Source organism: Bombyx mori, chromosome 28 (genome assembly GCF_030269925.1).
Source record: "Bombyx mori chromosome 28, ASM3026992v2".
Taxonomy (NCBI): Eukaryota; Metazoa; Arthropoda; class Insecta; order Lepidoptera; family Bombycidae; genus Bombyx; species Bombyx mori.
Genome location: NC_085134.1, coordinates 4,357,124 through 4,501,302, shown reverse-complemented (window position 1 = coordinate 4,501,302; position 144,179 = coordinate 4,357,124). Strand labels below are relative to the sequence as shown.

The 144,179-nt window shown below is 38.0% G+C and overlaps 1 protein-coding gene across 1 annotated transcript; it reads left to right on the top strand.

Moving 5' to 3' along the window:
• The first annotated feature begins 54,880 nt into the window (after positions 1-54,880).
• Positions 54,881-113,044, top strand: LOC101738369 (uncharacterized). Its single transcript, XM_004933520.5, has 8 exons — positions 54,881-55,077; positions 96,151-96,463; positions 98,060-98,508; positions 102,516-102,617; positions 105,110-105,218; positions 105,909-106,055; positions 110,732-110,866; positions 111,630-113,044. The coding sequence occupies exons 2-8, from the start codon at positions 96,253-96,255 to the stop codon at positions 111,761-111,763; spliced, it is 1,287 nt and encodes a 428-aa protein (XP_004933577.1). The 5' UTR covers positions 54,881-55,077; positions 96,151-96,252; the 3' UTR covers positions 111,764-113,044.
• Positions 113,045-144,179: the final 31,135 nt, after the last annotated feature.

The following is a 144,179-nucleotide window of genomic DNA, read 5'->3' as shown; positions in this document are numbered from 1 at the left end:
CGTGGCAATTACGTCTGCGACTCGCGAACACTGATTTTTATCGATATACCGATTTTACCGGATTTTTACCTACAAAACCTTAATTTATAACAATAAATTTCACTACTAACATCATCATCATCATTATCCTGCCCTTCTCCCAGTCACCTGGGGTCGGCGCAACATGTCGTCTCCAGCCCTACTCTTCTATCATATGCCATTTCTTCGCTCACTCCCCTCTTACCCATATCGTCTTTCACGCAATCCATCTATTTCTATTTAGGTCTACCTCTTCCTCTATACCCTTCCACATTCATAGTTATCATTCTCTTACCAGCCTCATTTTCTTTTCGTCTCATCACATGTCCATACCATACCATTCATTTCACTACTAACGTCCCCTTTTAAATCACGAACTTGGAGCTATTCCGAAATAAACAAACCAAGAGAAAATAGATCGATTTTCGTTTCAAACTCGCTACGTGTAAAACATTCTGTGACTTACTAGATGACGTGCGTATAATATTCACATTGCACGAGATTGTATCGGCATTCATAATTTATGAGTTGCTCGGGTCCAGGGAGACAACCCTCCGTATAGATAAGGCCATGTGTAAATAAGTAAATAGGTACAGTACATTGTTAGTTTTGAGATGGCGTAAGAGCAGATGTTTTTAGGTTTGGACGTTAAAAACAAAAAAAACAGTTGAACATATCTTTTTTATTTTTTTTGTTGCTTATATGGGTGGACGAGCTCACAGTTCACCTGGTGTTAAGTGGTCACTGGAGCCCATAGACATCTATCACGCAAATACCGCCACCCGCCTTGAGATTTGAGTTCTAAAGTCTCAGTATAGTTACAACGGCTGCCCCATCTTTCGAACAAAAACGCATTACTGCTTCACGGCAGAAATAGATGGTGGTACTACCAGTAATTACGCAAATCATAATTTTGCGGATTTGATTTTTATTACACGATGTTATTCCTTCACCGTGGAAGTCAATCGTGAACATTTGTTGAGTACGTATTTCATTACAAAAATTGGAACCACCGGTGCATCGCTACATACGAATGCACCGGATGTCTTCTTATCCTTTAGGCCACGACGACGAACACGACGAATATAATATATACACTACAATTAAAATTGTAATCTCTATATGAAATAGTAAATAAAGAGCCACGTTCATTTAGACATACGCAATTATAACCCATATAATACATTGCTACATGATTAATGACCGTCCGCCATTAGTCACGGCGCGTTTGACAATCATCGTTGGCCACGTGCTCCATTCTATATTTGATAAGCGTAAAGTTCCAATTCTTTTAAATAATAGCACGTATTTGACAGCGCCACTACATTAGAACCGAAGTATATATCGTTGATTAGATATACTGATTCAATTTGATGTGGTTTACCGATAAATTTTTTTTCGGTTAGGGTCACGAGTTGCTAGATATTTTCATGAGCGTACATGAGAAGTATGGTTTAAGTAAGTTTTATAGCTATAGGAAGATGCAACTGTTTTGAGTGAGGTTGAAGTTTTTACTGATTTGTAGAATGGTTGTTCCACTTTTCAAACTGTAACGCATGATTGCTTGGCGTTACATTCAATACGGTGTTAAAACAAAGATCGCTTGATTAGCATACCAGGCTCTTGCGGCAAGGCAATAGTTTAAGTGATAAGCCATCTGGTTTAGCATTAGATAGGTCGTATTCTTTATTTACTCATCACTGGCCTCTAAAAGAATGGGTGTTCTTCAATGTAAGCATGCATTAACGCCACTAAGTAGTGGAGATATCGACCTGTGTAGTTACAACGTTATGGTATTGTCCATTTGACATCGTCCGTAGCGCCCATTCGCCTGCCGGCTGTAAATCCAGCTTAAATCGGTGCAAATAACTATTGTTAGGAGTGCTATATTGTGTTTCTCGGGAGCTTCTTCAGCGCTTTACACTCGAGAGACGGTAGATTAATCGAGGATAAAGCGATTTAGTTGGCTTCAATATTAGCGGTCTGAAGAGGCCATTTCATTTGTGTGTGTTTGAAAGAATTTCTATTTTATTTTATTATATTTTATGTCAGTAATGTTAAGATTAGCTCCTAAAAATAAGTTAAATGTAAAAGCAAATATGGCCTGAGATATACTAAGCCCGATGTAATCCGATAGTTCTTTTTCTTCTTCGATAGTTATTTTTCTTAGTATGTTTCCAAGATCACGGAATAACTTATAGCGAAACTCAAATCCAGAAAAATATATAAATTTGCATAAAAATTGATGAGTGAGTTCGAATAATTAAGTGTTCTTTCCGTTTCAGTCGCAAAATTGGCAAGGATTGTCGTTGTGGTTGGTTGGTAAGGAGTGCAACATATACTTTGAGCCTGTGCAATCTACTAACCACTCAATATTAAGATGAAGAATGAATATAACTATCACTGGTTCCATTAATCAATTCGCTGCTAGCCACTGGCGATCTTTAACAATTGTTAATGTTTTTTTTTATTTTTTTTATTACCTAGATGTGTGGACGAGCTCACAGCCCACCTGGTGTTAAGTGGTAACTGGAACCCATAGACATCTACAACGTAAATGCGCCACACACCTTGAGATATAAGTTCTAAGGTCTCAATATAGTTACAACGGCAGCCCCACCCTTCAAGTCGAAACGCATTACTGCTTCACGGCAGAAAAAGGTGGGGCGGTGGTACCTACCCGTGCGGACTCACAAGAGGTCCTACCACCAGTGATTACGCAAATTATAATTTTGCGGGTTTTATTTTTATAACACGATGTTATTCCTTCACCGTTTATTTTGACAATCAGCAAAAACAGTGCACAGTATCATAGAGCATGATACTTTTAGAGACGTCGGCAATAATGTAAGCCAAATAGACGTGTCTTTTTTAGATTTTGGCTACATTAAAACTTTTGGGGTAGCTATTATTAAACACGCATCGAGGTCGCTAAGCCAACCCTAATGCTGGGATCAGCGGGCTTCCATTAATACTATTATTGTCCCTTACTAATATGTAATACAAGGGTGTATGGTATGTTAGCAGATTGCTTTTTGTTGTGTTGAATTATCGAATGAAGGAATATTGAAATAAAAGGGGCGATGTTTTGATTAAAAGGAATAGGTAGTTCGGCAAAGCAATGTCGATTATTCCCCAAATATGTTTCGTGGGCTGTATGATCAAATTTGTTATTTTTATTTTTATTTAAGGCTAAACTTTTAATAATTGTTTTTGTCTGACTGTAAAGCCGCTAACAACTTTTTGAAAACCTTCGAATAAAACAAAGGGTGTGCATTACGAAGACAATTAGAATGTACACGATAAAAACAATGCCTTACACCCTGCCGCAAAATATAAGGATGTACTCTATACCTCAGACTGTTTTTGTCACGGCAAAAAGAAAGATGATAAGATCATCTCAAACAATTTCTCTGAAAACTCTCAATAGAGCATAAGTCACTGGTGGTAGGACCTCTTGGGAGTCCGCACGGGTAGGTACCACCACCTCGCCTATTTCCGCCGTGAAGCAGTAATGCGTTTCGGTTCGAAGGGTGGGGTAGCCGTTGTAACTATACTGAGATCTTAGAACTTATATCTCGAGGTGGATGGCGCATTTACGTTGTATATGTCTATGGGCTCCAGTAACCACTTAACACCAGGTGGGCTGTGAGCTCGTCCATCCATCTAATCAATAAAAATAAATAAAAAAACTTCCTAAAATTCATAAATGACATTGAAATTTACATTTCAAAAATTATTCAATTTTATATGTAGCTTCCGTAATCCTATAAAAGTAACGAACAATATTGTTCGATCATTCTGAATTCAACTGTTGTTGAAAGTGTGACAAAACACGTGTAATACTCGCCGGCTGTGTGTTTTATGGGTATGTGATGAGCAAAGGCGGATAAGTACAAAAACGTAAATAATAAATGTGTATAGAATTGAAATTTTCTAATTCATTTTCGTGTATTCGCGAGACCGTTAATCTTGTTGAACGTTAATATATTTCATTTTTAAAATATTGATATACGTAATTAATTTTAACTGTCACAGCGACATCTATCGACAATTAGCAAAATATACGTTAACAATATTTTTTGATTGATCTTGCATTTATACAATGTATCGTGGAAAAAATCTGTTATATCTGAGATGTAATAATAACAGGTTATTACTATCTAATTATCTGCTTAGTGTTATGACACTAAGCAGATAATTAGATAAAATAGGTTTCCTTTACATCAGTGGCTATTTAGGAGAATACGATTTTCGCTAAAACACCAAATCTTATTTTTAAAGTGCTTAGTTATATGTAGTATACTACATTTTTATTTCTTCAACGTTTTCTTGAATTAATTTAGTGAAAATGGTTTGTAAAAGTAAGTATTAACCACTGCCCTTTACGAGATTAATCTAAGTATAGGGATCGAATGCTCTGGTAGAAAAACAACGGAAGGTTTCTTGGCGGATTCAAATCCCGCATACCAACATGTATGATGGCGACCCAGAGATGGAACTTCCTAACCCAAAATAAGGACGGCCTTGCCTATATCCGTCGCAAAGCAGAAATGTCGATTCAACAGCCGTTATATCTTATTGATAGTTCCGACTCGTGTGTGAGGATGAGTGGCGACATCTGCGCGGTGATATTTATGGGCTCCAGTCTAGTGTCATAAATAATTAAATATACGGAAAAAAAAAATGGAAAATTTCTAAGTTACTCTGCTCTCTCTCGTGACGTATATACGGGAGCATGGCTTAACTTTGATTTAAAATTAAAATAAGCCCCCACACCCCGTATCCCTACATTGTGCTACGGCGCAAAGCTATTAATATATTAATGACATTTTCCCCTGATTACAGTAGCTAAGCCTTCCCATGTATTTTGACAAAGCTTGTGAGTCAACATGTCTTGTTATTAAAATGTTGTCATTTTACGTTGCAGATGGGTCTTATATTACCGGTAGTACCTACGTCGAATTGCTAGACCATATGGAAAGCCACCAGCATCCTGTTTATGACTAATTACGTCTGCAATAAAATTTCTTGTATTTGATATACACCAGTGAACAATGTTACCGAAGTCCATAAACATTTAGCGTATTTACGTAATTACGTAGACGTAATATTACCTTTATATATATTATTATTAAAACAATTGATACCGCTACCCATTCCTCACTATGCAAAAATCCGCAGCCGCCGAGCAAGGGAGCTGGGACTGGGGTCGCATCCGTGACCCGGCTCCCTAAGAGTATCGGGCTCCACTCGCTTTATTCGGGGAAGGGACCCAGGCGTGGGGCGGCGTGCTTTTCATACTCGTCCGTAATAGGAAGCTGGCTGATGGTAGAACCGTGTTCGCACGAGCACTCCGGGGGAAGGTGCAGTGCGGCGCCATCAATGCGGGCTCTCGGCCCGCCAACCGAGGGAACCGGTGGTCGTGTTGTTGGCGGTCCGGCGTCTGTGGGACGGCGGGATGGATGTAATATGCTCTGCGTCAACCCTGTCCCACCGTCTCAATAACCCCGATTGGGCTCCGGCCCGGTACATCCCGCGCGGGTGTGGGGGGACCTGCGATTTCCTCCTGTGGAAAAAAAAACATCTTGAGATAATAATATGAGGTTTTTTATGTCTCAATTGTTTAGTGTAATGGCTTTTTGTTGTTTAGATGAGTGGAAGAGTTTACGGCCTACTTGGTGTTAAGTGGATACAGGGACCCATAGACACCTACAACGTGAATGCCGCCACCCCCTTTGAGACATGAGTTCTAAGGTCTTAGTTTTTATTGTCCAACGGCAGCCCCGCCCTTCAAACCGAAACGCATTATTGCTTCACGGCAGAAATAGGAAGGGTGGTGGTACCTACCCGTGGAAACTCATAAGGCTTATCACCAGTATTGCTTTTCGTCCTTGATTGGCAATACTACTTCGATTCAGAAATAAGAAGTTGTAGATCAGGAATAAGGAGAATTGACAAAAAAATAGAAACTTACAATAATCAAAACTATACCTATATGTAACAATACATTTTATTCAATCTTCACATACTATTTCAATCGAGATAAATCCTAAGACATAGAAGATTAAGCTTTAGTGCAATATTACATTATTATATCAGCGTCTTCGATCAACAGTTACTATTGTTGATCGAAGATCAGCGTACACAATTTTTTACTTGTGAACATCGCAGGTTAATCCACTGAGAGAATGACAAATTTAAGAGAAAGATTCTAAGTTTTTTTGGAACGAAGTTCCTGATGGGACGATGCGGAGGGGTACCCTAACCGGGAAAAAACGTCCGTAACGTAAGATTTTTATTAGTAATGTACACAGCGTACGACTTAACTTTGTAATAACGTACAAAAAATAACATATTTTTTTATCATTCATTGACCACGATTTCAGAGCGTTCGTTTGCGCAATACACTAACTCTTATGCAAACAAGCGTGAATGAAGTGTACCACAATAAGTTCGCACGTTACCGAATGACCGTGGGTTGTTGCGAAACCTCCAGTTTTATTTTCTTTATACCTCGAATAAAACTTAAAATTAATATTTTTATAATAAGGTACTTCGTTCCTATCCGGGGTCCCACGACACCACACATCTTTTTTTCTAAGATAAGGAATTTATTATTGTTTACTGAATGTTTGCATACTATGCTGTTTCCTTCGCCCTCACCGCTGCCAATAAATAGCCACAACTGTCACGCGACGTGTGACTATCACAATTTGTCGTCCCTGCAGTGAATTAATTCTGTGAATCATGTTAGGGTTTGTATAATTAATTTTAGCGATGCACCAACATGGGCACCGCTATCCAATGCAATGTGCTATTTAAATGATTTGAAATTTTCAATATATCAAACTCATAAGGGACTTAAATAATAATTTTCTCGTGGCAAGGCGTATTTTATTAATACGCTTTTATTAATTTCAAACGTATGTATGTAACGGAATCTTTGAACATAATTTTGACCCCTTTCAAAACGTCGGATTAACTCGAAATTTGATATACTTTTAAGGACCGATGACAAATCAATATATTTTTTTTTATTGCTTAGATGAAAGAAGAATTATTAGAAAAAAATATTAGAAATTAGAAAAAAATATTTTAAAAAAAAGCATGGGTGCACCCCATGCTTTTTTTACAATAAAACGTGGCGTGATTGTTAGTAAATATTTATTTATTTTATTTATTTATTTAATGTTTACGGAATGCTGACGATTTAAAATTAAGTAATTCTAAACAATTCTTCAATTTGGTCATACGAGTCAAACTTTGGGCTTGGTACATGAGCAGCAATTACTTGTTAAAACTTTTCGCTTGCCAATAGAAGCCGATAAAAAGACTGATCATCGCAAGAAATTTTGTAAAACTGAATTGAAAATACGCTTATTCGTTTCCGCTTAGGGGCGAACAAAAAATTCACGTGTCGACACAGTGTCAATATTAAGCAGTGGTTTAGTTTTTCTTTTCATTACTTTTACAATCCTTATCGTTTGTAGAAAATCCAACTAAAAACTAGAAAATAAATTTTAATCAATTTGAATAAAAAATAGTGTAAGAAAAAATGATTTTATTGTAAGTAGTTATAAATATTTTATGAACATATATGAGTAGAAGGGTTATTTTGATAATATCCTGAATAGCACCCCACGCTTTTTTACAATAAAATCTTTTTTTCTTACACTTTGATTCAAATTTATTAAAATTTATTTTCTATTTTTTTTGTTGGATTTTCTATAAAAGCGTATTTTGTTAGTTTTTTAAACTATGATTTATTTAGCCCATATGCATAGGTACGAGCAGCCTGTACTTATTATACACACTATTATTTTGATGGGTTCTGAGTCCGATTTTTACGTTTAATGACTTCCCGATGATTTGGGCTATTGTAAACGCCTTGGTCGGGGGGTAGACAGAAGACTACGGCTAGGATGTTAGAGACACACGAATATAGCCGAGAAAGTTTAAAACAATTAGTAACCTTAGTTTTGGTGCACAAAACAGTCGCACGTTCTGGTTTGAATGGCTGAACACAACAGTTTTAAGCTATTGTGAAGCTAGATATAATTAATCCACAAGGTATAGCAGAATTATATATGCGAAACAGCCGAGAAATTATAATTTGCTTAATTACTGGGCGTAGGACGTCTTGTGAGTCCGCACGGTACCACCAACCTGCCTATTTCTGTCGTGAGTAATGCGTTTCGGTTTGAAGAGTGAGGTAGCCGTTGTATTGTCAAAACGGAGACTTTAGAACTCATATCTCAAGGTAGCTGGCGGTATTTATGCTGTAGACGTCTAAGAGCTCCGGTGACCACTTAAAATCAGGTGGGCCGTGAGCTCGTCCACCTAGCTAAGCATTTCTAAAAAAACTACGGTTAAACAAAAATCGACCATATAATAATATATCAATTTATTCAATGTTAACATGCATAAGCCTCGTAAAGTTACAACTGACTGATTTAGTAGTAGTCACATCCTGATATTGTGTTTGCCACACCAATAACACAACAATACAAGTTTGCACGGAAACGAGAAAATAAACAGTTGAATCACATGGGATTTGTAGTTTGAGGATTCTACTATATGAGAATCTCACATCGACTGAATTTTATATTGTAACTAGCCAAATCCTTAATTTGCCGATTATCGATTTGGTTTTGTTTCGATCATCACGATTTTTTTAAATTGTTCGCGTGCCGTCTCTGCTATCCCAACATTAAAACTTCCTTTAGGTATCGACTCAACTGTACCAAGCTTTCTCATAATTTCTTATCCACTCTGTGGGTTTTTTTTATATTTGAGAGGTTACTGGTGGTTCGGAGGCCTTTATAGTTTTACCAAGGCAAGTGGGCGAGCAAGAGCTCAGCCAGGAGGGGTGGGGTTTGCTAACAGCTATCCGAGCGCCTTCGAAGGAGACCTAACAACTCAAGAGTAGCTGCTTCAAGCTCTGTGGGATAAATTGGGGTGTCCAAAATGATGATGCCGCATAGCCTAATCTGTTTTTTGGGTTTTTAAATTTGAACTGTGCTGTTCGGATTTGATGATTAAATAAAATGTCTTGATTACTTTAAGTTTGTTTTTTTGTCAACTCAACTTATTCCCGATCTACTACTTCTTATATGAAGCAGTAATACTTTCAAATGTCTAAAGCGAGACAGTTATTAAATTAAGCAATTGACTACGCCGCGCCGGCCCGCATTTTTACAGGACCTCTTGTGAGTCCGCGCCGTGACGCAGTAATACGTTTCGGTTTGGAGGATGGGGCAGCCGTTGTAACTATACTAATTGAGACCTTAGAACTTATATCTCAAGGTGGGTGGCGCATTTACGTTGTAGATGTCTATGGGCTCTAGTGACCACTTAACACCAGGTGGGCTGTGAGCTTGTCCACTCATCTAAGCAATAAAAAAAATCGACCCTCTCTCCCCAGGACACTTTCGTATATTTTAAAAAACGAATAAAAGACAAACATACAAACATGCATTTGTTTTTATTTAGATTATGTAAATCGCGTAACATTGGTGAAGTTATAAAATCAATCAGTATTTTTTCGCGCTTCAACTTGACTTTTTTATAGACGTGTATTAAGTGAATGATGTCAACCCACATTCTCGACCCAGGTGACAGAGCAACGAACAGTCACGGTCGCCCTAGATATGTCATTTCGGATCTTCCCGATCCACTCTGAACGCTTTTAGGCATATCAAGTGCCGGTCACCGTTCTCGTTGAATTCGGCGAATGCGGTGAAGAGTTAATCCAATAGACACAACCCACTGAGTTTCTCGCCAGGTCTTCTCAGTGGGTCGCGTTTCCTATCCAATGGTAGATTCAACGAAGCACTGCTCTTGCTGGGACAGATGTCAGCAATTCTTTCAACCACGTGAGCTGGCTGCAACTTTTTTTTTCTTCCATCCTAAGCTTAACTAGTAGGTGAGCTCACGGGGCTCAAACCTGACGACGTTGTTAACACGAACCCTAGCAAGAGCCGTGCTTCGCAGAATCTACCACCGGATCGGAAACGAGACCCATTGAGAAGATCCGGCGAGAAACTCAGTGGGCTGTGTCTGAGAGTTAATTTACTCGTCGAGCCCTTCGTCGCAAGCGACGGGTTCGACGAGAACGGTGACCGGTGCTTGAAGTACCTACAAGCACCGTTAGTGGATCGGGAGGATCCGAGATGATGTGTTTTGGGCGACGTCGACTGCTTTCCATTCTTTCCGCAGGATGGGGAATGGCTGCTGCAACTAAGATGTAATCAAAATAGCTCCTCTAGGCTATTGGCAGATACCTATCTGTTGATTACCTAATCAAAGAATATCAGGCCTAGAATATCAACAGCCCGTGAGTGTCCTATAAGGCGCCTAAAGGACTAACTAAATGTTAATTACCACAAATTACTCAGCACATTCTTTCAATCAAGAACCACGATTTTCTTTGATGCATTTAAATTCCCGTTTTATGATTATTAATTTTTCTAATATATCATGTCATTTATACAGGAAATGTTTTGTGTCATAAACGTATGAAGGTATTAATAAAAAGCCGAATTAATATTTCTGGCGTTGGACCAAGAATGCATGACATGAGTAACTATACGAGTATTATTCGTTTTGTATCTTTAAGTAAATACAGTACGAAATCATTCTGGCTAAATGGTTCGTGATTCAAGTAGTGAATGTAAATAATTTCTTACGTCCTTGTTTTGTCTGAATCGCATCTCTCGGCACAACGACATCGGAATTTTTATCGTTCGGAGACGGAATCAGTTGCTTTCTGGATATTTAAGTTATTTATTGTTCCTAAACGCGCTGGGTCTGGAATAAATAAAAATTCTACCGAAGTACAAATTAGGACTGTATTAACACTTAGAACACTTTAAAATTCTCAATTCACTTCATTCGCTTCGCTTCAGGTAATCCGTTCGATATTTTGCTTCGAGTAGATCTGATTACTGACTGACTTCATGCCATTTCTGCAACGCTTTTATAGTCGATACGACATCCCTAAATTTTTCGAGAACATTCCGGGCAAGTCGAGTAGCTTCGATGTGTGCTCCGCTATCTGACAATAGATCATCATCATCATCAGCCTGCGGCAGTCCACTGCTGGACATAGGCCTCCCCCAAAGCTCACCACTAAACCCGATCTTCGGTTCTACGCATCCAGTCATTGCCAGCTACTTTACGCAGGTCGTCGCTCCATCTAGCAGGAGGGCGTCCTACACTACGTTTGCAGGTTCGCGGTCTACACTCCAGAACACGTCTACTCTACGTCTACGGCTCTGCGAGCTATATCACCTGGTTTTTTTCTCGAATGACTTCATTACGTATTCGGCTCCATAGCTCGCTGAGTAAGTTTTAATTGGTGGACTAGTCTAGGTAGACTAGTTTCGGCTCCTTAGGTAAGCACCAAAATGTCTGAAGACAAAGGTCTTGGCGACGAAAACATCTGACGAAGCTTCCCAAATGCTGCCCAGCCCAACTGAACCCTTTCGGTCGCTTCCTTCTCAAAGTTGTTTCGACCTAGTTGTAGGGTTTGACAATAGGTGGCGTTTAACTTCTCGAGCTATCTCGATGTTATTGGTTCTTTTGATATTTGTTTCTGCTATTCGACGATAGACGGCCTTACTCTTACCAGCTTAACAGTATTTTATAATTATTGTCTTATCCCCACCTACTCGCTTGGGTTCATAAGATACCGTATCGCTAGTCTAAAATGAAATATCGTAACCCGTTTTCGATGCTTCGTAGAGACGTTCCAGTAACTTATGATTCAAATTATAGGCTCAACTCTAAAGTAGAAGAACATGTCGAACATAAAAAGGATATTACTCAAACATAATAATGACTACGAGTAAAAGCACTCTTTCATTTAGTTACAAGAGTTTAAGTTAGAGCAATAAATTGGTACTGATATGGAGCTAGACTAGACCTGTATAGGCAGATATTATCCTGCCTATTTTGTCTGCGCTGTAGTCGTGGGCAAGGTTTCAAGGGTAGAATGGCTATCCTAACGGCTGTTAAACATTGAATTGAAAATTCAATGTCCAGTATGGGTGACCGCATTTAATTGAAATTTCAATATCGAGGGGGGGGAGAAGACATTCACTTTTATTGTTAATGTGTCCCGGAAACCATTAAACACCAAATGTACTTGATCAAAAATCTGTCGAAAAAGAAAATTGGAGTTCAAAATTGAAGGCCTTAAAAAATTAACTGAAAGTTTTATAAATCAGCAGACGTTACCAGAATATCTCGTGGGGCTTCAACATTTATGATTTATGACAGGACACGGGGTTATTGCACCGCCCTGTCGCTGAATCATCCGTGATACTCGTATTCAATACAGAATAGGAATGAACAGAGTTGACAGCATCCTTGATAATTTTACATTTTTTGATGTTCCACTCGTCATGATCTTACTAACACAGAAATGATTTCTCACTTTTATTGGGTTTTATTTAATTTTATTTTGCACATAAGCAATACATTAATAATATATGTAATGTGTTTTTTAATGAAACAAAGAACCAAGTTGTTGCTCTACAAAGAGATTTTTATTATTATTATTTTATTAACTTATTTTTACACTTACAATTATTATAATTATTTTCGAACCTGCAAAGAGAAACAACATTGAAAGATATTGCTTCAATATGTAGACTCTTTTTTAAATCTGCAAGTTTTTTTTAATCTATTAAGAAAGCACGTTATATTTTTGAATGTCCAAAGCCAGAGAGCAAATCCAATTATAGAATGAACATAGCTTCCACCATAGATAATACTATTATGATAGTCGAAGCTAATGCGCGGGAAATTTAAATGTAATTAATGAAGGGCCGAGAGAGCTTGATTTACATATTATTATATTAAATAATATATTTAATTATTTGTTAATTTAAACATACATATACACATATATCAATAATAGTTGGTATTTTTTGGGAATTCCGTATAACCGTGTACCTAAACCTTTCAAAAATGTGTACAGCAGTGTAAGCCTAAGTAAATGATAAAAATAAACTATTTATAGCAATGACTATTTTTATAATTAATTTAATAAAATATTTAGCTGTTTGAGGATGTTTTTAGTTATTTGATTCATCTATTTATAAAGTGAATCAACAGTCTTTCAATAAGGCTATAAAATATATTAAGGCTAAAATATTTATATCAATAGATAATAGCCAAAAAAAAACTTAAATAACTAAAAACATCCTCAAACAGCTAATTATTGTATTAAATTAATTAGGTTTATAATAGATGAATCAACAGTCTTTCAATAAGGCTTGTTATGAGAGATTTCGTACGAAACTAAACGACTAGTACATCTACATTTTATAATCTATGTGTTTCAGTGACAAACGTCAAATTTTGTGAATTGATGAAGCGAATAGGGTGTCGTTGTTAGTGAATTCTTTATATTCTATCATTTTGGAATTTGTTTAATACAACCAAAGCCCTTGATGTGGGATTAGTTTAGAACTACATTAATTACAAATATAATCGGTTTAAATGTTTAATTAATAGATTTAATGCAGTAACTTTAAAATATATGTACTGAGTAATCATAATAGCAGTAGCTTGTCTCACTCAATAATCTGGGATTCCATGTACTGTGGGAAATAGAGACATACACATACATAGAGATATACATACTTAAATACGTTTAAAGACATATGTACACTTACAGATCAAAAATAAGTAAAAGTGAAAACAAATCATCACATGAATGTTTTGCCCGATGTGGGAATCGAACTCACGATTCCCGGCCGAATAGTCAGGGGTGTAAAATCTAACACTGAAGATCGAGCCAGTGAAGTAAGTAGACTAGTCTAATATTAGAATTAAGCTATTATATTCAGTTAGATACTCAATCTCCGCTGTATTCAGAAATATTATTAACAGTTGTTAGCTCTAAGAAGTAGGTAAATGTGTTACCGCAAATCAATCAGATCGCAGAGTACGATACTTTTTGTAAAGCCAAAGACATAACTTAGGTAACGCTACATCTACTATCATGAACATGACTGTGTGCTTGCTGCTTATTGATTCTACTTACCAAACAATGTACAAATCAACTGGTACTTTCTGGATTAAAGAGCGTCACACACAAGCCACTCTATCTATCTAAAAAGTGGATAGTATTTTATTCATTCTAATTAACGAACGTCGATAAAACTGCCAAGTTTTTCTAGATAATAATAAAGAAATAATATAACTGAAACATATCATGTTTTTCATTAATATTACAATCAACGTCGACTAAATAATTTTCTAAATAATACATATTAATTATTTTGAATAGCAGTTGATGATGAGCAGCCGGTACGCCAACGAATCCCCCGCGAGGGTTCCCTTAAAACCCCTGACAGCAGCCAATTTATTCAGAACTCAACTAATTATATCTGAATGTTTGAATTAGTTTATGCTGTGTAGTTGACGCGCCAAATTTGTAAAATTAGCTTTGGCCACGAAGCCTGTTGACTTCTTGCAGCCCGTATAATTAGCAATGGTTTAGTTAAAGATTTATTTTTATTGCACTAAACAGTCGTACGAGCTCTCACCCAACTAGGTTTTAAGTGGCTACCGAAAACCCTAGCATCAACTTCTTCAAATGAGGTTTGCGGAGAGTTGTCAGTAGTAGCAGCTGCCTACATAGGCCTATTTCTGGCCTAGCTTTGCCGAATTTCATGCGACGGTGACTACTTATGATTAACCATATCTGTCTACAAAGGCAATAAAAACCAAGCCTGAATTAGATTGTACCGCCACATTCGCACCCTTCAATCAACCCAAAATACATGCCTACTTTGCGGTAATCAAGAGCGCAGAACCTATTTTGGGAGGATTACATTAAACCTTACCAGTAAACGCCGGATGTAGACCAAGTTTCTTCGTAGAGCTATTTGTGCATCCTAGAACATCCATCATAATGATTGAGTGGTCTGTAACGACTTCCTAGTTTTTAAACTAAATTTTAATAACATCAGTTCCACATAAACAATTATGATTAATGCTCTTATTGGGTTCAGTCGGTGTCTCGTAGAATAAAATCGGGTATATTTTGTAGTGACAACAAAAAAAGCAAATGAGAGCTCTGAATTTTATCTACCATATTGTAGACTGTAATGACAAGAAGTGAAAATTCTGGGAAATATCAATATGACGTCGTAGCGTTTATAAGAGCCCAAAGAGATTGTGTTAACAAGCGCAGCCAATAGTTCTGTTGGTAATGAATACTGGTAAATCTTTACGGTCTCGTCTACTATATTACAAACTGTTTTTGATATAGAAATTGTGAAATTATTAACAGATGTCATTTTACTATTATTGAATACTAGCTGAGTGACGTCGCGGGGCGAAGCTAGTCTAAAAACAGTTATTTTGGTGTACGTACCGTATATATATTCATATGAATGTAGTAAAAAGCGTTTATTTCAATATTACAAACAGACATTCCAATTTTATTTATATGTACTTATGTAGATGAGGGAACCGATCCAAGTGCCTACCCACTTTGGAATATGAGATCTAAGTTTTAATTGTCTTCATGACTATCTACTATACACATTATTATTGAGTGGTGATTACCACGACTGTCTAAAGAATTTCAGTCTGACGATCATGGCGTTTGTAACAACGCCGAAATATGCTGATCTCATGAAATGTGAAAATCGCGGTAAGAACCCGTTGACTATTATTGTGTATGAATTTGGTTATACATCCGCTGATCATTCGAATTAAAATTCATCACAGCATTTCTCAATAATATCCTTTCAATTTTGAAGCCCTCAAATAATGTCGGTTGGTCGTCATTGTTCAAATCTAATAATAGAAAAAGCATCGTGACATGTGATTTCTGCGCGTGCATGACAGCTGTCGACAAATTACTAACAATTTGGGTAAGTCCATTTATAGTCTACGATTGGGAACGATTGTTTTTTTTTGTTTCAGTTCTCATACAATAACTTTATCTTTTGTTTTTTTTATTTTATTTTAACATCCCGTTAATTTTTGTCAAATTAATGATTTCATGAATAATAGACTAGTTTATTAATGAAAATTGAAAACAGAGCATAACGAAATATTACTTAATAGCATATAAATGTGTTAATTTAGGTATTACTAGGTTTAGGTACTACTTTTTGATTTTTCGTCAAATAAGAAAGTGTGAATAATTTTCAATTCAAAATTTTTGAAGTGAAAACTTCTTTAGAATCGTTGTGATTTCAAACCGGATGCAACGGAAAAAAACGACAGGTAAGAGACACAAATACAAAAGAATGAGACAGAAATATACATACTATTTAATACAGCGCCATCTGTAAGATTTTTTAATACTAACGTGTGTATGAAAGCTCTTGTAGTGAATTTTAATTTAGGATTATACGTGAAATTAAAATATCAATTCACAGAGGGCGCTACCTTACAATTATTTACTAATGACAAAATTTTACATATACTTAAGACGTTTAGGATAATTATATTTTAATTTTGGAAGGTTTCACTTCTACCACGTGTGAATTGCACACATGTTTTTTTTTAATGCGTTTCCTGATACTGCTGAACAATTCAAAATTTCGCACGAGCGAAGTACCAAAAAATATAGAATTTAATTTTATCACGATTAATCGTATCGTAAAATATTAACTACTAACGGAGCTTGGGTATCAAAATTACGTTTTAAATTACGCGCCAAATTTAGAATTACAAATTGCAAACACATTGTCGGTATACCGTGATACTGTTTTGTAATTAAACAGTAATTGGTACTGGAATTACGCGGCGTTTATGTTAATTTCTTTATGAGCGTAAAATTGGTATATCCTGTTGGTTTTCCGCAGCGCTGGGTACGCGTTTTGATTGATTGCTTTTTTTGCGTTCGTTTACACGTTGCGATATGTTTGAATTCCTCTTTATTTCAATTTCAGATGGTGGCTTAGATGAAATTGATTAGCGAAATCATTCATTACCCGCTTGATTTGTTAATACTAATTTGCTTGTATGGTGGTAGCTGGTGGTAGGACCTCTTGTGATTCCGCTCGGGTAGGCACCACCACCCCGCCTATTTCTGCTATGAAGCAGTAACGGGTTTCGGTTTGAAAGGTGGGGCAGCCGTTGTGACTATACTTGAGACTTTAGAACTTATATTTCAAGGTGGGTGGCGCATTTACGTTGTAGATGTCTATGGGCTCCAGTAACGACTTAACACCAGGTGAGCTGTGAGATCGTCCACCCATCTAAGCAATAAAAAAAATGTATTTTTAATTAGATATCTTAGCTGAAGATGTTTCTTTGTTAATGATATTTTTTCCAAACTTTAAAATTTAAATGGCTCTCTTGTAAAATTGTAAAACTGTCGCTAATTCAAATTGCCTTTCATCATTAATATATTATTATGTACCTGCGTTGTGGTCTAAATATAAGCACTAATTTTGTGATGAACGATTTATTGTTCATTTCTTAATAAAGGTACACAACAAATTGTCTTGTATGGTCCCAAACGGTAGTCGTAATGGCGAGTGCCTCTTCGTTAAGTCACTGTTCATTGCTTGTTTTTCCAAAACTCTTTACGCCGAAATCGTTTAGAAACATTTTAAGTTATTATTAATGGTCCCTCTGTAGTCGAAATTCGACTATAATTAATTGAAATTATAATTTTGGACATTAATATGGTTCTATTGTCAAAAACGATTTATTGTACTTCTATAATCACAGATTTCGCCAAGACTACACTAAAAAAAATAATAGATTAATATGGTTTGTTTTTAATATTCTCAATTTGACCACAGACTTTCAACAATAACAAAAGTTTGACAATAAATACAAAGTATACACGGTAGTGTGTGTAATGTTTTATTTATTGGTTAATTGATATTTTTATACATAATTAAAAAAAAAAAATAGTATTCTGCACTTCTTCTCTATATTCTCTATAAGTGTGAGATATTTCATACTTCTTTCAATGTTCGTAAAAAAGGGTACACAGTTTCGGCTTCACATATTATTATATAGATTACTGAATTCCCGCAAATGCATATATATATATATATATATATATATATATATATAGTTGATTCCTATGATGAAATTAAAATATTGAAAATGAAAAATATGAGATTTTATTACTACGCCGTTTTCATTATAGAAATCAGTACGAGGAATCTCATCAGGTTTTACATTTTTGTTGGATAAGAAACCGAGTGATTTATTCGACTTGAATTACTAAGCGTTTTCAATCTTCGATCTTCATTAAAATAATGAGGTCTTTACATTTTTTCATCTGGCAACTATTTTCCTTTTTTAAATTAAAACTTATGAGCATATTTGACTAGTGAAACAATCCTTTGCTACCAGAACTTAGATTCACAAAAGCAATTATTGATCGGAAGGTATTTGATGTGTTGTATATTAACGAATATATAGGTTACCTTCCGCGCCATTTTAAAGTTATATAAAAATTGCTGCTATTCTGAATACCCCCACACTTCATCAGTAATTTTCCTTAGCAGTCACGAAAATGAAATGTTTCAGTCAATTTATATTTTCAATACAGAATACCTTTCATTTTATCTATTCAACCAAGCCTATCACAAGCGATAAGGTACTTTTCCACCCCAACACATTTTTTGTCTGTAGGGTGAACTAACGCGAAACGACAAGGGCTGCGAAGTACTGAAAAGTCGTCTGTATCCCATAGGAATAGCACATGTAACACGATCTATAACCGCATACATTTGACTCGGAAGCGGAGACCAAGCTATATTGGAGAATAAATTGAAGACCACTGTATCATGAGCTTCGATTCAGTGATTTGTTCCCGGAAAGTACAGGCCGATACGGTTTGGTTTAGAACCCCTAAAAGAAACAGCGAATATTATATTACTCATCGAAATAAGTAAGAATCATGAATGTAGATTTTGCGTGGATTCGCTTATGCTATCCCAATATGGCGAGAGGGATGCGAATCTATTCTTTTTGCGCAAGGGAAAAGGGAGTTTTACGTAAGAGAAAACGAAATATCGCGCACGGAATATTTGGTTACGGAATAAAGATTTTTGATAGAATCATATGGGAGACTGGTGTTTTATTTTTATTATATCTTTTTCATGGCTCTCATTGCCAGTCAAATGCTGCACGAAACCTAAGACCGATTAGTCTGGACTCTAGCCAACATTATGAGAGTGCTTCTGGGCAGCTGCAAATGAAAATTATAGGCTTCATCATAATTAATACCTTCTCGGATTAAAGGATGGTCTATCTTATGCTATGTAATTACAGATTCTGCCAAAAAAATTGTATCTTAATTACCGATACCGGCTTAATAAGAAATCTATTGAATATTCCTACACGTCAATGGTATGGAAGCAAGAGGGTAATGTGAGTAGCCGGCGTCCTATGAAGGTCTGGATGGGCTGTATATCCTATACGAGGGAATTGTATGAATGTAGAGATAGCCCCACATAGTGGGACAAGGGTAAGAAAAGGACTTCATATACTGCATTAGTCTATTTTGACGGGATTAATGCTTAAGGTATTTTCAATCAGTCAACCAAGGTTAATATAGAAAAGAGCGTAGTAGTTGCATTGCAAATTTACCAACCACACTTAATACAAACTTAGAAATATACACTATAAAGTGATTAGATTAGATATTAATTTCGAGACGATTCTAATAATAATTTACTTAAAGCCATTTGCCGAACTCTCAATTTGAACACAGAATTATCAGATAATGTGATTTGTATTGCTTATCTGTACCGCTATGTCTCCAAACTCTTATCGCTTAGCAGCAATAGTTGTACGTGCTATGGGGCTCCGGAACACCGTCGAGGTCGAAGTCATTCCAAAGTGAGAATTCTTAATAATATATTTTAATAAAAAAAATGAATGGTTTAAATATAAAAAAAAACTTTGTCAATTTAACTCATAAAAATTACTTTTTTAGAACACTACAAAAACCGTGGTTTCACTTCATGTCTAACTTATGAATTTTGCATACAGAATAGGTATCATTCCCGGAATTACATTTGATCCAAACTTTTACATTAATTCTGTTTTCGACGTGAAATATTCTGTTCACTTATTTGATATCTAAATATGTATAAGCATTTTCATTACTAAATTTCGCGATAAGTTATTAGAAATCGGCATAATTACCATATCATATATATTATGATAATCGTGTCTCAAGATGAGTTAGCGTTTATGTTGTAGTTGCTAAGGTCTCCGGTAACCACTTAATACCAGGTGGGCCGTGAGCTCGTCCACCCATCTAAGCAATAAGAATATAAAAAAACCATAAATGCAGGAAAAACTAAGATTTGATCTGATGTCCTGAAACATTTTTATTACTGGTGGTAGGACGTATTGTGAGTCCGCACGGGTAGATACCACCACCCTGCCTATTTCTGCCGTGAAGCAGTAATGCGTTTCGGTTTGAAGGGTGGGGCAGCCGTTATAACTATACTGAGACGTTAGAATTTCATACCTCAAGGTGGGTGGCGCATTTACTTTGTAGATGTCTATGGGCTCCAGTAACCACTTAACAACAGATGGGCTGTGAGCTCGTCCACCTATCTAAGCTATAAAAAAAAACAATAATGATGACCTTAAATGTAGGATCGATTGTAACATAATGTTTGACGACCGTCTGGTGTAGTGGTAAGTGACATGGCCACTATACAAGGGGGTCGCGGGTTCGAATCCCGCCAAGGGAAGATATTTGTATGATAAATATAAATGTCTTTTTCAGGGTTATGGATGTATATTAAATATATGTATGTGTATAATAAAAATCTTACATTTATTTGCGTTATCTGGTACCTGTAACACAAGTTCTTTACGAACTTATCATGGGACCAGTTAACGTGGCGTGATTGTTAGTAAATATTTATTTATTTTATTTATTTATTTAATGTTTGCCGAATGCTGACGATTTAAAATTAAGTAATTCTGAACAATTATTCAATTTGGTCATACGAGTACGGTCAGCCATTATTAGTCATCACACAAACTTTAGGCTTTGTACATGAGCAGCAATTACTTGATATAGCTTTTCGCTTGCCAATAGAAGCCGATAAAAAGACTGATCATCGCAAGAAATTTTGTAAAACTGAATTGAAAATACGCTTATTCGTTTCCGGTTAGGGGCGAACAAAAAATTCACGTGTCGACACAGTGCCAATATTAAGCAGTGGTTTAGTTTTTCCTTTTATTACTTTTACAATCCTTATCGTTTGTAGAAAATCCAACTAAAAACTAGAAAATAAATTTTAATCAATTTGAATAAAAAATTGTGTAAGAAAAAATTATTTTATTGTAAGTAGTTATAAATATTTTATGAACAGATATGAGTAGAAAGGTTATTTTGATAACATCCTGAAAAGCACCCCACGCTTTTGTTTACAATAAAATCATTTTTCTTACACTATTTTTAAATGAAATTTATTAAAAATTATTTTCTATTTTTTAGTTGGATTTTCTGTAGAAGCGTATTTTGTTAGTTTTTTTAAACTATTATTTATATTATTGCGTAATCTACAATTTAGTCTGTATTCTATACTTTCTTAGCTTCCTTTATTATCCAAATATATTAAGCACTGATTTTAGGACTGTCGTGAAAATTTGCATTAAACTACTGCACATTATTTATACTATGTCAAGCGGTGCGCTTCGAATCATGTTCCACTTAACTTTTTGTCTCTCGTTTCCTGATATATGAGCCTGATGACAACTGAGCTCTATCCGTTTGGATACTTTCCTCAGAATCTATATTAGCCTACTTTCAAAAAGGGGAACTTATAATTTTGATATAGACCGTGAAGTATTTGAATCTTTGAAAATGTTTTTTTTAGTTTTATTGCTTACATGGATGGACGAGCTCACAGCGCACCTGGTGTTAATTGGTTACTGGAGCCCATAGACATCTACAACGTTAATGCGCCACTCATCTTGAGATATAAGTTCTAAGGTCTCAAGTATAGTTACAACGGCTGCCCCACCCTTCAAACCGAAACGTATTACTGCTTCACGGCAGAAATAAGCAGGGTGGTGGTACCTATCCGCACGGACTCACAAGAGGTCCTACCACCATTAATTACACAAATTATAATTTTTAAAATCAATGAAGACGCTATTAGGAGGTTATTGATCTGTTACGTTCAGTAGTCGAAAACCTGGTCGTTATTAAGATACATACGGTTATTAACCTGGAAAAGAGGCCCAAGCTATTTCTACAGTAATGCTATTGAAAGTCATCGAAGTCATATTAGAAGTTGTCGTGACCTGCAGAGTAAGACCATACAACTATGCCGAAGTTCGAATCATACAGACAAGAACGATTTTTTGTAACGAAATCCTTCCATAAAAAATCTTCACGAATGAATTCCACGGTGAAGGAATAACATTGTGGAATTAAAACACACAATCAAATCAACCGGAAAAAATGATATATTCCGTAATTACTGGTGGTAGACTGTAATCAAAAGGGCTTCGATAAAAATATCCGGTTGTTTAGTGTTAGTTGATTCATTAGTTTACACGCCTTCTCTGTGTAGAAGCTTGTGGGAAATCCTCACTTTAACTTAGATCGTGATGTATTTATCTATGATCACATGAAATTGACACGCGCTGATAAAAATTTTGAATTAAAAAAAAAACAAGATCTCCTAACGCTTGAATTACGCTTAGTAATTCTGAAAAAAAAATACCAATGTCAAAAATACCTCGTCTAATTCATAAATGTTATACAAACAAAGAAATAAAACCACACGGTTGCTATTAATAAAACCGACATGTGTGATGGATGGGCACAATATACTACGTAAGGATTCATAAGGGACTGTGTACTATGTATGGTTGGTACTCGTATTGCGTATAAATAAAGATTTAAGTTACAAAAAAATACCGCAGATTTCTTTCGAATGTACATTAAATTTTTATGTCAGTAAATCTCATGTAATTTTTAAAATTATACTAAATTCCTTCTATTCAAACCTTATCCCTGTTAGGAAAATTAGTTTAATTAGTAAAAGAATTGAATTAGAATTAGAAACTGTGAGCTTCCGTGTGCATGCTTTAGGTTCTTTTTATCGCCCTTGTAGACAAACGAGCATACAGCCCATCTAATGGTGGATGGTTACCGTCGCTAATCGTTGTCAGCAATGCTAGGGGCATCGACGACCGCCGGCCCGGCGTCCCGACGGGGAGGGTGATGGGAGAGATGTGCTCTGCACTAAACGCTTCACTTTCCCCCCTTTGCCTATTCATGAGTTCTGTCTCATGCGAGGTTTGGACGTTGGTTGTTGAACGACAGGAGGCTTTAGTCGGTTCGACTCCGACATGCTCCCGCCCGCCAACCCCAGAGGAGGGCGGAAGTCCGGCGATTTCCTCCTTACCAAAAAAAAAAAGAAAAAAAAAGGACAAAAATTCGTTGGACGAACACCAAGTTAAGGTTTTTTTACATTGATTTGAGGGGAAATTCGATATGATAAGTTTTGGGATATTTGATCAAAAAACTGAAAATAATCATTTGATTTTGGCCCTCTCTTAATCTTAGCTTAGCATTATCTCAAGAATTCTGAAGAGACGCAAACCTATTATGTCTTTCAGAAAAACTATAGACACAATATTATGTCTACGAATATAGGCAAAACAGTGATGTAAAGAATGTCTGTTTGATTATCAATCTATACTAATATTATAAAGAGGAAAGATTTGTTTGTTTGTTTGTTTCGAATAGGCTCCGAAACTACTGGACCGATTTGAAAAATTCTTTTTCCATTAGAAGCCGACATTGTCCCTGATGAACATAGGCTAGTTTTTTTTATTTTTTTTTATTTTTAATATTTTTGGTTTCATGTGTGTTTTAATGTTTCCGAAGCGAAGCGAGGGCGGGTCGCTAGTCTTATGATAAAATGAATAATGATGGTTTCACTTTTCATTTTGTTCGTTCCTCTGCAACACAAATCGTTCGCTAATCCGAATTAGGGTACATATGGTTTTTTTTATTGTTTAGATTGGTGGACGAGCTCAAAGCCCACCTGATGTTAAGTGGTTACTGGAGCCCAGGTAGTACATACCCGCGTGAACTCACAAGAGGTCCTACCACCAGTAAGTGCAAGTTACTCGTGGTAGGTGCAAGTTCAGTAAAGATTTTTAGCATATTACATATCCAAATGATAACACGACAAATTTGACTGATATCTCCTGTTTATTATATACTCTTTTAGAAAGCATAAAATTCAAAAGGCAACGTAACAAACATTCCAAAACGGTTTTCATCTAAACATTTACTGCTCGAGCAGATCCATTAATGAAAGATGAAAATTCCTATTATTTCAACATCCATTGTGTACCGTACTTAATGTCGAACAATCATTTGCATTAAATTTAAAACGCGCCAGCGAACCCAAACACGTATTTATTACCCTCACGCAAATAGGTGGAAATTGTAAAATATAGAATACCGTTTTGTAACGTTATTATTTATAAAGGGCATCCTTTGGAAACATTGAAAATAAATTTTCATTTCCACTGCGTGGAGGGAAAATAAGGGCCGACCTTCACACCTCCCGCACTCTGATCTAAATCAGTTGGGCTGGTACCTTGACTAGTCGAGGAAGCGAAGTGGGTTGTATTAGAATATCGACGCTTGAAAGGCAAACGTGACTAAGCGACAATAACTGCTTTGTACATAAATGATAGGCAATAACCATATTCGATGCGCAAAAAAAATAATATATTTCTAGGTCTATTAAAATCATTTCAATCCTACAGCTAGATTCGTTAAAATAGTTTTTTTTCAGATATTTCAACTTTAAATTAGTCTACTGTAAAGTTCACCCATTAGTTCGCTTAGTCACGTTTGCCTTTCAAGCGTCGATATGTTAATCTAAATTTTTTATGTTTTTATCGCGCGTATTAATTTTACTGCCTTACAACGACCAATTACAACGATCTCTTAAGCTGGGTAGATATAAAAACCGCTACAGATCGGCACAAAGTGCTATGTTAGTTGAAGGAAAAGAAACATTCCTTACTGGTGGTAGGACCTCTTGTGAGTCCGCACGGGTAGGTACCACTACCCTGCCTATTTCTGTTGTGAAACAGTAATGCGTTTCGGTTTGAAGAGTGGGGCAGCCGTTGTAACTATACTCGAGACCCTAGAATTTATATCTCAAGGTGGGTGGCGCATTTACGTCGTAGATGTCTATGGGCTCCAGTAACCACTTAACACCAGGTGGGCTGTGAGCTCGTTCACGCAGCTAAGCAATAAAAAATTAAAAAATCATGTACCTTGATTTTCAAGTTCAATGTTGACGTGTGTGTCTGATTCATTCTTATTGGGATAAATTACGTTCATGCAAAAAAAAAGTTTATTCTCTAAATCATAAATGATGGTACGAGCCTATTTGGGCTTAACCCAGGACCATTAAGTGGTATCAAGAGCTCGTCACATTGCCGCCACGTATCTTGAGACAAGAGATCTTAATCTGGGATATATGGTATAACGGCTGTCCCACGGTTCAAAAGGGGATGCATGCTTCGTGGCAAAAAAGCTCTATCACTAGTAAAATAATACAGGCAAAATGAAGAACGAAGAACTGACGCAGAATAGTAATTTTCTGTTGCGCCAATAAAGTTCTACTTGAACTTAAAAAGCACAATTCATTGTACGGTGGTGGTACCTACCCAGTAAAAAAATCCATGTTAATAATGGTGATAATGGAGACCAATGTGTTGATGATTCCTATCCCTGGCAAATTTCTAGTTAATAGTCACCACCAAGATAAGCTTCAATTATATTATATCTATTCCTTTATTCAACAAATCAGTCGTTCTAGCCTAAACTATAAGACGACTGGTGTAACTAACAAGAATTACATTCACGATGAAAGAATAACCTCGAATAACTAAAATAATATATAGAATAAACATTAAAAATAAAGCTTAAGCTAACAGTTAATAATTTCATAATTATTTAACATGTTGAGCTGGACATTAGAGTGAGATTATAAGCTTATTAGCTGTACCCGTCCGCTTCGCTGCGCATTTAAAATTAACATTATTATTTCTTAGCTGGTTCTGACCCAGCGGGGTATTTCGTAGGATAACCTATTCAAACCGGCGCCATCTAGGCGGGCTTCGGACAGCCTGCCGACCGAGAGGGCTGGTGGTCGTGGCGCCGACGATCGCTGGCCCGGCGTCCCGAGGGGGAGGGTGATGGGAGAGATGTGCTCCGCACTAAACGCTTCACTCTCCTCCCCTTGCCTTTTCATCAGTTCTGTCTCATGCGAGGGTTGGACGTTGGTTGTTGAGCGACAGGAGGTTTTAGTCGGTTCGACTCCGACATGCCCCACCCTCCATCCCCAGTGGACGGTGGGAGTCCGGCGATTTCCTCCTGACAAAAAAAAAAAAAAATTCTTAGCCCCACAAAGATTCTTATCACTAACGCCCGTTCAGGTGGGCTGTGAGCTCGTCCACCCATCTACTATATAGTATGAATTATATTGTCGTTGGTCCGTAATACGTGGGAATGTTTTTAAATTAATTAGACATCTTGAAGTATTTGGAAATGAGGTTAAAAGATTCGGTGCATGAATTTTACGAGCAGCCACTTGGCTTTGCTTGGCTGACGTCAAATCTCCTCAAGTTATACCTTCATATTATTATATCCTAAGTAGGGAGAGGATCTTTTTTTTATTTATTGCTTAGATGGGTGGGTAAGCTCACAGCCCACCTGGTGTTAAGTGGTTACTGGACCCCATAGACATCTACAACGTAAATGCGCCACCCACCGTGAGATATAAGTTCTAAGGTCTCAAGTATAGTTACACCGGCTGTCCCGTCCTTCAAACCGAAACGCATTACTGCTTCACGGCAGAAATAGGCAGGGTGGTGGTACCTACCCGCGCGGACTCACCAGTAATTACGCAAATTATAATTTTGCGAATCGCGACCCACTGAGAAGATCCGGCGAGAAACTCAGTGAGCTGTGTCTATGGGTTAATTTACTCGTTGAGCCCTTCGTCGCAAGCGACGGGTTCGGCAAGGACGGTGACCGGCGCTTGAGGTACAAGCGCCGTTAATGGATCGGGAGGATCCGTAATGACGTGTTTAGGGCAACGTCGACTGTTTACCATTCGGTCCATAGGATCGGGTATGCTATTGCGTTAACAATTGATCCCTCCTTCAATTACACTGATGTTATAAATTTTTTTCTAGAAAAATGAGAACTTAACGATGCATTGCAGTTACATAAACAAATACTTGTGACGTACGTAGTATGTGTCTTGTGTTGTGTCTTACCACATATGTGTGTCATAGTATATTTGAAGATTTAGAGTTTTCCCAAACAAAAAATACTACATATTCAGTAACAACATAGATATTGGTCTGTTGCAGTACACTAGATATGTCGTGATTCTCAAAAGACAAGTTAATATTAGTGCAATCTAAAGTCGAATTAACCGAAATAAAGTTCTAATTTAATTAACGCCAATTACTATCACGTGTACATATTGAATTTACGCTTAGTTTTAAAATAAAATGAGCTAAAATATTACGCATGGCAAGTGAATTGTATTACTAGTGGTGGGGCGTTTTATGAATTCACATGGATGGGTTTTCTATCGAGAAGCAGTAATACGGCTTAAACGAAGAAGCAGCCGTTGTATTATAAAATTGAGACTTAGAACTCTTGTCTCAAAGTGGGCGGCAACTTTTACGTTTTCTCCAGTTGTCACTTAGCGCGGGCTGGGTCATAAAACAGTTCACCTGTCCAATAAAAAAAGAACTAACACTAAGACCTAATCTCCCATCACACAACAAGAAAGTTCTACATGCATATTCCACCGCAGCGAACGTCTCAATTGACCCAACTCATTTCTTATTTTACAAAAAACGTGACATTTCCAGACTTATATCTTTAAAACATTCTGCATCTCTTATTTTCATTTAATCTTTGAAAATCCACATAAACCACATAAAATAATAAAAAATCGACAACTATCCAACAAAACTGTGGGAACTATATCGAGTCCTCTATAAAAGGAAATTGCAAGTACATCACACACAGTAACCCAACCGGCAATATATCACTAGCATCTCACGTCCACAGCAGTGGACGTCCAGAACCCCTATTTTGGATTTCGCACAATATTTCATACTAAATAACCTCTTGTATCATATTGCAAACGCGTTGTGTCTTTGCCAGAATCATTCTCGAATTACGAAGGTGATGCAAACGAGCGATTTGTGACACTATTATTGCTCCTTTGTCCTTTTTAATAATAACAAAAACTATCTGATTTGATAAGCACCGTTTTGCTTGTTTTTTTCGAGAGCAATCAATATAATTCTGTCCACCACCACTAATCTTTTACTTTCTTCAAACGAGATTTGTGGAGACTCTACTATACTATACATACAGCCGATTGAGCGTGAAATTTGATAATAATTCTTAACGATATGCAAAAATTGTTGTACCTCTTACCGGTTTGAAGTATTCAGTGGTAATGATATTGTTTTATATATGTTAAATCGCGTTGTATGCCCGCACGGAAAGTTTTGACCTCATGTTTATTTTCCTCCATGAAGTAGTAATGCAGTCAAATTTGTAATATGAGACAATAACTATTCTCGGCTAGAGGATACAAAAGCAAATTTAATCTTCTGCCTCAAGGTGAATAGGCAATATTCGCGTTGTGATACCTATGTCCACACATAACCATTTAACACTACCCTAGTACCATACCACAGTTCACGATGGGGTGGAATGATCCGGAATAAACTCTTGTTGCGGGGAGGTGGTCACGACCCTCAGTATTGAGGAAACCGAAGCGAGAAGAAGCAACATAGTTACAAAGACTTCAATAGTGAGTATAATAACATATAATAAAATTGTTAATAGGTGTACTTGAAACTAAAAAGTTGCCAGACAGTCGCTCGTCAACGCAGCAACAGAAATCAATAAAGATCTGATAAATGAGATGAGAAACCCATACAATTTATGGTTGGCTTACTTTATCTGTTCTGACAAGACTGCAGTAACTCAATGCCAGTAAAAGTTAGTTGGGGTGATGTTTAGTGTTTACTAAGATACCGTTGGTTCTGTAGATAACCAACCCTCTGAATTTGGAATGTTGAAAAGAAAAAAAAAAAAAGAAAATCAGTACCGAAAAGACAACTTGAATTCTTTACATTAATGGGTCTTAAGTTATTAATAGTTGTATTTTTTATTGCTCTTATAGGCAAACCCACCCACCGGTGTGCTTAGTGCGGGTATTTTAATTTCTCGATCGCGTAAAAGTTAACTTAAAATTGTATAAAGTTGAAACAGCGCCCCTAGCGGCAAACGAGGGGAAGCTGTTCCAACTCCATACAAATTTGAGTTAACTTATATGCGACCGAGAAGTTAAAACCTGGCACTAAGTCCAAAGGTAGTGAGTAGTTGCCGTAGTTCATGGAAGTTAGAAAATACGATGGGCACCGCCAAACCTGCGCCTATCTCTGCTGTATGTGAAAGAGATAAATGCACTAAACTACGCTCTTACACCCATACTGGCGCAAAAAAGTTAGCAGAAAGCGGAGTCGATTGAGAGCACCATGCTCCAGTGCCCCAGATTGGCCTTATACTATTTCACGAATCAGTTGGTTCAATTATTACCAGAGCTCATAGATATCGCATTGTGAAACTGTTCTGCTATGATTGTAAGCCACATTGACTGGGAATTTTGGGGTGATGAGGGGAAAATTAAAACCTGCTCCATGCAAAAGCTTGTCAAAAAACTCGTGAATCCTCTCGACGGGGCCGGCGAAATTCGTTTTTACATTTTAAACTGATCCCCAAAGGCTTAGCGATAACATTTTGATTACCCCGTTCCTTGTGTTATGGTTTCGCCACACCATAAAACATTATGCTGTCATAGAAAATATTGCTATGATGATTTAACGTAGCAGCAGAGCTGTCGAATTTTGGTGTTCAAGAAATTGTAAAAGATAACTCTCTTAGGGATTCGATAAACTGACTGCCTGAGGAATATGTATTTCTATATCTATGAAGTTGCCGTTTTACAGTACTTACCATATGAGACGTAATTTATGTGCGACTGACAAGTAAATCTTAATTCTTCTTCTTCTATATTGTACCCTCACAGCTGAGGATCGCGACCACATGCCAGACGTGTTAGAACAGATCCTGCTGGATTAATCCACAAATCTTTACACTTTTAATTCCTTTTCAGCCAAAAGCTTTAGTATTTATCGTGACATTGCTTATAATAATGATAATACCTAAGTTATAAACTCCTAAATTAATCTGATATGTGATCATGTGTGCTACAAATTTATGTTCCGACATCATTGACCTAACTTTTCTTGCGTTGATGGCCAACCTCGTCCATTTTTTGTGAGAGTCGCTTGACCATTGAGACTGTAGGGGTGGTATGTGGTTTAGCTTTTCTGTCCAGTGATTTTCGTTCCGCGAGGATTAAAAAAGAGATCGTGATACGGCACGAGAAAATTTTATTTTATTAATATTTTTGAATATAATTTTTTTTTATTGCTTAAGTGGGTGGAAGAGCTCACAGCCCACCTAGTGTTAAGTGGTTACTTAAGCCTATAGACATCTACAACGTAAATTTGCCACCCACCTTGAGATGGGAGACCAAGTTCTAAGGTCTCAGTATAGTTACAACGGCTGCCCCACCCTTCAAACCGAAGCGCATTACTGCTTCACGGCAGAAATAGACAGGGTAGTGGTACCTACCCGTGCGGACTCACAAGAGGTCCTACCATCAGTAAAAATCATCTTGTCATCTTCGTCTAAATGGAAATCTTAATTTTATATTCAAAGGAAGCACATATAAAAGTTTTATTTTCCTTTCAACGAGGTTTATTTTCATTGTTATTTCATAAGGATAAGATCTAGGATAATAAACTAGCGAATGAAAACACCGAGATCTAATTTCGAGTTTCTGGGAAATATGAACGTGAAGATACCTTTTGTTCATTACTTTGAATTGCTCGAGCAATCCGTGTCAAATTAATTTGCTTAGTTCGTTAACAAGCTACTTGAAATTAAATTTGTATTATTCTGACTTCTTCGAATGAATTCATTCATTGAATGTATCTATCAAACGGTATTTAATGCAAACTAGTGGTCCCGGGACTATTTATTTATTTATTTATTTACTATTACTTTGATAATCACATATTTTGCCAAGAGTACACTATAAAGTCGATTTTGAAGACGTCGTGGCCTAACGGATAAGACGTCCGGTGCATTCGTGTTGAAGCGATGCACCGGTGTTCGAATCCCGTAGGCGGGTACCAATTTTCCTCCCCCGGTGAAGGTCAAGGGGCGACCTGAGGGGGAGAGGCCGCGCGGCGCGCTACCAGCACTCTAGCGCGCTGCCAAGGAGTTACGAAAGAGCGACCGGTTGGCGGTGTATCGCGTCCCGACCCGGCAGGCTGGTTCTGGTCCAGCGGGGTATTCCGGGACACCAGCGGCACTGTCTGGGCGGCCTGATGATGCCGTACCGAGACGGCCGACGTTTCAGAGCCTTCGATTCGCCTCGAAGGCTCCGTCGGCTGGGCGTCCTTGGGGTGAGCCGCGCCGTCTGGTTGTAGTGTTGACCGCGGTAACCCCCCTACCTCATCCGGGTTCTGACCTCGGAGAGGATCGGACGTCGGGTGTAAGAGTGCAGGGGAGTCGTTTAGTGGGTGGGTCCTAAAATCCTTGGGCCCGCGATCTGCTCTCAACACCTGCAGATCGTTGAGTCTCACATACCCCGCGCGCCCCGTATGCGCGGGGACCTCGTAGGAGGTTCGGCCCCCGGCCCGGAAAAAAAAAAAAAAAAAAAAGGTACCAATTTTTCTAATGAAATACGTACTCAACAAATGTTCACGATTGACTTCCACGGTGAAGGAATAACATCGTGTAATAAAAATGAAACCCGCAAAATTATAATTTGCGTAATTACTGGTGGTAGGACCTCTTGTGAGTCCGCGCGGGTGGGTGCCGCCACCCTGCCTATTTCTGCCGTGAAGCAGTAATGCGTTTCGGTTTGAAGGGTGGGGCAGCCGTTGTAACTATACATGAGACCTTAGAACTTATATCTCAAGGTGGGTGACGCATTTACGTTGTGGATGTCTATGGGCTCCAGTAACCACTTAACACCAGGTGGGCTGTGAGCTCATCCACCCATCTTAGCAATAAAAAAAATAAAAAAAAATAATAGTAAAGATAAACAATATTAACCTATTCTTGATTAGACCAGACTTTAAGCATTACAAAAGTTTGACAGTAAATAAAGATAATTATATTTATATGTGTGTGTGTCAAATACATGGTAGTGTGTGTAATGTTTTTTATTGATTTAATGTTTTTAATGAATGTTATTAATCAATAATTAAAAAAAAAATAGCATTCTGTGCTCCTTTTCTTTATTCTCTATCAGTAAACCCACAATTATAAAAAAGTTACCCTGTAAACGGAGTTTTAGTAAGGATCCCTAATTTTTTTAAAAAATGATTATATCCTATGTCACTCGGGAATAGCTTCCAAACAGTGAAAGAATTTTTCAAATCGGTTCAGTAGTTTCGGAGCCTATTTAATACAAACAAACAAACAAATCTTTCCTCTTTATATTTTAATATTAGTATAGATAAGTGTGGGAAATTTCATACTTCTCCGTCCTCACAATTTTCCTAAAAAGGGGTACAAAGTTTTTGCTTCACGTATTAATATAGAGTTGTATCATAAAATACATCACTTATACAAAATCGAATTTAAAAATACAAGTGGTAAAAGAAGTGCAATGATCCAGGTTCGACTCTTGCTGTCCATCAAGAGGGGTGTGGGGTGCCCATGGACCAATAAAAATAACGAGACTCCCAGACCCTAAAATATTATGGGGTAGATAAAATCGTATATTGCTTTTATAGATATCAAATGGAATTAACGAACGCCTTTTCATATCAGATGCGTCATCGTGGATTCCTGAATTATTTTGATTTTACTTTAATTTACAAATATATTAATAATAATGGAGCCCAAGTGTATAGTTGCTTTAATAAGCTTGAAAGAAACCAATTGGTTGAACTTATTGGACGCCTTATTGTTCGATTTTCAATCATCTTATATTTCTATCTTATATTTGGGTTGTGAAATGGATAATTTGATGTCTATGGGCTACAGTGTCTACTAAATGCCAAAGGACTGTGAGTTTATCTGCTTATCTACGATAGCTAAAATAAAACAATTTCTTTAATTGCCGATTGAGATTGAACACATCTAGCCACTACGGTATCAAATATTGCTATTATATTTCACATCGAAACAGCTGATGGAATACACATACACAATGCTGTGGTCCTTACTATGAGACCGACGATAATAGCTAGACTTTTTGGATATTTTTTTTATTGGCCGTGTAGGTAGACGAGCAAACGGCCCACCTGATGGTGAGTGGTTACCGTCGCCCATGGTCTTCAGCAATGGCAGGGGCAGAGCCAAGCCGCTGTCTACCGTAATAAACCTAAATCTATATATTAATACGTGAAGCAAAAACTTTGTATCCCTTTTTAAGAAAATTGCGCGGACGGACGAGGATAAAATTTTCCACACTTATACAGAATATAGAGAAGAAGTGCACAATGTTAATTTTTTTTTTTAATAATGCATAAAAGATACATTAAATCAATAAAGAAAACATTACACACACTACATACCATGTATTTGACGCACACACGCATGCATATTATTTATTGTCAAACTTTTGTTCTTGACATCTGTTGTCAAATTGAGAATAGAATATGGTTTGTCTTTGTTAATATTTTTTATAGTGTAGTCTTGGCTAAATTTGTGATTATAGAAGTATAAAATACAATCATAATAGTGTACAAACTTACAATTCCAATTAATTATAGTCGAATTTCGACTACTGCGGGACCTCTAGTTAAAAGTAAATGCGTAGAAATATTCGTAACAAAAGTCTTCATGGTAAAAAATATATTATTACATAGCTGGTTAAAAGGGCCCGCGCTACCTCTTGTCAAATTGGTTACCGGAGCCTAGATAGACAGCCTATAGTCCTTGAAATGTGAAGTCTAAATCACAATTGTATCGTATAAAGGTTATTCAACCCTGCAAACCGAAACGCTGCAAATAGGCAAAGCTGTACCTACCTATGCGCGCTCAATATCACCTATTTTATATACATGTCGGAGAAACCACAATTATTAACACCATCGTCAGATATCATAGGGGCGAATAGGGTGATCGAGCTAAGAGAAATATTGAGTACACCAATCACATTGTTGTCTTAGGACAATTTAGAAATCTTCTCCTGACGTTAGCAAACGAAAACGAATGATATTTTTTTTATGTAGTGCTGATAGCCTTGAGAGGTTACTTTAGTTTCTCCGTGACGTTAGGTGAGCTCACGGGGCTCTAACCGGAAGTTTTGTTAACACTGGCCCTTGCTTCGCAGAATCTGAAACGCGACCCATTGAGAAGATCCGACGAGAAACTCAGTGGGCTGTGTCTATGGGTTAATTCACTCGTCGAGCCCTTCGTCACAAGTGACGGGTCCGACGAGGACGGTAACCGGTGCTTGTGGTACCTAAAAGCACTGTTAATGGATCAGGAGGATCCGTAATTACGTGTTTTGGGCGACATCGACAACAGTTCTTAGAACGGAGGCACCGCTCTTCAATTAGGCTGGTTGGTTAGTGTGTAATGGGGCTATGAGCCTCCATCGGCTAGGCTCTGTCGTAGCACGAAGTTAGCCGAGCTCCGACGATACCGCGGTCGTGCTGCCACCTCACGAGAATCGTGCTGTGTTTCGTTTAGCTACCAAACTAATGACCGTCTCCGACATACATATATGTATATAAAATTGATAGTGTTTGTCGTAAAAAAAAATTTTTTTTAATTCGATTTGATTCAAAACCGAAGACAAGTAGTAGTGGATCCATAGGCCAAGGGATACAAATGTTATTTATTCAAGAATTTGGGGAAAACAGTTCGTGACTTTGAATACGACACGGGATTTAAATACAAAGTATGTCATCATAACCTAACAAGAAAAAAATCTTTTATATTTAGAACATAATCATTTGCTTTTTAAGAAGGTTCGCCCTTAAATTTCGCTCGCGTCAATTTGAAAATTGCTACATATATCTACCAAAGGAACAAAGGGTAGGTACCACTACCCTGCCTATTTCTGCCGTGAAGCAGTAATGCGTTTCGGTTTGAAGGACGGGGCAGCCGTTGTAGCAATACTGAGACCTTAGAACTTATATCTAAAGGTGGGTGGCGCATTTACGTTGTAGATGTTTATGGGCTCCAGTAACCACATAACACCAGGTGGGCTGTGAGCTCGTCCACCCATAAAAATGATAAATAAAAAATATTTAATTGTCTATTCCCGAGGGTTATAATTACATAGATTACAAGAAATACTACTGTAATTTATGATAGAAATGAAAAATATAATATGAACCGATTAAAATTTCGAATGTTCTGCTCTCGAAAACAAAAAGGCAAACCCGATGAATTGAAATACTTTTTAAGCTGTCATTGTTCTTTGACAGAGGACGCCTCACTTTCCGTCTCACGCGGGTGTTCACTGGGCATGGTTGCTTCGGTGAGTTCCGGCACCGGATCGGAGCCGAGCCGACGGCAGACTGCCACCATTGTGGTTGCGACTTGGACACGGCGAAGCACACGCTCGTTGCCTACCCCACATGGGAGGGGTGGCGCCGTGTCCTCGTTGCAAGAATAGGAAACGACTCGTTGTCGCCGAGTAGGGATCGTGCGTCTCTGACGCGCCCCGCCGCCGTCGAGCGTGGGCCAGGGAGGCGGATCTCGCCCAAGCCCTGGCCCTCTAAGTGCTTCAGGTCCCCCTCATATGTCGGTCTGGGGACGCTGGTTCTGACCCAGCGGGGTATTTCGTAGGATAACCCATTCAAACCGGCGCCATCTAAGCGGGCTTCCGACAGCCTGCCGACTGCGAGGGCTGGTGGTCGTAGCGCTGACGATCGCTGGCCCGGCATCCCGAGGGGGAGGGTGATGGGAGAGATGTGCTCCGTACTAAGCGCTTCACTATCCCCCCTTTGCCTTTTCATGAGTTCTGTCTCATGCGAGGCTAGGACGTGGGTTGTTGAGCGACAGGCGGTTTTAGTCGGTTCGATTGAACATCGACCTTCGGAAAGAGATAATCGTCTAATTTCGGCCACATAGAGTGTTATTTCTGTCACACACTACCGATGTGAACTTTTTCGGTCGCTGTTCAAGCACAGTAGAGCTGTGAGTGGTTCGTGCGATATTGACAAGCCTCTATGAAGGCGAAATTAGCCAATTGTCTCATAGCAAAGGTCGATGTGCAATTTTTATCAATAGGTACTGTACATATCTATCTATCTCTTAGGTTTATGGCGTTTCCTTTTAGATTTCGCCAATGTCAAGTGTATATAATACTTTGATTTTTATAGCGGGCTTCGTGAACGAGCAAGGTCACAAATAGTCACTAAGAATTGAGTGAGTGGCTAAGAATGTTTGATGACAGGATCTCTGTTGATTTACCTAAAACAAATGATATGCACACAATCTATATACAGGGTCTAGAATCGATTGTCAGCGCCGAAAGTTTCTGTTTTTAGTGTACCCTCATCTAATGTAGACTTCTTTATTTTGTACACATTCCTTAATTCACACCCACTTACTATAGATAAGGTAAATTTCACATTAACATCTATCTTGAAAACGAATCTAGGGACCGATAAATCACTGGTGTCGGACAAAAGGCCCACCCAATATTTCACTTCAGCACCTTTTGTTCCTGCCACCTATTGTCAGATCAAGTTTAGATGTTCAAGGAAATAGCTTTGTTATAATTGAACGCATACCGCCCCTATTGGGTATGAAAGGTTTTTGATAATGGTTTTTTATTTATTTATAGGCATATGGTGCAGTCAACTTTTATGTAGCGGAAAAGGGGAAAACAATAATTATTAGCGCTGCTTTAAAGGATTAGATTGCAATCGTTATCACTCAATCGTTAGGGCTATTACTTTCGTCGACTCGCCCTTATTCCAGCCACATTATTAGGGTTGGTGCAGCATGTCTTTGCCATGCATGGTGCAGAAGTTTTACGGCCATTCACCAGTCCAACGTCAACTCTCCTTGAGTTAATCGCCACTAGTATATCAATTGCTCTCCAGGTCATCCAATCCATCCGGTTTCTGAAAGAGTTTGACGTACTAACTAATCCAAAGACACAAGCCACTGAATTTCTCGCCGGCCCTTCTCAGCTGTTTGCGATTTTGGTGATAGATTTTGCGAAGCACTGCTCTTGTTATAATATTAGCAAATTCTCTCTCAGATTTGGCCGTTGAGCTCATCTATCTATCCACCCGTAACCAGAAGAGCGTCTAAGACTACCTGCAAATAGGTAGGGAATTGAGTGTATTGCAACATGCCATAGGCAGAGACATTTTCTGTTTCTTCTTTTTGTGCTCCTTTTCTTTTATCTGTTTCTAGTTCTATTATATGATTTACATTTTACTATGTATAAATATTTACCTTAAATACCCAGTCCAATTATATTTCTATTTCGAATTAAATACAGAAATGAAAACACACAATTCAATTAATCTCCATAAACATTAAAGCAAACAATGCAAATATAAGTTATTAAAATCTAGCCAAAAACAAAATAAGTTTGTTTATTTTGAACAATAACATTTTTTGCTCTAATTTTTTGGACATGAAAAATACTAATAAGCCTAGTAGCGACCGGCGGCCATGTTTACACCATGTTTCAACAAAGAAACAATAAATTTGAACTTGGCACGTTTATTTTTCTCTTTAGCGTTTTTTCGCTCTGTAATTTTTGATCAGATTTTCGTTTTATTCGTTTCAAATTTAATAGTAATGATAATAATGTAATAATATCTAATAAATGTAGTAATGAATGTAATAAAAGTAATGATAAATAGTAATGATTAGAAAACGGAAAAGTGATCAAAGATGTTGGTTAGTTGAACGATGACACAAAATGATGAGACAAAAAATTTTTTTTTGCCGTCCTACTACTAGTAACCTTAAGGGGTTATATTAGCTTCATCGAACGTAGCTGAAAATAAACCTTGTCTAGAGCATGAAGGACAGGAGAGTATGAAATAGAAGGTCTCATCTGTTCACATGAGCTCACGACCTACCTGGTGCTAAGTGGTTACCGGATCCTAGAACGAAGTCTCAATAGCTCCCTCCAAAAAACAGAGACTCAGAATTGACTGACGCCCAGCTCCATAAGAACATCGCTTCTTCTTATAGGCTCAAAACATGTTCTACTGCTAATAAATTAATACATTTTTCAGGCTTTGTATTTCACTATATTATTCCTGAAACGTAGAAATCATTCAAGAACATCTATTAAATACGCATTTATTTAAACAAATTGGTTGCGGGATTTGAATACCGGTATTCGCATATAGTTGGATGCAGGTTGGAGAGTCCTATGTTCCGCAGCGGCCAGCTATAGGCTGAGATGATTATAATGATTATGATAATCAGGCGAGGAGATAAATCAAATAGTCACGAGGATTTAAGTAAAACATATTCTTCATAAGAGACGAAAATACATAGGAACTGTTAAACGCGCAACAATAGTTTAAGCTTTTGACTAATTCCTGTTCCCTGAGAGGTTTGGTAAAAAAAATATGTCTTCAAGTTGGGAATTAACATCATGTAAGTGCGGATACGCCTATGTCACACCGGAGATTATAACTCCGTGTACCCAAATCGACCTTCTGTCACTTTGTAAGCCTTAGGTAGACAGGAGCGATCTTTTCAAAAAATAGCACAGTATCCTTCAAAAGAACTTGACCGCTGGGACTTGATTTCGAAAAAGTATTACTAGAAATCTACTTTTAGTCAATCAGTCAACAAAATATTTTTTTGCATTCGAACTATATTTTGATCGTATAGATGAAGCAAGCGCAAATATTAGAAGCAATAAATTATCTATTACTGTATTGTATTGCTGATCATTTTAAAATAAAAGATATACTCAATTTCTAAAGCCAAAGCAAGAATAAAGTATTTTCCTGAGATAAACGAAAAACAGTATTCATTGCTAAAATGTATATTATATGTTGTTATATAATGACAAAAATAGAAATTAACAAAACAGCGTTTTCCTGCTTAGTCAAGCAATTTTTTGTTTTGTTTTATGGCTATTGACAATTGTTGGTCGTTAATCAAACAGCTTAGGAAAACAAGTCCCTATAAGTACAAGATAACTATCATTAAGTCGTATGGCCATTTTTTTAAATTCAACACAACACGTCGCTTCAAGTTAAAACGATAGTCCTATAGATTTTCCGCACGATGGACGTGACTTGAGGAAATAACGTCACCAGTTTCAAGCTATAAATCTTCACGGCATATGCGAATATTCTATCCAGAATCTTAAATTTAACAGTCGGTGCATGCAGGATATTAAAATTTATTCATGTTTTGACAGAACGTATGATGCACATTTTTTTTTCCGAAAATCTCTAGTAATGTAACAAATACTCTATGTACAAATAATCCAATTCATCCATACATGCCCATTTAGAAAAGAAATTATAACTTTAATATTTCCAACTTGCAATAAAACCTTTAGTTTTAGCGGTAACGAATTATATTGATGCGAAGTTCCTATCAGAAGTAGTTTAATGAGCTTTGAGCTTATCCCAAATGCAAAGGTGGACACCAAAGCCAATCAAGTTAGGTAAGATAAAGATAAAGAAATCTGCGCGTAAAATCTCATTAAATTCTAATTCATCAATTCTGAGATATTTCAATTTCCTACATTGAAAAATATATACTTATTCTGTTAGTACAGGATTATAATTATTGATGAGTAACGTCGTAGCCGTCCAGTACCACGAAATTATATATAGAAGCAAACATTTAATTTTATTTGTTTAGCTGACATCACTAGTATATAAATATACTATAATATATACACGTTCGATGAATAGTTTGCATTTAGGTTTATATATTACAAAAGCATCAATAACTGTAATCTACTCGTGGTACATTGCAACTTCCTCTTTCTCTGCACTTTGGTCTTTAGGTTTGGTAAGCTTTCTTTTAAGCGGACTTTAAAAACCTTCAACCGTTTACTTAAAAAAAATTATAATGTTTTTTGCTACAAAGAACAAATAAGCTTCGCCAAATCTAGCATTCATTACTAAGATTGAAAAGACTATTAGATTTCGGCAGATTTCATCATGGTCGTATTTCACGCGATTTCTCGGCTACAAGTCGCACGTGACTTGGCGAGCTGATGTCACCGGGGCTCCAGGCGATAAATCTTCGGAAGTGTTACTTCACGGATTTGTGTGCAGCAAATCTTGACGCTTCCAACGATTTGAGGGAAGATCGATTATTCTTAAAGAATTTATGACGGCTAGAAGTTCCGGTGACAAATAGTTCGCGCCACAGTCTCCTTTGTTAAGTTTGTAAGAAAGTCATGCCGGCTCGGAAATATTTTCTCCGAAATTGATCGAAAGCTTTTCGCGGAAAAAAATTAGGTGAGGAGTGACGTGATAAATCAAATTCAAATAGTAGGATTGTTTTTTAAGTGATTGTAGAACATTCATTTTCCAACCTATGTTGGTATTCTGGGGTTATACCTACGGAGCTGGGCAAGTAAGTAAGCTTACGGGGCTCTAACCTGAGGATGTTGCTAACACAAACCTTACCAAGAGCAGTGTTCCCCAAAATCTACCACCGGATCGAAAACGCGACCCACCGAGAAGATCCAGCGAGAAACTCAGTTGGCTGTATTTGAGGGTTAGTTTGATAGCCGAACCTTTCGTCGCAAGTGACGAGTTTAACTGTGGCGGGGAGCCATCATACAACGCAAGATAATTGACAGATGCCTGAATCTCGCTTACGACATTTTCAAGATAAGCTTGCATATATACAAGTTCCGAACAACAACATTTGGACCGTCGGTCTACCGAGCAATATCACCCGCTCGGTGGAAGATCTTGCCTTTGTCGTATATATCTCCCAAATAACAAGAACAGCGAATGGTGCTTGAGGTTCGTTAAATGAGAACCTACAGTTGTTACAATTTTTCTACCACACAAAAGTTGGGTAACTCAAACCATTTTGTGAATTGGATTCATCCAATTATTACTGGTTTCTAGGTTTCGTGTCATTTGCAGGATAACCGCCCATAATCCAGTCCAAAGTTATCAGTTGAAGCTAATCCACATCCAACACTTACTGATTGTTACAAATAAGATTTATTACATAATACATAAACAGCCAAAGACAATACAGTTCAGTACCATTATACGCACAGAAATAATATATTATACCTGTTTGTTAATTGATTTTCATTTTTTTAGTACTAATTACTAAAACTAGTATAATAGTATTATAAAAAAAAAATTGTAAAAGTATTTATAAATTACCTTTACAAAAACAACATCAATGGCAAATTTTTTTTTACCGAAAATTGAATACGTTGAATTAATGGTGACGCTCCGGTGTTAACGCTTATGGCTGAATTTTGGCTACGGAACATTGCGGGCCAGTAATTAAATATAAAATAATTGTATACTAATAACATAAATTGTTATCATTTTACTTTACTGTATTCAACCCCAGGAGAAGGCTTCTGGGGCAATGTAGATTTTATTTCACACTATGATCAGTTTGATTTCATCAAGCCCGTTAAAATACGAATCACCCTAATAAAAACCCATCAAAATACGCATCATCGTTAACCGAACCGTCACTTGTCATTTTTTCACATAAAATTTTAATTTAATGCCCCCACAAAAACTGGTCACGATTGATGACACCATTACGAAGAATTACAGCCGCCACGTCTGCTCTCGTTTGAGGTAATGACCACGGAACGGCGAGTTTATTATGCACACGCAATAAAACAATAAGGTGCTATCTTTATTATAACGATTTCACCTTTGCACTTGGCAAATGCTGCTTTTTATTTTACTAAACTTCTTTTGGATTGGTGAATATTGATGGGTAAATCATGATTCAACTAACGTTGGACAATTCTAAATTAATTACTGTGATTTTTATTACCCCTATTGGTGATTGGCTTGGTACAGCGGCTGTAAAACTGGAACATACTATTAGCGGCAGAGAGTTTGCAAAATGCTGTATCTGTACTTAAGGTAGGAATTAGAAGTTAAACAAGGAATAAGGTAGGGAAACGTGAGTGGGTACTACCAGAATAGTAGTAGCATGTGTTATAAGCTAGCACGATATACATATATACTACATATATATCTTTTTTTTTATTGCTTAGATGGGTGGACGAGCTCACAGCCCACCTGGTGTTAAGTGGTTACTAGTGCCCATAGACATCTACAATGCGTAAATGCGCCACCCACCTTGAGATATCAGTTCTAAGGTCTCAAGTATAGTTACAACGGCTGCCCCACCCTTCAAGCCGAAACGCATTACTGCTTCACGGCAGAAATAGGCAGTGTGGCGGTACCTACCAATTACGCAAATTATAATTTTGCGGGTTTGTTTTTTTATTACACGATGTTATTCCTTCACCGTGGAAGTCAATCGTAAACATTTGTTAAGTACGTATTTCATTAGAAAAATTGGTACCCGCCTGAGATTCGAACTCCGGTGCATCGCTCAACACGAATGCACCAGACATCTTATCCTTTAGGCTACGACGACTTCAATATATATTCATATATTCCTCCAATTATGTCTACCGCGAAAGTTTGGTGCGTGGAAGCTTGAAAGACGTGACGGCAATTTATAATACAAATAAGGCTTCGATTTCCTGTCTCAAGGTAGGCGACGGCATCCGTGATGTTGCTATGAGATTGTCTAGGAGCTCAGGTAAACAATTAAGATTAAGTATGAGCGGATTTACTTAGCAAGTGAAATTTAATTAATTCTCGCATCTAGTTTTACATCTTGCCACAGATTTGTTTGCGATCAACACGATGTTCGTACATTAGTTAAATTAGGATCCTGGTCTCCTCGCCATCAGGCAAATCCTGCAGCTTTGCAGCCCCAAAATGATAATAAAGAAGAATATTTGGAATATCGACAGATATCGAGGCTGTGCTCAATCAATAACTGAATGTCCGGTTCCTGAAAAAGAAAATATTGAATACAGAGTCTTAATTAAGGCGTAGTTTTTTTTTCAAACAGCGTGCATATAGAAAACATACAAAAGAAAAAAGTTCTACCCTAAATAAACAAAATTTAGCATTTATGAGAACACAAACTTATTTACTCTCTACAGTATAAGAAAAATACGTTAATATTTTTCCAACTAAATCGCTCGAATAAACAACAAATGTAAGAGGTCTTTCATGAAAAACTTAATGAATAGAAAGTAAGTTATAATCGGGATTAGGAGATCAAAACAAGGGATGTCTAGCGATCGGCAATTGTTCTAGAAGACAACAGCTACTGTATTACGTTCGGACAATAAAGGCTAAACAAACGAAAATATTTCACGTGGAACTTTCTAGATATTAGAAATTTGTTTGTGTGAACTAAAATTTTGGATTAAACCGGAGACGAGTAAATGGCAATACATATCCTTTACCTACGAAATTGCCGTTTAGTATATAGAAAGTTAAAGGTATTTTTATAAATATTTTTATTTCTATTTTTTTATTTTTTTTTATTGCCCTTGTAGGCAGACGAGCATACAGCCCACCTGATGGTGAGTGGTTAACGTCGCCCATGGACTTCAGCAATGCCAGGGGCAGAGCCAAGCCGCTGCCTATCAATCAAACGATTCATCGTGTAACGATGTACCTCTGCCAACGCAATGGTAATTTTCCAATGCCCTTCTTCAAGTTGTATGGGAGTTAAGAAACCCTTCTTATTCGTTTTGTATGAACTCTCGGGTATTTTTTTGTTCACCAAGAAGTTAGTTGTCCAAACTTTGGAAAAAGTAAAAGTCTGTCGGCGCAATTGTATGGTGAATGTAGTAGATGACGTTAAACTTCCAGCCCTAGCTCTTGTAGCTTAGAGATCGTATGTTGCCGCATGTTTCTTTTTTTTGTTGTTGCTTTGATGTGTGGACGAGCTCACAGCCCACCTGGTGTTAAGTGGTTACCGGAGCCCATAGACATCCACAACGTAAATGCCGCCACCCACCTTGAGATATAAGTTCTAAGGTCTCAGTATAGCTACAACGGCTGCCCCGCCCTTCAAACCGAAACGCATGACTGCTTCACGACAGAAATAGGCAGGGCGGTGGTACCTACCTGTGCGGTCTCTTGAGAGGTCCTACTTGTCCTCCAGCAGCGGGAACTAGCGATTCATCAACCTTCTCTATACCAGCACTAGATTACCAAACAGTGACCATGACTAATTTTAGAAGTGACCTACCTTCGTTTAGCGCATTGCTCAAATGCCGAGCTATGATCTAATCGACATGATGACCGCTTACAATTGTCAAATATAATAATTTTTTCCTAGGACACCAGAATGTCTTATGGTGTGATAAAACGAAAGATCTATTATTAATCAGAATCAACATATGTTGAGCATCTATAGTAGGGATGTTTTCACCGTAATGTTTAGTTAATCAAAAAAATTCATATAAAAAAATTCAAAAAATTCATGTTAAAAAAATAATCAAATATTAAAAAAAATAAAAAAGACATGCCCGCTGAGTTTCTTGCCAATTCTTCTCAGGACGGAGGCTAGTTCTTGTGAATTGGCGGTAGTTCTTTTGACGTTCAACAAGTATGTACTTTTATTTATGTTGAATAAATTTTTTTTATTTGATTTGATTTTCTTATCTATCGATAATCCAATCTAAAATTTACCTATCATTACCCAAAATCATGGCCATCGACCAAACGGCCAATTGGGATAGTTACTTACCAACAATTCTGACTGTGCCAATCAGCACAGCCAGTTAAATAAACAAAAGCGGCCTATATTTATCATTCGAATCTTGATGATAAATATTGGACGGAGGCCAATTCCCAACCCTCATACGTTGAACACAATAAATTTCCTTCACTTGAAACTAGATTTAGTATTTTCTAAGATTTTAGCGAACGGAAACCCGTTTAAATATTAACGACTGCGAGACACGAGCAAGGCAATTGAAATAATTTAAAACGTTGCTAATTTTCATGACCTAAAATTAATTTCTAGACCGGAGCTTCCCAAACGGACCTGCGACTTATTGACTCTTGAATTTGTATTTACTTCATTAGATTACGAATTATATCAACGTAATATCGTGAACAGAGTAGTTTCTGGTGTGTACTATATAAATTTATTATCATAGACAACACACGCCACACCTATATACCAGATTCCTACACCTGACGATCTAAAACTGTGTTGGCACTAACATTTTTGTGTCATGTTAATTAGGAGATACATACATCCATGGCTACGTGGTGGGAATGAATTAAATAAAGAAAAGTCTGGGTCAAATCAAGCAATCGCCTCGCCCCAAATGAGGCTTCTCTTTACTACGGAAACCAGAGACTTATACGCATACTTATGTATTTAATGTATACTAGATGATGACCGAGCTTTACTCGGCTTTTTTTTTTATAGCGCCATCTTGTTGTGTCTTTAAAGCAGTAAAAATAGTATTATTATTCGCCAATAGATGTCGGGAAGAGTTAAAGTTGATTACCGATAAAGTTGATTTTTGAAAACACGAATAAAACAACATTTTCTGAAAATAAATCGTAGCTAGATCGATTTGTCGCTCCCAAAATCCCCTGTATACTAAATTTTATGAAAATCGTTGGAGTCGTTTCCGATTATATATATAGGTAATACAAGAATTGCTCGTTTAAGCGTATAAGATATCTATATCTATATCTATACTTAATATTATAAAGAGGAAAGATTTGTTTGTTTGTTTGTTTCGAATAGGCTCCGAAACTACTGGACCGATTTGAAAAATTCTTTTTCCATTAGAAGCCGACATTGTCCCTGATGAACATAGGCTACTATTTTTATTTTTTTTTTTTTTTTTTTGGTTTCATGTGTGGTTTAATGTTTCCGAAGCGAAGCGAGGGCGGGTCGCTAGTGTTTTATAAGTTTAATGTATATATTTTTTTTGTACCTGAGCTGATAGCCTTGAGAGGCTACATCAGTGTTACAGAACGAGAATTAGGGAGATAGAAACGAGAAATTATAAATGTTTTGCAACCAGACACAAACCATACAAATTTGCCATACAAATGCTTGCTCGGGTGGAAGTTGAACCTATAAACCCCGCTTGCTAGTAAAAAATATACCCGAATTTTCGAGCCACAAAATTCTAGTACAATGTCTATTTTCAATCGATAGTCCTCCTGAAAACTTCAGACTATATTTTTTTTACGTTGACTACACATTTGAAGATCAAAGGTTTTATTAACGTACATAACTGCTGTGAATCATGAATATCAGTAATTACCTAGTGGAAAAAATATCTAAAGCCTATGTATACATTAGCTTTGAAAAATAAAAAAGAGCATTAATATACTGTACAAGACTGTAGGCTCTTCTTAGAACCGATGGCACAATATATTCAGACATTCATGTCTATTGACAAAATATTATATCACCATTTTAGACATTTTGAATGACTAAAGTTTTCGTGTTTACGGACAATTATGATGTTATTTGTCGACATTTTGTGTTTGGATATTGTACTACCATCTAATATTCAATAAAAATATTTCTTAATATGGCAGTTTGTTTGACTCTAGTTTTTACCTTCAATCAATGTTTCAATCGTCGAATATCGCCTCGATAAACCGGTGGTCAAGTATCCTCGGTTTTTTTTAAAATTATTATTGCTTAGATGGGTGGATGAACTCACAGCCCAGCTGATGTTAAGTGGTTACCGGAGCCCATAGACATCTACAACGTAAATGCGCCACCCACCTTGAGATATAAGTTCTAAGGTGTCAGTATAGTTACAATCACATATTTCTGTGGTTACAACGGCTGCCCCATCCTTCAAACCGAAACGCATTACTGCTACACGGCAGAAATGGGATGATGATTCCAGATAGGATGATTCCATTTGACTCAAAATGGGATGAATATTCATATTAAACACGCTCTTTAGAAATTAAGTACACGACGCAGAAGAAGAAATGGCCAGATAAACTCACAACGCTTCTACTCCACTTCGACAAAGCGGCACGACACGAGAACTCTCTCATTGTGGCCGCCGGTAACTACATTCCTGATCCTGCGGACAGAATGAAAAGCAGTCGACGTCGCCCCAAACACGTCATTTCGGATCCTCCTGATCCCCTAACGGTGCTCTTAGATACCTCAAGCACCGATCATCGTTCTCGTCAAACCCGCAAACTCGCTTGAGACGAAGGGCTTGACGAGTAAATTAGCCCACAGACACAGCCCACTGAGCTCCTCGCCGGATCTTCTCCGGGTCGTGTTTCCGATCTGGTGGTAGATTCTGCGAAGCACGGCTCTTGCTAGGGTTCGTGTTAGCAACGTCGTCAGGTTTGAGCCCCATGAGCTCACCTACTAGTTAAAGTTACGCTGAAATAGCGTCTCAAGACTATCAATATTAAGATTCCCTTGGTGTCTGCAGAAATAACAATCGAATCGAAAAATCAAATAAATAATAACAACCGTTGCTTGAAAAAGGTTCACAAACGATTAAAAAAGAATGAAATTCTAATATAATTAATCTGTGTTGACAGGGCGAGATCTATACTCCGAAGCGCTGGTGTTCTTGGAAAACAAAGTTTAACTTTCGTTCGTGTTTTAGTTTGAGAAATTCACTAAAGCCCTAAAAACGGTTTGTTGTTCGAATTCACGGAACGGCAGTTCAGTGATCTCTTTTCATTTTACGGTCTGCTGAAGTTGGGGAATACGTTCTATTGTAAAATTAATGAAAACAATAGCGCGATATCATGTTTTATCACGATGTTTGTTTTAATGAAATTCTCTTTCGTTAGTCGTGTTCCTTATTGTTAAGGGTATTGACCTCCTTTCCTTACCAAATTTGGTATTGCCGGTCATATGAAGAGTGTCGTGGAAGGCTTAGTCGAGTCTGATCCGAACTTGATCAGACCTACTTACCGGCCTGAAGTAATACGAGGGCGGCACTGAAAATTTCGGGAATTAACGAAGTGACATAACATTACTATTTAAAAATGTATTTATTGCTTTTCGAAGTATTCTCCGCGAAATTTGACACATTTTTCCAAACGATGGAACCAATCATTGAAGCAACCATTCCATTCGGAAGTTGGGGTCTCCAAAATGACCGTTTTGTAGGCGTCCACAGCTTCTTCAGGTGATGAAAATCTCTGTCCACGCAATTTATTCTTTATTTTAGGGAAAGTATAGAAATCATTAGGGCTTAGGTCGGGGCTGTAATAGATGGTCTAATAATTCTATGTTTTCTTGCTCTAAAAACTCTTTTGTCCTGTGCGCGGTGTGAGAACTCGCATTGTCGTGATGGAGGATGATGCGGCGGTTGCAGTTCTCTTTACGGAGTTCAGAAACGACCTGTGGCAAACAAATGCTAGCATACCATTCTGCATTAACCGTTCTTTGTCCCTCAAGAGGAATAGTCGTAACATGGCCGGTTTTGGAGACAAACGTGGCCACCATTTTTTTTGTAACACTCCGTGAACGAACAATTTTTGTTGGCTTTAACTCATTTTCGAACACCCAAACTCGTGACTGGTTTTTTGTTTCGGGTTCGTACGCGTATATCCAGGATTCGTCACCTGATACAATGTTGTATACAGCATTTGAGGATCCTGCGTGGAATCTTTCGAGAGTTCTGACGCACCAAGTAACGCGAGCCGCTTTTTGCCCTTCACAGAGCGAATGCGGTATCCATCGGGAAAACAACTTTTTTACACCTAATTGTTCATGCAAGATTATTTGTATTTGACTCATGCCAATGTCTAAAGTTGCCTGAATTTCGCGGTATGTCACATGTCGATCTTCCTCAATCAGCTTACGCACAGCATCAACGTTTTCTTGGGTGACTGCAGTTTTTGGACGACCTTGACGGGGATCATCACTGAGCTTGACACGTCCACGTTGAAACTCAGGAAACCAGCGATAAATTGTGGTTTTGGATGGGGCTTCATCACTAAATGCAGAAATCATCCGGTCAACACACTGTTTTTGTGTTAAACCACTTCGAAAGTCATAATAAATCATCGCTCTTGAATTTTCTCGAGTCAATTCCATTTTCTCAACGACTAAACAAGTTTGACAAAACCTCGTGACAAGACCGAGAATCTTTTTTAAAATAAATAAATGGTATTCGATTTTTAAAACCAAGGAGTTTTCAATTAATAAGATTTTAATATGACAGGCACAGTGGAAATATTCCATTCCCGATACTTTTAGTGCAGCCTAGTAGCTCCGCATAATGGTATAGATTAATTGGCCCAAAGCCCTTTAGAATTAAAATTTGAAGACAAGTAGACTCTTAATAATTTTATTAATGAAACTGGAATGACTGTGAATGTTAATTCCTTCTTAATAAATATTTCGTACTAGCTGACCCGGCAGACTTCGTAGTGCCTCAATCGATAAATAAAAACCTAATCTTTTGTATTTGTAAAAACAAAATTGTTATTTTTATTTAATTTCGAGCATTTTCATAAATATTTACCTTTTAAACCTTTTATGAACTTCCACAAATCATTCAAGACCAAAATTAGTTAAATCGGTCTAGTCGTTCTCGAGTTTCAGCGAGACTAACGAACAGCAATTCATTTTTATATACATAGATAAAATGAAACTAGGGTAAATTGTTTTTATTGTTCTATGATGTCTTAACATGTACGACGCTATGTATACGAGGGTATTCTGTGTATGATTTTCGGCAATATATAAGCACACACTATCACAGCACTTTCTACATCAGCCTCGATTAGCTGATAGAGAATACTCTAGGTATTATATCTGCCACTATACCTATTGTGCATAAAGTTAACTAAATAAATGAACCTCGATTCAAAGACCATTTGCACATCGAGTAACCCCTCCCGTATTAAGCACGGTAACACGATTCCCGCCATAAATCTCTTTGGCTAACCCATACCTTAGGCCGCAAAGGTCAAATACTTACGGGTCACCCTAAGCAGAGGGATGACATTCCGTCTCCGCATAAAGACAGCCCGCAACCGAACCGCGTTCTCATTCGGTCGTCTTTATCCCATTATCTGCAAGCGAAGTGAATTGTCTCTCATATCAAGGTAACACTACAAAACTTGGATACGTACGGTCATTACTTATGCAAATGTAATGTTTATGCACGTGGCATAAACACGTGGCATTTCTAGAACGGTCGTTGGAGCACCATGGTACGTGAGAATACGCACCACAGTATGAGGAAATCCGTAGAATTAGATCTGCTATGTGAGTATCAGAGCGATTGTTCGAGAAATCGGCCCGGTGCGATAAGCCTCTTATCGTGGCCGCCGCAAAATTCATTTCCGACTCAGGCGACGGGGCAACGCAAAGCCGCCGTCGCCCTAAGCATGTCCTGTCAGATCCTCCCGATCTACTCTCGCTGATTTTAGGTACTGTAAGCTTCATTTATCATTCGATGCGCTCTCCAAGAGTTCGGCGGGAAACTTAGTCCATAGGCACAACGCACTGAGTTTCTCGCCGATTCTTCTCAGTGGATCGGGATTTTAATACATTAGTAGATTCAGAGAATCTCTGCTCTTTCTAAGGCTGATGTTAGTAAAGTCTCTCAGGTTGACCTCAACTCCTTACCTCCTCCTTGAGGCTACAAGCGATTAGGTGAGAAAAAAAAAGAAAAAGCGCATTTGCCAAATATCAGTTAACACTATACACATATTGGAATCAAATGTAAATAAAAAATGCGACTAATCTAATTCCGTTGTTAATTTTTAAGTAAGAATTTAAGTTACATGATGGACGGCGCTTAGCTTAGCGTGAGTAGTTTGTTTCTTTTGTCCTGCCTATTCTAGTAGCCTCGAGGGGTTATTCTAGATTCACAGAGCTAGTAGGTGAGCGCACGGGGCTCAACCGGTATTGCTAACACTGGCTTAAGCAAGAGCAGTGCTTCGCAGAATCTACCACCGTATCGGAAACGCGACCCACTGAGAAGATCCGTCGAGAAACTCAGTGGGTTTTGTCTATGGGTTAATTTACTCGTCGAGTCGTTGCAAGCAACGGGTTCGGTGAGAACGGTGACTAGTGCTTGAGGTACCTAAAAGCACTGTTAATGAATCGGGAGGATCCGTAATGACGTGTTAGGGCAATGACGTGCTTAGGGCTTTGTTTCATTAAGTTTGTATACATATACGTCGCGTCTTAAGTATTCACCAAAGTAATAAACGCTTTATTCAAATATGTATACAAGTTTGACACGGAAATGATCGTCAATTTTGAGTTCGGGAATTTCACACAAAATCTATGAGGCAAGTTTGCGCCATGGATTTATAATTTTTCGATGTACTAGATGATACAACGTTAAAAATATTTATTTATTCAGTTGTCACCTCAGTCTGATTACTATAAATTGGTAACGAAACTATTATGAAAGTTCCTTAGACGGGTTTTATGTAACCTATAGTAAAGGCCCACTCATGATTTTACAGGCGAACTTTTAGATTTCTAAGCTTATAAATACTGAAGATTCAATTTCCTTCACGTTTAAAAATGACTAACGGTTAGCTTATTGATGTATATAATATCTAGTGACCACTTGTTAAATCCAAAAGACAATATTTTTAAATAAAAAAAAAACATTTAAACAAATTAATAATAAAAACTCACTATTATTCTTTTTTGCTATTTAATTTAATTATTATTATTTTTTTCCCTGGCCAATAATACAGTTTCCACGTTTAGGTACTGGTGGTATGGCGTCTTGTGAGACCACACGTGTAAGTACCACCACCCTGCCTATTTCTGCTGTGAGCAGTAATATGTCTCGGTTTGAAGGCTGAAGGAAAGAATTAAAAAAACTTTTATGCAAACTGTAGTGGACTGTAGGATTATGATTGGCAAGGAACTTAATAAATAAACTCGCGAGGATTGCACTTATAAATTTTTATATTTTAGAAATTTTATGATTCGCGTACAATAGCACGGAAAAAAGAAAATGACAAATCTAAGATATTCCAAAATTCAAAATTCAAATGTAATGTCAAAAACCACAACCACAACAATAAAAAAGGTTTTATACCAATTTGTTGGGTTTCCATCACAAACTACTGCCAAAAAGCAAACTTGCAGAAGAATTTGCTTGTTATCTAATTGATATTTTTAATACATTTGAAGCCCCCAGTGTACTGCAAAGTGGCGTGTAAAGGGTACAGTCTGAAAGGGTATGTAAGCATAGCCAGACTCAAGGTCCGATTGAATGTAAAAACCAGGATATTAAACAGTGGGCAGCAGCTTGGCTCTGCCTCTGACATTGCTGACGTCTATGAGAGACGGTAATCACTCATCATAAGGTGGGCCTTAAGCTCGTCTATCTAAAAGAGCGATTCTTTTTTTAATATTGTAAATATGCAAAGTTCTTGACTTGACTGGAAAGCAATCGTACCATTAAATGGTCCGAAGGATTACATTTTGTTCAATTTATTAAAAATAGTGTATTTCATGAAGGCATCTTTAAGCGTTCTCGCTGCAATGCTTGGAACACCAGCAAACTTTGGCTTGAAAACGTCTTATTTACGTCTTTAAATGACTCTATTGAACATCTTAGAACTATAGAATAGCTTCAATTATTTGTCGAGTACTAGCTGACCCGGCAGACTTCGTAGTGCCTCAATCGATAACTAAAAGACCTAAACTTTTGTATAAAATAAACTTAAAACAAGCAAAAGGAATCCGTCCGACGGGGGACACATCAAAGGAAAAACAAAATTGTAATTCCGAGCACTTTCATATTTATCTACCTTTTAAACCTTCTCTGGACCTTCACAAATAATTCAAGATCAAAATTACCCAAATCGGTCCAGCCGTTCTCGAGTTTTAGCGAGACTAACGAACAGTAATTCATTTTTATATATTTAAAATAGATACATTCCATTAGTTTTCAACTATGAAATTTGACGCTTCTAGTAAATAGTGTTTTTGTATCGGTGTCCTTGTTCAGTTTATGAACTGAGGCAAAGCTTAGATTGTCGAAATTTCAATAAAGTCTTTGAGACGTTCCAAGTAAATATAGTGCATTATTTATGTCACGTAACAAAAACGTAGTACAAAGATTTATTAGATGAAATTGAATATTGCGAGACTGGTTTTTATTAACTGGCCGATGCTGCATCTATCATATTAATAATATCAAAAAACAATTTTGGTACTTGTGGCGTTGTATTATGAGTGGACTGTATTATTAGTTTGGTATTTTTATTAGTTCATAAGTGACAAAATAAAGAATTTTAATTAATGAATATAAGAAATATGATATAAATGTGTCGCCCTTGGCGGCTGCTAATGAAAAGGGGAAAAGTGTCATAGCGGACGTCGCTCGTTGACACTTTTGACGTTCCGAATTATTCAAACAGTAGTCAATCATGAGCACTCATGAACACATACGTAGACTTAGAAAGACTGATATTATTACGTGTCCCATCTCGATCCTGCGATATTTGTATAAAAATCCCAAGAGATGGCTACTTAGTATCACATTAAAATTATTTTATTGCTTTGCTCAAACTCAAACCATAACTTTATTAATAAGACAAACATAAAACGCTACGAAGTCAGAAAGAATCAGAAAATACAGTCGTGACCTTTGATTATAAAAAAAAAGTTATATGTCGATAACAATATATCTTTTGGACATTCGAAGTGGGTAATTCGATTATGCCAATTCCCATATGTATTCCATTTCTAGTCATATCTACAAGTTTGGTAAAAGGATCATGTTTACATTGAGTTATGTAGGAAAAATATGCGAGTCCTGTGTAATATTCGGATTAAGTTCTGTGGAAATTGGGTAGCGATGTTCGAAAGTGGAATTTTGAGAGAAATAACATTTTCGATTAGCTCCGAATAATATTTAGGTTTATACACGAAAAACACAGACCTAAGCTAAAATTTAATTATTTAGCTGGCTTGCTGACAAGAGGCTTCATTAATCATGTCTGTAATTTGAAATCAAAAGGATGTGTGTGTTCAAAATTCGACACGCATTCCATTCAATAGTGAACGAGCTCACGGCCAGCCTGGTGTTAAGCGAGTACCCGAAAAAAAATTTATTCATTTTTGTTTGATTTCATTTGATTAATGATTCATTTTTTTTGTTATTGGTTAGGTGGGTGAAAGATCTCACGGCCCACCTGGTGTTAAGTGGTTAGCGGCGGTTAAGGGCGGGGCAGCCGTTGTAACTATACTGAGATCTTAGAACTTATATCTCAAGGTGGGTGGCGCATTTACGTTGTAGATGTCCATGGTCTCCAGTAACCACTTAACACCAGTTGGGCTGTGAGCTCGTCCACTTATCTGGCATAAAAAAAATTAAAAACTAAAGCACCACATTTCCCCCCAACCCAAATAATTCACAATCGAACTCCGAAATCAAATGTACGTTAAAAGTTCGACACGTCTGCAGTAAGCCCGCCAAAGGTCCAGCACAATGGCCATTAACGCGACGCTTTCGCGAAATAAACGCGCCCGACCAGGTGAATAGAATCGTGTAAAGTAACACATTCGCTACATTCAAAACGGTTAAGTGGCCTATTGGAGCCCAAACTCCAAGATTCCCGTAGAATTTGTGGCTTATAAGCCCCATATAGATTTCACCCCTCAGCTGAGCTTTCGCTGTCTCGCTCGCCGGCCCGAGCCGAAAGCTTCAGTGCGTTGTGTTACGTGAAGCTGCCCGGACGGTTATAGCAGACTCGGCTCAAGATCGCGTACCGACTCGTCGGATATTAACTCAGTGACGTGTCTGTGGTCCGTGAAGTGCCTGTGAAATATTAATTAGTAAATTTTGTAATTGTGCCCGTGAACGTATTTGCGCGCAGATTCACGGAATCCGTACACAGTATCGGGTAAGTTTAATTTATTTGTTTATTATAAAGCTACTCGGGTACATCATAAGCTGATCTTAATATTCGTAACGCGAGAATTTAAACTTCGAAAGCTTTGGAAATTAATTTAATCATTTTTTATTTATTATTGTTTTAGAATTTTAAATAAAATTTTAATTTGTTGACGGTATGCCTTAGAGAGAGAAAGAGAGAGAGAATACACTTTATTGCACACCAAAACACAATTTACTCTTCTTCTAGATCTCTTCCAGACAACCGTTTAGTTTACAGAAATTCTGGAAAATATAAAAATATAGCAGGTATGTTGCGGTGTACTAAAGACAATTTAAGCACTGAAGTTAGAAATATCACTTACTGTGTGCTCTGCCGTTCATCTTGCCTGTTTAAATCTAACTATTGGATTTCAAATATGAGACAGCAGTTAGATAATAAAATTGGAGCCTTCAGCTTCATTTCTAAAGATGGATGGTAGCATTTATGTCGTGGGCTCTGGTGCCCACATAACACAATATTGGCTCTGAGCTTATCCATCCACTAAGAGTAATCTAAAAAAATGTTAAAGTATGTTATAAATACTCTATATTTTATATGTAACAATTTTTAATTCGCGAAGCAGCTGCTCTTGAGTTGTTAGGTCTCCTATGGAGGCGCTCGGGCCGCTGTTAGGAAATCCCATCCCGCTTGGCTGAGATTTGGCTCGCCTACATGTCTTCGTGAAACTGGAAAGGCCTTCGGGCCATCAGTAATGTTTCCTTTTCAAAAAAAAGTAACAATTTTAGGTGTAAAATTAAGTTCTGAGGGGGGTAGAGGCCGCGCGGCGCGCTACCAGCACTCTAGCGCGCTGCTGTGGAGTAAATAGAGCGACCGGTCAACGGTGTATCGCGTCCCGACCCGGCAGGCTGGTTCTGGTCCAGCGGGGTATTCCGGGACACCAGCGGCACCGTATGGGCGGCCTGACGGGCTGCCGTACCGAGACGGCCGACGTTTCAGAGCCTTCGATTTGCCTCGAAGGCTCTGTCGGCTGGGCGTCCTTGGGGTGAGCCGCGCCGTCTGGTTGTAGTGTTGACCGCGGTAGCCCCCCTACCTCATCCGGGTTCTGACCTCGGAGGGGATCGGACGTCGGGTGTAAGAGTGCAGGGGAGTCGTTTAGCATACCTCGGAATAAACAGCAGCATTCACGTTGTGAGCTTCGAAAACCATCAAACCAGATGCTTCTAGATTACCTTGATAAATATATGCATTCAAAAAAAACTCTAGAGACTAAAGCGATAAAGTATAAAGTGCTTTAAAACTGGAACTACTTGATTTGTCGCACAGAGAAAAGTCAACGGGGCTCTTTATTGGATCCGGCAGAGAAGTGTATTTTTGCAGTAGCTCTTGTATTAAATTGAGCTAGTTCGTTTGTGTCCTCAATACTTAGACTGCTGGGAATCTTGGCTGGTAGTGAATATCAAAAGTCAATGAACCAAGGTGTAGAAGTAAATAAAGCTCCAAGTTAAAACACACCATATGCGGGTAAGCTTTGGGCAAGCTCCTAATTAAACAGGCAAAGTAAATAATGACCTAATTCAAAAGCTGAGTAGTCTACGAGTGCTTAAGCTTGACGAGCTTTTGTACTTCTAAACGAGCGGACTTTAAGGAGTTTCTGAGAAAATTCTCAAACATGAATTCCGAATGTTGAGGACAGTTATTTAAAAACTCTTTTCGTTGTCACCAAAAATACGGCAACGTTATTGAAGTCAAAGTCGCTAGTCATCGGTAAGACTAATGGAAAAAGCTCACAATATTAAAAGTCCGATATGTCGATCGGATCACATTTTTGCGGTGTGTTGATTTGATTCAACATCACAAGGCTTTTGAAAGGCGCTCATAATCGTTTAGATGAGGGGAATGGTCCTCCTGTGAGAGAGAATGTGAGTTTCAATGTGTGTGATGGCATGATTATATATCTGAATAATTAGGCGGGCGTAAGATAAATATTTAAGAAATAGATTTTCTGACGAGAGAGAAATGCCATTTTGATTCAGGCCGCATTTCCAAATCGACAGTCATGTCCTTCTTCAAACGAGGCTTGTGGAGAGTATTAAGCAGTAGGCAGCGGCTTGGCTCTGCTCCTGGCATTGCTGAAGTCCATGGGCGACGGTAACCACTTACCATCAGGTGGGCCGTACGCTCGTCTGCCAACAATGGCAATAAAAAAAAAAGTCATTGTCAAATGGCAATACAATGCCAAACATACCAATTCTCAATTAAAATCCAAATTTCTGAAACATTATTTCATTCCATACAAAATTTTATGAATAAAAATGGATTTTTTTTGCTTTCAATAAATCATTAAAATATCCGTTCGAGAAAGAAGTGTATTTTTGTTTCATCCTCATTCTGATGCGGAAACGGGGAAGCGTTATGACAGTCTTGTGGGAAATTGCCAGGGGCGTTATTATACCGGAATAAAAGGCCAGTTTTTATTAGTTATTTTGCATGAATCCTTTTATTTTTTTTAAATAGGTGGGCCGGCTCACGGTTCTGGTACCTGAACCCATAGATACCGACAACGTGAATGTAGACATCAGTAAACAAGAGATCTAAGTTTGACATATCTACATTGAAAAACATCAATCCCATGTTTCAAGTCGGAACCCAAAACTACAAATATTGATACCACCATCTCGTTTTTACTATCGCACCGTTCGCCACTGGAATCGAGTTCATCTATACTACCTGGAGCTACTGCGTTCATCCACAGTGCGCTTCCAGAGATCTTTTTTGCCACGTACCATCCGGCTTTGGAATGAGCTCCCCTCCACGGTATTTCCCGAGCGCTATGACATATCCTTCTTTAAACGAGGCTTGTGGAGTACTTAACGGTAGGCAGCGGCTTGGCTCTGCTCTTGGCATTGCTGAAGTCCATGGGCGACGGTAACCACTCACCATCAGGCAAGTCGTATGCTCATCTGCCTACAGGGGCAATAAAAAAAACATATTAGGCGAAACGAAGCGTGAAATCACAACACGTCGTATCTGTAATGGTTGGGCTTGTAAACGATTTCATTGCTCCGTCGGTGTCATCTCTGAACACGTCTAACATTAGGCATTAGAGAACGCAGGCCTCAGCCGTGGCCTAATGGCTCATAACCCATATCCATCGCAGAGCTCAATCAAAGAGTTCTTAGTTCCAGACTAGGCACGTATCATGTGATGTGTGAACGTCAAATTCGCACATGATTGCTCACAATATGAGTTCTAGGCAATGCTTTGTGATAGTATATTGTAGTAGAAGAAAGAATTGAGTTAGGGCACATTTAAACCTTAATAAAGGGACACACTGTGGTCACTGAGGTCAACATAATTATATTTATGTACGATTTGCTACCATTGCCTTGCACTGATACTATAAGTTTTATTATTTTGTGAACATTTGAATACGAGTTGTGAAAATTCATATAGATAGCGGGTTTTTTTTCCTACCTATGTGATAGCCTTGAGAGGCTATTTCAGCTTCTCCTTGGCGTGTAGGTGAGCTCACGGGGCTCAAACCGGGAATGTTGCTAACACTGGCCCTAGCAAGAGCTTCGCAGAATCTACCACCGGATCTGAAACGCAACCCACTCAGAAGATCCGGCGAGAAACTCAGTTGCTGTGTCTGAGAGTTAATTTACTCGTCGAGCCCTTCGTCAAAAGCGACGGTTTCGACGAAGACGGTGACCGGTGCTTGTGGTACCTAAAAGCACCGTTAATGGATGGGGGGGATTCGTAATGACGTGTTTAGGGCGACGTCTACTGTTTACCATTCGGTCTACAGGATTGGGTATGGATAGATAGCGTTGATTTTGTTCACTATTTATGTAGTAATGAAACAGCATAAATCTAATTGTAGTTTTCATTGGTATCGTTTCGTAAGCAGGGACATTGTATTCCGACCTTGTTACCTAGATGGCGTTAGTAGTTAAAGGATTATTTTCTGTACTATACCCGTCGATAGTTTCTTTAATAGCGATCGTATGTTTTTAATTAAAAGATTATAGAATAAATTACCGTGTACCAAGTCTTACAAGGATTTTAATAATAGCACAAAATGATTTAGACCGAACGCTTGGATAATATGAAATCACTATTAATAAATATGAAACCGTAGATTCCGGCGTGTCTGTATATTGAAGGAAAGCACTAAAAATAGCCCCTTTTCTATTCTCTCAAGTAATAGAACATAGATAAGCGATTTTTTTTAGTGTTTTAGAGTTTAGATGCGAAATTAATTTAGCACAGAATATATTCTCCGTTTCATTAAAGTTTAATGTTGAAAAACAGTTATCGTTTTTTAAAGATTATTTGACGTTATCCTGCTATTTACTTTCACTAGTGGTCGCCCGGTTGTCGAAATGCGACTAAAATTAATAGAAATTATAAGTTTGTATACTATTATGATTCCATTGTCAAAGACTATTTATTATACTTCTATAATCACAGATTTCTCCAAGACTACACTTTAGACAAATATTAATAAAGACAAACAATATTTAATCTATTCTCAATTTGAACACAGAGTATATGCAATAAGAAAAGTTTGACAATAAACAAATAGTATGCATGTGTGTTTGTGTGTGTGTCAATAACATGGTTGTGTGAGTAATGTTTTTTTATTGATTTTTTGTATTCTTTATGTATAATTTAAAAAAATATTAGCATTCTGCTATGCCCTTCTCTATATTCTCCACGCAATTTTCGTAAAAAGAGGTACAAAGTTTTTTATTCACATATTAATATACAGATACCGTTAAAAGTTACAACCTGAATGATGTCATTAATATTTAACGCTGTCTGTTTTTTCTTTACCGAACCGGTTATCTTTAAAACACTGACTTCGACTAAATTCGTTACTGATATATTTTGAACGCCGGGAAGGTATATAGTCTATACTTTATTCTTTTGCTGAACACGGAATCCCGTTTCACGTGCTTGGTAAGCTAGTCTATATCTATACTAATATTATAAAGAGGAAAGATTTGTTTGTTTGTATTGAATAAGCTCCTAAACTACTGAACCGATTCGAAAAATTCTTTCACTGTTTGGAAGCTACACTATTCCCGAGTGACATAGGCTATAATTTTTTTTGAAAAAAGTAAAATAGGGATCCTTACTAAAACTCCAATAATGTAACACAAGGTGTAAAAAAATTACCTAAAATATTCTTTACATCGCGTGCCCTGCGAAAACTATTGATGATAGAATAAAATAATGTACTACGACTTTGTAGAACATATTATTATTTACAAAAAACGTCCGAACAGCATATGTCTAAATATTATAGTTATGCCGTAAGAAGTGTTCTTTTATTTAAACAACGTCAAGTATCGTTGAAATTTTTATTAAAAACCCGAGCGGAGCCGGAGCGGGCTGCTTGTACACTAAATAAATCAATCGATATTAATTGCCACAACGTAAACGGTAAACTAAAGCGACCAATAATTGCCTTTAAATAAACTTTTTTAAATGTCGGCTCTCTATAGGTAGTGTCAATTTAATTGAATGTTTCAAAGTTTTATAATTCCTTACAATGATAGCTGTTGTATGTCTGATTCAAACTATAATTTCACAGGCCATTAGAATAGTAGGATATAAATGGTTTAACACTTTTTCGATTTATAGATTTTTTTGTAATTATTCTAAATTATACCTCACAGGTCATTTGGGATATTAATACTTACTACGCTATATGGTGTATGGCCTAAAATGCCATCACTTCATAACTGCCCAAGGGTGATTACTCAGTGTTTGGAAAAACATCCTAAGTGCTGAGCCAACGCATTGTGATTACCAGCCGGCGTTGGTTGGTGATGAGTATTGTAAAAACACGATCCTAACGCGCACCACTCATATCTGCCGCGAACCGTAATCCTTTTACTATTGGAGTTTTTTTTCATACCTAAGCTGATAGTCTTGAGAGGCTATGTCAGCGTAAACTTAACGTGTAGGTGAGATCTCGGGACTCAAACCAGGAGACGTTGCTAACGCTGGCCCTAGCTAGAGCAGTGCTTCGCAGAGTCTACCGCCGGAAACGCGAACCACTGGGAAGATCCGTACAAAAACTAATTGGGCTGTGTTTATGGATTAGTTTACTCGCCGAACCCTTCGTCCCAAGTGATGGGTTCGACGATATACTATACTTTTAAGACTTAGACTGCATGTCTTTATGTAATTGGCGATATTCACGTTGGGTTGGATATGGGCTTTATTATCACTCAACACCAGTTGAACTGTGTGCTCTTTCCCCTGTGTATGTAATGCAAAATAGCTTTCTTCTGGGGGGAAGTTCTCCATCGCTAGTCTCATGGAACCTTTTAGGAACTCTGGAATGTTATGTCATCTAACTATACTATGCCCTTTAAAAGAAAAGACCATTAACCACAATCCGGTGGTTAGTTCAAATAACTATATTTGAGATCTTAGAACTTATATCTGAAGGTGGGTGACGCATTTAAGTTGTAGATGTCTATGGGCTCCAGTAACCACTTAACACCAGATGGGTTGTGAGCTCGTCCACCCATCTAAGCAATAAAATTAAAAATTAAAGATGTAACGAGGAAAGGGGGTTCTGGTGTCGAAGATACAGTAACAACTTGACGCTAGCTAGTGTCAGATAGGAACAACTTTAGCGTTTGGGTATGGTACACGGCTGCCTAATTAACATTGTCTAAGTCCTGGTATTATTCTTAATGTTCTTTTGTATTCTTTTCAATTCATTCTGTTTCTGTATCATTTTGGTAATAATAACATTGGTATGACGTCCTTCTATTCAGTTTTATCGGAACTAATATAAAATAATAAGTGTAATTAAAGAATTCAATCGCGATAAGTCAATACTGTCAGGAATTAAAATACCTACCTTCGTTTTTGTGGTTCGTTGCCTTAATCCTTTGACTGTCATGTAGATCACCGGTGTCTTACGCGGCGCACTGAAAGAATTAAGTCGTTTTCTGTTACTAAGGCGCCGGAACATCTACTTAGACTCTTGGAAAGACGAATCCGAACGATACTGAGAATGAGTCTATTTGTAGAGACCTAAAAGACGAAAACATATATTAATAAACCAAAAGAAGGCAAAGTTAAGCAATCCAGACAAGAGAAGAGAAAGAGAAGCACAGGTGACCTTCATGACAGTCGAAGAGTCGAAGCCTAACCTGCCAAATCTGTAGCCATGTCAATAAATTTAAGGTCTACATATTTTCTTGTCGAGCCCTGAAAAATAAAAACCGTTTTTCGCAAACCTTGAATTATTATTATATAATTAGGCAAATGACTGTTCTTATAATGTTTCGAGCTTTTGATTACTTCCACGCAGTTATTGTACGGCGGTATTTTGAATGGGTAATAAAAAATAATGAGCGGTAACTCGTATTCTAGCGATAGTAGAATTTCGTGGAAAAAAACAAAATTTGAACAATTTTTTTTTGGCCATGAATTTTGTAAAGACGAAGATAAACTTTTTTCTTTATATTCCGAACTACTAACACGGCTTACAGTAATTTTAAATTTTATTATAATAGGAAACGACTGGCCCTTAGATGGTTTTATTCAAAGCAGTTATCCGATCCACTAATCAGAATTCATGATCACTGATACTTCAAGGTTTAGTAAATCTATTTGATGATCATAATTTTTCTGTTCTTTTTTTATTTGAATTTTGTCTTGAAAACTTCTTTAGAAAATAATTAGGCTCATTTAACAGATACTTAATCTATACATATAAATAAAATTGGAGTGTCTGTTTGTAATATTGAAATAACCACTTTTTGCTACATGCATGTGAATATATGTATATACGGTACAATACCAAAATAACATTTTTTACAATTTTTGTCTGTCTGTCTGTCTGTTTGTTCCGGCTAATCTCTGGAACGGCTGGACCGATTTTGACGAGACTTTCACTGATAGGTAGTTGATGATATAAGGAGTAACTTAGGCTTAACTTTTTTAGACTAGCCCCGCGGCGTCACCCACGGTACGACAATAACCGCGGGTAACATCGCGGGACTCAGCTATCAATAATAAAATTTAATGTTTCCGAAGCGAAGCGAGGGCGGGTCGCTAGTCAATAATAAAATTTAATGTTTGCGAAGCGAAGCGAGGGCGGGTCGCTAGTAGGGAATAAATACTAATTGTTTGACAAAAGAGGAGAAAATTACTATTCTGTATTTACTACTACTTACTACAGCGTGAAAGGTTGCCCATGCGATGGACCGACCAAGTCAAGTCTGCAGTTGACGGTCGTTTGCATGAGTGTACCAGACTCACCACAAGCCCGGAGAAGTGGCGATGGCTCGTGAGGCGCATAGCATCTGCCAACAGTAATGATACCGAATGTCGACCACGACTGCTCTGACAAGAGTGATACGACAAAGGAGAGACTGTACTAGAACTATTCTGTATTTACTTAAATAATTAAGTAAATACAAAATATATAAATGACTGAAATGATGTAAATAGTATATAAATACTAGCTGTACCCGTCCGCTTCGCTGGGCATTTGAAATTAACATTATTATTTCTGACCCCCACAAAGATTCTCATCATTAACACCCCCGCAACTGGTGTAGGGAGTCCAACACTCATATAAATATTAGCGTATCCAAGTACATGTATTTTGTACATGGATACCAAGTCAATCAGATGCATGGTTCAGTAGTTATAACGGAACATCCGTAAAACCACTGCAGATTTATATATTAGTATAGATAGACCAGTTAAACGCGGTAATTTAGAGACAACCTTGAATTCTGAATCGAGCCTCTGGAGTCTAGGATCTAAATTATTCAGCTTTGACGTCAGCTGCTGCCGATTTTTAATTATTAATGAAGGCAGACAAATATACAGTTAATTTGACCCTGAGAAATCATCTAGGACCTGCGACCTGTTCGGTATCAAGGTTTCTTAGAATGATCTCGATTGATCAATTAAAAAGGAAAAAGATACCGCTATTACGGGAAGTTAATTGAAAAGGTCCCGTACACTTCAGGTAACAGTAGGGTAATTTATTCTAATGTAGGAAGACAAGACAGAAATAATCGTTTCGGATTTCTTTTTAAATCGTGATTACTTCACTAACCTATAAAACTAAATAAGGGCAGTGGGATTTAAAATCGCATTGAAGAAAATGGATACGCTTGGCCTAAATAGATTTTTCCTGCAGAATGGAAACCGGATTACGACTTATCTGTTCCATTTTCGCTGAGTCCTAGGTTTTCGTTTTTACCGTATGATTGTTTGCCCTACAATGTTCTACATTTTACGAGCCAAGATGATATTTTATACCTGTACCCGGACATAAGTAGCGAAGAGTCTACAGGGACTATGGCTGAATTATATTACGAAATAGTTGTTCGATATGATTCGGATTTTAGGTTCGTTATTATGAGAGGGGACGCTGTGCCCGCGACTTCAACTGTTCGCGTAGAAATTCGTTTTCACATAATAATACACGGTGAAGGAATAACATCTATACTAATATTATAAAGCTGAAGTGTTTGTTTGTTTGAACGCGCTAATCTCAGGAACTACTGGTCCGATTTGAACAATTCTTTTAATGTTAGATAGCTCATTTATAGAGGAAGGCTATATGCTATATAACATCACGGCAAGGCCAACACAGATGGAGTACCAATAAATAATGTTTCAAAATAGAGGTTTAAATAGCTCCTTATCATTCTATAATTAAAAAATATTTTCACTTTCTACGTAAATGAAGTGGGGGTAAAATTTTGCGTTATGCCAAAGTAACTATTCCACGCAGACGGAGTCGCGGGCAAAAGCTAGTCGTGGAATAAAATTCAACCCGAAAAATTTTAATTTGCATAATTACTGGTGGTAGGGCCTCTTGTGAGTCCGCACGGGTAGGTACCACCACCTCGCCTTTTTCTGCCGTGAAGCAGTAATGCGTTTCGATTTGAAGGGTGGGGTAGCCGTTGTAACTACACTGAGATCTTAGAACTCATATCTCAAGGTGGATGGTGGTATTTACGTTGTAGATGTCTATGGGCTAAAGTAACCACTTAACACCCGCAACCTTAACATCGCTTTTTCGTTTCATCGACTTTCATCAAATCACAACGATGCTAAAGAAGTTTTCACTACAAAAATCATCTATTACCGACGCGACTTAAACGTAAATTTGCCAGTCCATTAAACATGAAAATTGTGACACGTTCAAACGATAATTTTGTGAATCATTAATTTTTTATATAACTAGATCATAGTGTTCATTAAACACGGATAACTTTGAACACGTGAGATACTTATTTAGATACAGCTTGTACATGCTGTAGGCTAGTGTAGTTACAAGACTGAGATTAAGACGATTTAAAGAAAACAGCTTTTTACGACTTTAGAGAGTAACTGATTAAAAGCTATGTTTAACCAAAAAATTACTTAAAATAAATAGATAAAGCCGTCTTTAGCTTGGTACTTTTTTTTATTTGGCTCGTTTTTAATTATATTTGCACCGGTCATCGTTCTCGTCGAACCCGTCATTTGCGACCAAGGGCTCGACGAGTAAATTAAACCACAGACACAGCTCACTGAGTTTCTCGCTGGATCTTCTCAGTGGGTTTCCGATTTGGTGGTATATTCTGCGAAGCACGGCTCTTACTAGGGTTCGTGTTAGCAGCATCGTCAGGTTTGAGCTCCGTGAGCTCACCTACTAGTCAAGGTTACGTTGATATAGTCTCTCTAGACCATCAGCTTAGGTAAGAAAAAAAAATGTATTCGCATTTACGATGTGCAATCTAAAAAAAGATCGCAGTTTGAAGTTTTTTTTTTTTTTTTTTATTGCCCTTGTAAGCAGACGAGCATACGGCCCACCTGATGGTGAGTGGTTACCGTCGCCCATGGACTTCAGCAATGCCAGGGGCAGAGCCAAGCCGCTGCCTACCGCTGTTTTTAATCATGACCTGTAAAAAGCATCGTAGTTTGGAATTGTCACATATTCAGATTTCTAGTCTCTTTCAGTTAAATAGCAACAATGTTACATATTCCATGTTGCCTTCTTCGAACACACGGTAAAATTCTCTTTCGAAGAAAATTGAAACTTCGATTTTATTATTGGGAATTTCTCAAATATATTTCCACCGACTTTACCGTTTAACTTTGTAGCTTGTAGCCATTATTTGACAACGAAAATCTATGGAAATCGCCATAATCTACCTAAACTATTATTTTAGCTAACAGATCCGGATTTAAAAAAAAAGATGTTTCATCATCATCAATATCCTGCCCTTCTCCCAGTCACCTGGGGTCGGCGCAACATGTTTGCTCCTTCCATACTCTTCTATCATATACCATTTCTTTGTTCACTCTCCTCCTACCCATATCGTCTTTCACACAATCCATCCATTTCTTCTTAGGTCTACCTCTTCCTCTAAATCCTTCCACATTCATAGTTAACACTCTCTTAACAACCTCATTTTCATTTCGTCTCATCACATGTCCATACCATCCCAAACGCGCACTCCTCAGCTTCTCTGTCACCGGTGCCACTTTCAGACTTCCTCTAACATACTCATTCCGTATTCTATCCATTCTCGTTACTCCACACATCCATCGCAACATTCGCATCTCTGCTGCATGCAATCGCATTTCATTTAAAAAAAAAAAACATGTTTGTTTATCAGAAAAAAAATTACTGCACTATAAATAGAGTTAGCAACAAAAATACCTTCATTATATTGTCTTATTTCCACAAGGAATGGATTCTATATGGATTCACGTAATCATAACTAGTCCATAAATAAATTAATGTCAGGCAACAAGCGTTCCGAAGACATTTCCAATTATCTTATTTCAAGTACATTTTCATTACATAAATAGAGCATGAAAACCTCGTTTCCACCCGGAAGGAGCCTGTCAAACATAATTTAGCGTTACGTCACAACCCTTTGTATAAATGGGGCGGTGACAAATTGTTTTCAGATCGTATTGAACGTCATTCTTCTTGGAGTGTGTACTGATTTTTTAAGGGAAAATATCTGAAAGCTTTCCAAATGATTCTCTGAACAACGTTTTGGTATTAAAGCTCTTCTATGTGGTTAAGTTGGGTCCATAGACATTCATCGGACTCGGGCGCCGAAAAACAGACAAACTCTTGATAAACCGGGGTAATATCTTGAGTGGGGAAGGCGATGCGAATTTGGTTACATGGGGATTCACCGCCTGACCAAGCGGTTTGAGTCTATACAGATTGGTGGTAATGTATATCAAAGCTGCATGCGATTGGTGATTCGCCGCAGCACTGCTCATGCCTAGGAGGTAGGACTGCTGAAGAAGCGGACCTTACGCGTACCTTTGAGGGAATCTCCTCATTCCTTCTTCATCACTGCAGTAGGTACATTGGGTCCATAGACATCAATGAATGCCGTCGTCGAATTGAGGATTTGATGTGTACGTTTTAATAGTAATGTAAGACGGGTTATCGGTAGTAGGACTGGTAGTTCAACGCCGGGTGGAAGGCAAGGCCAAATCAAACCCGCAAAATATAATTTGCGTAGTTACTGGTGGTAGGATCTCTTGTAAGTCCGCACGGGTAGGACGAGCTCACAGCCCACCTGGTGTTAAGTGGTTACTGGACCCCATAGACATCTACAACGTAATGCGCCACCCACCTTGAGATATAAGTCCTAAGGTCTCAGTATAGTTACAACGGCTACCCCACTCTTCAAACCGAAACACATTACTGCTTCATGGCACAAATAGGCGGGTTGGTGGTACCTACCCGTGCGGACTCACAAGAGGTCCTACCACCAGTAATTACGCAAATTATAATTTTGCGGGTTTGATTTTTATTACACGATGTTATTCCTTCACCGTGGAAATCAATCGAGAACATTTGTTAAGTACGTATTTCATTAGAAAAATTGGTACCCGCCTGCGGGATTCGAACACCGGCGCATCGCTAGATACGAATGCACCGGACGACTTATCGTTTAGGCCACGACGACTTCTATTGCACATTCTAACGTAACAATTGCTCATTCCCGATCCTGCGGACAGAATGGAAAGCAGTCGACGTCGCCCAAAACACGTCATCTCGTATCCTCCCGATCCACTAACGGTGCTTTTAGGTACTTCAAGCACCGGTCACCGTTCTCATCGAACCCGTCGCTTGCGTAAATTAACTCTCAGACACAGCCCACGGAGTTTCTCGCCGGATCTTCTCAGTGGGTCGCGTTTCCGATCCGGTGGTAGATTCTGCGAAGCACGGCTCTTGCTAGGGTTCGTGTTAGCACCGTCATCAGGTTTGAGCTCCGTGAGCTCACCTACAAACTTTAGGGCGAAGCCTCTCAAGGCTATCAGCATAGGTAGGAAAAAAAAAACCAGTCCAAATGCACAAGCTCGATGAAGAAGAAAATCATTAACAATTCGACAACGCGGAGTCCTTTAATAAGTTAAGATTATTCCCTCGTAGTCACGTTCGCATTTACGGGGCAGCAGGTGTTAGACTCGGCGCATCTCACTGAGTTAGAATTAGAACACGAACGGTATACAAGAATTCCGAATTTCAGAAACGTCCAACGATAATGTCTTGTTTGCTCCTCCATGGAGCATTTGGAGTTCAATAACGGAAGCCTTTATTGTTTTGAAGATGTCCTTGTAAATTCTGAAGCATCCGTTGTCTTTGTTTGTTGGATAGATAATATTTTTAACCGACCTCAAAAAAGGAGGAGGTTCTCAATTCGACTGTATGCTTTTTTTTATGTTTGTTACCTCATAACTTTTGACTGAGTGAATCGATTTTGATGATTATTTTTTATTAGAAAGCTGACGCTTCCCGTGTGGATCCATTTCAATTTAATCCAGTTCTGATAATGGTATCCATAAGAAAACCATGTAAGTCTTAAATTTTCATTGTGTACGTGCGCGACAAATAGATGAATAACCCAATAACCGATTTCGATCATTATTGTTTTTAGTGTATATTTATTTGTTTTGGAATATCTTTCTATTTGTAGTCGGTTTTTGTTAAAGCATGTCTATTCACAATTATTTATGATTTTATTATATATTTACTTACATAACAGTAGGTAGCGGCTTAGCTCTGCCCCTGGCATTTTTGGCGTCCTTGGGCGACGGTAACCGCTCACCATCAGGTGGGCCCTGCGTTCTTCTGCCTACAAAGGCAAAGAAAACATACGAAGACACGAAAATTAAAGTAAATTTATGACATTGTTTTTGGCACTAGGTGTCTAAAATAGCTCATAATTACACACATTATTTTCAAGACTTTTGAGAAAGGCACTTTTATTTTTAGAATTAAAAAATTTCAATGCTGACCAACGTAGATCCGAAATTTGAAATTGCACATTTACAACCGGCCCGGAACCGGATCTATTGGCTTAAAAAACGGATGTGAATTTCAACGAAATCGGTAATCAATTTGCGCGGAGAACGTTCGTTCGATATAATCCGATTATCCTCGAAAGCGCGATAAGCGTATTCATTTATTTAAAAAATATCCTTCAGATTGTTTATATTGAAAATTGGTTTTTTTTTTGTTTTTTTTTTTTTTTTTTTTTTTTTTTTTTTTTTTTTTTTTTTTTTTTTTTTTTTTTTTTTTTTTTTTTTTTTTTTTTTTTATTGCTTATATGGGTAGACGAGCTCACAGCCCACCTGGTGCTAAGCGGTTACTGGAGCCCATAGACATCTACAACGTAAATGCGCCACCCACCTCGAGATATAAGTTCTAAGGTCTCAGTATAGTTACAACGGCTACCCCACCCTTCGAACCGAAACGCATTACTGCTTCACGGCGGAAATAGGCGGGGCGGTGGTACCTACCCGTGCAGACTCCCAAGAGGTCTTACCACCAGTGATTACGCAAATTATAATTTTGCGGGTTTGATTTATATTACACGATGTTATTCCTTCACCGTGGAAGTCAATCGTGAACATTTGTTGAGTACGTATTTCATTAGAAAAATTGGTACCCGCCTGCGGGATTCGAACACCGGTGCATCGCTACACACGAATGCACCGGACGTCTTATCCTTTAGGCCACGACGACTACAAGACAGTGTCGTCAGTGTTTTGATACGACCAAATAAACTTGCTTCATCAGCGCTATGACGTCGTAGCCTGCTTCAAACGTGTATTTTTGACGTGACAACGACTTATAATTCGATGGAGCCGGCTGCACGCATGAAAAAACATGACACATTGAGGCGTTCCATTTAAGGTTTGAAGTGCAAGCGAGAGCGCGCAACGAGCGACAAAGAAGCACAATCGACCTCCGCGTTCGGCAGCGTTCGACATAGTCTCTCTCCTACTTGAGTGAGCGATGCATCCGCGTGGACAGCTACTATATAATAATACATTTACATTTTTTCGTCAAGTATGAAGTTCAGTGAAAAGTGAATGTGGTGTCAATTGTCCATACAAAATATCTATCAAACAAATAATATTAAAATTTTCTTTTGAAAAATTATTAATGAAACCATTCCATCAGTATTTTCTTATGACGTTGTCACGTTCAACTGTCGTCAGTAAACCGACTTTACAGACAACCGATTTTTTCTTTTGTATACAGCATAACAGACTGCTTACCTGATACAAAGCCTACTGCAATGAATCAATGCGGTCATTTTGATAGATCATTATAATTACTATCCTTTATCAATTTGTAGGATTTAAACAGTCATTGTCAATTTATTAATACTTTATGAATGTGTATCTCTACAATAACCAGTGGCTCGTTTAATCGTATTTAGACAATTTCAATATCTTTCCAAATATAAAAAGAAAGTCATATTGGCATCAGAGCTATATTGACATATAATCTTTTCAATGCCGTTCAAATATGTATGTACTATATAGGAATTGAAGGAAATTGATTTTCAGTTAAAATAGACGACCTTATCGATTGAAGAAATCACTCAGACAGCCTTGTAAGCTTAAAAAAAATCAATACACGTTGATCTAGACTTCTAACAATATTCTTTATAATACAACGCCATCACGTCACGCGTCATACACGTTTGAAGTCGTCGTGGCCTAAAGGATAAGACGTCCGGTGTATTCGTGTTGAAGCGATGCACCCGTGTTCGAATCCCAGGCGGGTACCAATTTTTCTAATGAAATACGTACTCAACAAATGTTCACGACTGACTTCCACGGTGAAGGAATAAGATCGTGTAATAAAAATCAAACCAGCAAAATTATAATTTGCGTAATTACTGGTGGTAGGAGCTCTTGTGAGTCCGCGCGGGTAGGTACCACCACCCTGCCTATTTCTGCCGTGAAGTAGTAATGCGTTTGGGTTTTAAGGGTAGGGCAGCCGTTGTAACTATACTTGAGATCTTAGAACTTATATCTCAAGGTGGGTGCCGCATTTACGTTGTAGATATCTATGGGCTCCAAGTAACCATCTAACACCAGGTGGGCTGTGAGCTCATCCACACGTCTAAGCAATAAAAAAAAGATGTGTGGTATCGTGGGACACAGGATAGGAACGAAGTTCCTTATTAAAAAAATATTAATTTTAAGTTCTATTCGAGGTATAAATAAAGAAAATAAAACTGGAGGTTTCGCAACAACCCACGGTCATTCGGTAGCGTGCGAACTTATTGTGGTACACTTCATTCCCGGTTATTTGCATAAGAGTTAGCGTATTGCGCAAACGAACGCTCTGAGATCGTGGTCAATGAATGATAAAAACATAATAATATGTTATTTTTTTACGTAATTACAAAGTTAAGTCGTACACTGTGAGCATTACTAATAAAAATCTTACGTTACGGACGTTTTTTCCCGCTTAGGGTACTCCTCCGCATTGTCCCATAAGGAACTTCGTTCAAAAAAAAGTTACAAGATCATTTATTAATACTAGAGGTCCCGCAGTAGCGAAATTCGACTATAATTAATTGGAATTGTAAGTTTGTACACTATTATGATTGTATTTTATACTTCTACTATCACAAATTTCGCCAAGACTACACTATAAAAATATTAACAAAGGCAAACCATATTCGATTCTCAATTTGACAACAGACGTCAAGAACAAAAGTTTGACAATAAATAGTATGGATGCGTGTGTGCGTCAAATACATGGTATGTAGTGTGTGTAATGTTTTCTTTATTGATTTAACGTATCTTTTATGCATTATTTAAAAAAAATATTAGCATTGTGCACTTCTTCTCTATATTCTCTATAAGTGTGGAAAATTTCATACTCCTCCGTCCGCGCAATTTTCGTAAAAAGGGATACAAAGTTTTTGCTTCACGTATTATTTATTAATATAATTAACTGGAATTTGTTTGTGAGCTCTAAGCCGACTACGAATCACCATATGATTTAAATCACCAAGGTACGCTGTGTAAAGGACAGTCACAAAACCAAAACTGAAATTAATTAATAGCAATTGATTGTTTATGAGCGCCGTGGTTCACTTAAGATCAGGTGGGCCGTGATCTCGTTTTACCCTTCCAAGCGATAAAAGAAAAAAATATGCCGCCACCTACCTTGAGACATAAAATTAAAATCTCAACCGTATTGTATAAATAGATAATGATTATTTTTACATTACTGTGGAAGATTGTGTTATTAACAATAAAAGAGAAGATAATGTTTTTTGTATTCATCTCGTGTTCGAATTTTTATTCTTTGATTGGTTTTTTACATTTATTAGATCTGAAGCCCAAAACAGTTCATGTTCAAATAACTGTGAATTTTTGCAATACTGCTTTTGAGTGAGTTCAAACTCGATCAGATATTGAATGGCTATTGGATTATTTACGGTGATAAAAACATTATTGAATTTATTTTATGTTCTAAAGCTTATAGAAACGAATTTCTTTTTTTTTTTTTTGCTAGGTGGGTGGACGAGCTCATAGCCCACCTGGTGTTAAGTGGTTACTGGAGCCCATAGACATCTACGACGTAAATGCGCCACCCACCTTGAGATATAAGTTCTAAGGTCTTAAGTATTGTTATAACGGCTGCCCTACCCTTCAAACCGAAACGCATTACTGCTTCACGGCAGAAATAGGCAGGGCGGTGGTACTAAGGTATACTAAGTAAAAACTAGTATAATAAGTATACATATTCCTTGGCATAGAAATATGTTAGATGTAAAATCTAAGACTTTTGTACTAGCTTTATCAACTAATGGATTCCCACAATACACAGGGACCAACTGATTTAAAAAATAACTAATAACAAAAATATTCATTCTTGGCTTAGTTGCGAGAGTCAAAAGACCTTTTTACCTATGAAGCTTTCGACGCAAAATATATGGAAGTTTAATACTGTAATCCACTTCTATGTTTTTTTTTATTTTATTTTTATTGCTTAGACGTGTGGACGAGCTCACAGCCCACCTGGTGTTAAGTGGTTACTGGGGCCCATAGACATCTACTACGTAAATGCGCCACACACCTTGAGATATAAGTTCTAAGGTCTCAGTATAGTCACAACGGCTGCCCCACCCTTCAAACCGAAACGCATTACTGCTTCACGGCAGAAATAAGCGGGGCGGTGGTACCTACCCGTGCGGACTTACAAGAGGTCCTACCTCCAGTAATTACGCAAATTATAATTTTGCGTGTTTGATTTTTATTACATGATGTTATTCCTTCACCGTAGAATTCAATCGTAAACATTTGTTAAGTACGTATTTCATTACAAAAATTGGTACCCGCCAGCGGGATTCGAACACCGGTGCATCGCTATATACGAATGCACCGGACGTCTTATCCTTTAGGCCACGACGACTTCAATACATATATTGTTATACATAGGACTATGTTATTATATTTCAAAATTCGAAGTTCTTCGTGAAATGACGTGACAATTAAAAGTTCTATCCAAACTACCATTTTAATATTTTACACTTGTTTAAAATATACCCGTAAAATGCTGCATTGCGGCATTTTTGTTTCACTCACACATTAGGAAGCTAATTAATAAAATACTAGAGGTCCCGCAGTAGTCGAAATTCGACTATAATTAATTGGAATTGTAAGTTTGTACACTATTATGATTGTATTTTATACTTCTATAATCACAAATTTCGCCAAGAGTATACTATAAAAAATATTAAGAAAGACAAACAATATTTAATGTATTCTCAATTTGACAACAGACGTCAAGAACAAAAGTTTGAAAATAAATAGCATGCATGCGTATGTGCGTCAAATACATGGTATGTAGTGTGTGTAATGTTTTCTTTATTGATTTAATGTATCTTTTATGCATTATTTTAAAAAAAATATTAGCATTGTGCACTTCTTCTCTATATTCTCTATAAGTGTGGAAATGTTCATACTCCTCCGTCCGCGCAATTTTCGTAAAAAGGGATACAAAGTTATTGCTTCACGTATTAATATATAGATTTCGAAATTCGAAGTTATTCAAAATGACGTGACAATTAAAAGTTCTATCCAAATTACCATTTTAATATTTTACACTTGTTTAAAATATACCCGTAAAATGCTGCATTGCGGCATTTTTATTTCACTCACACATTAGGAAGCTAATTAAAAAACTATTTCGAAATTCGAGGTTATTCAAAATGACGTGACAATTAAAAGTTCTATCCAAATACCATTTTAATATTTTACACTTGTTTAAAATATACCTGTACGTAACTGTAAAATGCTGCAGTGCGGCATTTTTGTTTCACTCGGATATCCGGAAGCAAAAAAAAAAAAAACGGTCCATATTCGACGGCTTCAAACTAGAATTTTCTTCCATCCGACGGGCATATAAAAACTGAGGAAACGTAAATAATTACTTCTTTGTTTTTAGTATAAGCTCTGTACTTCTTTTGTTAGTGAGGTATATCTGTCTTCAAATTGAATTTATGATGGGTACTTTATGATAGCGTTGCTTGATCGTATCTATGAGCATAGGTACACACAAACCTAGGGTCATATGGTGCTATAGCTGAGCCTATGGGTGAAAGTATTGGTGAAAGAAGAGTATTAAGCGGTAGGCAGCGGCTTGGCTCTGCCCCTGGCATTGCTGAAGTCCATGGGCGACGGTAACCACTCACCATCAGGTGGGCCGTATGCTCGTCTGCCTACAAGGGCAATAAAAAAAAAACCAAAAAATAATAATCTGGGCGTATTCAGATTGTGCACTGTGCATTGTTGTCGGTTGTAATTTCGACATGACAATAAGATTTAAAATTCGATCTCTCTCTGAAGGTTGATAAATTTCTGACGTTTATATCTTCCAATGTGTGTTACCAGTGATGAATTACGGCTCGGAGACGTGGTGCTTCACTAGGGATCTTTTTAGAAGGCTCAAAGTCGCGCAGCGAGCTATGGAGAGGGCTATGCTCGGCATTTCTCTACGTGATCGAATCCGAAATGAGGAGATCCGTAGAAGAACGAAGGTTGCTGACATAGCCCGTAGAATTAGTGAACTGAAGTGGCAATGGGCCGGCCACATAGCACGAAGAGAGGACGGTCGATAGGGCAGAAAGATCCTGGAGTGGCGACCACGTACTGGCAAGCGCAGTGTGGGACGGCCACCTACTAGATGGACCGACGACCTAGTAAAAAGCGCTGGGTCTCGTTGGATGCAGGTGGCAATGGACCGGTCGCACTGGAAATCTATTGGAGAGGCCTATGTTCAGCAGTGGACGGCGATAGGCTGAAATGATGATGATGATATCTTCCAATCACTATCTATCTACAAAACAAGGGTACCCCGCAAGCTTTACAGCATTATGGTAAAAAATACAAACAAAACCATCCGCTAAACGGGAACATCTATATCAAGCGCTTTACGCTTGATATCCACAAGACAAAAGGCGTAAACATAACTTATGTACATTTATTTAACGAATTGCAATAAATCCAAGGAAATCGCGGCCCACAGGGCGTTTACCGTATGTAAATAGTGTGGAGCGCATTAATCTTATTAAGAGATTACTTTCGTATGTTTAAGTGAGAGTCCTTCTTCAAGGATTGAAGAGATTTGATTTGGTAAGGGAATCCGTCGGGGTTTAGTACGCTACAGTAAAAATTTTGAGTGTGCAAAACACGATTGCTTAAATTTTATTATTTCATTATAGTATGTATATGTGTATGCGTATGTGTATATATATTATATATTTGTGTGTGAATGTATATAATAATATACTAGAGGTCCCGCAGTAGTCGAAATTCGACTATAATTAATTGGAATTGTAAGTTTGTACACTATTATGATTGTATTTTATATTTCTATATTTGGAGTCACTCAAGACATCCTTGATTAAGGCAGCCGCCAATATTGACATGGACCTCGTTCGTGCTGCGATAGACGACTGGCCGCGCAGATTGAAGGCCTGTATTCAAAATCACGGAGGTCATTTTGAATAAACTTTAGTGTCATAAAAATCTATGTTTTGTTAAGTTCATTTTGGTATATGAATGGTTACATAATGAATAAACTTGTTTCAATTATTTTACATTAAACATGTGACAGAATTTATGACCTGACTAGGTATTTAATGTTTCGCATTGGTTTTTCATTTTGTGTACAATAAAGAATACTCTCTCCATACATATATTGTACTCTACATATATTGTATTGTTACTGATGGTAAAACCTCTTGTGAGTCCACACGGGTAGGTACCAACACTGTCGCTATTTTTAACGTATAAAAAAAAAAAATACTACACGGGTGAAGAGCTCACGGTTCTCCTGATGCTTAGTGGGTACCAAAGCCTATAGATATCATAGCGTGGATGCTGGAACCCACTTTAAGTCAACTGGTCAAATTATAAATTGGTCGTATTTTCCCTTGCGGTCCCACAATACGTCCCAATATCAGTAAAGTCATAATCATTTTCTAAATGATAGCTGAACAGATACTTACCAGGTAAGATGTTCAGTCCATTTATCAACAAACTGATTTATTTATGCAAATTATTGGCCGATTCTGAGGTATATTGAAAATAATCCAGAAGTCAATATAAATTCTCCTTATTTAGTGCTGAGCGAACCTGAAATTTGTTACGGAAACAAACTGTATCAGCGCGAGGGAGCTTAAATTACGTCTTAAAATGTTCGCGAGCTTTTCCGAGTTGCGAATTTCGTATAAAGTTCACAAATTTAGTTCTGACATTCTATTGTTTTGAGGCTCAAGGGACTGCTGTGGCCAGAGTTTTGAATAGCTTCAGGACATATTAATATATTAGATTTTGGGAAAACAAAAATATTCAAGTATTTTTTTTTATTAGCTTAGATGGGTGGTGTTAAGTGGTTAGTGGAGCCCATAGATATCTACAACTTAAATGCGCCACCCACCTTAAGATATAAGTTCTAAGGTCTCAATATAATTATAACGGCTGCCCCGCCCTTCAAACCGAAACGGATTACTGCTTCATGGCTGAAATAGCCAATGTGGTGGTACTTATCCGTGCGGACTCACAAGAGGTCCTACCACCAGTCAAGTTAACTTTTTATTTTTATTGTCGTAAGTGCTATAATCGTAGATTTAAGAATGCAGTGCATTTACCGCTGCACTCAGTGCATTCGCGAAAATTAAAGTCAATTTCATTGCTAGCTTAAAATATTTTTACGCTCTGGGATTTGGGATAAATAAAATTCTACCGAATTACAAGTGAACACTGTATTAGAATTTAAGTACACTTAAAACACTTTAAAAATATCAAATCGCTTCTTACGCTTCGCTTCAGGGGATCTCTTCGCTGTTTCGCTTCGAGTAGTTCCGATTACTAACCGACTGCGAGCCATATCTGCAAGGCTTTTACAATCGAGACGAAATCCCTAGAATCGTCGAGAATATTCCACACAAGTCGAGTATTGTGTGTTTCCGCTATCTGACAATAGATGGCGTTGTACTTCTCGAGCGTTCTAGATGCTACTAGATCCTTCGATACTCGTTCGGCTTCGGATCGATATTCGTTCGGCTATTCGGCGGTAGATGGCGTTACTCTTACCGGTGTAACAATATATTAATTAACATCATCGTGGTTTTAGTTTTTTTTTTTATTTAGTGTACTTGCAGTGGAACGACTGACTGTCAGATGTCATTTGCGTTCCCACGAGACAGAATTTTCCTGGGGTCATCTGATGTTACATATCTTTGGACGCGCAAATCCATGATTTCCTCGCAACTCATAGGCACGGGTAGTAATAATTACTAGCGAAGGTCAGGCCTTACACTACTCCGAATATCAGTTTTAAAGAAGCAAAATTTTCTATTTCATGTAAACGAAGTTGAATATTTAATATAATCAAATTGAAGTTGGTAACCCTACAGTAAATGCCGTGAAATTAATTTAGACAGCCAACATTTTACTTTGTAATTCAATAATTAATAGTTCGGGAACTATTTGATTTGTTTAGGCATAGTTTGGTGGGGACATATAGTTTGTACCATTTTGCATTACGTTATCACAAAGTTTTGATTGTTTCTAAGAAAATATATTAGTATTTACTGTAGTTTAATGTTAACGAAACACAATTTGGATGTTACCACGACCCTTGCAACAAAAGGTCTCTAGTCTTGTTGTTGTACTTTTTTTTTTTTTTTATTGCTTAGATGGGTGGACGTGCTCACAGCCCACCTGGTGTTAAGTGGTTACTGGAGCCCATGAACATCTACAACGTAAATGCGCCACCCACCTTGACATATAAGTTCTAAGATCTCAGTATAGTTACAACGGCTGCCCCACCCTTCAAACCGAAACGCATTGGGTTGATTTTTATTACACGATGCTATTCCTTCACCGTGGAAATCAATCGTGAACATTTGTTGAGTACGTATTTCATTAGAAAAATTGGTACCCGCCTGCGGGACTCGAACACCGGTGCATCAACACGAATGCACCGGACGTCTTATCCGTTAGGCCACGCCGACTTCAACGACGACGACGACGACTTGTCGTTATTACCATTTATATATACATATCTATATAGTACACACATATTTATATAGTAAATACCATTACCTTGTTGTTATACCGGCTATCCCCCTTCCTGACCAGTATAAATGACTGTTTCTAGAATTTATAGCTAGTTGCTTGGCTTTAGAAAATTATATCGTGGCGTGTCGTCAATGATATACCTAAACAGAACTCATTGAAAGGAAGTTTTATGACCCATGAACCAGAGTAAAGAAAATAAGTAAAATAATTAATCTAGAAATAATTTAACATTTCTCATGACGACTGTACGAAGTCATAACTCAAAAATAACACACTCAAATATCGTAATAATGTAGCTAAGTCTATATGAGGACAAATTTATATTATCATCTTTGTGTTTAGGAAATTCCATTTTTCTCGTTACATTTACACACGTGTAAGATTTGTGCCTTTTCGGTGAAGCCCGGACTTATTATCTTTTTCCTCTCAATTTTAGACATTCTCTATATTTTCTACTAATGCAGAAGGAACCAAAAATAATCTAGAGCCCATCAGAATCCTGATGTACATAGATAAATACAGAGGTCTTCCGATATGTTGGGATAAGGTCAAAGATTAAATTATTATAGTTGTCGGAGAAGCCTCAATTATTAGCACCATCGTCAGACATCGTAGGGCGAATAGGGTGATCGAGCTAAGAGAAATATTGAGTACACCAACCACGTTTGTTGTCTTAGAACAATTTAGAAATCTTCTCATGACGTTAGCAAACGAAAACGAATGACAGTTCTTAGGACGGAGGCACCGCTCTTCAAGAAGGCTGCTTGGTAAGTGTGATAGCGTCTACGCACCTCCATCGGCTAGGCTCTGTCGTAGCTTGAAGTTAGCCGAGTTTCGACGATACCACAATCGTGCTGCCTTTTCTCGGGAATCGTGCTGTGTTTCGTTTAGCTACCAAACTAATGACCGTCTCCGATATGCTGTAATCCTGCTGTTTAGTAGAGCAGATGGAAGATATTGGTGTTGTGGTACTTTACTGCCAGGTGAACCATAAGCCCGACTATTCATAACAAAATTTAATGGCGTGAGACACAAATGGCACCTCAACAATGACCAAATCTTGGACACTAGATAATGATGTAACAACATGACCACAAAAAAAAAGAACAACTAAGTCTTGATGGTTCATTTTAATTCGTGACGAGTCAAATCTGATTAAATAGCTAAATCCCACTTTACTGGTTCACAGAAATTCATGGCAGAGTTTCAACACTAACTTTTGATCATATGGAAGCCACACTAAAAACTTTTTCAACATAGCGCCCCACTGAAATTGAGTTGCAGAGGAAAAATAAATTATCCGCAGTACGCTCGCTTAGCAACTTCACATTGAACCTGATGTTGAATAAGGCATTAAGATGAAAGGACTTATAAGGGTGTTTACCTTAATTTGTTTCTCTAGTACTGTAGTACCTTGGCTCTAAATGTAGTCAGTAGAAATATAAACCTAAATGGGAATTATTTTACACGTTCCTGAATACCTTCAGGCATTAATTTCCTTCTGAAACGGGATAAGCACCCGTAAGTAATGTTTTTGTGAATACCTAAAGTGACAGAATTGAAACCGTCTGTTCTTAAGCAGGGCTTACGAATAACATTGCGAATGAGGTCTAATAGTGAAAAGACAGATAATTGGTTTCATATTTACTAAAACCAATGTATTATTGACTAACAATCATTTAGGTTGAATGACTAGTAGCATATTTTTTTTATTGCTTAGATAGGTGGACGAGCTCATAGCCCACCTGGTGTTAAATGGTTACTGGAGCCCATAGACATCCACAACGTAAATGCGCTACCCACCTTGAGATAAGTTATAAGGTCTCGAGTATAGTTACAACGGCTGCCCCACCCTTCAAACCGAAACGCATTACTGCTTCACGGCAGAAATAGGCAGGGTGGTTGTACTCACCCGCGCGGACTCACAAGAGGTCCTACCACCAGTAAAGCATATGTTTATTGGTGGTAGACCGTATTATGAACCAGCACAATTAGATACCACAAGCCTGTCTACGTCTTGCGCAAAGCAATCATGCGTTTTGAACGATGGTGCAGACATACCTCAAATCTTTTGTTTATCTTCCAAGTGGTCGTGAATTGTGTATCTGAGCTGAAACTTACTTAATTTACTTACTTACTTAACAATTGTTGTTGGCGCTTTACGTAAGTATAAAACAAAACACCTTTTAAATTTAGCAGCCACAAGCGAATCATCATCATCATTATCCTGCCCTTCTCCCAGTCACCTGGGGTCGGCGCAACATGTTTTCCACACTCCTCTATCATATATCATTTCTTAGCTCACTCTTCTCTTACACATATCGTCTTTCACGCAATTCATCCGTTCCTTCTTAGGTCTACCTCTTCCTCTATATTCTTCCACATTCATAATTAACACTCTCTTACCAACCTCATTTTCATTGCGTCTCATCATATGTTCGTACCATCCCGAACGCGCACTTCTCAACTTCTCTGTCACAAGTGCCACTTTCAGCCACAAGCGAATACGTAATAATAATAGTAACATCATAATGATAGTAATATTAACAAGGACACCCAGACCGAGAAAACCAAATGACTTCAAAAAGGCCGAGAATCGAACCTAAGCCCTGTAGTATAGTCAAAATAAATCACCAGGTCAACGAGGCGACAAATATCTCTTAAAGTTCATCCAGATTTATCTAATAAACAGAAGAAGTCGTGTGCGAAAATTTCCAATAGAAATGAAGTTGATGGATTCCAAATCGATACAGCGATTATATTAAATGCTTGGTTAAGGTCGCTGCGTCTATTTAAAATGTAATGAACCAGCGTTCTGAGCAGAATGAATTTTATCGATTCCAAGAAATGGATTTTACTTTAAGCTACTTCTTATACAATCTTCTAGTGTTATTGTTTTATATCTTGCGTATTTTTACGATGAAGAGTTCGTGTTTTGTCTCAAGCTTTATTCACAATGTCTTTCAGTTCTTCACCTTATAGTCCGGTAGATCGTTTACTCTTTTAAGTAAGTAAAGTTAGCAAAATAATGAAAAAGAACACACAAATCAAACTAAAATTAAAACACACGCTTTGGGACAACTAACTACGTTCAAAGATGATGTAGCTAACAAATGCTTGTTAAAAAAGATCCTTTAACTAAGCAATTTATTAACTTTACTATCACGACGGTCATGAAAAGAAATTACATGAGAAAGCAGCGTAATAAAAACATTAACCAGTTCTCAATTGCAGAATTATTTTTTACAAAATAACTCATTCTCTTTCTTAAGTTGAACGATTGTTTGAGTTATATTTTTATGCAACTTTTTTTGGTTCCCCAATGATTTAGCTTCTTTTATTGGCGAGGATCTTTAATTGGCTTTCTGTTTATATTTCTTGTTATTTTATTATGTTACTTTAAGCTGTTGGTTCTCCTAGTAAAAAATAATAAATCAGCTACAATCCGTGGCCTAATCGTCTCGCTTACGATCGTTTGTATTAATAAGTTAAGATGAAGAGGTGACTTTGAGGCTTACCGATTGCTAAGCAATCGCGGTAACTCTATATACCACATCACAAATACAGACTTCAGTCTGTAGATAATTGATCATAATTATTGAATGCTCGTTTTCCTAATAAAACACCTTTTGAGTTGGAAATATACATTGCCTCGCCAGAAATATAAATATATAACCCCCAGAACGAGCTTTCAACATACTCTAGAGAGAAAAAAACACTATCGCGTCGTGTTATGGTTTTCGACAATATTTTCAGACAAAACGTTGAGCCGTCAGCGAGTTTTAAAAGGCGAAGCCTACGTATAACGCCATGTAGCTCTGCTTTGTAGTTTGAGACAATTGTAACTTTGATCTATTGTAGTAAGTCAAACAGTTCATGTTTCTGGGTTCTGGGCTAGACACACAATAAAGAAAAAAATCTCGATCAGAACCTAAATTTACTTTCGTTTTTTTTTTTTTTTTCGCGAAAATGTCTTCGCCGGGGGATATTTAATTTATGATGGATCGCTGAAATTCGAAGCGAAATGAATTATGAGGCATTAAAAATTTTTTCCAGTATCCAATTTACCGGTTTATGAAAAGCCGATCCTACATGTCTCTGTTTTCAATAATTTCGTGGACTTTTATATTTTGTCCATTAAATTGATTGATTGGTAAAAAAAAAAACTGTTGTCTTATTTTGATGGATGATTTTCTTGATTTGGCAGGGTAATTGATAGAAATTCTTCAGGTATATTATAGTTTAACTATTTTTTTCTTCTCCTTTAGTTTACAAGGATGATTTCTTGGTGACTTTGTACTGTATAACAGGTAAGGACTTATTTTCTCAATGAGAACAACTTGTTCAGATGCACAAAAATAACTTGTAAAATAGCAACTTCAAAACTTCACATAATGCTTTCAGATAAATCACAAATTAGTTTCAGACAATCGTATATTATGGAACATAATTTCACATATAATTATGTAGCCTATAATCTACAAAATTATCAGCACATATAAAAATATATAAACTGCCACAAGCAACAATCTATTTTAGATTATATTTATTCATTAATGAGCTCGCGAGTCCGTCTGAACCTGATTGTTTCAGCGATGTATTAATTGTATGTATTAAGCATCAGGTAGTCCAAATGATGTGACTTCATCAGAATGACAAAACAGTTGAATGTCCTCACAAGTGGGTATCACCATCCTATTTCTATCACGAAGATAATTGCTATTGAGACCCCAATCTCACCTCTTAAGACCTTGCGACGTTACGAGTTCTATAATCACCAGTGAATTAAGGCAGACGCCTTAAGATCATCTTAGGTAGAATAATTAAAAACAATGTATAAAAATTTCGCCCGAAGCCCTCACAAATCTATTTCAGCTTTAATTATTTTTTGTTAATAATGAATCGTATTGCAATACGAATTAAGGTCGCCCAATTGGTCTCTAGACAATACAATACCTCTATTGCTATTGATTGGATCGGACTTGGTGTAAGACGTAATTCGATTGAAGTATAGGGGGATAGGGGGATTGAAGTATAGGTTTTCGTTACGGCCTAACTAATGTTTGTGGTTATAAAATCCTGTAACATTAGGTCAATACCAAGTTCAGTGTTGAATGACAAAATACATTTACTTGTACTATGGCGTATTGTGAGCCAACACGACGTAACGCGGGTCGCTCCTTGGCTAGGTGGATGAGGACGAGGAGATCCGAAGACCGGGTTCAATGGTATAGATTGGTAGAGGCCTATACCCAGCATTGATGTTTGATGACTGGGGGTTGATGATGATGATAATGATGATGACGAATAAGTACCACCCAATACAACGCTCTTTTTTGCATGGACCCACTTTCGTTTAGGGATACACTAAAATTAGAACTTTGATCTTAGATTAGAGGGCAGAAACCGTCTTATAAATAGTACTTCAAAAAATACGCTAGGCGTATTCATATTTAATGATGCGGCTATGTCGGTGTTCAAATCCCGCAGGCACCTACATATTTTTCTAAGCAAACACGTGCTTGACATACCTACACAAATTATTTCTTTGTGTAAGTTATATAATAAACATAAAACACTTTGCTAGGGCGAATTTTAAGCTTGCACAAATAGGTACCGCCTCTGTCTCTCTCTTCTTTCATTCATCCCACATCGTGGTTGGTTTTCCTTATTTTTCTCCTCCACTTTGCTCTGTCTTTGACATCATCGCTAGTAACATTGCATTCCCTTTTGACCATCAGCACAATATCTTTCCACCTTGTCTTTTGTACAAATAAACAAACAGGTGTATTTCTGGTCCAAAGTATCACACGTTCCCTTAAAGTGTAGAGTAATGCTTACAAAATGAAGTTGAGAATTTCAATGACGGATACAGTCGCTTGATGAGCCCAAGGTCATAAATTCAACTCTATAAGAAATTTTAATAGTTCAGATGCTAGTAGTGATTATGGTCGAAATTAAATTCCCCCGATGTGCCTTCTAAGCCCGGCCTTCGAACGAGAATGCTAATTCCGTCTGGATTTTAAATAATTCAAACTGCGGCTCAGCTATTCTGCGCTAGCAATAATTCATCAAAATAGTCGAGACCAGTTGAATTGAAGGAATTCTGAGTCGAAGTTATAAATATTAAATTAAAGATTTTAACTCAGTAGCTCAATTTTTTAAACCTCTCATGTATTCGGAGTATATACATCAAATAAGTTAATTTTCGTTTTGAATAATACATCACTATTTTTTTCTAATTTACAACTTGAATAATATGGTTATCGTTTTAGTATAATCGAATAAAACATAATAATAGTATAGGAATGAGTTTTTAACCTCACAAGGCTATATGAGTTTTCGGTATGGCCTGTATATTTTTTGCCACTTCTATGTCTACTCTAAGTGCTCTTTTGTTGGTTTGATTTGAGTATGACACCAGAATATTATCTTCTCTTCTTCCTAGCATGAATAATTTATATCCATAGTCACACGAATCAATATCATGCCGCAAGCGTCTATGCCAAAGCGAATAAATATCTATTGCACAATCTATTAAAACCGACCTCAAACGAAGAAGTGGTTATGATGGATGAAAAAGTCGTAGATATGAAATGTCAGCAGTAAAACTTCATCAGCATCTTATCAAATAGCATCACTTTACTGGTAGGACCTCTTGTGATTCCGCACGGGTAGGTACCGCCACCCCGCCCATTTCTGCCGTGAAGCAGTAATGCGTTTCGGTTTGAAGGGTGGGGCAGCCGTTGTAACTATACTAAGAACTTAGAGCTTATATCTCAAGGTGGGTGGCGCGTTTACGTTGTAGATGTGTATGGGCTCCGGTAGCAACTTAACACTAGGTGGGTTGTGAGCTAGTCCACCCAACTAAGCAATAAAAAAAAAGGAACTTTCGAAATATTACACTTTTTGTATACAAGATAGCATTTGGCTTTTGATAATAATATGCAGCAGTTTTGCTTTGCGTCTGGAATTGCCGAAGGCCAAGAATAACGGTAACTACTCACCTTTAACTAAACCATATGAACGTTTCCTTTTAAAGGTAACAAAAATATGAATTGAATAGCGGTGCTATTTAACAAATACGGGAGTCTTACACCTTCAAAACACAAAACACAGCAATATTATTCTTAAATTTTTTTTATTGCCTTTGTAAGCAGACGAGCATACGGCCCACCTGATGGTAAGTGGTCACCATCACTCATGGGCGTCAGCAATGCCAGGGGCAGAGCCAGGCCGCTGCCTATCATTAAGTACACTCCGCAAGCCTCGTTTGAAGAAGGACATGTAATAGCGCTCGGAAAACACCGTGGAGGGGAGTTCATTCCAAAGCCAGATGGTACGTGGCAAAAAAGATCTTTGGAAATGCACTGTAATTACAAAGAAACCAAAGAAAATCTTACTAACAATTGTATTTTAATGTATTTCTCGTTTACCCAGTAAAAGCTGACCTTATTATATTTTAAAAGCTCCGAGAAAATTCAATTTCGGTAAAGTCTTGCCGATAAGTCATTTAGAATATGAGGAAAGACTACCTCTGCAATAAAATATGCAGATCGACACGTTTTTCGCTTCACTTCCCTTTATCAGTTTACGTTGTGCTACGGAAATTGCGTTCGAATCTTTATTTCAAAGAATATTACGAGGATTGTTTCATTGCTTGAAAGTCCCATCTAGAATATAGGCTGATAGAAATCGCCATTACCTTGGTGAATGAAGACGAAATATCACTTACGTGTTGTACCCACCCTTTAAACTAAAAAGCAAGTCTCTTGACTGGTGGTGGGACCTCTTGTGAGTCCGTATGGGTGGGTAACACCACCCCACCTATTTTTGCCGTGAAGCAGTAATGCGTTTCGGTTTGAAGGGTGGGGCAGCTGTTGTAACTATACCTGAGACCTTAGAACTTACATCTCAAGGTGGGTGGCGCATTTACGTTGTAGATGTCTATGGGCTCCAGTAACTACTTAACACCAGGTGAGCTGTGAGCTCGTCCACCAATATAAGAAATAAAAAAAAATATGATTGCTTTGCGGCAGAAGCAAGCAGGATGATGGTGTTCACCCATATAGGCTCGCATTAAAATATATCTCCAAATACCGCTTTTCAATCCGAGAGCAGGTGGCAGACAGTAATACGACACTAACACATCACGCATTCATTGCTTGAAATTCCCATCTAGAATATAGTACACCATTACGTGAATAGTGAGGCTGATAGAAATCGTCACTACCTTGGTAAACGAAGACGACATATCACTTGCGTGGTGTACCCACCCTTTAAACTGGGATACAAGTCTCTTGACTGGTGGTGGGACCTCTTGTGAGTCCGTACGGGTGGGTACCACCACCCCGCCTATTTCTGCGGTGAAGCAGTAATACGTTTCGGTTTGAAGGGTGGAGCAGCCGTTGTAACTGTACTGAGACCTTAGGACTTATATCTCGAGGTGGGTGGCGCATTTACGTTGTAGATGTCTATGGGCTCCGGAGACCACTTAAGACCAGGTTTATTGGCTTAAGTATGGGCTAACAATACATCTTACAATCAGTGAAATTTGAAATGTTTTCCACTATATAACAATAAAGAGTCTAATATTTTAATATTTCCTCCTGGTGTTTCCGCTATGACATCCTTCTTCAAATAAGGTTTGAGAGGAGTCTTCAAATTTAGCTATCACCAAAGTTGATCACTCTCCATCATATAAAACATATCTTTGTTTATCTATAAACGCATTTTTTTTTCTCAAAACTCTTTAATATATCTAATGTTAAATATCGAAGACATACTATTATCGAATGTGTAATTACGAATCTTTGAATCTAAATAATCGAGGAACCATAACTTGGGGAGACTCGGAGTCCAAGGTGAAGTACAAAGCAAGCACTCACACGATCGTTCATAAGCTCTGTATGGATCTATAAGAAACGGCTACGTAACATCAAACACATACATTTCTATTACAATTCTACTATACTACCAACTAAGTCGTCGTGGCCTAACGGATAAGACGTCCGGTGCATTGGTGTTGAGCGATGCATCATTTTTTTAATGACATAATATGTACTCAACAAATGTTCACGATTGACTTCCACGGTGAAGGAATAACATCGTGTAATAAAAATGAAACCCGCAAAATTTTAATTTGCGTAATTACTGGTGGTAGGACCTCTTGTGAGTCCACGCGGGTGGGTACCACCACCCTACCTATTTCTGCCGTGAAGCAGTAATGCGTTTCGGTTTGAAGGGTGGGACAGCCGTTGTAACTATCTATACCTGAGACCTTAGAACTTATATCTCAAGGTGGATGCCGCATTTACGTTGTGGATGTCTATGGGATCCAGTAACCACTTAACACCAGGTGGGCTGTGAGCTCGTCCGCCCATCTAAGCAATTATAAAAAAAAAACTAAATTGGAAACATCGTTAGTGTTGCAGTAACCAAGGGTCGAAACCGTACCCACCAAACTCCTCATCATCATATTGCGATTATGTCAAGAGCATAGGACTGTAGAGAATAGTTCTTAAGAAGATATTGTAATGTTTCGTACCAATACTAAACAAACATCTCTTAAGGCTCTTCCCGCTGACAACAAAATCATTTTATTAGATACTAGCGGCCCGCTCCGGCTCCGCTCGGGTCTTTAACAAAAATTTCAACGATGTATGACGTTGTTTTATTTTTTTAAATAAAAGAACACTTATTGCGGCATAACTATAATAGTTAGAAATATGCTGTAATTTTTTCTAAATAATAATGTGTTCTACAAAGTCGTACTACATTATTTCATTCTATCGTCATAGTTTTCGCAGGGTACGCGATGAAAAGACTATTTTAGGTAATTTTTTAACACCTTGGGTTACATTATTTGTGTTTTAGTAAGGATCCTTAATTTTTTTCAAAAAAGATTATAGCCTATGTCACTTGGGAATGGTGTAGCTTTCAAACAGTGAAAGAATTTTTCAAATCGGTTCAGTACTTTCGGAGCCTATTCAATACAAACAAACAAACAGATCTTTCCTCTTTATAATATTTAGGTAGAAGTATAGATAATGAACACAGCTAGTCTTTTCTTTCACGCGTTTCTGATTAGCATCATACATAATGCATGTGACATTTGGCTACTTTCCCCTGAAAATAACAAATTTAGAAGCGAACGTATTTGAGCTTCACGGAATAATATTGTGTTTTAGTTTATCCTATTGCTTTATATCCTTGGCTTTTTGTGCACAAATACAGTGTGTATCAAAGAGTATATAAAATACTGACAGTCTCACTATTTCAGCCTTAATTTTCACTAGAAGTGTCTTTTCAAATCGTGAATGCTGCTACCAACCTTGAGACTTGAGGTCTATGTCTCAATTGCTTAAATTTGGCATTTTTATTGCTTGGATGGCTGGACGAGCTCACGGCCCACCTGGTGTTAAGTGGTTACCGGAGCCCATAGACATCTAAAACGTAAATGCCGCCACCTATCCTGAGATACGAGTTCTAAGTTCTCATTTTTTATAGTACAACAGTTGCCCCACCCTTCGACCCGAGATGCATTACTACTTCACGGCAGAAATAAGCAGGATGGTGGTAGCTACCCGTGCGGACTCACAAGACGTCCTACCACCAATGACTACACAAATTATAATTTTGCGGGTTTGATTTTTATTACACAATGTCATTACTTCACCGCGGAAGTTAATCGTGAACATTAATTTGCTAAATACGTATTTCTTTAGAAAAATTGGTACCTGCCTATAGGATTCGAACACCGTTGCATCGCAAGATATGAATGGACTGGACGTCTTATCTTTTAGGACACGACGGCTTAATTTTACGTATTACAATTTTTGCGAGTTTGATTTTTATTACATGACTAGCTGACCCCGGCAGACTTCGTAGTGCCTCAATCGATAAATAACAGATCTAAACTTTTTTATAAAATAAACTTAAAAGAAACAAAAAGAATCCGTCCGACGGGGGACACATCAAAGGAAAAACAAAATTGTTTGTTTTTATATAATTCCGAGCATTTTCATATTATTTCACCTTTTAAACCTTCTCTGGACTTCCACGAATAATTCAAGACGAAAATTAGCTAAATCGGTCCAGCCGTTCTCGAGTTTTAGCGTGACTAACGAACAGCAATTCATTTATATATATATAGATTACTATCCCTTTATCGTAGAAGTCATTCGTGAACACGTGTTAGGTATTTCATTAGAAAAATTGATAACCTATCGGCGGGATTTTAATATTGGTATAGTCACATCGCTTGATGCGAGTGCACCGGGCGTCTTATCGTTCAGGCCACGCAGACTTCGTGTAACCTTTAAATTCAATTTTCATCTCATCTACATATTGTATCTTCTATAACCTAGGAAATTGTTTATACTTCAAACTTCAATAACAATGTAGCATATTTCTTGACTGAGTCTTTAGTACTCTTGACTGAGTTTTTAATTAAAAGGATAAGACGTCTAGTGCATTCGTGTTCAGCAATGCAACGGTGTTCGAATCTCAGGCGGGTACCAATTTTTCTAATGAAATACGTACTCAACAAATATTCACGATTGACTTCCACGGGGAAGGAATAACATCGTGTAATAAAAATCAACCCGCAAAATTATAATTTGCGTAATTACTGGTGGTAGGACCTCTTGTGAGTCCGCGCGGATAGGTACCACCACCCTGCCTATTTCTGCCGTGAAGCAGTAATGCGTTTCGGTTTGAAGGGTGGGGCAGCCGTTGTAAGTATACTGAGACCTTAGAACTTATATCTCAAGGTGGGTGGCGCATTTACGTTGTAGATGTATATGGGCTCCAGTAACTACTTAACACCAGGTGAGCTGTGAGCTCGTCCACTAATATAAGAAAAAAAAAAGATTGCTTTGCGGCAGAAGCGGGCAGGATGATGGCGTTCACCCATATAAGCTCGCATTAAAATATATCTCCAAATACCGCTTTTCAATCCGAGAGCAGGTGGCAGACAGTAATACGACACTAACACATCACGCATTCTCAACTCACCGCTTAGTATGAATAATACATGAACAAATTTCTTGGCGACATTCTGCACAAAGATGTTCTTTCTAACCCCCGATACGTATCGGATTGTTTTGCTTATGTTTTCGCATAAAAATTGAGACGTTTTTATTCGTAACGCGTTTGAAAGGGGCCGCAGATCATGATACATCTTTCAATTTTAAGAATCCTCCCTCGATGTTGCAGTCACGTACGCTTTCATTGTATTTTTCCTTGACGTTTTTCAGTCACTCTGGGTTTTCGTGTCTGATTCAAACTTTGGTTGTATGAAATTTTTTTGACACAAGGTACTTTTAGGCAAACTGTTCTGGGCTTGGACGAGCTCACAGCCCACCTGCTGTTTAGTGGTTACTGGAGCCCATAGACATCCACAACGTAAATGCGCCGCCCACCTTGAGATATAAGTTCTAAGGTCTCATGTATAGTTACAACGGCTGCCCCACCCTTCAAACCGAAACGCATTACTGCTTCACGGCAGAAATAGGCAGGGCGGTGGTACCTACCCGTGCGGACTCACCAGAGGTCGTACCACCAGTAAAAAGTGTTTTCGTGTCTGATTCAAACTTTGCACGTATGAAAATGTTTTGACACAAGGTACTTTTAGATCAGCTGTTCTGGGCTATGGAAATGATGTTTAATAATATCTAGTCCATAGACCCGCGAAAATTAAAGAAAATTATAAAATTTTAATCAAATTGATCGTTTTCAATTCTTAGTTAGGATATTTTGTTAACGAGACGCATCTGAACTAGAACAGGTCCAGTGAGAAATTTAAGTGAATCTTTAATTAAAACAATTTAGCACAAAACAGTTTACGAATAGAAATAATCTATACATATAAATAAAATTGGAGTACATACACCAAAATATATATTTTTTAAATTTTTGTCTGTCTGTCTGTCTGTTTGCTCCGGCTAATCTCTGAAACGGCAGGACCGATTTTGACCGGACTTTCACTGAGAGGTAGCTGACGATATAAGGAGTAACTTAGGCTACTTTTTTTAGACTAGCGTCGCCCGCGGGAATGAAGACCCGCGGTACGACAATAACCGCGGGTAGCATCGCGGGACTCAGCTATCAATAATAAAATTTAATGTTTCCGAAGCGAAGCGAGGGCGGGTCGCTAGTCTTAAATAAATTTCTAATTTGACAATCGTTTTGTTAAGCTTTCCAGTTCTGAGAAGATTTAGTTTGGGCAAACGTAAGTAATGCGATTAAACTCTACATTCCCGATCCTGCGGACAGAATGGAAAGCAGTCGACGTCGCCCAAAACACGTCATCTCGGATCCTCCCGATCCACTAACGGTGCTTTTAGGTACATCAAGCACCGGTCACCGTTATCGTCGAACCCATGGCTTGCGACGAAGGGCTCGACGAGCAAATTAACTCTCAGACACAGCCCACTGAGTTTCTCGCCGGATCTTCTCAGTGGGTCGCGTTTCCGATCCGGTGGTAGATTCTGCGAAGCACGGCTCTTGCTAGGGTTCGTGTTAGCATCGTCGTCAGGTTTGAGCCCCGTGAGCTCACCTAGTAGCCACGGTTACGCTGGAATAGCCGCTCTAGGCTACCAGCTTAGGTAGGAAAAAAAAAAGAATCGATTAAATAATATTTGTTTAGAACTGTTTCCAGACGCTAAGACACGGATTCTGTACGAACCTAAAGAAGTTTGTTTGAAACAGATATCTCGTGAGCGGAGTTCGGGTCTCCATGTCATAAAAACTTGAAGGTAAAGTTAGCTAGCGAACCGTGAAATGAACCCGTGTTTGAATTTGTTCTCCGTTTCCCTGTCTCTGTTTAAATACTCTGTACAGGTTCGATTTGGATTTCTTATCGTTAGGAGCGTCGATCGTACTTTGGAGTTTTCAAATTATCGGGTAATAATTGATGTTACATTGATACAATGTGTAAATTACTTTCAAGAGTTCGTAATACAGTTTGTGTATTGTTTTAAAAAAAAGTGAGATGATTATATATTATAGCAGTGTGGATTGTTTTTCAGAAGAAAATGTTTTATTTTAAATTCAAGTGATAAAATAAATAGTCGTCGACACTTGATACGTGTGCAAATTTTCAAGTCATGAAGAATGCGAAAATAACAACATTACATTTTCCATGACGTTAATTTTTTTTTGAACCATTGAACGACTTTTTCGGTCACCTGGTACCATAATTATCGGAGTCCACTCCCAAAATGAATGCCCTAACCCAGAAAAAGGTGATATTGTGGTACCTTCAAACCGCTCTACTACCAGTAAATGCCAGGTGCCAATTGCAAATACGGTGGAATAATACTCAGATAACGCTGCTGCCCATTTTTCATTTACTCGTTAACGAGAACACTGACAAGGATAGGGATATAGCTATTCTAGGATGACACTCTACATCCCTAATATTAATGCTCTCTCTCTCTCTTCGATCGGTCCCTCACTGCTGGGGATCGTGACTCTGTCCGATTCCGTCAACCAGCTCTCTCCATCGATCCCGTTTTGTTGCTTGGTGGAGTGCGTCGCTGACAGGTACCCCCAGTTCCTCCGCTATTTGGTCCCCCCATCGTTTGGGATCTCAACCCCTAGGCCTTTTTCCCTTTATTATACCGGTCACCACAAGGCGTTCCAAATTGCTGGTATCCCTGCGTGCAACATGACCAAATATTACATGAATTTTAATGCAAATACCGAAAAACTTAAGAAGTGTTTAAATCCTTTATTTCAACGGCTTGTGATATATCGTTTACAATTATAGCCCGTCTGGGATATCCTACACCCACCATAAAACTTGGAAATATTCAATCAAATCCTACACTACGAATGAACAGCGTGATATTATGTATAGCTTATTTGTGTTAAAAGAAAATTTTATGTACACCTTAATCTACCGTTTGCGTTTTATCAGATAATATCAGTAATGTATTTATTAGCATATCATATTTAATCTTCACTCTAACTCATGTCACCTCAAAGCATGGTAAAAAGACAAAATTTAATAATTCCTTAAGCACATCTTGGTACTCGCAATTAGAGGATTTTCATCCTCCCCGTTAACCAAAGGAAGATTTTCCGACCTTGACCTCAAAATACAGCTTCTATACTTATTTTTAAGGTTGGCAGTATAGTGGTGTGATGTCTATGGACTATATGGGGTCTCGAGAGTTTGTCTATCACTTTCTTAGTAAGGATGAGCTATATATAATATTTTATCCTTTTTTTTCATTACATACATTTAATAAGACTAGTGGTCCCGCAGTAGTCGAAATTCGACTATAATTACTTGAAATTATAAGTTTCAATATTATTATGGTCCTATTGTTACAGATTACAAGACTACACTATAGACTAATACTCGTAATATTAAAGTAGTATTAAAGATATACAATACTGACCTATCCTCAATTTGACTACAGACTTTAAGCAATAACAAAAGTTTGACAATAAACAAAGAGTATATGTGTGTGTGTGAAATACATGGTAGTGTGTGTAATGTTTTCTTTATTGATATAATGTATCTTTTATGCATTATTTAAAAAAAAAATTGCATTGTGCGCTTCATCTCTATATTCTTTATAAGTGTGGAAAATTACATACTCCTCCGTCCGCGCAATTTTCGTTAAAAGGGATACAAAATTTTTGCTTCACATATTAATATATAGATATAAATCGGTTTACGCTTATGAGAGACTTAAAAATGTAAGAAGGTTGTATTGAATACCTAAGTAGCAGTTGTACGGTCGTATTGATTTAGACTTGAATAGCTGTTTGGAGCTAAATTTAATTTTGTAGATCGATACATTAGAGGCGTAGATATTTTATTTATTGAAAGCAACTAGGTAAGAACCAACTTAATCAAAAACTATTGCCGTTTCTCAGAAACATCGCTAATACCCGGAGTACAGCTAATCCTCTGTGTGTTGAAAAAGAAAACCTCAAAGCGGTATAGGAGAACCGAGAAACTTAATTAACTATCTAAATGTCCATGGACTGCGGCAATATATCTAAAATATGCAGTAAATAATCCTATAATGGATAGTATAGTCGTAGAAAGTCAAAGACGTCCATTAATGCAAATGAATATATTTATTTGGGAAACCATCAGTAAATTAACCTTGTGATATATTAAGAATAGCTAAACAAAAACCAAGCAAAGAGATGAATGGGACTTATTAAATACACACATATATATCTTCTTTTTTTTTCAACCTTATTTTTTTTTTTTTTTTTTTTTTTTTTTTTTTTTTTTTTTTTTTTTTTTTTTTTTTTTTTTTTTTTTTTTTTTTATTGCTTAGATGGGTGGACGAGCTCACAGCCCACCTGATGTTAAGTGGTTACTGGAGCCCATAGACATCTACAACGTAGACGCGCCACCCACCTTGAGATACAAGTTCTAAAGTCTCAGTATAGTTACAACGGCTACCCCACCCTTCAAACCGAAACGCATTACTGCTTCACGGCAGAAATAAGCAGGGCGGTGGTACCTATCCGCGCGGACTCACAAGAGGTCCTACCACCAGTAATTACGCAAATTATAATTTTGCGGGTTTGATTTTTATTACACGATGTTATTCCTTCACCGTGGAAGTCAATCGTGAATATTTGTTGAGTACATATTTCATTAGAAAAATTGGTACCCGCCTGCGGGATTCGAACACCGGTGCATCGCTTCAACACGAATGCACCGGACGTCTTATCCTTTAGGCCACGACGACTTCAGATTCTATCCCAGTAGGTGGAGTCGGTACAGCGAATTTTTCTATTACATTTTCTTCTATCAGCTGGCATCTCAGCACTCACTCCTTTCTATCTCATATTGTCATTCAAACACTCCATCCATGTCTTCTTCGGTTGATCTTTTCCTCCTCTACCTTGCACTACCATTTCCATACATCTCCTAGTCACATGCATCTTCTGTCTACGCATGTCATGTCCATACCACGCTAACCGTCCGCTCTTTAATTTTTCATACTTCCTCTGACACACACTTGTATAATTTACGATTAAATGGATATCTGCCTCTTCATCATTTAAACCATCGCCCAATCTAAAATGTTTGTCACTGAGCAATTGTCTAATAGCTTTCAATGCACAGTAAATAATGACTTCATTTATTCTTTCCAGAATGAAACGTCAAGAAAACAAAACCACGAAGCGAACAAGAAGGTAGCAGTGCAAAATGACTATAAATTTAAGTCTTATGTGACGGTCTACAGTGCCAAAACAATGTATTGCTGTAGAGAACTGAAACTATTCTATACTGCCCTTGTTTTGTTACTTAAAACGGAATTAATGAACAGTGCAATGGAATCGAAGAAGTCTTCCATGTTGGTGTCGCAGAACGCTGACGATTTTAGGTCATTGGAGCTTTGCACCTCACGGAATCAGCAGAGGCTTGGTAGTGTCTTTGGGAATTTTACGAGGCATCACAAAAAAGGTTAGTTGTGAATTAATTAGTTTATTTTTTTTTGTTTTTTTTTGTCCTTGTAGGCAGACGAGCATACGGTCCACCTGATGGTGAGTGGTAACGTCGCCCATGGACAGCAGTAGGGCCAGGGGCAGAGCTAAGCCGCTGTCTATCTGGCTATTCGTCACAAAATGCGAATATGCATAGCATCGGTTCCCTGCTACTGCTTCCACATTTCTTCATAGAAATTACTGTAATTTTACTCTTTATACACCCATTTATTTTATTACCTTATACATACATATAAATGCGTTGCAAGAGTGCACGGGAACATATACTTAGACTGTCCGTTGTACTTTGAAACATGGGAGAGCCAGCCAATGAAAATGAAACTTTAATCTTAAATTTTAAATGAATCAGATTCTTTTACTATCTGTTTAATCAATATGGACCAAACCATGTTTATTTTGACAAAAATATAAATCGGTAACCCAAAAAAAATTATCTGTTGACTGTCCACTGAATTAGATAGGTATTCGACTCCATTAATTGATAATTACAAGGCTATAGATCAGTTCGCATTTAATGAAGCTAATTGAAATCACTCCCACCTGGGACTCGAGACTTAATTATCGTTATTAGTAAAATTATTTGAAAAGGTCGATCATTGATTCTTAATAACGTTAAATTTATAAGTGGAGTTTCTGATATGGATATAGAATTCGAGAAGAAGTTAAGTTGATTGGAATTTCACTAACGAAGGTTTAAATTTATTTTAACAACATATTTTCATGCGCTGTGTTCGAAGGCTGTACTGAAATATTAACCAATATTACTATAAATATTAAATTCAGTTAAGCAATAAATTTAAAAATAATTGTGTGGTAAAATCTTTATACGTTGATCAGTTTTACGATAATGCACATTATAAAATATTTTATGTTTTTATTTATTTATTTTTATTGCTCAGATGGGTGGACGAGCTCACGGCTCACCTGGTGTTAAGTGGTTACTGGAGCCCATAGACATCCACAACGTAAATGCGCTACCCACCTTGAGATATAAGTTCTAAGGTCTCAAGTATAGTTACAACGGCTGCCCCACCCTTCAAATCGAAATGTATTACTGCTTCACGGCAGAAATAGGCAGGGTGAAGTCGCTCACAAGAGGTCCTACCACCAGTAATTACGCAAATTATAATTTTGCGGGTTTCACTTTTATTACACGATGTTATTCCTTCACCGTGGAAATCAATCGTGAACATTTTATGAGTACGTATTTCATTAGAAAAATTGGTACCCGCCTGAGATTCGAACACCGGTGCATCGCTCAACACGAATGCATCTGACGTCTTATTTGTTAGGCCACGACGACTTGAAAGTTGAAGTTTGTACAATATAATTATTATATGTATATGTATATGTGATTTTGTATATATGTATATATACTTTTTATTTGTATGTATTCGTAACTTAATATAAATTTCATTGCACCTACCACTATTTACTCTGCACTACCTTTGGTTGACTGGTAGAGAATGCCTTAGGCATTAAGTCCGCCAATGTAAATTCTACATGAAGTGTAATAAATAAATAAATATATAAATAAATTATTTTCCCTTGCCAGGTCATAGACGAAGAACAACAACTTCAACATCAACAACAATGGCGTACACGACCGAAGAATCAACATACGTACCAGAAACAACAGAATACATAATGTCAACTTACCACCCGAAAATACCAAAACCGCTTCGCCTATCATCTTCTAATTTAGATAATGATTATAATGATAATGTACATAACATAGATAACGATAGTGAACATAACGTAATAAGACATAATAGAATAGGTAATGAAGAAATTGTTGATCTTTTAGACGAGAGTGCATTAGCTAAATCTCTAAATAAAGTTAAGAAAATGTATAGAGATTCGTCAGCGTCAGTTGCTAATAAATTGAATAGTAAAATTGGGAAGAGTGGTATATTTCTAACCGAGAACTGCACTACTGTTATAGCACAGATTGGAACCACGGCCGTATTGCATTGTGAAGTAAGCGACATCACTGAGAATACGGTAAGTGTATTTTTTCTGTCCTCCAACAATTTTCCTGAGTGCTCCTTAAGTTTTAGAGTTAAATAAATTGTTTGAAAATCTCGAATGAAGACTCTTAGTTAGATAGGAACCTTTTGTTCTGTTTGAAAAGGAAGATAGTTTTTTTGATTGCTTAAATGGGTGGACGCGCTCACCGCCCATCTGGTGTTAAGTGGTTACCGGAGCCGATAGACATCTAGAACGTGAATTCGCCACCCAACTGGAGATATACATTCTATTGTCTCAGTATAATTACAACGGCTGCCTGACCCATCAAACCGAAATGCATTACTGCTTCACGGCAGAAATAGGCTGCGGATTCACACTCTTGTGTGTCCTACCACCAGCAATTACGCAAATTATAATTTTGCTGGTTTGATTTTTGTTACACAATGTTATTCCTTCACCGTTGAAGCCAATCGTGAACATTTGTTAAGTTCGTATTTCATTGGAAAAATTGGTTCTTGCCAGATCACAACGTTCGCGTTGCTATCTTTGATCTCCGGTCACCACTTAATAGCAAAGTACGTCTCTTTGCCCTTATCCCGGGGGATATATCTCCTTTGGGGGTCCGGCGGAGTATATCTTCTTTTTATATTGCATGGGTATTTGGTATAAGTTTCACGACCTGCCTGATGCGAGCCCTACTTAGGAAATGTCTGTCAACGCGCCATAGGGATGCACTTTTCTATTTTTTTTTGTGTTCTTTTAGTTCTTCCGTTTTTTAGCTTCGATGTTTTTCATTTTTTATTATAAGCATATTACTACAAGCATTTATAATAAAATGTAGATTTTCAGGTACATACCAAAAAGACAAAATTACAACTTTATTCGTTTTTATGTATTTTAACAATAAAAGCTAATAAATTAATTTATTTACCAATTATTCTTAGAAAACTTTTGTGTCAAAATTCGTTAATATAACGAAAGATGTACGCTCCGAATATTCTAGAAGGAACTATTTAGAACCATTAATTAATTATATTAGAGTACTTAATTGGCAAAATGAAATTTTGTAACTCAAACAAGATGTTCTGCAATCTCGGAGTTTGAATAATTAAATTTACAACTGTTTCAAAGTACATTCAGGGCTAGAACTTTTTTGTTCTCAGTCTAAGAAAGCTGAGGCAGTAAAATAAGTTGCTCAAATGATAATTCCAATTGATTAATTTAACACAAAGTTTGTTTCAAAAAAATTTTCATAACCATCGAAATCCTGGAGTCGTCGAAGTTTTTACTAAGCGATTTTGCTAAGCTAAATAAGCTCATGGACCACTTTGTATTAAATGGTTATTGAGCCCATAGGCATCACAACGTTTCACGTCGTAATTATTATTTGCATAACCACTATTTCACTCTTCAAACTGAAACGCATTGTTTTGCGACAAAAACAGGCAAGATGGCAGTCAGTACAAGGCAGAAGGTACAAATGAACTCATCTGTCATCAAATAGTGCTGGGAGATTAATGGGGAGTGTTTTCAGGAATTACTTGACACGATCATGTCATATCGTTCTTAGCATTACTCCCTATCGGAGCAGATTACGACCCAATTAACTGCAACCAATGCGCTCATCTACAGTGCGTCTCCAGAGATCTTGTTTGTTATCTTGTTGAAGTTGTCGTGGCTGAAAGGATAAGACGTCCGGTGCGTTCGTATGTAGCGATGTATCGGTGCTCGAATCTCGCTGGCAAGAACCAATCTTTCCAATGAAATACATATTTAAGAAATGTTCACGATCGACTTACACTGTGAAGGATTAACATCGTGTAATAAAAATAAAATCCGCAAAATTATAATTTGCGTAATCACTGGTGGTAGAACGTCTTGTGAGTCCACACGGGTAGGTACCACCACCCTGTCTATTTCAGCCGTGAAGCAATAATGCGTTTCGGTTTGAAGGTTAGGGCAGACATTGTAAATATACTGAGACTTTAGAACTCATATCTCAAGGTGAGTGGCGGCATTTACGTTGAAGATGGGCCCCGGTAATCACTTAACAACAGGTGGGTCGTGAGCTCGTCCACCCATTTAAGCCATAAAAAACCGTACCAACTGGCTTTTCAAATTAAATTACTTCCATGGTCACATATTTTTCTTCAAACGTTGTTTGTGGAGAGTATTCAGTGGTAAGAGGCACTTTTATGCCCACAAAAGCAATAAAATAATGTTCAAAACGCGAGAACAATTCTCAGTTGCATTGAAATATAATATTCGCTGCAAAAGCAGTCTTTACGGTGCTACCATCCGTGCTTGCCGAAAAATAATAATAATAATAATGTTTTTATTGCAAGTAACCATGACTCATATAAATTGTTAAGAAGACTTAGACCTACGTTAGTAGTTATATTTACATCACAATGAATTACTGTCGTAACATCCCATGGGAGATGGCACCACAGCGACCCACGTATACACAGTCCAGCCTGCTTGCGATCATGCTCAGGATACTGTTGGAGCTGGCCCTCACTCTGCTTACCAGAGATGCACACCTCTTACGAATGGTAGCGTAAAAACAATCTATGTGCGCGTCTGCAAACATCCCTGATGCGCTACAAAAGCGGGGCAGCACCACCAGCACCCTAAAAGGTCAACACATGGCCGAGATATTTAAATTTATAAACTCTTGTCAATGGCGTTCCGTTGAGTACTACGGGAGGTATCTTATCATGCGTCCTACCCCTGGTCTCAAAGACCATGATCTCCGACTTTTTACAGTTGTACACCAAGCCGTGTGATTTGGCGTATCCCTCTCACAAAGAAACAAGTTGCCTTAGGCCACAGATAGATACAATATAATGTACCACCAATAAAATTATCTATAATACAATAAATAAATCGAAACCAAAGAAAATCTTTGATCATAAAACCAAGCTTTGAAAACACACACAAAAGTTAGGTCGTAACTTTGCTAACTCGTAAATGACTTGAAAACTCGGGGGCGGAATGTTTGTTGTTCGGTATTGTTTTACATGAAAATTATAAAAAAACAAAACTTCTAAGCTCCGGAATATAAACTGCTTTTGATGTTTGTAAATTTTAACATTTCCACTTTTGTTTACTTCGCATTATAATCTACTTTTCATCAATACCAAAAAACGTCTCACGTGTTTAAGTATGACAGTGGTATTACGACACATTAAGCCTAAAGAAAACCAAAGCAAAATTGCATATTCAATTATTACTCATTTCTGGATTTCGCAGTCAATGTCTCTTGTTTCTTTTGGAAGCTATTACTATTTAAAATAGCGATTTCTATTAGCATTGATAGAACGAGATTTCTTTAAAAATTGATCTGAAATTATAGTCAAAGATAAATTAAGAAATCGAGACCACCTCTTCGAGGATTTCATGAAAAATGTAAGAGAATGCTTAGCGGTAATGTAAATTTAACAAATACTATCAAGTGCAAAAAATCTTCCAGATAAAACAGAGAAAAGGCCTGATTGTTAGAATTCTAACTTACAAAATTGACAGATCCAGTACAAAAGATTAAAAAATAATTTAAAAGAGATAAGCCCATATTTATGAAAAGTGTAGAACAATGTCTTCGTTGAAAACCCAACCACAATTGATTAGTTTCGAGACCTTTTGTAAGGAAACCTTCCCTTTGTTTTCCAATCAAACCCTAAAATCTCTTTTACAGAAATCAGACGTTGAATGAAAGAAACTTAAATTAATCATGGCTATTCTTTATGCCCATTTTAATTAAGATCTTTATCTTTTTATTTAATATACTATTTTAGCTTTAAGTGTTAAGAAATAGTGTGGTAAATAAGGTTATTTCCAATTTATTTAAATATAATGACTGATATCTAACCATCCGCTAAAGGATAACGCATCCTGTGTACTCGTATTAAGCGATGCAAGTATCGAGTTAAAATCTCAACGGTAGCTACGGTTTTGTTTTTTAAATGCTCGTATTTGGTCCAAATTTGTATTAGGGTATAACTTTAAAATTATCCATATTTATAATCATAAACTTTCAGGTTACTTGGATCAGAAGAAAAGACTACTCACTGCTCTCAGTGGGACTGGTCACCTACAGTGCTGATAACAGATTTTTTTCAGCACATGGAAGACATGTCAAGGTAAGCATCTCCTCGAAATCTTTCTTTGTTAATCTGACAAGGTCCATCAACATTTTCTGTGTAAATTTTCAAGTAGAGGTAAGCGATACGGCTACTAATTATTGAATACCCATGAAATTATGGTGGCCTTTCGATCAAGCTGACTAGAAATAAGGTATTTTTTTTTAAATGGAGGTAGCAATTGAATAAAACATTCATATTTGTATAAATAATTGAGAGTTTAGGGCTTCTTAATGTCAAACTATCTGGCGAGAATCAGTTCCAAAGTCATTTGGAGGATAATCTCAATTCAAAAATCTACTTTTTGGCGTTTAAAATATCATTTATCCCCCTTTTGAAACAGAGACCTAGAATTCGGGTTTTCGAGGAAGCTATTTTTGTGACGTTATTAGTCTTTAGGTTTCGGAGGGACTTTGTGAATGATCTATATTCCATATTATTATATTCTCGTATATTCCATAAAAACAATTTGGATATTCTTCAAATGTTACTGAATTTACCATCACTCGTTAGTGGAGTAGATCTTATCTCTTTTTACGATTAGATGCTATTTTCTCCTCAGACTCTACAAAATTCTGGAACGGTCTGATCTTATGTCATCTATAACGACAATTTGGATAATTTTTCAAATGTTACTGAATTTACCATCACTTGTTAGCGGAGTAGATCTTATCTCTTTTTACGATTAGATGCTATTTTCTCCTCAGAGTCTACTAAATTCTGGAACGATCTGGAATCTTAGGTCATCTTTTACTACCCTGACGTATTTTTTAAAACAAAGCCTACAAGTAATTACCAGAAATAACTGGAGTCCACAATTGCCGATACACGTCCTTACGGATCCATCGGATCCAATAACCTTTGCATTAGACGCCTATTTGGATTTATATATGGATTTATAAATTAAACTACTCATACGAATATTATAGAATTTGTGGACAAATTTATAGAACAGATTAAATACGAGCTTAAGCCGACAAAGCAAGCACAGCCGATAATAGATTTGTAGAATTTGTTTAAATCAATCCACCATCGAATTGGCTATTATCCAAACGAACGTTCAAACCAATAGCCAAATTGGTGTAGAACCTAATCCAGTTTCTATTCTATTTAATTGCGGCTCATTTGAAATGCGTTTCGGACTAATATGGCGCTTGCTGATAGACAATACGGTTCCGCATCTATAGATTATTCGAATAAAGCATTCATAGTTTAAAACTGCTGCATATTTATTGGTTTACATAAAATAGTTTAATAAAATAAAATAGTTTTTTACTGGTGGTAGGACCTCTTGTGAGTTCGCGCGGGTAGATACCACTACCCTGCCTAGTTTTGCCGTGAAGGAGTAATGCTTCTAGAACTTATAACATCTCAAGGTTTACGTTGTAGATGTCTATGGGCTCCAGTAACCACTTAACACCAGGTGGGCTGTGAGCTCGTCCACACATCTAAGCAATAAAAAAGTCACAATGACATGTTCATTTTTTATAAGTAAAGAGTTTATGAAACATCAAATTCTCTATGCTATCCAATTTCGAACAATACTATGTACACTGTCGTAGTCCACTAGGTGATGGTAATGGTAATATCTCAGCCTAATAGCGCTCTATGTATTGACTCATTTAATTATCTAATAAATAAATATGTAATTTTTTTCATGATTGTAGTGGCCTAAACCTTTTTTTTGGTCAACTACATTCCATTTTGGGTACCAGTTTGGGTACTAGGTTTTATTTCCTTTCACTTTTCCAGTCGGCTAACTTTTATGGGCTAAATTAAATTTAAATGTGCTGTATGGGCTGTTATAATCTGATAAGACTTTGGTTAGAGCTTACCACTAATTAGTATTGAAGCCGTGTGTAATAAATTGGAAAAGTATGGGACGAGAAAATAAATACTAAAAAATTCAAAAAATATTAAGAAATTCGTTCGCTCTGCTCCAATAGTTTAATTTCCAAGTTGGTATCGAATTTGCTTTGTTTTCTTTCATTTACTAATTAAGACGGGACTTACAGCTCTTAAATTGAAAATGAAAACTGTATTTGTTCTGACGTAAAATTTTAACGTTACAATAATACAGTTTCCAGTTTATGATTTGTTTCTGATAATATTACAAGGCCTATATTTAGTAAATTTTAGTCACAATTTATTGGTCTGTATATGTCTGTTATTCTTTCTGTCTGACACCCTTAACACAGGAGAAAGAGGTCCTACCTAGGTCATTATGTGGGGAACGTTAAGTTTTTATTACTTAATTAATCCTAATACTGATTGGTCAATATAAGTCCCCATTTTAGCTATTGTATAAAGACGACTTTACTCCTGCTGATGGTGAGTAGTTGCCCTCGTTCATAGACCATCAATAGTAGGGACAAAGCCAAACAAGATAATGTTTAGGCAAGTTTAGGCAAGCTGGTGTTAAACTATAAACTAAATCAAGCAGTTCCATTGATGTTGATGAGATGAAGACATTAATTGCACCTTTGTTTCAGGATTGGGCGTTACATATCAGATTCGCAACATCTGTAGACGGAGGATACTATGAATGTCAAGTGCCCACACATCCGCCTACAAGCATATTTTTCAAACTAGTTCTAGTTGGTGAGTTGAAACATTAAGATAAATTAACAGATTATGTCTTAGTATCTACTCTACCGGGAACTTTAACAGATTTTTTCGATAAAGTCCATGAATCCGTAAATTTACTTTTACTGAAGTAGGCTTTTACTGGTTATAGGAACCATCATTCTCCCCATTTCTGCCGTGAAGCCTTTTTGTCTTAAACAGTGGGTCTAGCTGCTAAATGCCGTTGGTACTACAATCTAAGCTCACAAAGCAATGGGTTCTAACATCAGATGACCTACGAATTCGTCTGCTCATTTTAGCTAGTCAAATATGAAATTTCTCAATTGAATTCAACTTGGTCCATGTCATTAAACAGAATTCTTATGTATATCGAGGAAATTATTATTATTATTAAAACCTTATCCCACAAAACCAAAAAGGTAGTTACATGTTAAAATATTGAACTTGAAACATTATTTTTGCTGCATATTTTTCAGAATTTCCTCTATGTATTTATTTTTAGCGAAAACATCGCCCAATATAGAGGTATATTGTATACATATATTATACATTTCGTTGTACTTACTTTTTGAATTTTTAATATAAATTGTATATGTAATAAATTGAGTTTTGATTTGCAAAAAAGTATACTCTCTTTCTTTTTCTTTCAACATATTGAAATATTCCGTTTTATTAACATATTGCTTTTTTTGAAATTGTCCGTAGCTGCCTATGCTGAAATAATTGGAGAATCAGAAAAGATAATTCACGAAGGTTCAATGCTGAGATTGGTTTGCGTCGTCAAGAGATCCACAGAGCCTCCGTCTTACGTCTTCTGGTATTTCGAGAATCGGATGATCAATTATGACTTGAGTAAGTTTCACGGGTTCTTTTTTATTGTCATTATCTGTAATTTTTTATATTGCCACCGAAAGAAAAGTTTCGACTAGCTTGATGACGATGATCACTATTGCTCAAAAGCATTAGCATTGACAAGTCCACAGTCATATCGTTGCTTACTATTGAGCACTTTTTAAAAGGCTTCTTCTATACTAATATTATAAAGAGGAAAGATTTGTTTGTTTGTTTGTTTCGAATAGGCTCCGAAACTACTGGACCGATTTGAAAAATTCTTTTTCCATTAGAAGCCGACATTGTCCCTGATGAACATAGGCTACTTTTTTTAATTTTATTTTTTTGGTTTCATGTGTGTTTTAATGTTTCCGAAGCGAAGCGAGGGCGGGTCGCTAGTTAAAGATAATCTTATAACGTTCTTAGTATTGCTTTAAAAGTATGAAAATAGTACAGAAACATCATAGAATATCACCACATTTATTTCCTTGAATGACGTAAAGAGCGACAAGGATTACGACAAGGATTACGCATTCTTTCAGTATTATTTCAGCGGACATAAATAGTATAACCTTTGACATTACCATGCTCAATATACGTTCTATTGTTGTTCTCAAAAAAAATTCCTTTTTTTTTATTGCTTAGATGTGTGGACGTGCTCACAGCCCACCTGGTGTTAAGTGGTTACTGGAGCCCATAGACATCTACAGCGTAAATGCGCCACACACCTTGAGATATAAGTTCTAAGATCTCAGTATAGTTACAACGGCTGCCCCACCCTTCAAACCGAAACGCATTACTGCTTCACGGCAGAAATAGGCGGGGCGGTGGTACCTACCCGTGCGGACTCACAAGAGGTCCTACCACCAGTAATTAATTAATTCGCAATAGAAAAACCTCTCAATTTCATTCATCAATAGTCACTCAATCATAACTTAGATGGATCGTGATTTGAAGTAGTCGGTTTCTGGTTAAGAAATTCTAAAAACGGTAGTTCGTATTTTACTAGTACTGTATTTACTGGAGGTAGGACGTCTTGTGAGTCCGCTCGTACCACCACTGTGCCTGTTTCTGTCGTGAAGCAGTAATGCGTTTCGGTTTGAAGGGTGGGGTAGCCGTTGTTCTGTAAAAACAGTGAATTTAGATCTCATGTCTCGAGATGAGTTGTGGCGCTTACGTTGTAGATGTCTTTGGACTCCGGTAGTCACTTAACACCAGCACCAGGTGAGCCGTGACCTCGTCTACCCATCTAAGCAATAAAAGACAAGAATAATTGTATAATGCAACATTTTGTTCCATCTGATTGATCGAGAAAACCGCATTGACACCCCTACATGTGGTGTAGAATTTAGTATTTACTAAACAAACTCGCAACCTGGATTTTATACCGTTTAGCTGTCGTATGCTCCGCGGCATCTAAGTCTAAAGATCCCTCGATAATACTGAGTTGCTATCTGCAATGCTAACAGCTTAATCTCCTTTTACCAAATTTCTACAAATACTTCCAAAGCTCTAACATCTAAGAGGTTCATTTATAAGAACAGTCTGCATAGTTTTGCTACCTTTGGAGGATTCTCCACTCAATAATAGCATTCCATCGGGACCTAATACAATATCTAATATAACCTCAGATTGAAATAAACGTAAGCGCTTGTTGGACCATTGTACAAGTATATTTACGCAGCCGTCTTGTTCTCAACTCCAACTAAACAAGTCTATTTCAATTTGAATGTAAACACAACAATCTTCTTATAATTGAATTACATTTCTATTGCCTTTATTTATTGTTGTGATTCCCGAGATACAGCTGTAATAGGAAACAATAGATGTGGATCCTAGTAGGTATTTCGCTTCATTTATTTGTCGACTAGACGTGGCGTGCGGTTTTTTGCGCTTTAAAATTTAAATTCAGAAATAATGAATAGCTATGCCTTTTTCGGGATCAAGAGTTGGTTCTGTCACTTTCTGGTCCAAACTACCAGTCAATTTGTAAATCACTGGGTACTTTGTTTATTATAATTTATATGTAGTATTTGTGGATACGCACCGTTACATGTTGCTTAGTTGAGCGAAAGAGCTAAAGACTAAAATCTTTGAAAGCGAAGTGATATCTGTGATGCGACAATCTCAGTCACTAGTTTACATTAATGTTTCCCTCGGCTTTTTAAAGTGCCATTTTTAGGGTACTGCTGTTTGTTTATTTGAGGATTTAAAAAATCGACGTTTAATTAGGTACGTTAGACGTGGGGTAATTGATTTGATGATCTTATAGTCCGATCATAAGAGATAGTCATTTTATCGGGTCAGAGATGACCGAACTTTTCGGCCGACGCCGGTTTTGATCCAATGGAGTAGCTTAAAAGCTCTGGTGTCGTAGTTCTTTTATCTGAAACCAGAATGTGGTTTATTTAGCGATAGGGTATTTTAGTTGGTGCAACTCTGACATACCAACCAAACATCCAACGTAAAGGCGAAACTCCTGAGAATTCCTCTTTTCTTGATCCAAAAAATGATGTATTGATTTTACCACGTAGCGTTTGATTCTCAAAAGTGTCAAGGCTTCTACGAGAAGCATGACTCAGGCACTGTTGACATAGTCAAAAGATTTGCCACGGGCAACCATATAACCTGCAGAAAGACGAGAGAGAAAGCAAGCAAAAATGGTTTTTAATGCGTTAAATATAAACCAACAACATACAATGGCAAAAATAAAGGGAAGTTGGTATCAGACATTCCTCCCCCTAAGGTTAGGCGGAACCTTTCAAGAATTCGTCCCGGGCTCAGCCGTTATAAACGGGAACTCTTGTTAAACAGAAGAAAAAAATGCTACGAACTTTTATTTGAAACATTTTTTCGCAGAGCAGATCCGCGAATGTTATTTTTTATTGAGGCCCTGTATTTTACGTTTCCTTCGTTCATTCCCTTTGGCTATTTTCGGAACAAAGGTTTTCCAGTGTTTATAAGATAACTGAATGCTGAGTTTAAAGATAACGGTTTTGTTTTGATTCTATTACTCATTAAAAATCCGTCCTATTGGCGACGTGTGATTTTATAATAGGTTAATGCAAATAAATAATATATTTATATATGTGTGTGTGTGTTTGTATGTATATATATTGCTTTGTATCTTGTAATATGTATATATTATTATATGTAATGTTTACTGTATGCACTAGGCTTGTGTTCCTAATTATTCTTTCCTTCTGCGGGCCTACTGGAAGAGATTTCAACATGAAATAAGTAGTGCTCTTGTACTCTGTATCTTTATTGCCATGTTTCTTCTTCTAACAGCAGTGTGTACAAAATATATTAAATAAAATAAATATAAAAATAAACGTTTTCAATTTTACCGAAGTTAAACAAGATTATAAGCTCACTTAAATGTAACTAGCTATCGCCTATAGACATCAAGATAAGGGCTAAACTATCTGCGAAGATGGACTCGAGATATACAATATCCACGGCTGCTTTATTTTCTGAATCAGAAATCCAACTTTTCAACCCAAAATTGAACTCATCACTTTGGTATTTCCCCAGTACTTTACTATTTATATATCCTTTTTGAAATAAGGATTAAAATAATTATCAGCGTTGTGCAGATGTGTACATTGTTGTTGTACTTTTTCAAGTCACTCATAACATGATATAATACAACTGCAAATATCTGAGGGCCGAATATCTGTACCCAGATATTGATCAATCAAAATGATTATGAATATCCGGCCACAGTCAACTATTGCGTTGCGTACCATACTTTCTTCTTTCACTAGAGTTAGTATGAGACTTATGGCCGATCGTTAAACTAAAATGGAAATCAAACTGCAAACTTGGACCATTTTAATTTTTTGACCGACTCAATGGTGCAGCATTTAGCGGCCCTGCCTGTTGCACCAGGATCGTGGATTCGATTCCCACACCGGGCAAACATTCATGATCTAAACAGGTTTGTTTGCTGTTTATCTGGGTGTTTATTATCTATACATACTTAAACGCATATAAGTTTGTATGTCAGTCTCTGGTACTAACAACACACGGAAACCTAATTTAGTGACGGTGTGTCTTGTATAGATACGTGCTCTCAAACACTCTTCTTCTTCTTCTTCTTCTTCTTTGTAGTCGTGACTGCGTAGGGATTTGGCATGTGTTTTAGTGCCACCCGCCTGTCTGACATCAATTCTCTTTAGATTATATCACCCTTTATTAATTCCACAAATAATATTGTATGATAGTATATGATATATACTAATAGTCACACACCACCCACAAACCACAGGAATGTTCTTCCAAAAATTATTCTCGTCATTTTTTGTCAGTACTCAAAACACCGATCTATAGATTAGCACTAGTCACAACTTTCCGACAACCTATCTTAAAATGAAAATAGGATTGATCTTGATCTTCCTATTCGTTTTGGATGATACGACTAGACCAGAGGTAAAAACTAATGCAGATTTAAAAAAAAAAACGAAGCCCGATTAATGCAACTATATAAATTAGTTTAAATACTGAGCGTGTGTCCTTCTTGCTTCTTTATGCCCTACAGCCGGACTTTTTAGCTTAGATGTGGTCGCCCAAAGTGGATGTCATTTATGTACCCAAAATGGATGGTGGATAATATCTAGTGCCAAAAAGAGTTCCGAAAACAACTTCAGGTCATCTTTGAAATGTAGATCACTTATTAAAAAACCTTCTTATAGACGGAGTAAGTGTCCATAATGGCCGGCAAACCAGTGAACTCGTAATCGGAAAAGCCGAGCCGCGACACGCTGGAAACTACACGTGTGTTCCGGCTAATGCTAAGGCCACCTCGGTGACAGTTCACGTCGTACAAAGTAAGTCAATTTTGTGTATAAGATATCACGTCTACGATGAAGGAATCGTATTGTGTAATAATAGTCAAACCTTGAAAGAGAGTCCTCAGCCATTGGCATCGCTCTTGTCCATGAGCAATTATGACCATTTATGAGCAGGCAGGGGGTGATATATACTTATGCCTAAAATGAAAATAATAAAGAAAATCTTACAAGGAATATGTATTGAGATTTTAAGTTATTGCATAGCTTTTATCGCGGGCTTTGAGCGCGGCGAATCAAGAAATTCCGTAACGAAAATAAAATCCAACACCCCTCACTCCGTCTACTATGTAGCTCGCGTTCAACACATTCCCACGTTGCGCTTGTGTAGTATTTGTGAATAAGCGCGCGGCGTGACGTCGCACTGCATGCGCTTCATGAAAAGTCTGCCCATCTCCCTCTCGCGCGATCTAGCTTATGAGTGTGAAGGGGACAGTTAATGTTTTGATTTGGTTAATGTTTATAAATATAGCGTGATCTTATGTTATTATTGTTTTAATATTAAATTATTATTGTCTAATTATAATTGCATAAGTTGATAAAAAATGCTATGCAATAGCTTTACCCCGGCAGTCCCCGAGTGCCACACGTGTTTTTTTTTTCTCAAACTGCGAAGATACGTGTATTTCTGATTCACTTTTCTAGACGGTTATATCATATCAGTCATCAGATGGATTGCTTAATGCAAATTTGATTGCGAGGTTATTCAAGTTTATATTCTAAAGGATGTTGTTGTTCTCAGGCGAAACTCCAGCGGCGATGCAACACGGTAACAATTCATCAGCTTCTCTGGCAAATGTATACAACCTAACGAAGCTACTCATAAACATTTTTTATTTAAGTATAATCCTTCATAGTCATTTGGATATCGGATAATACAATGTTATATTGTTGCATATCGATATATTTAATATATTTTATGTAGTTTAAGTGTATGTTTTTGAAGCTGAACATTTTCGAAATGACCTTGTAATAATTTCTGAATATTTGGAAACCTTTAGCAATTTTAATGAAAATGGACATGTACATGTAAAATTATGGATCCAAAGGGTTACTGGGTTGTTTGAAATGTGTAAGGTCAACATAAATATTAATGTTAGCGTTCGCCCCACGATCGCAATTCACTTATTAATTACACTTCAAGATTTAGCTTCATTTTCTGTATTAATATTCCTACCTGTTTTGTTATGGACAGTTTTTGAGAAAAGAAAAAAAAATCGATAACTTCGTAAATTTTCATAATATTCAAGCTCATCAATCGGTTGACAAACAGACGAAAAAATGGTGCTTCATTATTTTATATTTGTCAACAGTTGTATATAGATACAATTGACTACAACAAGAACTCTAATAGATCAACATAATAGATTGAATTGATCTCAAATTTCATCTGAATTAATTGCTACACAGTTTATCAAAGTTCATGAATATGATGTTACGAAATGTTGTATAGCCATAAAAAAATTTTTCCTCCATCCTCACATCGTCTTTTCACATTAAAAGTGTACAATTTCCTAAAATATTCGAAATTGAGTTAATATGCGGAATCATTTGGTATCACCAGTATTTTTCTCATAAATACTGTCAATAGAGCGTTGTTTAGTTTTTTTTTTACCTATATATTGACTACCATTAACTAAATTAATACATAATTTTATCTTACTTTAAAAGACAGTTACTGGTAAAAAATAAAAAATGAATGTTGCAAAGATGATTAATATTAAAAATATCACCTTTAAAACACTCTCCTGTAAACTTAGTAAGTTTTGAGATTATACAGTTTTAATGCGAGAAGACGATATATCCGAATAACACTTGAATTACGGTCGGAGTCAGTATCCTTGTTTTGTGTCGTCTGTTTGCAAGATCGATAATTTTAGCACAGTATAGTTGAAGGCGGAATTTCGAAAATTTCGTAACGAAATAAAATTCAAGAATCAACTAGAATATCTAATTAAATTTTATTTAGAAATACTATAATTTATGGTTTACTTGACAAAAAAAAATAAACTATAATGTATACCAATCGAGTACAATAATGTTAAAAACTATGTAAATAAAAACATGTGTAATATTTTAAAACCTAATTAATTAATCATAAGAAATGTAACTATAACTCATTTTGAACCTAGGAATAAAAGTAATTTTTGAATGTAACGTGCCAAGTTAATTTGTTTTAATATCTCATCTCCCTAGACCCTTCTTATTAAGATTTATAATAAAAGGTACTGCTGAAAGAATATATTAAGACTACACAGGTAATTATGGTATAGTGCTAAATTAATATACTCAAGACCGCATAGATTATTATAGGACCCAAAGACTTATTTGTACACCGAGTGAAATTATTTCCAAAAAAATGATTTTATCTGGTGAGACCATTGTTGTTAAACTGTTTTTAACAGGTATAAACAGTCTTCAGATCTGCCAGTGCAAGCTTCTATAATGGCTTAGCTTGTACCACAATATTTACATAGCTTGCAATCCTCGTTGGCTGAAATAAGTTGCACGGCGTACCAAGAGATGCGACAGTGCCTGTGTTCAAATCTAACAGGCTGATACCAATTTTTTTTTCTATTGCTTAGATCGTTGGACGAGCTCACAGCCCACCTAGTGTTAAGTGGTTACTCGAGCCCATAGACATCTACAACGTAAATGCGCCACCCACCTTGAGATATAAGTTCTAAGGTCTCAGAATAGTTACAACGGCTGCCCCACCCTTCAAGCCGAAACGCATTACTGCTTCACGGCAGAAATAGGCGGGGTGGTGGTACCTACCCGTGCGGACTCATAAGAGGTCCTACCACCAGTGATTACGCAAATTATAATTTTGCGGGTCTGATTTTTATTACACGATGTTATTCCTGCACCGTGAAAATCAATCGTGAACATTTGTTTACTACGTATTTCATCAGAAAAATTGGTACTCGCCGGGGGGATTTGAACACCGGTGCATCGCTGTATACGAATGCACCCGGAGTCTTATCCTTTAGGCCACGACGACGATTCCAATGAAACATTCGTAATACGCTCACATTACTTCTAAAATTTCCAAATGCATGCAAATTTATTAACTTGCACAAGTGCTTGTGGGTTCATTGTCAGCCTGCAAGGATAAGTACCTAATCATTCCTGTTTTTGCCACTAAATTGTTTGGTTTTAAAAGACAGTTCAATAATGAGAAAGAAGGATTGGTTCTCACGTCTCAAGGTGGGTGCTGGGAATCACGTCTCTGAGCTTGCTCAATCTTATACCTTTAAACGAGCAATTCTTGTATATTAATATATATATAATCTGAATCTCGGAAACGGCTCCAACGATTTTCATAAAATTTAGTATACAGGGGATTTCGGGGGCGATAAATCGATCTAGCTACGATTTATTTTCAGAAAATGTTGTTTTATTCGTGTTTTCAATAATCAACTCTTACCGACATCTATTGGCGAATAACAATACTACTTTTCTTAATTGAAGGCAACTAACCGCTTTAAAGACACAACAAGATATTTAAAAAAACTGGTCATCATCTAGTAATCTATAATATCATCCACTTTTAATAAAAATATAATAAAATCTACTTACTATGGTTTGATTTTCTTCTTCACTTTTCGGTTTCCAGAAACAGCGTCCGATCTGCTTTGTGGAAAGTACTCTTTAAATACTACATATAGTATTTACGCTTAATTCCTTACGACATTTTTCTCAAACTACGTCCTACAATTTAGATTGGCCAATTTAGAAACCGGGAACATAGATATCCGAGCGTATTTCCTGTAACTTCCAGAAGTCGGTTACGTGTGCACAAAATACTACTTCGACTAAGCCCCTCTACACGCGATTTACTTCAAAGGGCTTAACAAACAAAAGTACCCAATAAATTCCCTTCAAACAACCCCGAGCTCACTGGAACCTCAATATTTTTCCTTCACGAGTAATTAATCAAAAGAACTGACTTCCGTTTCAGTGTGTCTGCTGTGGGCAGCTTTAATTTGGGTTTACTTTTTGTGTCATCGGGAGTTGTGGGCAATTTTGTTTGGGCTAGTGAAAATTTTCGGCCAGCTCTAGTGAAATATTTAGTTAATATGATTTTTTTCAGTATCAAACTATACGCCGCATTTGCAATTATCAAGAGCGAGAGCTCATGGCCCACCTGATTTTACGACTAACTGATTTTAAGTATTAGATTTTAAGTGTTGAGGGTAAGTACCACCTCCCTGCATATTTCTGCAACAGTTCTGAAGCAGTAATGAGTTTCGGTTTGAAGAGTAGGGCAGCCGTTGTAACTATACTGAGATCTTAGAACTTATATCTCAAGTTGGGTGGCGCATTTACGTTGTAAATGTCTATGGGCTCCAGTAACCACTTAACACCAGGTGGGCTGTGAGCTCGTCCACCCATCTAGGCAATAAAAAATAAAAAAAAGTGTTTACCAAAGTTTGCGGATATGACAACTGCTTCGCGATAGAAACAGGAAAGTTTGTCATAGCTCAGCCCTCCAAATCATCCCACAACCAGAAATACAGTAGTGTAATATGAGATTTAAGCAGTCATGTCCCCTTATTGGTCCAGTGGCTAGCAAAGTCGACTACTGTACTACGAATACAATTCCCGGTCGATATATAGTATGTGCTTGTAGTCTAATCCTAGCTTGGCCGTTGAGTGAGAAATTTCATTTTATCACTGTTGTATTACCACCTTCTTCTCTTTCCTTAAATCTGTATTAAGATTAGTCTTTGGATTATCAAGCTTCATGTGACAACCTTACTACACTTGTTCATTTGGACCAAAATGTATCCACGTAATAAACATGTGTTTCTAAATAATTCATTACATTTTTTTCTTGAAAACTCCACATGATGTAATTAATTAAGGGAGCTTGCAGCTTCGCAGTTCCTGAGTGTGTTTGCGCCAGACATTTTTAATGTGTCCATGGCTTTTGTCTCGCTCGCTCTACGGGGTCTGGTATTAATATGACGTGTCATGACGATGTCTCGTGGAGTGCGAATTGTTAATGGAGTCACCGGCGTGTTACATCAAGAGAAAGCATGTAGTAGAATATAGATAAAAAAAAAACATTTTTATGTTTATTTTTGCAATAAAAAAAAGTTCATTAATTGCATATGTAAACAACATAAAGTATTAGAAAAGTTAAAAAAAAAACAAAACAAAGATATGGAATCTATTAAGATTTTTTTGAGATATCAATGAGTCGTAAATTTGACGGTATTTTGAGTATAAATTCAAGATTACCCTGTACTTTCATTCAGAAAACTTGAGATATATGTTTTTTTTTGAAATTACCACAGTATAAAAACGAAAACGAAGAATATATTTCCAATTTGATTAGGGAAATGGATCTTGAAATCAGGATTGAACTGGTTTTTCGGGTGTAGTTTTTGTAAAAATAACCTCTATATAGGTTCGAATAGCACTCTTTTTCATAGTGACTCGACCTCTAAACTACCATTAATGAATTTTATACTAAAAACGTCCCCTTAATTTTTTTTTAGATCGTGACCCAATACTATGTCTCTTATGCCCAAAAAAATAGCATGGTCATATATGTGATTTTATTAACATTAAGAATACACTATGAGAAAATTATTTTAAAATATATTTTACGAAATTTTAAGCAGCTTAGCGACTCCACTGTTTCCGGCCGTCTGCCCCAGACAGCTTCAATGTGGCTTTGGCTTTTGTCTCATATGTACCGTACAGATATACTCAACTCGACATGACGTCATAACACTCTTGTGTAGGGCCTGTCATGAAATTATATTTTGATATGTAATTGGGACCAAATTGGAGTTTAACGCTTGCAATTGTAGTAAATTAATCTGAAAACTGAACACATTTAATAGGCGCTGGTGGTAGGATCTTTTGTGAGTCCGCACGGGTAGGTACCACCACCCCGTATTTTTTGTCCCATGAAGCAGTACTGCGTTTCGGTTTGGAGGGTGGGGCAGCCGCTGTAACTATACTTGAGACCTTAGAACTTATATCTCAAGGTAGGTGGCGCATTTACATTGTAGATGTCTATGGACTCCAGTAACCATTTAACACCAGGTGGGCTGTAAGCTGGTCCAACCATCTAAGCAATAAAAAAATATGGCGCAATGTATCTTTATTGGTTTGACTGGCGTTATGTTTCAAACTATTTGTGTAAAAATAGGTTTTTCACTTCACAAAGCAGCTTGCGCCATGCCGCATAAGAACTGACATGAATTTTACAGGCAGCTACCACTTTGTGTTTTATCTCTATAAATATCCATTGCAACATGCCATTGACTTTTCTTGCTTCTTGTTTTGGGTGTTTTTTACTTCATTATTTTTTTATTTAAGATATTTTTTAAGAATATAAAATTTTGATTTTTGCTGACAAGAAAATCTTCGGAGACCACGCCACGCCATTGCGACCTTTCACCTTAGATATTCAATCCTTATTCTAGTTAAAGGAAATTTCTCGTAAATATATGCAACAGTAGAGCATCTATCTTAACGGCATATTACAAATGCTACACGGGCAGTGAGTACGTTAAGATAAATACGGATTTATCACTGTCTCTCCTGTTGGAAGAAGATAGGCAGTTTACTACAACTGAAGTACCAGAGCTTACCGTTCTAGAAAGAATTACGAGGGTATTTTCTAATGCTTGATAGAATCTGGTTGGTACAAACAGTCTCAATGAGTAATCTGTAATCATTATTCCACTCCATCTCTATCTGTTATAACTTTCTCATTCAAGAAATTTTGTTAGAAATTTGGACTTTTAAACTTTTAATTACTCGTGTAATCCAAGTCTCTGAAGTTCCTATTCATACTGAACCAACTTCGTAACAAACTGAAATTTAAAACAAAACACAATTGGATGTGCTTTAAAAACATTTACGCAGAGTTTGTACCAGGGTTTGTGGGAGAGCCTTTTCACGCTCACATTTTGAAAAATGAACAATCAAAAAAAAAAAAAAAAAATTAAGAAAGAAGATTGAGACATTCATATGCTTAAAGTCGCAATCAATGCCTTTGAAATTGTGGTAATCAATTCTCCAAGAACTCCACATCACAAGGCAGCTCTCCACAATTTAACAAGATTGAACACTCGGCTTTTTCGGACATATCATGCGGTTTCCAAGGCATAGTCTGGAAAAGCTTCTCATTCTTGGTAAAGTGGAGGGAAAACGAGCCAAAGGCAGAACACCAACAAAATGGTCGGATACTCTAATGAGGACAGTTGGAGGCAGCATCCAACAAGCGGTTGTAGTTTTACTTCGCAGGGTGTTAGAACTGAATGATAGTTCACAAAAGATTTATAAAGTTTTTTTGTACTTTTGTCACAATAATAGTCAACACCACAAGAAGAATCTAGAATACACAGAAGGAGTATAAGTTTAACGAGAAAGCACAGGACAAAGCTGAAGTTAGATTAAAAATTACAGCGAAGCGAAAGCAGCGTTATTTAAAGTCATATACGTCGCGCGTGTCCGTAGTTGCGAGCCAACTGAACGGCCGGCAGCGGAGCCGCTCCATCGGGCCGCGGGCGCCGAGGATGCGTAGCCGCCACTATGTATATATAAAATTTAACTTTTTGTCCGGAAATATTATTATTATTTAATTTAACCTAAAATATATTAAACACTAAATACAACAACATTATATAATAAAATTATACAAAATATATACACGCCACACGGTCAACTTCGCAGCGGACCTATCTTCAAGCAAAAACTATAGACGTGTCGTCGCGATCCTCAGTAATGAAGGAAAGACGAAGGAGAGAGAAAGTTGTAATGGTAAGTATCATATGCTAGCTACCATTCTAGCTAGAAGTACGATCTTTTTTTATTGCTTAGATGGGTGGACGACCTCACGGCCCACTGGTGTTAAGTGGTTACCGGAGCCCATAGACATCTACAACGTAAATGCGCCATCCACTTTGAGATATAAGTTCTAAGATCTTAGTATAGTTACAACGGCTGCCCCACTCCTCAAACCGAAGCGCATTACTGCTTCACGGCAGAAATAGGCAGGGTGGTGGTACCGACTCACGTGGACTCACAAGAGGTCCTACCAGTACACGATACAGCTGCATGGGCTATACCAGCATTAATTTTGTTCTATGGGCTTCTTCTTAATACAAGTGGAGCCTTATGTTCATCCTGGTATAAAAAAATACACTACCAACACAGTTGTTGGAATGTCTTCATTGCTAACCCTTGCCCGAGAATCAAAAATGAATAATTTATTTATTGATATACTAATATTATAAAGCTGAAGAGTTTGTTTGTTTGAACGCGCCAATCTCGGAACTACTGGTCCGATTTGAAAATTTATTTCAGTGTTAGATAGCTCATTTATTGAGGAAGGCTATATATAGACTATATAACATCACGCTAAGACCAATACAAGCGGAGCACCAACAAAGAATTGTTTTTTTTTTCCTTTTGAGAGCTTCAGCTGTATGCGCTGCAGAAACGGTTAAAGTTTCGCTAAAATAATGTATGACAGAATTGTTCCCCTTTAATAGATCTAAAAAAAAGTCCGTGACAGCATATCTCTATATGTTAAGGTTGGCTCACTATGAAGTTTTTTATGCTAACCAAATTTGTTCTAAAATAAAGCATTATTTGTGAACTATTCCACGCAGACGAAGTCGCGGGAAAAAGCTAGTATAATATTATAGTAAATATAAATGTTTTTATTCAACGCAACGGAGGTTTCTTTTTTCAATTCATCACCATATTATCTTGATACTTTTTGTTGCGATCAAAGTATTTTAATGGACGAAGAAACCAGGTTTCAAACGGAAAGCGTCGTGTCAGCCACAGGCGAACAAATGTCCAGCTTTTCAAGACCCTTAAGCGATCCACTTCCGGGAAACGGAGTTTATATTAAAATTATTTTTTGTTCATCGTACATTTAATTTAAAAGTTATTATTTTTAAATCAATTCAACTGGGAATGAAAAAATAAACGAAAGAATACTTCCAAAGTTTTTATTTTTGTTTTGTAGCTAATGGACAGACGAACTTTGGCCAACCTGGGCCCCGAAGCCAATTTATGAGTTCGAAGTTTCAATATACACTTATCGGTATTTCTGACTTTATAACGGTATATAATACATACAGTAGGTAGTGGTAGGACCTCTTGTGAGTCCGCACGGGTAGGTACCACCACCCTGCCTATTTCTGCCAAGAAGCAATAATGCGTTTCGGTTTGAAGGGTAGGGCAGCCGTTGTAACTATACTGAGACCTTAGAGCTCATCTCAAGGTGGGTGGCCCATTTACTTTGTAGATGTCTATGGGCTCCAGTAACCACTTAACACCAGGTGGGCTGAGAGCTCGTCCACCCACCTCGCAATAAAAAAAAAACCATCAGTTCTATCACTCTTATCTACATATATTGATTATTTTTTATCAACATAGAGATTCTATCTAGGGACGCACCAGATTCTAATGTTTTATTAAAAGTACTGATGAAAAAGATGTGTGGTGTCGTGGGGACACCGGATAGGAACGAAGTTCCTTATTATAAAAATATTAATTTTAAGTTCTCTTTGAGGTATAAAGAAAATAAAACTGGAGGTTTCGCAACAACCCACGGTCATTCGGTAACGTGCAAACTTATTGTGGTACAGTTCATTCACGGTTGTTTGCATAAGAGTTAGTGTATTGCGCAAACGAACGCTCTGAGATCGTGGTCAATGAAGGATAAAAAAATATGTTATTTTCTGTACATTATTACAAAGTTAAGTCGTATACTGTGTGCATTACTAATAAAAATCTTACGTTACGGACGTTTTTTCCCGCTTAGGGTACCCCTCCGCATCGTCCCATAAGGAACTACGTTCCCAAAATATATATATATTTTTAATTGCCTTTGTAGGCAGACGAGCGTACGGCCCACCTGATGGTAAGTGGTTACCGTCGCCCATGGACTTCAGCAATGCCAGGAGCAGAGCCAAGCCGGTGCCTACTGCCTACTAATAATTAAAAGTTCCCAGATCGATGTAGCAAAACAACAACATTTATTTGCCTTGTAGGCAGACGAGCACACGTTCCACCTGACGTTGAGTGGTTATCGTTGTCCATGGTCTTCAAGAATACCAGGGGCGGAGCCAAGCCGATGCCTTCGTTAAGTAATATTCACAAGCCTCTGGAAGCCAAAAAATATCTCTAGAAACGCACTGTAAAATCTCCCAATGAATACAAAATCCCGTTATTATTACTATGTACAAAACAGTTACAATCAGATTGTGTTACCAACACTAGCTGGCGTGTATTAAAATGTATTGTCCGTATATTCGCGACAAGGCTTGCGGCTCACCGACACACTTGTGAAATTCACGTATTGCATTCCGGAATACGGTTTAATCATGCGCCCTGCGGTATATCCATTAGGCTATTGTGTTCAAATGATAATGTAATGTGAATCACGATCTATTGCTCAAACAGTTCTTGTGTTTTGCAAATTTTCGTATAGATGTGAAAGACTGGTTTTGGGCTTTAAGTATTGCTTTCAATTTTTTTTATTGCTTAGATGAGTGGACGAGCTCACAGCCCGCCCGGTGTTAAGCGGTTACTGGAGCCTATAGACATCTACAACGTAAATGCGCCACCCACCTTGAGATATAAGTTCTAAGATCTCAGTATAGTTACAACGGCTGCCCTACCCTTCAGACCGAAACGCATTACTGCTTCACGGCAGAAATAGGCAGGGCGGTGGTGCCTTCCCGCGCGGACTCACAAGAGGTCCTACCACCAGTAAAAATCTAATTACGTAGCTAAGACGTGTTCACGAGGAAACTGTTCACTATAGCTAATATTCAAACGTGTTCAATTGAAATATACGTAATTTTTGTCTAAGGCACTGCGTAGCATATTTCTGCCGCGTGATATTAAACAGCGGAAGCAGACTTTCTTTAGGCTTTTAAGCCTTTGAGACATGAAGAAGACGATAATATAAAAATTTAAAAAGTAATATTAAATTTAATAACCCAGTACTAAGTTTTAAAAAAAATCTATATGAAATATCGCGGAAGCTAAATGACGAATTTTAGTATACTATTAGCATTTTTATTTTTAATTGAATGAATTAAAAAGTGTTTTGTAGATGATATAAAATGCGGTAAATTTGTCTTTTTGTCAAGTAATTCAGATAAACTTTGATATTGCATGATGAGCAAATAGTTGCACGTGAAAAATAACAATTAAGTGTTGTATTAAAGCCGTGTTACCTTGTCGACCTGTATTGCTTTGGAAATCGTAGATAATAATTATGCGCAGTGGTGGGGCGTTTTTTTATTTTTTATTGCTTAGATGGGTGGACGAGCTCACAGCCTACCTGGTACTAAGTGGTTACTGGAGCCCATAGACATTTACAACGCAAATGCCGCCACCCACCTTGAGATATAAGTTCTAAGGTCTCAGTATAGTTACAACGGCTGCCCCACCCTTCAAACCGAACGGCATTACTACTTCACGGCCGAAATAGACAAGGTGGTGGTACCTACCCGTACGGACTCACAAGAGGTCCTATCACCAGTAATTACGCAAATTATAATTTTGCGGGTTTGATTTCTATTACACGATGTTATTCCTTCACCGTGGAAGCCGATCGTGAACATTTGTTAAGTACATATTTCATTAGAAAAATTGGTATCCGCCTGCCGGATTCGAACACCGGTGCTTCACTAGATACGAATGCACAGGACTTCTTATCCTTTAGGACACGACGACTTCAATGATCGTAATAATTATTAATTCGTAATTTATAATAATTCAGTAACAATTTAATTAATTTGATGATTATTACTGAATTATTAGGGAGAATCAAGAATTGCTGCTTGACAGTTTGTGTATTGTATTACAATTTTTGTAATGCATACCTGTAATTATTTACCTAATTTAATTAAGATTGTTTGAAATGGGAGAATGTCTTCAACGTATTATGCGCGAATATACGCAAAAAAAACCTTAATATATGTTTTAGTGAGATTTTTATAGAATACCAACATCCACGGATTGACTTCCACGGTGAAGGAATAACATCTATACTAATATTATAAAGAGGAAAGATTTGTTTGTTTCTTTGTTTCGAATAGGCTCCGAAAGTACAGGACCGATTTGAAAAATTCTTTTACCATTAGAAGCCGACATTGTCCCTGATGAACATAGGCTACTTTTTTTTTTTTTTTTGTTTCATGTCTGTTTTAATGTTTCCGAAGCGAAGCGAGGGCGGGTCGCTAGTCGTGTAATAAAAATCAAACCCGCAAAATTATAATTTGCGTAATTACTGGTGGTAGGACCTCTTGTGAGTCCACACGGGTAGGTACCACCGCCCCGCCTATTTCTGCCGTGAAGCAGTAATGCGTTTCGGTTTGAAGGGTGGGGCAGCCGTTGTAACTATAGTGAGACCTTAAAACTTATATCTCAAGGTGTGTGGCGCATTTACGTTGTAGATGTCTATGGGCTCCAGTAACCACTTAACACCAGGTGGGCTGTGAGCTCGTCCAAACACCTAAACAATAAAAAATAAAAAAAATCTAACATGCCCAACCATCTCGTATCTGACTCGTTGCTTTTTAGAACTGAGCTAATGATATGATCAAATACCTTCTTAAACGTAAGTGTCTATAGCATCTACCTCATATATTTATAAATGTAGCTCCAACATCTTGATTAATCTCAACGATCTTAAGCAGTAATATATACAGTTGATAATAACGCCACTTCAAAGAAGCTTTTGAAAGCCCCTATTTACTGTATACTCGGAAGCTTTTCGCTGCTATCATCCCCTCGCACAGTAGCGATTTGTATCATTTAATATCAAACCGAGTACGCCTAATAAATTTAATATTAATGCGTTTCTCATAGCTGTCGCATTAAAATGCTTCGACTTCAAAGAGATGGATGACGCGTAAAGGATTTTCCAAGGATTTGTAATCCTTTTGTGCAATGATTGTAATGAAAAACGATATTTTAACTATCTTTTTAATCATCATCATCAGCCTTTATCTGCCCACTGCTGGACATAGGCCTTCCCCAATGCCTTCCACATAATGCGGTCCTCCGCCTTCCGCATCCAACGACTTCCCGCCGTGCACACTAAGTCGTCAGTCCACCTGGTTGGAGGACGCCCCACGCTCCTTATACCCATCCGTGGATCCCATTCGAGGACTTTCCTCCCCCACCTGGCGTCGCTGGCTCGACAGATGTGACCGGCCCATTGCCACTTCAGCCTGCTAACTTTGAGAGCTATGTCGTCGACTTTGGTTCTCCGTCGAATTTCTTCGTTCCGGGATTTTTGTCCCTTAGAGAAATACCTAGCATAGCTCTCTCCATCGCCCGCTGTGCGACTCTTAACTTATGGGCCAGCCCTGCCGTCAGTGTCCAGGTTTCCGCGCCGTAGGTCATAGCGGGGAGAATGCACTGGTTAAAGACTTTTGTCTTCAGGCATTGAGGAATTTGCGAGGTGAGGATTGCACGGAATTTCCCAAATGCCGACCAACCCAGTCGTATGCGTCTCTCAATCTCTGTATTGAAGTTACCCCGGCCAAGCTGGATAGCCTGACCGAGGTAGACAAAGTCTTTTACCTCTTCAATGACTGCATTCGAGATGGTAACTTGGCCCGGGACGATTTTATCATTGAACATGACTTTCGTCTTGTCAAGGTTCATCCGCAGTCCCACGCATCGGGAAGCAGCATTGAGATCGTTGAGCATACGACTGAGGTCCTCCAGCGATTCCAACATTAAGACTTAATCTTTTTAATGCTATTTAGGAATTTTTCGTTGCTCATGTTTTTTTTTTTTGTTTTTGGGACAGATTATCAAAATATTGCAAATAAGCTCATGATGCACTCTGTATTAATATAATTATTTCCCGAAGACTACATATATTATATTCCCCTTTATGAACTCTTCGAACTCTGGTGTCTGTGTTAAATTATTTCTTGCCAGATCTTCTCAGTAAGTCGCGTTTCCGATCCGGTGGTAGATTCTGCGAAGCACTGCTCTTGCTAGGGCCAGTGTTAGCAACACTTCCGGTTTGAGCCCCGAGAGCTCACCTACATGTTAGGGTGAAGCTGAAATAGCCTCTCAAGGCTATCAGCATAGGTAGTAAAAAAATATCCAAATGTCGTTAGCAAGATTCAGGCGTCTATCAAACATTCTGTGATAGCTACGTGTACACTTCGTACTGCGTACTCCACTCTGATACTTCTTCCTTTTGCAGTAAACTCCTAAACTAGAGTTCCACAAGGAAGATCTTCCCTTTGTCGTATACTCCAAAAATACAAATGAATGATAAGTCCAATGAAATAATCGGCAGTTCAATGTGTGTTGTGCAGCTTTATAGCCTAATAGTCATGAGGGATTTTTTATTACGGAACCATAAAAAAGGGATATTACACTTTAGGAACACTGACTTCATTTGATTTAAGTGCTCTTAGGTGTCGTAAAGACCGCTTTATTATGAAAGTATACAGCTACAATTATATTGAAGACGAAATGGTACATTCGAACAGATTTAAACTTTGTAACTGTACTCCGCTGAGAGCAAACGTACCTAAGTATTAAAATAATTTATTAATTAGCCCTTTGCGATGATACACGAGTTAAAATAAGTTTTGTATTTAAAAAAAGTTTCTTGACCTTGTTAGAATTATGTTTTTTAGTTAATAAGTTTTGTATTTATTACGTAATTGTTATGACAGTCAATGTTTTAATTGTTAAGCAAATTATATTGTTGGCGCCGTCTATTATTAGGCTGGATAACAACAATGTTAGTTTATTTTAGTTAAAAGTAATATACTAGGCTGCACTAAAAGTATCGAGAATGGAATATTTCCACTGTTCCTGTCATATTAAAATCTTTTTAATTGAAAACTCCTTGGTTTTAAAAATCGAATACCATTTATTTATTTACAAAAAGATTCTCGGTCTTGTCACGAGGTTTTGTCAAACTTGTTTAGTCGTTGAGAAAATGGAATTGACTCGAGAAAATTCAAGAGCGATGATTTATTATGACTTTCGAAGTGGTTTAACACAAAAACAGTGTGTTGACCGGATGATTTCTGCATTTGGTGATGAAGCCCCATCCAAAACCACAATTTATCGCTGGTTTGCTGAGTTTCAACGTGGACGTGTCAAGCTCAGTGATGATCCCCGTCAAGGTCGTCCAAAAACTGCAGTCACCCAATAAAACGTTGATGCTGTGCGTAAGCTGATTGAGGAAGATCGACATGTGACATACCGCGAAATTCAGGCAACTTTAGACATTGGCATGAGTCAAATACAAATAATCTTGCATGAACAATTAGGTGTAAAAAAGTTTTTTTCCCGATGGATACCACATTCGCTCTGTGAAGAGCAAAAAGCGGCTCGCGTTACTAGGTGCGTCAGAACTCTCGAAAGATTCCACGCAGGATCCTCAAATGCTGTATACAACATTGTATCAGGTGACGAATCCTGGATATACGCGTACGAACCCGAAACAAAAAACCAGTTACGAGTTTGGGTGTTCGAAAATGAGTTAAAGCCAACAAAAATTGTTCGTTCACGGAGTGTTGCAAAAAAAAATGGTGGCCACGTTTGTCTCCAAAACCGGCCATGTTACGACTATTCCTCTTGAAGTACAAAGAATGGTTAATGCAGAATGGTATGCTAGCATTTGTTTGCCACAGGTCGTTTCTGAACTCCGTAACGAGAACTGCAACCGCCGCATCATCCTCCATCACGACAATGCGAGTTCTCACACCGCGCACAGAACAAAAGAGTTTTTAGAGCAAGAAAACATAGAATTATTAGACCATCCGCCGTACAGCCCCGACCTAAGCCCTAATGATTTCTATACTTTCCCTAAAATAAAGTATAAATAGCGTGGACAGAGATTTTCATCACCTGAAGAAGCTGTGGACGCCTACAAAACGGCCATTTTGGAGACCCCAACTTCCGAATGGAATGGTTGCTTCAATGATTGGTTCCATCGTATGGAAAAATGTGTCAAATTTCGCGGAGAATACTTCGAAAAGCAATAAATACATTTTTAAATAGTAATGTTGTGTCACTTCGTTAATTCCCGAAATTTTCAGTGCCGCCTATGTATGTAAAATAAATTAATGTCAGAGTCATGTAAAAATCACTAAAATATGTATTGTGAATATTAAACGATATTTTGTGAATTGTTTCGCAGTAATTACATTTTGTTTGTATAAAAGAAGTTGTAGTTGCTATAAAAAAACACACAAAAAAAAGGCTAATTGTGTAAAAACTCAGACGTGACTTTTTGTAATAAACAAGTAAGAGTTAGCAAAGTCATCTAATTGATAATATTTGTTTATTTATTTTTTATATGTATATGTATTTATTTAAGTACGAGTATTTGTATCTATAAATATTATGTATGTTATATATACACATATGTTTAAGTAATATCACCTTCACACTACACCTACCAAGCTTCATCTCTGCACTCCCCTAAGGTAGACTGTTAGAGAATGCCTATGGCATTAAATCCGCCTTTATACTTTCTAGTATATGAAGTTATAAATAAATAAATAAATAATGTTAAAGTGTTATGGAATGTTAAAGTATTGTGTTTTCATTGTAAAATATCTTATGTGTGAAAACTCTGGTGTAACGCCGATATATACATTTTTATATTACACCTCTACACATTTTCCTACCTATAAGCCTTGAGAGGCTATTTCAGCTTCGCCGAGTAAGCTTCGAGCTTACGGGGCTCAAACCGGGAGTGTTGCTAACACTGGCCCTAGAAAGAGCAGCGCTTCGCAGAATCTACCACCGGATCGGAAACGCGACCCACTGAGAAGGTCCGGCGAGAAACCCAGTGGGCTGTATCTATGGGTTAATTCATTCGTCGAGCCCTTCGTGCAAAGCGATGGGTTAGACTTGGACGGTGACCGATGCTTGTGGTACCTAAAGCACCGTTAATGGATCAGGAGGATCGTAATGACGTGTTTAGGGCGACGTCGACATGCTGAGTGTAAGTCTCTTCAAATGCTCTCCATTCTTTTCGGTCCCTTGCCTTTCTATGCCAATAGTGTTCTATTCTCTATACAGTCCAGCATCTCAGATATAGATACGGATATAACCGAGCCGTTCAATTTATCGTCCTCAAAGCACTTAGCGACGCCCACGTCTTATCTCCTTCAATTATCAGGGCATGTCACGAATAGTTCTGCTTTAACTATGCATTAATTACTGAAGGTTAAATTTACATGTTTGTTATTGGATATGTCCTTCCAGTTATCAGCGGAGCGAAAGGTCGAATACAAGCGACGTCTATGATAGATATAATGGGTATATTCAATTGAAATCGTGTTTTGGGTCTACGCGAGTGGTCATAATACATGTATCGTACCTTTTTTTTTTTTTTTTTTTTTCGGGTAGAGGGCCGAACCTCCTACGAGGTCCCCGCGCAAAAGGGGCGCGCGGGGTATGTGAGACTCAACGATCTGCATGGTGTTGTGAGCAGACCGCGGGCCCAAGGATTTTAGGACCCACCCACTAAACGACTCCCCTGCACTCTTACACCCGACGTCCGATCCCCTCCGAGGTCAGAACCCGGATGAGGTAGGGGGGCTACCGCGGTCAACACTACAACCAGACGGCGCGGCTCACCCCAAGGACGCCCAGCCGACGGAGCCTTCGAGGCGAATCGAAGGCTCTGAAACGTCGGCCGTCTCGGTACGGTAGCCCGTCGGGCCGCCCAGACGGTGCCGCTGGTGTCCCGGAATACCCCGCTGGACCAGAACCAGCCTGCCGGGTCGGGACGCGATACACCGTCGACCGGTCGCTCTAATCACTCCACGGCGGCGCGCTAGAGTGCTGGTAGCGCGCCGCGCGGCCTCACCCCCTCAGGTCGCCCCTTGACCTTCACCGGGGGGAGGCCGCCACCTACAGGGGCCGGGACGTACGGGCGTATTCCCGCCTCCGGCCCCCGGCTCGACGGCGACGGATCGGTGCGGAAAGGGAAGAGCTCTCCCTCTCTCGCTCCGCCGCCTCCTTCTGCGATATGGTGGACTCGCAGAAGTCGAGCATCGCCTTCCAGGACGCCGCGCTGCCGAGCATCGTAGCCACGACGCGCGGCAGCGAGAGGTCCTCTCCAATGACCGCGACGAGGGCGGCGCGTTGCTCGTCGAATCCAGAGCAACGCGCCAGCGTGTGTTCCGCTGTGTCTTCCTCGTCGCGGTCCGCGCAGTGGTGGCACTGCGCCGTCGGTTCCCTTCCGGCTATCTTAAAGAGGTACCGGCCAAAACACCCATGGCCGGTCAACATCTGCGTCAGCCGGAAGGTGAGGCATCCGCGGTCGCGGCCCACCCAGTCCGCGAGGACCGGACGGACCGCCTCGACGGTACGGAGGCCGGCCGACGGGTCCGCCAAGCGGCGAGACCACGCCTCCAGCACGGACCGCCGAGATTGGAGCCTCCGCGCTCGAACTACTCCTTCGCCGGGGCGCCCTTCCCCCCTAGAGCGGAGGTCGCTACGCCACCTGTAATCGGCAGCGAGCGCCTCCGCCTCCAGGTCCCAGGGTGGCGCCCCGGCGAGCAAGCACGCCGCCTCGAAGGAGACGGTGCGGTATCCTCGGATCGCCCTGACCGCGATCGCGCGCTGCGGACGTCGCAGCGCCGCGACGTTCTCGCGGGTCAGGGCGTGGCACCATACGGGAGCGCCGTATAGTGCCATAGACCGCACCACCCCCATGTAGAGGCGGCGCGCCACCTGATCGGGACCCCCGACGTTTGGAAGCAGCCGGCTCAAAGAGCCGGCCGTTGCCATCAGCCGAGGGCCCAACTTCTCAAAGTGAGCGCGGAAGTTCCACCGACCGTCCAGTTCGAGGCCGAGGTACCGAAGACCGGTCACCCCGACCCCGACGCGGACGCCTCCGATCACGAGGTGGGCACCCACAGGCGGCGCTCGTCCCGGCCCGTGAAACATCAGGGCCTGGGTTTTGTCGAGCGCCACCTCGAGCCCCAACCGTCGGATCCTGGTGACGACGTGTGCCACGCCTGCGCACGCCAGACGGGCAGACTCCCGGTAGTCCCTCCCCGGAGCTACGACCAACGTGTCGTCAGCGTAACAAATTACGCTGAGCCCGGGGAGGGGTCCCCGAATGACGCCCCGCAGGACCCAGTCGTAGCCGATGTTCCACAGCAGGGGGCCCAGGACGGACCCCTGCGGAACACCGCGCTCGACGGGGAAGCGGTACATCACTCCACCGAACATGTATCGTACCTTATTTGAGATTAGTTTTTTATCAGAATATTAACGAGCTTATTGCTTAGTTGGGTGGACGAGCTCACAGCCCACCTGGAGTTAAGTGGTTACCGGAGCCCATAGACATCTACAACGTAAATGCGCCACTCAATTTGAGATATAAGTTCTAAGGTATCTGTATAGTTACAACGGCTGCCCCACTCTTCAAACCGAAACGCATGATTGCTTCACGGCAGAAATAAGCAGAGCTATGGTACCTACCCGTGCGGACTCGCAAGACATCCTATCACCAGTAATTACGCAAATTATAATTTTAAGACGGTAGATATAATAATTTAGTCTGTTAGTGTTTACGAATAGTATTATTATACGGTTCGTAAACGACTTTTATAAGGCGAGAAAAAAAATCGTATTATTAGCGACAATTGCGACCGGTTTTGACTAGTTTTGAAAGTCTTGTCACAGTCTTGAAAGCCGACGACAAAGTTTCAGCAGTGTAAGCTGGAAGTTTTGCTAAGGTTGTCAGCAATGATCATTATTTTACAGAAGCATGCAGGTTATTGATCTCTTAGGAGTCTAAAATAGAAAACTTTAGGTACACGAAAATTATCCGTGATTACTATACAACTGAGATAGCCACATCAAGGTGGGTAGGAGCAATCAGTAACCAGTAACGAGGTAAGCCGTGAGCTTGTTCACCTGATCAAGCAAAAAAAAAAAGGAAAAAAGTAATGTATAAAGAAATCAAAAGGCATTTTTAATACGACATCAAAGACATTTGGTAACTACGATTATTTTTGTTTACCTCGAAAACTCCGAATTGGAAAGTCATAATTTTACCTTAGCAGACTCTAAATTAATAACGATAGCAAAACCCTTAAACCACATTTTCTACAATACGGAGGGTGTGATTTCCTACAAAGATTACAACGCGATAGATGTGCCATTTAAGTTTCATCCATTGTCCCTTAATGCTTCCTAAGACATTTCGCATTTAGAAGGTTTCCTTGGAGGTTCGTGTTTTCTTAGAGAAGACAGGTTGCTTGTATTAGTTAATGATGTGGTTTCACTTGAAAATTGTTTTTTTTATTTTTTTTATTGCTTAGATGGGTGGACGAGCTCACAGCCCACCTGGTGTTAAGTGGTTACTGGAGCCCATAGACAACTACAACGTAAATGCGCCACCCACCTTGAGATATAAGTTCTAAGGTCTCAAGTATAGTTACAACGGCTGCCCTACCCTTCAAACCGAAACGCATTACTGCTTCACGGCAGAAATAGGCAGGGTGGTGGTACCTACCCGCGCGGACTTACAAGAGGTCCTACCACCAGTAAAAAATCTGGTTGTGTGGTGGTGTGGTGAATGAGTACTTTAAATTAAATTGTTCCAATGTTAATGACATCCAATGTTAGACAATTACACCAGTTGATGTATGGTGCGATTAGCTTCGTGTGTTGCGGGTAACACCGGTTTTCTTTACATCGAGGCTTCATTGTTTACCAAATTAATAACAAAATAAATGTTTATTAAATACTTTCTGAATGAGTTAATGAAAGAAATTATTAAATTTTTTTGATAATATACAGAATTTAAACTACCTTCGTATCTTTGGAGCTCGCCAACCTACGTTGTTAGCTCGTAATCAAGATCCAGAAAGACCACCACGAGAAGACTTACATTCAAATCCCAATTGCACTCTATAAAACTTGCTTGGGCAGAAATGGGCCGATTACCTTATGGAAAGGATGTTCACGAACTGACTGATGTCACGTTGAGGATTACGGTGAATTTCTGTTTTGAATTGGCTTGAAGGTTGCCCTTGTAGGCAGACGAGCATACGGCCCACCTGATGGTGAGTGGTTACCGTCGCCCATGGACTTCAGCAATGCCAGGGGCAGAACCAAGCCGCTGCCTACCGCTTAATACTCTCCACAAGGCTCGTTTGAAGAAGGACATGTCATAGCGCTCGGGGAGCACCGTGGAGGGGAGCTCATTCCAAAGCCGGATAGTACGTCGCAAAAAATACCTCTGGAAACGCACTGTGGATGACCGCAGTGGCTCCAGGTAGTAATGAACTCTACTCCGGTGGCGGGCGGTGCGATGGTAAAAAGGAGATGTCGGTATCATCTCGAACAATTCCTCAGAGCACTCCGAATTGTTTTATCCGAATTGCTAAAATTCCACCCGACAACCGCGCCGCCCTTCAATGACGAAGTCTTAATTTACCATAAATGAACCCACCGCCTACCTCGCGAGTTAAGGTTAAAATGTCAACTTACTATTCCAAAAATCACATGATACTTTGACCTTTTGACGAGGACGTGAAATAGTTACTGTATTTTTTCAATGTTCTTACATCGCAGCCGTATATATTGCTAAAATAACTGGTAATATGGCTTATATTAAGTTCACAAAAATACGGCCTATTGCCTCGAGCTAACCTTGTGTTTTGCGAAATACACAGTGCCTGCTTTAGGCGCATGGTGGTGACTTTTGGGGAAGGAAGGATTAACAATGGACGTATGCGAGCTAACAGTAACGATACGTATAAGTAAAAAATACATTCTTATATATCTAAGATGGGATGACCATAAACTACCACAGTATAATGAAATCGCATTGTACAAACACTAAGATTTTCCGTATGGGCATGGAAATGCTATTCAAATACATGCTTTATTTTAGGGTTTTGTATGCTCTTACTTTTATTTGTACCTATTACGCCAGGAAATGCTTTATATTAATTTCGAATTGAAATAATTTGTTTTTTTTACCCTACCTTTTCGCTGATAGCCTAAGGGGCTATTTATTCCAGCTATGCTGGGACTGATAGCTGATAGGCCCATGAGACTCAACCTGAGATAATGTATAAACACTAGCCCTAGCAAGAGCAGTGTTTCGCAAAATTTACCACCGGATCGGAATCGCGATGCACTGGGAAGATCCGTCGAGAAAGTCAGTAGGTAAAGTAGATAGAGATTCAGAAAGAATCTGTCGACTTGTTCTGTTGTTGTGAAGGTTGCTGGTATGAATGTAAATTATTGTCAAATAATTATTATTTAAATGACGTTATTGACTTTTATGACAATGAACCCGGTTAGATTGAATACTTTTTTCCCTACCTATACCCCGGTAGCCTAGAGTGCTATTCCAGCTATAAGCATTTAAACTACCAATATAAAATACCAATACATACCATAATTTAACTATGAAGTTAGAACCCGCAAATACGAACTACAGAAAGGCATCATCAACCTTTATTATACAAATACAATGGAAATTTCGACCTCACCTTTCACTGTGAGCAGTAGCAATTACGTTGTGCAATCTATATGCCACTTAATACCAGTCAGACCTTGAGATAGTTTGCCCGGCTACAAAAATTATGAACAGTTATTTCTGCCAGACAGATAGACAGAACAGACTGTTCCACTAGCTCTGTAGTTAAATTAAAGGAAATATCTCATAAAGTTTGGCCCACGAAGTTAGGTCGGATCTCCTTTAGTATACGGTCTTTTACGATTTCACATAACCGGTAATATTCTGAAATGGCCACCCATATTATAAGTTTACTGTGTAGTCCCTTGGACATAAGCCCTGTGTAATCCGTTAAATCGTTCAGACCTTTGCTTTTACTCTCGTCCTCGATACTAAATTTCCCAGTCTATTTATTTTGGCTTCGAAAATTGACCGAAATCCGGTTGGATATTGGCTAGCGTATAAATGTGTTATGATAATGTTGGATATGCGCGTTTACTGTGTATGACGAAAGTTTTCGGATTGTTTGGTCAAGTCGGCCTTATGTGTCTATATAGTAATAAGTTTTGCAGATTAGTTAGGATTACAAAAATTAGTTCCTAGTTACTCATGTTGTAAATAGTGAATTTTTTAAATAATGTTATATTTTGCACCCCTTTTATCACCACCGCTGCTTCTTTGTTTATTCTTAGACTACTATCCTATTTCTCGGCCCAAAATTTTTTACAGCGAGTGTTCCCATCAAGTGACTAGTTGTAAAATTTTGGTCGAATGAAAGTACCCTTGGAGTAAGGTTAAGTTATTTAAAGGAAAAAAGAAAGTTGTTTTCATATGCCTAAATATTTCAATATGTGGTGCTAAAGATATTAAATTGGGTCTTAGACTAAAAGTGTGATAAAGAATTTAATTTCTAGTGGCCTTTAGATGTTACTATAATTTGCTAAAAATAAAAACTTAGTCTGGTAACAATTTTTCCACTGACAAATTAAAACAAGACTGTGACTACCCATCCTGTGACAAATATTCACGAAATTCGGTATAGAAATAGTTTGAGACCTGGGAAAGAAGGCTGTCATCTCATTGTTAAACAAGGGTCTTCGCCCACGTGATATAAAGTGTAGTCCACGCAGGTGAATATGTGGGCGGAAAACCAGTTTAATGATAATATAATATAGTTTAAAAGATGCGTTATGAAACTAAGTAAAATGTTTCTAATTCTCCTATTTAAGGCTTTAAAAATTCTTTATTTACATTTCAATTAGAACTAAATGATAAATATTCTCACTTATTAAGTTACTATTATTCAGATCTATGACTTAACTAATAAAGTGATGGACACACGATTTAGTTCAATAATACAAGCTAGAACTCTAATCGACACTGCTTAAATAGTAATTCAAAGGAGTAACATGTCTAGCGTACTTTATCGAAAGCTATTGCCCCATTTTAATTCAGGTTTGGGGTCACGGCTGTATGACGTCGGCCGATAATAAATCATGTATTGTTATTGAATACAAAAGAAGTCATTTTTGGATAGAAAGTACCCCATAGAAGACGCATGTTCTACAATGTTTGCCAAGTTGAAAGATGTTTATCGAAAAATACTTACAGGCCTTAAAGACCTGAAAGTAAATTATGGTTTAAAAAGTCAAAGATGCTATGTGCCTTGGACTAGTTTTTGATGGCCAAAGAGTGATTAAAACAAACTTAAAATGTTTAAAATCTTGGGATATGTCATAGCCTATTGAGTTTCTCGCCGGATCTTCTCAGTGGGTCGCGTTCTGATGGGGTGCTAGATTCTGCGAAGTACTGCTATTGCTAGAGCCAGTACCAGTTAGCAACACACCCGGTTGGAGCCCCGTGAGCTCATCTACACGTCAAGGAGAAACTAATAAAGCCGCTCAAGGCCATCATATAGGTAGGCTAAAAAAAAGACATCTTTCGACTAATTTGATGGTGATTTATGTTTGGGAATAGCTAATCTAGGACCTAATCGAAGATCTGGTGGACTCTCTGTGATGATTTTAAGCTGTGATTCTTTCCTCGTGCCGCTTTTTGAAGACATAATATTCCAAATAATGAATAATATACCAACTACATGCGAGCTTACAAACGATTTAGTTGAAATAGTCAATTTAGTTGCAGTTGTCGTGGCCTAAAGGATCAAACGTCCGGTGCATTCGTATGGAGCGATGCACCGGTGTTCAAATCCCGCCAGCATGTACAAAACTTTCTAATGAAATACGTACTTAACAAATTTTCACGATTGAGTTCCATGGTGAAGGAATAACATCGTGTAATAAAAATGGAACAGGAAAAATTATAATTTGCATCATTAGTGGTGGTAAGACGTCTTGTGAATCCGCACAGGTAGGTACCACAACCCTGCCTATTTTCTGCGGTGAAGCAGTAATGCGTTTCGATTTGAAGGGCGGAACAGCCGCTATGCTGTTATAAGTGAGACCTTAGAACTCATGTCGCAATGTGGGTGGCACATTTACGTCGTAGATATCTATGGGCTCCGGTAACCACTTAACACTAGGAGAGCTGTATAGGCAATAAAAAAATAAAAAAATAAATACACTTTAACGTATTTATAACGAATGTGATGAAGGTATAATACAGTACGATAATAGCAGCAATATTTATAATTTTGCAAAACTACAGAGTAGACTTGTAAATCCCCAAGAAAAACAGCATTCACGTTTTGATCTCAATTTTTTTTTGGGCCTGGGTCGAACCTCCCACGAGATCCCCAGACATAGGGGGCGTGCGGGGTATGTGGGACTTGAGGATCTGCAGGTGTTGGGAGCAGACCACCCGAAGAATTTTTGGGCCCTACCGCACTAAACGGCTCTCCTGCACTCTTACACCCGACGTCCGATCTCCGTCCGGGGTCAGATGATATCAATGGGCTGCATTAATCCCTTAAAACAAGGTGAGTTGTTAGCTCTTTTATCTATTTTACGTTAAAAAAAAGATCTCAACTCTTTAAGCCGTAATTTTAACCACTCATACTGGTAGTAGGCGTAAAGGTCTAGTAATAAGAGCAAATCCTCGAAACAAACTAGCCTCTCTTACCTTTCTTTCCTTTATAGCAATATTTATAACCTCAATAAGAAACTCATTCTGGGAGGATATTCGTCGATATTAAAAAAGTGTTCGGGTCTTAAACAATAACTGTTAATCTCTGTGAGTAACGGTTTATGGGCTTCGGTCGGCATCTGAGAAGGAAAGATAAAACTACGAATATCCTTTATCGATTCTTTGCTCTGATTCATGAAAATTAAGAACAATTTTTTTTTCTTGTTGCTTAGATGGGTGGACGAACTCACAGACCACCTGGTGTTAATTGGTTACTGGAGCCCATAGACATCTACAACGTAAATGCGCCACCCACCTTGGGATATAAGTTCTAAGGTCTTAGTAAAGGTACAACAGCTGCCCCACCCTTCGAACCGAAACGCATTGCTGCTTCGCGGTAGAAATAGGCGCGGTGGTGGTACCCACCCGTGCGGACTCACAAGAGGTCCTACCACCAGTAATTACGCAAATTATAATTTTGCGGATTTCATTTTTGTTACATGATGTTATTCCTTCACCGTGGAAGTCAATCGTGAACATTTGTTAAGTATGCTTTTCATTAGAAAAATTGTTACCCGTCTGCGGGATTCGAACACCGGTGCATCGCTCGATACAAATACCCCGGATGTGTTATCCTTTAGGCCACGACGATTTAACTTACTTACATTGTTTTTTGTTACAGAAACTTCATTACTGCACCAACTTCAGACACTGCTTTCCTTATTGGGGCTTCCGCTTTAATTATCACCAATGCGAGTGATAGATACAGACTTAGGCTAAGAACTTGTGGCGTTAGTTTTATCACAGGAAGCAAGATATTTGGCAGATGCCTAAATCGCGTCAACGACATTTTCAAGATAATCTTCAAGAAAAGTTCCGAACAACAACATTAGGACCGTTGGTTCACCGAGAAATTTTACTCGCGCGTCAGCTGCTCTTCTCTTCAAACTCATAAAAGGAATTCATGCCAGAGCCGGATGGATACAAAAATTATCACAACACACTGTAGATAATGCATAGTAGTCTATGGCAATAGCAACGATCTCGGGATAGTAAAATGCAAGGATACTCTCAAAAAATTCCTCTTCGAAGATGCGATTGAAAAAGATTACGCTTCGTACCAAAAACTATGAACTCTCCACTTAAAAATAACAGCTTATTAGCCAGCAGACCATTATTGCTAAGATCGTCTAACGTTTCACAACCGCAACCATTTACCACATACGACTCATTAACAAGTTAAAATCCAAAATTTCAATCCAGACACTTTTGCACCACCAGTTCATGAAAACGATTCTCATTCTCTTCATGAATAAAAAATATACAAGAATAGTTGTGATGTAACAAAAACGCGAAACCTAAAAATATAACCGAATAACAAAGTACTCTAAAAAATGAATCATATTGAAAATCTTTATGTATTCCGCTAAACCAATCGACGAACTTACGTTCAATTTGCTCTTAAACAGTTGCCGGAGCCCATGGGCATCACAATATGTACTACGCCACTAATCTTAAGATCTAATTCACAAGTAAACTACTATTTACCCAGAACCATCCAGACTATCTACTAACTATCCAGAACAAGAATGCAAATTTGCTTCGTGGTATAACCCAGCCGGTCTCACGAAACACTTTACCACCATTAAATTGGGTCGATAAACCTTGAAGCTACGGCAAAACATTCAATAGCGCTATAAAGGTACTGAAAATTTAACACGAACGATATTAAAACGTAAAATCCGCAACGAAATTGCCGATTGAATTTCATTGATGGCGTGGTAGAGGTCAATCGAAGCATTGTATTTTGCCGCTGTCTACAGAATAGAGCTTATTTAAAAGCTCGTCTGAGAAAAGGTTGACCTTGGTTTTCTCTTCAAGTCGATGCGATAATTGAACATCTTCGATTTGGCTATAAACAGAAGCGAGAAAATTATTTAGTTTATATATTACAGCACGTCTAGACTACTAACTTTATCTAGTCAAATTCAAAGCCCGAAAATGTTTTAAAGCACTATCAACATGTATCCACGATTTATTTTTCTTTGCTTAGACTCGTGTATGAGTTCACTGGCACTCCGGTGTTAAATGATTACCAGAATCCACAGACATTAGCGACGTAAATGCCACCACTCATATTGAGACTTGAGTTCTAAGTCTTAAGTACCATATTACAACGACTACCCTACTCTTCAAACCAGAACACATTACTCCTTCGGCTCTGAAATAGGCGGTGGAGTCTCACCAGATGCATTATTACTAAAAAGTTTGCTGGTTTAAATTTTGTTATGTATTTTTCCCCCACTATGGAGTGGAAGTCATTCGTGAACATATCTTAACTCACTACAAGATTTAGATACAGCCAAGGTACGAGAGCATAGAGCATAGAAGGCATAGACAGCATAGAGAGTAAGCGCGCCGTGGGCAGAACACCAGCCAGATGGTCAGATCTAGTAAGAGAAGCACTTGGTGGTAGTCTATACCAAGGCGGTCCATGCCACCCATGATCGAACACTCCACAACGTCACATTCGGTCGCGATCCTCAGCAGTGAGGGAACGATATAGAATAAGGAACAAGAGCATCGGCATATTATTCTAAAGAGCACGCTGACTTTTATAATAACACGATGACAGTTAAATGTTTCTCCATTTTAAGTGAAGCAAAGAAATTACTATGGGGTTTTCACGTCACTTCGAATCCTCCCGATCCACTAACGGTGCTTTTGGGTACCCCAATTACCGGTCATCGTTCTCGCCAAACTCGTCAAGTCAAGTAAATTAACCCACAGACACAGCCCACGGGGTTTCTCGCCGGATCTTCTCAGTGGGTCGCGTTTCCACTGCGAAGCACTGCTCTTGCTAGGGTTAGTATTAGCAAGGTTTGGTGGCATCGTTGCTAACCCTAGCAACGCAGGTTTGAGCCCCGTGAGCTCACCTAGTAGTTGGGTGAATCTAGAATAACCCCTCAAGATTACTAGAGTAGGTAGGAAAACAAAATCTATGGCGTTCAGTTAATTGAACTAGTTTAAACAGCTAAATTGTCAGTATCATCAGTTGAAATTCTCAACGATGCTGTCACTAGCAAACTATTGAACGAAATAAATAATTTTCCAGTCGACAAGGCCTATGTAGTGCCCTTCATCAATTACTTGAGTAACTCAGCGATATGTGTTCCACTTTATACTGTCTCGCAACTATGTTGTAGGTAAATTTATGGCCTCGTGTGATTACATAACCCGCATCGATTGTGGAACTACGTAAAGCATTTTTTAGGTAGCTGTCTTATTGAATACTACATAGTAGATAGGTCGATATTAATTCGATATTAAGTCGATATTATTCCCGTTTTTTATAGATTCCGAGAATGAACAGATGGTCAATTGCTCGGAGAAATGTATTCAATCTATTGTCACTTATGTTTGTTGATAAGACGCTATATTTCTAGCTTCGACTCGAGAACCAATTGCTTACTGTACCACTGTTGAAAGCGTTTCCGTAAATTCCGCAATTAAAAAAATATGGCTTTTTTAACTGACATTTGATTACTTTAAAATTCTTACAATTTTTTTTGAAGTTAGATCTGAATCACGGATTATAGTTTCCTGATGAAACAATGAACATTTTCAGTGGTAATTCTTTCTAATGGTATATCATCTGCTTCAATTTTTGTTATATAATATTACCACACTATTCGCAACTGTTCGTGAAAGCGGAGGAGTGGTAAGTATTTGTTCCTAACTAATTAATTACTGCTCTTTCGGTTAATTGAAATATCAAAATGCATGTGTAAGGGCATGCAAGGGTAATTAATGCATAATGTGTAAAACTTTAATATGTTTTGACTGGTTGTAGGACCTCTTGTGAGTCCGCACGGGTAGGTACCACCACCCTGTCTATTTCTGCCGTGAAGCAGTAATGCGTTTCGGTTTGAAGGGCGGGACAGCCGTTGTAACTATACTTGAGACCTTAGAACTTATATCTGTGTGAGCTCGTCTGCCCATCTAAGTAATAAAAAAAAAATATGTTATAGCAAACTTTGTCCTAAATTTGAACGTAGACATTAAAACAGGTTCCTAACAATGGTCTTGACATAGACAAATGAAACTTTAGAAGGGACGTTAGATTTCTAATGGGCGGTCGGTTAATTGAGTTTGTGTTGTACTAAGTGGTTGAAGATGTTACGATTTCGATGTTACAGACGTTAAGTATCCGGTCCAAATTTCTAAAACAAGAATGAGGAATAATAAAAAATAAAAAAAAAAACCTTTTATTTCAAGACATCAGTCTCATATTGTGTTAGTATTACAAAGAACTTACGAACTATGTTAGTATTTAAATAAATAAATCAATAAATCAACTCCGGCCCTGGCAGCCCCATCAAGCAGCATGTAGAACATGCAACTTGATGAACCTACCCAGGGTCGGGCCATCCAATCTTCCAGCTAGTACCCTCAAGACGTTGTTGGTGCTTCCTCCTACTCTACGAATAATGGATGCCACCTTTTTGCGCATTATCGCGAAGTAGTCATCTGTGTGCGCATCGGCGAACATGCCTGATGCACTACAATAAGGTGGAAGCCTCAACAACGCTCTGAAGGCATTATTATATTGTATGCGCAGGGCATTATCCGTTTTTTGGGTATGAGTAGCCCAAAGATAATAAGTTGTCAATACAATTAAAAATGAACTTAAACCTTCTGTTCATTTTGGTTATTTCGCATTTCTCTTTGACGCATATGTGGCAGAAATTTCCTGTTCTTGATTGCTTTCTTCTTTACTCTGTATACTTCTTCTAGTTCCTAATAATTTTACTAAGGATGGATATAATGTATGGTTGCAAGGTAGTATAATTACAACTAAAGGATATTACCTGCAGCATAGTGTTCGTGCATTCTAGTCTATTTTTCCCCCTACTTAATCGTTGGTAGCCCTAGGAGTAATTCTAACTACGTGCGGACGAGTAGATGAACTCGCGGTTTCAGTTTTTTTATTATTATTAATACTTCGATCGGACGTGGCAAGGTGAGTAATGAAATTCAGCTCCCAATTAATTGCGCTCAGTTGTTGAACGTGTAGTGGACGCATCGCGACGAGAGTGAAGTGTGAACGATGTTATTGATTATTGACGAATAATCGCATTGTTTGGACAGTGACATGGCTGTGTCTCCGGTATTACAAAAGTGACGATGACTACTTACCGTCAGGCAGACCTTTTTTTTTCTACCTAGCTGAGAGCCTTGAGAGGCTATATCAGCGTAACCTTAACTAGTAGGTGAGCTCACGAGGTTCAAGCCTGAAGACGTTGCTAACACGAACTCTAGGAAGAGCCGTGCTCCGCAGAATCTACCACCGGATCGGAAACGCGACCCACTGAGAAGATCCGGCGAGAAACTCAGTGGGCTGTGTCTGAGGGTTAGGCAGACCATATTCTCTTCTCGCAAAGGTAAACAAAATCTGTACAATATTTAGACCAATCTAAAACCCAATTCAATTACTAATCAACGATATGACACAGTTTTTATGAGAGCGATGTTTGGAAGCATCCAAACTTTCAAGAGACCGCCTTTAATATAAATAGGATATAATCTTTCCGTGTTTCACGAATAAAAGAATAACCACACAAACAATATTCGGCTGAAGGGCTTTCTTATTAAAGGGGTATAGAAACTGGGTCAAGGGTTGCATTCGACAGACGTGTAGGACCTCTGCATTGTAACGAATGTTCTAAAGAAACCTTTACGAAACCAACTCTTTGTCTTGTTATTTCTTTTCCTTTTGTGTTTAACTTTTACGCTTCTGGTCTTTCCAATTTGTTCTCATGCTTTAAGAAAGATTATTACTCAAGCCAATGATATTTTCGAGTCCATGAGTATTCGGTCAAATTCTGCTGTGAAGTAGTAATGCGCTCCGGTCTTAAGATTGGGAGAAACGTTATCCGGTTGAAAGTTGCTCGTGGTGGTTCCAGATTTGTGGAACTTTTATACGGAATTGAGAAAATATATCTTTAAAAAAAAAAGGATTTTATTGATGAAATAGACATATAAAGATTTTACGACGACAATGACGGCAACCGTGCCGTGTGGAATTAGGAATAGGACTAACTGACTAGGGAGGGGATTGTTCTCTAATAAAGAATCATAAGTGCTGATGCTATTCGGGAAAGGTGATGATGAAAGCAAAGCTAGGAACCAGAGGGTATCATAACAGAACCATTAAAAAGAACTTTACTACCAAATAAATTTGGATTGGCACTCGTAGTGTGTGGATGTAATACTAAGAAAAACTGCTTTACACATCCTTCGTAAGAGTGCTACAAATAAATGACATGTATTGTTTTAATATTTTTATACCGTCTAAATTATCTTGAGCTCTCAATAAAGCGACGCAGTGCTTCACAACGGATCAACGGGTGCTGGATTTCTTTGACAAGACAAGTAGTCTCACAAAATCGGAATGAACGTCACTGCTATTCGAAACCATTACTACACGAAATTTGAATAGTTGGACTTTGTTGAGCAAAACACAATGTGCCGAGTCAAAATTTTTTGTTTTCTATGGAAAGCACACGTGATGGTTATTGTAGTACAGACACAGACACTGCCCACTGAGTTTCTCGCCGGATCTTTTCAGTGGGTCGCGTTTCCGATCTGGCGGTAGATTCTGCGAAGCAATGCTCTTACTAGGGCCAGTGTTAGCATCACTCCGGCTTGAGCCCCGTGTGCTTATCTACATGTTAGGCCGAAGCTGAAATAGTTTCTCAAGGCTATTAGCATAGGTAGGAAAAAAAGTTGTTACATAGTCGATCACGGATACGGTAAAGTTTTTGGAGTTTACTCCTTTAGAATCGATTTACATATATAGGCCCGGGGTATGAAAATTATGGGGACCAAAATCGTACTAGCATGTCACACGAAATGCGTTATGCGCCTGATTGCGCATGTCACACGAAATGCGTTATCGCAGGTGACGCCGGGCTGCTGCGCCGGCAGTCCGCCACAAAGCCTCGTACTGATCGCGCGTTTCTCTCATTATTGTATTTTCATATATTTGTTAGTCGTTTGTTTTGTGTCTCGTTAATTTGTTAATAATCTGTAGTGTATCGTGTTGTCGTAATATAGAACTATTTCTCGTATTGTTTCGTTTAATTTTTTATATCCAGTAAACTCCAGTCGTGCGTCGGAGCGGACACACACACTTTTTTTTTATTTTTTTATTTATTGCTTAGATGGGTGGACGAGATCACGGCCCACCTGGTGTTAAGTGATTACTGGAGCCCACAGACGTCTACAACGTAAATGCGCCACCCACCTTGAGATATAAGTTCTAAGGTCTCTATAGTTACAACGGCTGCCCCACCCTTCAAACCGAAACGCATTACTGCTTCACGGCAGAAATAGGCAGGGTGGTGGTACCTATCCGCGAGGACTCATAAGAGGTCCTACAGCCAGTAAATATGAGTAAGTTAAGAATGCTCGCGCGATAAGAAGAAAAACGTGACACTTAATAAATATCAAAGAGGAGATATCTCCTAGGTAGTCTGAGTGATGATATAAAACTTGATAGGACGACAGCCCTACCTGGTTACGATAACTACAAGACACGAAAAGAATAAACGTTTTTCTGTCAATCTATTTTAGTAACACAAGTTAATTATTATTATTATTATTAATGCTTTATTTCAGTTATATTTTTTTTAAACCATAACATTT

Excerpts from the sequence above, each read along its gene's own strand:
- LOC101738369 (XM_004933520.5), top strand. The coding sequence starts at position 96,253 with ATGTATTGCTGTAGAGAACTGAAACTATTCTATACTGCCCTTGTTTTG. Across the intron at positions 98,509-102,515 it reads GCGACATCACTGAGAATACG|GTTACTTGGATCAGAAGAAA; the intron begins GTAAGTGTATTT and ends ATAAACTTTCAG. Across the intron at positions 110,867-111,629 it reads GACAGTTCACGTCGTACAAA|GCGAAACTCCAGCGGCGATG; the intron begins GTAAGTCAATTT and ends TGTTGTTCTCAG.